The following is a 142,958-nucleotide window of genomic DNA, read 5'->3' as shown; positions in this document are numbered from 1 at the left end:
ATTAAACTTTTATTTAAAACACAATTAGTGTGTGAGTACAGAGCCTTTCATTTGCAACCTTTGCATAGGACACAGACTCTGTCTCTTTCATCTCTTTGTACACCTGAAAATAAAAGGTGTGATAGTAAGGTCTTTCTAGGTTGGTATGCAGTAGAAGATAAACCATACAGGACCTCTGTTGGAACACATGTGCCTTAAAATGAGTTTTGCTTTTAACTGTATTGCACATCTGTGGACCTATCAGGTCTCCTTTGGCCAGGTTTTGAGCATCTGCGCTCTGTCCCCTCAGCTCCACACCCATTATTCTGGTGTAATTTAAGAGTTCACCTGATATTCTCAGGCTCCAAAGCTGGAACAGCATCGCCCCCTAGTGGTCCAGGCTCACCACTGTGCCAGGCTGACCCTTTGCTGGATTACCCAGGCAGGAGGTAACAGCACGCTGAAAGGATTTCTTTAGAATTTTTGGCTGTTAAATGGCTTTTGTAAACCGCACCACCTCACTCCTGCTACCTTTTCAGCCAGTTTTACTCACAGAGAAGGTATATAACTACCTACAATGCTCCAATGTGACTTGTTGGGTTTTTTTAAAGATATATTTATTTTTTATGATATGTATGTGAGTGCTTGCCTGCATGTAAGAGCACTGGGTGCAAACTTGGGGCTTATGGAGGCCAGAAGACAGCACTGAATCCCCTGTAACTAGAGTTACAGATGACTGTAACCATGTGGGGCTAGGAACCCAGCCCAGGTCCTCTGCAAGAGCAGCCAGTGCCCTTAAGAGCTGACCTCCCTCCAGGCCACTACAATGCATTTTGATGACAGATTGCCTCTGGTAAGGGCAGATTTTTTTTTTCATGATTCAGTGAACCAGGAGACAGGGGCTGAAGAGGGAAAGAAAACTCTATCTTTGTTCTCATTTGGGGCTATTGTGCCAAGTTGAAGCAGGCTGGTTTTCATTCATTTTAAAACCAAATAAATAAACCTCTTAATAAATAAATAAATAAATAAATAAACCCCATCATATGTGCACCTCTAATGAATAATTAATTTGGCAGAAAAGAGAAAGGACCAGAAGCATCATAGCCAGACAGTAGGTAGGTAGAGGATGTGGGGAGTTAACCATGCTGGCCAGGTAAAAGTCCAGGCTTTCGCGAGAGCCAAGATAGGTAAACGAAGCCTCCATGGTCAAGTCAGGGCTCTCCCCACTGAGCTCCCATCTGCTTTCCCTGTGTCTATGCAAGCAAGTCATCATAGTCATTGTTTCTGGAGTCCTGAAGTCTCACCAGCAAGTTTACCCTCCCCACAGTAGCTCCCCTGCCTCTGTTAAGAGAAAGTCAGAAGCAGGTAGATCTGGGAGGGTGGTGTGGGCACAGACACAGCCCCAACATCTGAGGGCAGGGCCTGAAGTCTAGACCTATCCTGGCCACAGGCAGGGAGTGAGCCAGGCAAAAGGGAGCTAGGAGCCAGCCTGTTTCCATAGATACCGATTTCACTTGCATTTTATGACAGCTGTGCCAGGCTGCCTGGAGAGGCATTGTTTAGATGCCTGGGGGACTGGCTTGGAAGGAAAATGCAGTAAAAGTGATTTCTTGTAAAGCCTTGTGCTTTCCCTCTCTGTCTCAGGCCCAGAGCACCCTTGATCCCTGTTGGCCCTCTGCCAGGGGGGCATCCCTGATTAGGACCACTGCCTTTAGGTATGTGAGCAGCCAGAGATGTCAACCTCAGACACCATGAGGGTCAGCCAAAATGACCACTTTCAGGACCACTCAACCCTGAGCCCAGTATGAGAGTCTCACTGGGGCTTAGAGTGAAGAATCTCACCCTGGTCTCCTGCGGGGCCTAGAAGAAAACGCTGGAAAACTTCCCCTGTGTCCCAGTCCAAGCCAATGAGTGACTCCTCAGAACCTGCAGTGTCATCTCTCCCTTTTCCACCTCATCTCTCACATCTCACCTGCCCAGAAGGCCCATCTCTCTGCTTGCCACTCAGCCGCCCACCTTGTACATCATCAGGTTCTCTCCTTTGCTAGGGCTTCATAAAATAGGTTGAGCAAGATGCATCTCCTGTGATCAGCAACCTCATACACTAATGGGAGACACAGGCACAATGTACTATTGAGAACAAGAGAACTGTGGGGTCAAAGGAGACTTTCTGGAGAAGCTAATGTTTAAATGAGGCCTCAAGAGATGAGTCAGAATTCAATGTAAAGGAATTGCATAGGCAGAGGCTTGGGGGCAAGAAGGAGGGTAATGGGAATGCGGGCCCAGCAGGGTCATAGATGCTGAGAGTTGAGTACAAAGACATCAGTGGCAAGGGATGGGAAGAAGTAACAGACGAGCCCCCCCTCCCCAGTGCACCATGCTACAGACCCAAGCCACCGCCGCCTCCTCCTCTCCCTCCTTCTCTTCCTCCTCCTCTTCTTCTTCTTCCTCCTCATTTTCCTCCTTCTTTTCCTCTTCCTTCTTCCTCTCCCTCTTCTTCTTCCTCTTCCTCATCCTCCTGCACATCCTGGTACCTCCAAGCAGGTTCACAAGTGACTTATTGATAGTAAGCTACAGATAGGTTTAATTACAGGAAGGGCATGGCCAGGTTTGTGTTTCAAAGAGACTGTTTTGATTTCCAGAGCCAACTTCCACTCATTCCCCAGCACAATCTACTTAGTCTGAGACAAGTTCTGGTTCTGGCCACAGTAAAGTTTACATCAAAAAGGAAAAACTCTACAGGAAGTATCAGAGCATTTTTCTGGCATGTAAAGAGACCCTGAGTTGATCCCCAACACCATAACCCCACCACCACCACCAAAAAAAAGTAGGAAAAAGGTAAGTTCTTTGGAACATCTACAGCAACTGTTAAACTTACTTCATCCAGAAACCTGACTTCAGAGCCGCTTATCCTCTGGCTATGTTGATGGTGCCATCTAGTGGTAGAACTGTAGCTCAACCTCAAGCTTGCTTCTGAAGAATTATCTAAAAGCTTGTATTATTATCTTATTAAATCCCCCCCCCAACAACTCAGTGATGGAATGTGTCACTATTGTTTCCATATTAAAGGGTAGAGTCCCAAGGAATAGCAACTCTACTTGGAGTCATCTGGGGCTTAGGGACTTCAGATGGTGACTCCCATTTGATTGTTGTTATTCCCTCTTCAAAGGGGAGAAAACTGAAGCCCATCACAATTGGCAGACTAACTAAATTGCACTGTAGGCAATGAAGTTTTCCTGCCTCCATTTCCATGGTTCCCCCCCCCCAGCCCCAGAAAAATGTTGTCACATTCAAAATGTTTATTTGAGTCAAAATAAAATGGCAAAAGAAAGAGACTCTTTCTTTCCTTTTTAATTCAAGGCAACTGTCCCAGACTGCAGTTGTTTTGTCATGAATGTCAGCCAAGGTGCAGCTGTAGGCCAGACTTGAGTATAACAAGAGCAACGAGAATATGCAAGGTGTGGGGATCCGGAGCCTGACTCCAATCAGAGATTTAGACGGCTTTTGTTTCTATAGACTGTGTAGCTGCTTTTTGCATAACAAAATGTTTCCTAGGATCAGAGGGGGATGTTGGGATAAAAGTCACAAATTTTGTGACCACAGTGGTCACATCTGTGGCAGGATCATATGCTCTGTGTTTATCATATTAGGTCCTGTTGCTGTTTTAGAGAATTGCCATAAATTTCATAGCTCAAAACACTGGCTATTGTTACCTCACAATTGTTCAGGTTATGAGTCCGAAGTAAAACTCTGAGATAACAAAGCACTCAGCCTTTGCTCTTGTCTGGAGGCTGCAGAGTAGCCTCTGGGAGCTGCTCACATCCTCTGATTTTAGCCTACCTTCAAAGGCACCAATGACCACTCAGCGTGCTTTCCTTTGTATTCTCCTGATTCTCTCACCCTCTTTTTGTCTCCCCTTTTCCATCTAAGGATCCCTGAAATTATGCCAGGCTCATGTGTCCTCTAAGAATAATAGCCTGAGACTCAGGAGATGGCCCATTGGGTAAAGTGCCTGCCCCAGCGTACCCAAGTTCAGATCCCCCAATACCCAAATGCAACTTGTGATAGTACATGCCTGTAACCCTGAAGATTGCAGGCCAGCCCGTCCAACCAGCTGGTGACCACCAAGTTCAGTGAGATTGTCTCAAAAGGTGAAAGGTGAAGGGCAATAATAGAATGTATCTACTGTTGACTTCTAACTTCCATGTGCATGCCTACCTGTATGCACATATGTATATATACAGAGTCACATGTATACATACACTACAGAGACAGAGAGGGGGGAGGGGAGAAGGAAGAGAAGGAGGAAGAGGAAAAGGAGAAGGAAGAGAAGAAAAGCGGAGGAAGAAGAGGAAGGGGAAGAAGGAGGAAGAGGAGGATAATCAAGGCTGAGCTAGGGCAATAGCTTAATCAATAAAGTGCTTGCTTTGCACGCGTAAGAACCTAGTTTGAAGTTTGATCCCCCAAGCATGTGGTGGTGTGCAAACCCCAGCACTAGGAAGACAAAGACAGAACCCTAAGACTTGTTGACCTGTCTTAATCAGAAATCCCCAAGCCAAGTGATTGACAGTGGCTCAATACAGAAACACCCATGGTTGGCCTCTAACATCTTCATGAATGTGCACACCTGTACCCTTTGTGCTCATGCAGAAGTCCATGCATGTACACACACATAAATGCACAACAGAATACTATCCTCATACCAAAGTCAGCTGGTTAGCAGAATATGTATCAGCGTACTCCCTCACAGGTTCCGGGAGCCAGAGAGTGGACATCATCACTGGGATTCACTTTTCTGCCATCCATGTACACTGAGACATAGGAGACGGAGTACATAGAAAGAGAGTCAACTCAAGTCACATATGGCAGTGGATGTCTATAAACCCAGTGTTTGGGAGGTGGAGACAAGTGGAGGGGAGACGTGAGTTCATCCTCAACCACATAGTAAATTTAAAACCAATTACATGAAACTCAGAAAAGGGGTGTAGAGGGAGTAAGCTAAATGTGATGGCTTATGCCTTTAATTCCAGCACTGGAGAGGTGGAGGCAGTTGGATTTCTGTGAGGCCAGCCTAGCCTACATAGGCAGTTTCAGGCCAGTCAGGGATACACAGAGGCCTTGTCTAAAAAGATGGTCGGTCAGCCTGGATGCTGAGATGAGCAGTCGGAAGCACGCTGTTGCTCCCAGGTGAGAAATCACAGGCCCAGAAGCCATCTTAGAGATACCAAGACAAGCAATCTCAAAATGAGAAGCGGGGGGGGGGGGGGGGGGGAATCTTCTCTCTGTGTGTCTCTTTCTGTGTGTCTCTGCATCTGTATGTGTGTCTCTCTGTCTCTGTCTTTCTGTCTCTGTCTCTCTATGTGTGTGCCTCTGTGTGTGTCTCTCTGTCTCTGTTGCTCTCTCTGTCTCTCTCTATCTCTCCCTTTCTCTGTCTCTGTCTCTGTCTCTGCCTCTCTCTGCCTCTCTCTCTCTCTCTCTCTCTCTCTCTCTCTCTCTCTCTCTCTCTCAGAAACAAATATAACTCAAACTTCTAGTCATAAAGAGACAAGCCAAAGCACCTATTGCAAGCATCAGCCACAGGACCCCCAAGTTCAATGTTCCGATTAGCAAGTGGGAAGGAGCCAGTGCACAGGGTGGTGATGATGCAATCTGCTGCCAAGTGAGCTGAGAAGATGAAAAAGATAGAATGTAAGCAGAGAGGGACTTGGAGGGGCTCTAAAGCATTCAGGTTTTTAAGATCCAGGCTAAGATGTTGAAAAAGAAGCTTTCCTGACAAACCTCCTAACTCGGCTTCCTGAATTTTAATGACATTCGGGGGCCTTTCTATGCCAGGCACAAAGTCAAGAAACCATAAATTTTTAAAAGATGGATTTGATTTGGTAAAAATATAGATTCTCTGCACAGCAAAATATACTAAAAGCAAAGTTACAAGATGACTGATCAGTTGGAAGTTTTACAACACGGGCAAAGAGGAAAAGGAGTCACAGCCTATAAAAAGAGCATATAAATCAACAAGGAAAAAACAAACACCCAACACACACACACACACCACACACACACAAAAGTGGTGAGCAGACGATTCCAAACACCCGAGACACACTAGGATGTGGTGAGCAGACAATTCCAAGGAAAGAGATCCAAACAACGAACATGCCAGAAGTAACTTTACTTCTCAAATAACCAGGAAAATGCAACTCAGCAGTTCCTTCCTGCCCATCTATCAGAACGCTGAGATACGATGGGTGGCAGTTGGAACTTCAGTGACGGGCTGTCCTGAAAGCGTCCATGCCGTCTGGGAGTCTGTCTGAAGAGCAGTTGTTGTACTATGCAAATTTTCAATTCTATCTCTTCTGAAAAGTTAATTCTGCCCCAAGAAGTTTCCCTCCATTTGCTCAAAACAGATTCACACACACACCCCCAAAAGCGTTATTATTTCAAAAGTTTGTATCATAAAAGAAAATATGGGTGTGCAAAGTCAAATAGCCTGTAGCACTTAGAAAAATGTTCATAGTGATGTTGGTTTTTCAGAACGAGGAGGAAGAAGAAGAGGAAGAAGGAGAGAAGGGGAAGGAGAAGAAGGAGGAGAGGAAGAAAGGGAAGAGGAGGAGAAAGGAATCCAATCCTAAAAGGCCTTCAGAACAGGCTGAATTCATTTCTAAGACAGGCCTTACTCTGGAATATTATTTTGGGCATTAGCCAAATGAGGTTGATTTATATGCGCTGCAAAGATCAACAGGATGTAAGGGGAAGTGGCAAGTGATACTATTATGGGAAACACGCTGGTCTCATTTGTATTTACATGCACAGCACAGAAAGTGGACCGGGTACACACAGACCGCCTTGGGCAGTCACAGTCGTGGTAGCTTTAAATGACAAGTCCCTCGCTGTTGAACGATTTCACCTGTGTTGGATTTTTCTCCTGTGTATAATATTTGTACCTTATGCTTGTCTACTTGAAAATAAGGATGTACAAAGTGAAATAGCCTCAAGTATTTAGAAAATGTCCACGGTAATGCTGGTTTTCCAGAACAACAACAACAGAATTACAGCTCTTCAAATGTTAACTGACAATCACAGAGACTGAAGAACCCAGACAGCAGGAAAGGTCAGAGCCAAATCCTGTAATTAAAGGAGACAATATGAGCAGCCCAGAGCAAACACGGGCTTTGGAATCAAGCAGCTCTGAGATAGCCCTTGTCCTGCCCTTTGTTCCCGTGTCTGGGTCTTAGACCTTTCTGGGTCTCAATAAAGTGGAGAGAGAAGTGTATACCCTTTGGTCTTGATGTGTGCACATCATGTTCCCACTCCTCTCTGAGTAAGGGGTAAGTGTACATGGACAATCCGTGGTAAATTTACGGTGCACTAATGCAACTATCTGGGAAACTGCAGAGAAATCTTTTCTCTGCAGAGAAAGGACTTTTCCCCATTTGGAAGGGAAAGGAAAGAAAAAAGGAAAAACCTAATATATATATATATATATATATATATATATATATATATATATATATATATATATATATATATATATATATAGAGAGAGAGAGAGAGAGAGAGAGAGAGAGAGAACCCTCTGGGCCTTATCTTGGCAATAAAGTGTCTAGAAATGCAGCAGACATGGAGAGGGCTGGATAAAACACAGATCAGACTCTGAGTCCTGGATGAACCCGGACGTGGGCTACAATCAGCAGAGGACCCAGCATTTATATGCTTTAGAGTCTAGGGAAGGGCTTGTCCTGACCATGAATGTTTCCATCCTGGATTTCTAATTCCCTGGGGCTAAGGTTTATCTTGGGGGATTATTTCAAGTTACACTGCAAGTGTAGTATAGCGGCCATACATTAAAACCCACTGACCAGAGCATCATAGGACTACTGCCTCTTTCTTTACCCTCTGAGAACCTGACTCTATACCTGCCCCCATGCCAGGCACCAAGAACTCTGAGACAGGCTCTGCCCTGCAGGTAACCAGAGGTCAGTTTCTGTAATCTGAGCCAACTCTGCCCAAGGCGATAACTGAGAGAGCCCAAGACTTTGAGTCTGGGATAAAGCTGTGAGCCAGACGCAGCTTTGGCCTAGGTCCCGCCTGTGTTACATGCTCAGCACAAGGACAGGAAGTCTGTCAGAAGGGGCTTCTGCCTAAGCAGATTGGGAAAGATAACTTTGTTAACAGAAGGCTGGGCCGAGGGGCCGTGCTCTATAGAATTGGCATGGTCCACTCTCATGCATGAACTGCTCCATTCAATAGAGGGCCCCGCCTTGCCCTGACAACTGTCTGCGCTGAAAATCCTCTCTAGAGTGAAAGTGCCCCCTACTCCCCCTGTATCCCTCAGGGCACACGAGCCCTTGAACTTCAGCCAACTGGTCTGATAACGAAGAATCTGACTTACGGCCAAATAATCCAGGGAGAAAGGACACAGAGGGCAAAGCTTGCACCCTGCCCCTCTCCAGGCAACAGAACCTGGAAACACCAAACATTGATTCCCACGCCGGTGAAGCAAAGAACCTGTGCTCTCCCTCCAAAGGTACCCTAACCATCCTGACCTTCTTCCTAACAACGGCAATGGTAGCAGTTACCATTTCTCAAGTGATGTTTGGACCACACTGGGCTCAGTTTTACATATAGTTTTATTTCATCACTGCAACTGTGGGGCCAACCCTGTTCCCTTCAAGTTAAGAAGAGAAAGTCTCCTCTTCAAGGTCAGGCGGTTGGCTGGTACTGAGCTGAGACCACTCACTCCTGATCTTCACATCCACCAGTTTTCTGCAGAATAGCAGGTGGGTCCAGGGTTGAGCACATGGGGTTTCCTGGTTTTGTTGTTGAGCATTGTAATGAAGGTGGACCATGTGACTGACACAGGTTGACTTCAATCTCCTTCACATTGCTATCATTACAATGAAATGTGTCCATGACCACAGAAAACACGAGGAACCGCAGAAGTGGAAGAGAGGCTGCAAGCAAGCACTCTGCTTTTAGGACACCTGCTTCACCCTTAATTTGTGTTTAATTGAGTAAATACAAATAATTGAATCATTATTTCCTAAAAGATACCAAATATCAACTATTTTGCTCTGTTATTTTCACAAGTAAAATTATGGAATAAAATATTCCAGATTTTGGTTATAAACAATGGTGCATGCCTATAATCCCAGCTGCTTGGGTGGCCGAGGCAGGAGAACTGCACATTTGAGGCCAGCCTGGACAATCAAGGTAAACTATGTCTCAAAACAAAACAAGAACAAAAAAATTAACTAAAGCAAAACATAACAACCACAAAGTGACACTGCTCTTGTAGAGGATTCAAAATTCACTCTCAGCTCCCATGCCAGGCAGCTCACAGCAACCTGTAACTCCAGCTCCCGGGGCTCCTGCACCCTCTTCTGGACTCCATGGGCACCTACTCTCACACATAAGCATACCTACACACACACACACACACACACACACACACCATCATCATCATCAAAAATAAAATAAATTGTAAATCTTTCACTGGGAAAACATGGTCAAAACAGCCACTTTCACAGCTGTGAAATAGTCCCAGACAGTGGAAAGGGTGTGGCTCTCAGACAGCACATGTCTGTGCCCTCCAAGGTGGCCTCCCAATGTCGTTCTTTATGGGGTCACAGTGATACTCCATCTAAGAGCCTCTTGATGAGAGAAATACCACGCCATCACTTACAGAAAGTGCATAACCCTGCATCATGCCTCCACTCAACTGTAACTCCTCCAAGATGCTTGTAACTGTGAGAAATGATACAAAATGAACAAATGATACCCAAGCCCTTTAGAGTCCAAAGCTTTTTTTTTAATTAAATTTGTTTTGAGGCAATTATGCACATGTACACAATACATGCTGACCACTCTCACCTCCCTGTCACCTCCCCCCACACCCTTCCTCCTCACAAATCTCTCCCCCCTGTTCTTGACTATCCCTTTTGTTTTGTGACCTGCTGAGATGAACCAGGGCTGTCCATATTGGCATGGGTTTGGCGCACCTGTTGGAGGCTGGTGTGCTCAGCGGAGCATACACAACAGAGAGGATGGTCTCTCCTCTATCAGAAGCTATCAGTAGCCAGTAGTTCAGGGGTAAGGGGTAGAACTCCATAGCTCCTCCTCCTTCTTTGACTGACAGTAGGGACAGTCTTGTGATGGCTCAGTACAGGCAGCTACAGTTGCTGAGAGTTTAATAATGACAGCAGTTGTATTGAGTCTAAAGAAAGGTGATTTATAGTCCTTTACTGTCTCTTCTGGTTCGTGTACTTCCAGTCTTCTCTTCTTCAATATTCCCTGAGCCTTGGGGTGGTATATTTGTCTTGTTTAGGCTGGGATGACAACTGTTGCTTATTGCCAGCATCTTGGGATGCCATGGGTCTCTACATTCATTAGTGTTGTTTACAGGAAGAGGCTTCTCTAGATCAGCTTTTGTCTATGGGTAGAAGCTTAGCTATTTAGAAGGCAGTTTGCTGCTTTGTCGATTTATGTAAATGTCAGTAATCAGTTCCCCATTGTGGCTGGCAGTCTCCTTAGACCTCAGGTTAGCTGAGCTTAAAGTACCAGGAATGGATTGTTTACCACCACCACCACCACCACAACAACAACACTCCAATAAGAAGGCATTTGGTTATCCCCAGCACAGTGAAGCCACTGATGTACAGGTGAGGGCTGGCCTGTTTATCCAGCAGGTTGAACTTTGTTTCATAGGATTCGGAGCTGGGCAAGATCAACTGTGGTCTTTCTCCTACAGCATCCTGCTTAGCATCCCCGAGTGCTTTGCCACCTGTTCTCTCTCTCTACCTTACAACCAATGGTGTCTTCTGTACTGTAAATATAGGCTCTAGTTCTGATGGGCAGTAGAGAGCAACAGCAAGAGCCTGTGTTATGGGGGGGGGGAGTCTTCTGGGGTCTCCTTGACCCTGGGACATGTGTCTCACATCTGGGGCATGTATCTCATACCTAAGGCATGTATCTCACACCTGGGGAATACATCTCACACCTGGGGCATGTATCTCACACCTGGGGCATGTATCTCATACCTAAGGCATGTATCTCACACCTGGGGAATATATCTCACACCTGGGGCATGTATCTCACACCTGGGGCATGTATCTCACTCCTGGGGCATGTATCTCACACCTGAGGCATGTATCTCACTCCTGGGGCATGTATCTCACACCTGGGGCATGTATCTCACTCCTGGGGCATATATCTCACACCTGGGGCATGTATCTCACACCTGGGGCATGTATCTCACTCCTGGGGCATGTATCTCACACCTGGGGCATGTATCTCACACCTGGGGCATGTATCTCACACCTGGGGCATGTATCTCACTCCTGGGGTATGTATCTCACACCTGGGGCATGTATCTCACTCCTGGGGCATGTATCTCACACCTGGGGCATGTATCTCACTCCTGGGGCATGTATCTCACACCTGGGGCATGTATCTCACACCTGGGGCATGTATCTCATACCTGGGGCTGAGAACTATATTCAGCACTCTACTATTTCTAGGATTAGAGTCATCTGGGAGGCTGTATACTAAAGGTGGTGATCAAACCCCACTGGAGGGTGAAATGTCACCCTTTGAAGGGAACCAATCACTCTCATTCAGTCTGACTTGAAGCACAAGGTCACACACGGGTCACATCTTACTCTCCCTACATCACCAAGAGTCTCCAAAGATGATAGCTTCAGGCCTGAGAAAATACCCCTGCACACCTGTCCTCTGCAAGAAGCTGAAGATTTTCTGTCACAGAGGACCGGTCTGTAGCCGAGAGAACGCTTAGAGCCTGCAGAAGCCCCAGCTAAGCTTTCCCACGTCAGCTTTCCCCCCACCCTCCTCCCCTGGTGCCCAGCACAGCTCTCCCATTCTCTCTCTCCCATTGTTTTCCAAACATCCCTCCCTTCATAAAAGCTGTCTGGCTGGGAGCTTAAAATATTGCTGGACAGTAAAACCTACCCATCAGGACCTATCCAGTCATATCTGCTCAGTCGTGCAGCACAGTAGGGGCGGGGTAGAGAAGTGGGAGGTGGGCTTTTAGGTGGCAAAGGAAAGACACCAAAGTTGACATTTTACTGCTGAACAGCAAGAGAGAAAGACAGCACCAGTTTCTCCGCGGGACACTACTCAGAACGGCAAGTTTTCCTTGGGTGGCCTTAGACTATAACCTTCCGTTCACTTCTTTCTAAGCATGATCGGGGCCATACATAGTTCCTCCACTGGAAACATAGCTTCCTCTGAGACAAAAAAGAAGTTGTCACCAAAGTCTCTAATTGGGCTGAGATGGATGCACTTCAAGAACAACCTGGAAAATCCTCTCCGAGTTTATCTAAGAGTTTGCAGAGGTTTGGAAGGGAGAGAGCTAGGATACGTTGGGTGAGAATAGAGTTGTACAAACTCCAGCTCTTGACTTCCTTGGGTCTTTATGTTTTCAGAAGGAATGACCACACCTCCAGGAATCCAGGGGGATAGAAGTGAGCATCTGAGTTGCCAGGTTTTGGGGGGGTCTTTGTTTTGTTTATTTGTTTTTCCCACTCACAACTCTGAGATGGGAGGGAAGGTCGGAATTGTTGAGTGCCGTGGGTGGAAGGGAAGCCACATGCTCAGGGTTTACAATGTTAGAGCGGTTAAATCATGGAACACAGGAATGATCTGTGCTCTCCCCTGGGGCAGGTTCTGTTGTCTGTTGGCAGAGCTGCTGCCTAGTGGCTCTACGCCCAAGGATGGAGGCACATGTACTCCCCATTACCAGCCAGAGTGGTGGGTGACCCACTGGTGCTCTAGAAACCTGTAAGCATGGGTGTTTACATGGTTCTGAGCCTCTTCAAACCCAGGACAAGGCCCTAGAAATTCCCTTGCAGCTTGGAGTAGGGAAGGCTCATATCTGAGCTGGCCCCACTAGCTGGGACACTTTAGGAGACTCATGTAACCTCTCTGCTTGTCCCTCCCTGGTCATGGTGTAAATAATTCTCCATTCTCTGAGTCTCAAACTGTAGATCTGTCCATTTTAGCTCAAGGCAAACTTTCGTCACATCAGCCTGTGATAGAAATACAGCTGCAACGGTGGGGACAAGGAGGTGGCTTTCTCACTGAGTTAAATGTGCCGTTTCAAGACTTGGCTTTATTCTGAGATCTTGTTCTCTTTAAGTTCTGTGGTCTTAAAGACTCGCCCTGCCCCTTAATCAAGTGAGGGTGAAATCAGACTACAGATTACTTAATGATCTAAAATATGTCTTATTTTTTAAAATAAGGAGTTGGTGGCTGTGTGCTGGTTTTTTGTTTTGTTTTGTTTGTGCTTGTTGTGTTTAGGAAGCTGAACTCTCAATATGAAAGCCACTTGCTCAGCTCAGGGCTTGCCGTGAGGACTGATGGGAGGCACATCAGTGTACATCACTGTTAGGAAAGCTGTGGCCACTTGACTTAAGTTGTTGCTTCAATTATCTCCTCTACCCACAATTCCTGAGTAGGAAGTTTCCAGGAATATATTGAGGTCCTGGGGCTGAGGCTTGACAATAAACATCAGGTTATCTTCCATCTGTCCTAGACTGGCTCACTCCATGTTCACAAGCAAAACGCAGCAGAGAGGACGACAGAAGTGGATGGTGCTTTTGGCTTATCTTTCTATGCTCCAAGTGGCTCCTGTGACTTCCTGGTTATGGCCAGGGCTGGGGATGTAACTCAGCTGTACAACACTTGCCCAGCACCTTTAATCTTTATTAATGAAAGAGGGAAAAGACAACAATTCAAACACATAAAAATTTAAGGAGGAAGGGTGGCGGCTGGAGAGATGGTTCAGTGCTAAGAACACTTGTTGCTCTTCCAGAGGACCTGGCTTTAATCCTCAGCACACACCGGAGCTCACAATCATGTGTAGATTCAGGCCCAGGGGATTGGATGACCTCTTCTGGACTCTGCAGGCTCCAGTGGTGCACAGCCGTACACGCAGACAAAACACCTGTACATAAGTGAATTTTTTTCCTCTTTCAAATAATTTCTTTAAATTTAAAAGGAGAACGGCAGCAAGAGAGGTCAGCAGGTCAGGTAAAGGACCCTGTCACCAAGCCTGTGACCTGAGTGTGATACTAGAGACCCCTGTGGTAGAAGAGAACTCAGCTCTGTCTCCCGCCCCGTACCTCCTCCTATTGTTCTCTTGCTGAGAACTGCTTTTCCTTTCCCAATATCAACTATTCTGAATATATTTTCTCTAACACATGTTCACATAAATTATCAACCTATTGAGATTAATTACCTGGGTAATTATACTATCCAATTTACTGGGTTGTTATATTTATACTATACAGACTTTTTCCCCCATATTGGTGACTGTAAAAAATCAGGGTTCTTGCTAGGCCTGCACATTAAACCCCAAGAGCATTTGTTATATGTAAGCAAGTGCCTGGATATTATAATTTACTTAACAGTGACACTGTTTCCTGACTCACGTGCTTCTCCTTCAAGAGTTTGCTACTGTGACAATCAACCAGGCTTCAATGAATGGCTAAGTATCAAGCAAACCTCACATGGAAAATTTAAATGTGTTTCTCTTTTGTATATTTTCCTGGAATAATTCTTTTAATATCTAGGCATGTTCATTAGTGTTTTATTTTAATAAAACATTTTTCAACTATCTGAAAAAAAAAAAACCTCACTCCCAGAAGTACTCTAACCTTTACACACGCACACACATACACTAAGTAAAGCTAAAACATATTTTAATAACCTAACACTTCCCCCAGCTTCTCTAAATTCTCTCTCCTTGACAGCAGGTGTGGCCTGTTTCACTGCCATGCTAGTGGAGAGATTTTGTCCTAACTTACAGTTGCCTGCAACTTGGCAGAAACATCTTAGTAGACATAAGAAAGAAAATTCAAAGCCCCAAAACAATCCCAGTGTGGGGGATGGGTTACAAAGGATCATCTGCTTTCGATTGTCTTACCTTTTTGGTTTTTTTGTTTGTTTGTTTGTTTTTGTTCCCTCCTGATTTGCATATGCTTGCAAGTTCTCTTTTTTATTCTAAATTTTATAAACTTGATTTTTTTTTATGTGTTCTCACTCTCACTGCTGCTATGCAGGAAGAATCCTGGGGTCCCTGTATTCTGATGATAGCTGTCTTTACTCAGGAGCTGAGAGTTTCAGATCTTAAAACCATTACTCTTGGCCCCATCCCCAGGCATCTCTGGAGGTCCCACACTAGTGTGCTTTGATCTACATTGTGATGGCTCATGGAAGATAAAGCCGAAGTGACCCCCAGCATGTCCTATTCTAAGATAGTCAGGTTAAGTACATGGCAATAATAAGCTATTGCATTAGAATTCACTAAAGCTAGAGTTGAACTGATTGATCAAAAATGGGCCTCCCGGATCTGTCTTGTGTGTGGGACTGATGCTTGGCTTGACCACCCGATTATGATAGTTCCATTTATTTCTGGATGCTGACCAGAAGAAACCCAGAGAAGGGCTCTCCAACATGAGCCATTGCCTTGCTCTAAGGGCAGGCAGGAAGGAGTTCCACAGCTCCAGAGATATCCACCTCGGAGGGACAACTGACCTAAAGTGATGCAGGAGGGTTGTTTTTATCATAGTCCTGAATGAGTGGCCCAGTTTGTGTCCCCCAATCAACTCTGTCCTCTTCTCATCAGCCCCTGCTGTGCTAGAGGCATTGTATAGTATTGCGTTTAATAGTATTTTCCCCTACAGAACAAATTTCTAGCTGTATTTAAACAACCACCTGTAACAAACCCTGCAAGCCCACTCATTCTGTGAAACACTGAGCGTGTCCTAGCGGGCTTCCTGTAACGCAATCCCCCCTAAAGCACTTGCTCTGCTCTTGGGATTTAAAAGGGTGATGATAAAAATATACTGCCCTCAATTTGTAAAGCTATTAAGAGGGGTTTCCAGCTCTCAACCTCAGGAAAAGAACACATAAGTTAGGACTGCAGAAGTCAGAGAAACGTGTAGCCCACATTGTGGGCAGTATTTCTTAAATGGTTTGAGAATCCAACTTTTGGGACGAGGTACGGAACTGTTAGCATTTAGCTGACTGATCTTAGACCATCTGTTTAGCCTCAAAAGCCCCTGCTTTCTCACATGTTGAAAGCAAGCTGGAAACAAACTAACATCTGTGTGTGCAGGAATTGGCTATGCAGTGGTAACTACAACAGGCAGGTCCCTGCCATCAGATAGGTAAGGTCTAACAGGACTAAAATAAATGAAATAATGCGACATCAAAGGGCTGTCCATGATGGGTGTCCGATAAATGCTCGCTCTTTTCCAATTCTTTTCATGTATGTGATCATTTCACAGCCCAAAACAGCCCAAAGTAAGGTGGCCATTTATAATTTCATTCACATAAGAATGTTCCTGGGAGCTGGGTACCCATAGAATATGGGATTGCCTTCAGCATTCTGATTCATGAATCTTCCATCAACGTATGGTCTTGATTTAAAGTCATGTGTTAACGTAGCTTTCTATTTCAAGTCCACAGTGAATCTCAATAAATTCTAGGAATTTTACAGATACTGATTCATGGATTCTTTCAAACAACTTGTGAGGTGAATGAGAACAGATGTCATTAGTAACCCCACTTTATAGATTAGTATTAAACACACTTCAAGATCCCTTTCATCTCTTAGCACTAGCCGGCACAGAGGAGGCACTCAATAGAGGCTGTTGGATATTGTTTGTTCCATCAGTTAGGAAAGGAAGGTCACTCCAAGACTTAGGAAAGAGAGCATCTGGTACTTGCACTGTGGCCAATTAGCTTTTGTTTTCTGCTTCCTAGGCGGTGAGCAATGGGCGACTGGAGTTTCCTGGGAAACATCTTGGAAGAGGTGAATGAGCACTCCACTGTCATCGGCAGGGTTTGGCTCACAGTGCTCTTCATCTTCCGCATCCTCATCCTTGGCACGGCGGCCGAGTTTGTGTGGGGTGATGAGCAATCTGATTTTGTATGCAACACCCAGCAGCCAGGCTGTGAGAATGTTTGCTACGATGAGGCCTTTCCCATCTCGCACATCCGCCTCTGGGTTCTACAGATCATCTTTGTCTCCACTCCATCGCTGATGTATGTGGGGTATGCGGTACATCACGTTCGCATGGAGGAGAAACGAAAGGATCGTGAGGCTGAGGAACTCTGTCAGCAGTCACGCAGCAATGGGGGTGAGAGGGTACCAATCGCCCCAGACCAGGCCAGCATCAGAAAGAGCAGCAGTAGTAGCAAAGGCACCAAGAAGTTCCGTCTGGAGGGCACACTGCTAAGGACCTATGTCTGTCACATCATCTTCAAGACCCTCTTTGAGGTGGGCTTCATCGTGGGCCATTACTTCTTGTATGGTTTCCGCATCCTGCCCCTCTATCGCTGCAGCCGGTGGCCGTGCCCCAATGTGGTGGACTGCTTTGTGTCCCGGCCTACTGAGAAAACCATCTTCATCCTCTTCATGTTGTCGGTCGCATTTGTGTCCCTCTTCCTCAACATCATGGAGATGAGCCACCTGGGTATGAAGAGAATCCGGTCTGCCTTCAAGAGGCCTGTAGAGCAACCACTGGGGGAGATTGCTGAGAAGTCCCTCCACTCCATTGCGGTTTCCTCCATCCAGAAAGCCAAGGGCTACCAGCTCCTAGAAGAAGAGAAGATCGTGTCACACTATTTCCCTTTGACGGAAGTTGGAATGGTGGAAACCAGTCCCCTTTCAGCCAAGTCTTTTAGTCAGTTTGAGGAGAAGATCAGCACAGGACCCCTGGCAGATATGTCACGGGGTTACCAAGAAACCCTGCCTTCTTATGCTCAGGTGGGGGCCCAGGAAGTGGAACGGGAAGAGCAGCCTGTAGAGGAGGCTGCGGAACCAGAAGTGGTTGAGAAGAAGCAAGAAGCAGAGAAGGTGGTCCCAGAAGGGCAGGAGACAGTCGCAGTGCCAGACGCTGAGAAAGTAGACACCCCTGGCGTGGGGAAGGACGATGAGAAAGATGAGCTGCAAGCTGAAAAGGTAACCAAGCAAGGGCTGTCTGCGGAGAAGGCGCCCTCACTCTGTCCCGAGCTGACAACTGATGACAATCGGCCCTTGAGCAGGCTGAGCAAAGCCAGCAGCAGGGCCAGGTCGGATGATCTCACCATATGACATGGTGCAGAAGAAAGATACCCTGCCTCCAGCCAATACAGACCAAGATAAACCCAGCTGGTGCCAATATACTTTGAGTCTTCTGTGTCTCTTGGGTCACCCCCACCCCTGGTTGGATAGATGTTGTTCTAGAACTATGCACGCTGTACAACTAGGGGATTGATTGCCTTTCCCGCCTATATGGGCCGTCAAGGTAAACCTGTTGTCCTAGTGAAGTTCCTAATTCCATGCCTGCCCTGGTCTTCTATGCCAACTGCTATTGGGAAGGGGGGCGGGGACTTGCTTTCTGACGCCATTCTCCATGGAAACCCATCAGGTCAGAATCATGATTACCTCATAACCTTTTACTAGTCTTCTCTCATGCTCACTAACTCAGTGAGATTCTGTACCCCAGCACTTCCCTAGCAGAAGCCACCTATCCTACATGAGATATCCCAAACTCAAAAGCCTACCCAGGCAGGTGATTTAAATAGCAAAAGTTGCCCTGCTTAGAGCAACAATGACAGAGAGACGGGCCATGAAAGCTGGAGCGCAGGGGCAACAGCCGGCTGCTTCCAGGCAGTGGTTTCCTTCACGCCTGGATATCTGGGTTTTGTTTGGTTGGTTTTGTTTCTTTGTTGTTGCTGTTGTTTTATGAAAAACAAGAAATTCAAAATATAATTGGAATTTTAGCAAGTTAATTTTAAATACAATATGTGGACCAAATGCAATGTATCCAAATTTAACCTGCATGGTAGTAAGTTGCAATATCAGTTTACATTAATGAGCCCAGATTTGCTAAGGAATTGGTCTCAGTTTTTTGTTTTTTTTTTAAATATGGTCTTAGCCTATTTTTCTGGTTTCCCAACCACATTTTGCCACTTTGAAATGTTTTAAGTCATCAGTCCAGAGATGCCCAGAGTTCTTGCTGACCATTCTTTTGGGTCACTGTGCCCCCGGGCTTAAAGCAATTGAGCCTTTGTATCAGCAAGAATTCTGCCCAGAGCACGGTGAGAAAGCAAATGAGCTATCAGACCTCTCCCTGTGAAATGAAAAGGCATTAGGCTTTCAAGCCCGATTGCAATTTTCTTCCCTGAAGCAACAAAAATCCTTTTTAAAAATTCTCTTCTTCCAACATCAGTATTCAACCTAAAATCTGCATCTCCTTTCACCAGGGCTGGGAGCTGGACAAGTTCCAAACTGGAAGATGTCTGCCCACAGGCTTGTCCTGAGGGAGGCAGCTCTTAAGCTTTGCTCAGGCAGAGTGAGCACCAAAACTAGCAGCAGAGAGGTGACGGGGAGAAAGTGTCGTACTCTATGACCTACAAACTGGATGCTCAGTCAGTACCCAGTCCAAGCGTTATCCCTAAAAGAAACACAGAGACTAAAGTGGCCTCTTGTAGGCCTCATCCCCTATAACCCTTCTACAAACCCACCTCATTGAGTCCATCATGGAAAAAATATCAAGTATACATATATATTTTACAGGGAACAATTTCACTCAGTCAATTGATTTTCAGAACAGATGATATATAGATAAATAAATGATAGTTGGATAGATAGGTAGGTAGGTAGGTAGGTAGGTAGTAGATAGATAGATGTTAGATAATATGAATAAAATCATGTGATGATGACCTTGATACCTAGCTGTCTAATTTTTTTTTTTATGAAGAAGGCAGAAATGTATGATAATGAGCTTCCTGTCCAGCCCAGGACAGCCATGAATGCAGCCCAACACAAAATCATAAAAGTACAGTCTTAGTTTTGGTTAGTATTGCTATGATGAAATACCATGATCAAAAAGCAAGCTAGGGAGAGAAAGGTTTATTCTGCTTACATTTCCACACTGACATCCATCATTGAAGGAATCCAGGACAGGAACTTAAACAAGGCAGGAACCAGGAGGCAGGAGCTGATGCAGAAGCCACAGAGGGGAACTGCTTACTGGCTCGCTCCTCATGGCTTTGCTCAGCCTGCTTTCTTATAGACCCTAGGACCATCAGCCCGCGGATGGCACCACCTACAATGGGCTGGTTCCTTCCATATCCGTCACTAATTAAGGAAATGCCCTATAGGCCTGCCTGGCTAGATCTTATGAAGGCATTTTCTCAATTGAGGATCTCTCCTCTCAAATGACTGTAGCTTATGTCAAGTTGACATAAAACTCTCCAGCACACTCACTTAAAATATTATAAGATTTTTTTGTAACTTTTTTGTGCTTGAAATGCATGATTCTCTAGTGTGGACTTTCAGAGGATGGGATCGTGGTGTCAAGAGTCTGAACATACCTGAACCCTATGCCTCATGAACCATGTGCAGAGGATGGGGAGGAAGTGGAGAAACTAAGTTAACAGGGCAGAGGCTTGAATGGGAGACCAGGCTACCCAGCAAAACTGCCCTTGAGTGGCCCCACTCCCTGCTAGCGTCACTCAAAGCGGGAACGTTCTTCTCAACCCTCTGGCTACCACTTTCGCTTTAACATATTTGTCCTGGCTCACCCTTCAGACACTATTCTTCCCTATGAAAGTTGGTGTTCTCATTGCCTGGTGTCACATTCTCAGCCAAAACAGTTTCAAAGATAAATTCACTGAAAGGTTTGGTTTATTTTTTATATAATTATGCCTAGGAAATCTATACTTAAAAGAAAAGGACTAACTATATATGTATCTAGAAAACCAAAGTAACAAACTTTCAATGGAGGAACATGTCAGGCAATGGACAGTTGAATAGAAAGAAACACTTACCTGCTCAACACTGGACTTTCTACTTACTACTGGAATCTTACCCCTACCAACACCAGGCAACAGCATCCAGGCACAGATCCTGTCGTGTACCATGAGAACAGTAACCAAATCCCAAGCCCCCAGAGTGTTCTTGACCCCCACAGGCTGCCCTCTCACCTTATAGTTATGCTTCTTGTTTAAAAAGACCCCCCTTTCTCAAGGCCCTGAGTTCAATCCAGGCACCTCTACTAAGACCAAATTTTAAAAAGAAAAACCGAAATCCTGTCTTAAGGTGACAGTGCCAGCGGTATTTGGAACCAGTTGCAGAGCACTGGGGGAGGGCTGCTGGCCTCCTCATCTTGGCTGAATTCCAGAGAGTTATTTCCTTACATGAAGCAGTGTCTAGCTTCCCTGCCCACACCTGCTTGGGCCCCACATAGCCTGCCATTTCCTTTTGCCCTTCCCAACAAGAAGGAGTGTAGGTTGGAAGAAGCAGACACAGGCACCCAAAACAGGGACTTTCTTCCTACTTCTGCCAGTTAGTGTCTATGTTATCATTGCCTCTTCTCCTCTCTACACCTCCATTTCCTGTCTACAAACAAGTTACGGCACCACCTACCTACCTCCAGGGTTACTGTAAGGACGGATGAGTTGGTTACCACACATGAAGCCAATTCCTGAGAGGTTCCTCCGACAGCAGTTAAGACAGGGTAGAGAACAGGTGGGTGGCTGCCATTTTCCTCAGAAAAGACTCAATAAAATCTTGATTCCATATTATGCCCAGGGACAGGTAGGCGGTTACTTAAGTGATTGTTATATGGCAACTCTTCTTCAGCTGCCACACGGTCGAGTCAGGTCCCGTTCAGAGGTACCTGTGTGTCTGTGCCCTCTGCTTGGGGGCAAATAATCATGACCGACCCAGGATTATGATGCTTTGGGTTCCATTAGGTGCAGCTTTACTCCCAGCTCAGTCCTTCATTGGATAAATCCCAAGAGCACATAGTCCTACCAATATAAGATGCCTTGGCTATCAAAAGAACAGAAATGTGGCTCCTCCCAGAAGAAAGGAAGGGGATAATGGCTTGATAGTGGCAGTAACTCCACCATCAGGAGAAGTCTGTACCAGGAAGCCCAGAGTCACTCAAAGTTCAGTCGAGCTTGTCTGGGTGATTCCCTAGCATTTGGAGTTTGTAAAAGGACCTGTCTGGTTTTCATGACTTTAGCCCTTGCTGTTCAGGTGGCGCATCCAACACAGCACCGACCAAATGTTCCTGAAGTACGCCTTAGAGGCTCACAAAACTCACTGACATTTGTAAGGTGTGGCAGCTGCCTCTTTCTAACTCCGGAGATGCCTAATTATTTTTTCTCAGCTCTCTGTGACAGTTTTCTCTAAGTTGATAGGACATTTGAGCCCCTCCTTTACAAGGTCTAATTTGTTGTCTCAAAACCTCACTAATGTGGAAATAAAAAAGAAAGAAAGAAAGCATTGCCCAAACTGTAATGATCATATGTAAAGTCCGTCTTTACACACTGACACTTGTCCCTCCTGAGTGATGCACAGCTTGCTAAACCAAGAGAAGCTGTGGGACCGAGAGTGAAGTGAGGGGATGGTCCTGAAGGCCTAAAAATCGCATTCCACACAAGAACATCTTTAATCACATGAGAATCTGTTGCAAGTGATACTAGGGGGGTCATCTTAGCAGAGCTCATGTACAGAGAAGGAAAGATATGTCTGCCTCTGAGACTGACTTGGGCAGACAGGAACTGCTCAGCTGAAGCCCCAGGGAAGGCCAAGGGCAAGACTAGTGCAGACCACCGCTCTTCAGTTACTGAGGGGGTGAAGGGCACAGGAGGAGTAAGAATGAGCCAGGCACACACAGCAGCTCTAATACTACTCCATCCTCCTCCTGTCTTCTTCTTCTGACTCCAAACTAGCCCTTTATGTATGTCATTCACAATTGCCCAGTCAAAGCTAGTAGAGCCTAGATAAAAAGGGTGGGGAGACAGGTTGGATGGAAAACTCCTCTGAGTATAAATATGTTCTGTAAGATGCATTGTGTGCCTAGAAATTATGACAGAAGAGACAGAGAGGTTCCCCTAACTTGAAATTGTTGTAGTATAACTAAATATGTCTTTGGGGGAAGGTGGGAGATAAAGGAAATGTGATTCTAGATTCAGCAATTAAATAAGAAGACAACTCGGTCCCCACTGCTTTTGATACTGCTGCTCCCAGAGATGGAGAGAAGATGCCATTCAACTCTGGCAGTGGCCACCGGGTGGCAGGGGTGGGGGAGGTGGGACAGACCAGAGTCTCCACTCTTAACTGCCTTCTGGAAGTTTCCAGGGCAGAATACAAATTGTAGAAGAATTCAAAGAATTTGACTGGAGAAAAAAAAAAATAGCTCCTTCACCTTCTCTGTGTGCTCTCTTTGCCATCTGTAAAACATGAGTAAAGGACGAGCTAAGAGATGCATTCAAAGTTAACTTCACTGGCAACACTCACGAGTGACAACACTGGGGTGGTGGGTGACAGTTTTCAATCTGTATTTTCCAGCCCTCCCCACTCATGTCAGAACTAATAACTACGTGTTAGATTGTTAGCAAAAAAATAAAACTAACTTGACTTTTAGTCTTTGTTTTCTCTCTTGACTTATCAATTGAGTAAAAAGACTGCCTCAGTTTCTAATTCTTATTCTTTTGGAGTTGCAGGTCCAGGAAAGGAAGGGAGAGTTGTATGCTAGTAAATGCTTCACAACTCTCTCTGAGATAAAGAAGTACTAAATAGCAGGGTTTTCTTACTTGATTTGTATAAATTCATCCACCATTACCCACTTTGAGCTACCAGTATGATGTCACTGGCAGTTATGAGATGTCCAGTAGCACATTACTATGTTTCCCTACTATACAATGTATATGCAATGTACAGTAGATATGAGTAACCTTGGGGCTATGGCTTGAATGCCCCCAACAGTCTGTGTAATGGGAGGCTTGGTCCACAAGGGAATGGTATTAGCAGCTGGTGGAACCCTTAAGAGGTAGGGACTAGTAGAAGATCCTTAGCTCACTGGTGGCATGAGGTCATTCTCACACAACTCCTTCACTGTTCTAATGTGACCTCCTGATAGTTCTTCCGTGAGAATGGTTATGTAAGGACTGACTGTGGCCCCTCCTAGATTTCTCTATTTTCTGGCTTGTGACATACTGCTCACTGCAACACCTGTTTTTACTGTCTGCCATCCACCACAAATCCCTCACCAGAACTGAGATTACACACACACACACACACACACGTGCTATGCCATCAGACCTCCCCAACAGTGAGCTGAATAGCACTTCTTTTCTTTTCTTTCCATTTATTTATTTCTTTATTCATGCATGCATGCTTTCACTTTATATCCCAATCGCAGCCAACCCCTCTTCCCAGCCCCAACTCACTCAGCCCCTCCCTTTCACTTCTGAAAAGGGGGAGGTCTCCCCCACCCTGGTACCAATCCACCCTGGCACTACAAGTCACTGAAGGACTAGGCACAACCTCTCCCATGGGGGCCAAACGAGGCAGCCCAGTTAGGGGAACAGAATCCACAGGCAGGCAACAGAGTCAGGGCAGCTGTTTGTTGGCCCTCGTGAAGACCCAGCTATAGATCGGTACATATAGCACAACTTTTCTCTCTTCATAGCCTGTTTCCAGTATTTTGTTACAATGATTTTTAAAAACCTGACTCATGTACTAAAAATAAATAGTAAAATAGGAAATGATAAGCTTTGAGTATATGTTATCTTCCGTTCCATTTTTAGGTTTATACAATTTAATTGTTAACAGTAAATGAACTGAAGAACTTACTTACAAAATCCTTAAAAACTCTACAAATGACTTGCTCAACAGATCCAGGATGGTTCTAGGTAAAACAAGGGAGACTATGACTCAGACAGAGCAGACTCTCTCTGAGCAGAGATTTGCTCAGTATGTTCCCTCTCCTACTCTAGCAGACCTTGGGGTGGGGGTGGGGGGACCAAACGGCACACCTGGTTAGCGCATGGAAAGAAGCAAAAGAATAGCATGTATCCCCATGTTTGCCCTTGAGGATTTAAACAAGAGATAAATTGGTTTGTTAAGTATGAAAACAAACTTACACTCAAGTTAAATTAGTCATAAGCTTCTGACTAGGATTTACCATCTCTCCTCTCCTCTCAAAACTCTTTAGGAACTCTTAGTTCCCTGCCATGACTGACAAAGCCCTTTACAGCTTGTGGCTACTCACTTAGAGAATGTCCTTTTTTACCTGCTGACAGCCCCTTCTTCTATAAGAGCTTAATTTATCCACAGAAAACATCCTCCTGCAGTTGGATGTAGACTTGGTGGAGTCTTTTTTTCTCCTTTGTTGTATGTGTATGGGTGTTCTGCCTGTATGTATGTCTGTGTACCATGTCCGAGGAGGGCAGAGGAGATCATCAGATCCCCTGGGATTGAGAGCCTTCATGTGGGTGCTGAGAATCTAACCCAGGTTCTCTAGAAGAGGAACCAGTGCGGTTGAGTGCAGAGCCATCTCTCTTAGATTCTTAGTTGATCTCCTTGGTGGAGATCAGCTTTCGGGATCCACTGGGTCGATTCGAATATCATTCATATGTGGAATAAATAACAGAAACTGAAAATTGTTTGCAATTCATTCATGATGGCACAAGCCCTTGAAATTTTAGACCTCCAGGAAATACCACATTCTTCTTTTATCAGACTGTTTTTTAGCATTCCTTCAATTTGTCAAGCTGTCCCTAAGGTCATTGTCATCATCTTTTCTCCTCTTCCTTCTCCACTTCTTCCTCCTCCTCCTCCTTCTTTCTTCTCCTCCTCCTTCTCCTCATCCTCTGTCTCCATCTCCTCCTCCTCTTCTTCTTCCTCCTCCTCCTTCTCTCTATTTTTTAAAATAACACAGCCCCAGATCACCTACATTGCTTGCCAGAGACAGTCCTACATGGATGCACCACTTTGAAGCCTCATCTCCCACATCTCTCTGCATACATTTGCCTTAGTCTGATAGAACCAACCCTAACCCTAACCCTAACCCTAACCCTAACCCTAACCCTAACCCTAACCCTAAACCTAACCCTAACCCTAAACCTAAACCTAAACCTAACCCTAACCCTAACCCTAACCCTAACCCTAACCCTAAACCTAACCCTAACCCTAACCCTAACCCTAAACCTAACCCTAACCCTAACCCTAACCCTAAACCTAACCCTAAACCTAACCCTAAACCTAACCCTAAACCTAACCCTAACCCTAACCCTAACCCGAACCCGAACCCGAACCCGAACCCGAACCCGAACCCGAAACCAAAACCGAAACCTAGCCCTATATTGTTTCAGATCTGTCTTCTTGTTTATGAAATTGCACAAAATCTAAGATAAAGCTTGTTTGCTACTTCCTTTTCAGACCCCTGATACCCATGAACCCTTCTGGTTTTGTACTTATCAAATTGTTTTATTGGGGCTGGAGAGATGGCTCGGTGGGTAAAGGCACTTGCCATCAAGGCTAAGAACCTGTATTTGATCCCCATGTTGGAGGAACAGGTTGTCTTCTGTTCTCTACAAGTGTGACATGATGTGTGTGCATGTACCTGTACACACACACACACACACACGAGAGAGAGAGAGAGAGAGAGAGAGAGAGAGAGAGAGAGAGAGAGAGAGAGAGAGAGAGAGAATACACCCACACTAAATAAATATATGTCAATTTTTAAAAATACTGGGGCAGACATTTTATCCTGCATATCACTGCATATTCAGTACTTGGATCATAGTTACTTTGATGAATAATTGAATGAATTATGAATACCACACAGGGCAGGAATGAGATAACTGACCAAGCTCTCCACAGCAACAGAGCAGGTTGGCACTAGCTAAGGATATATCTGAGAAAGTGGTTCCCTAAAAGTCCCAGGTTTTCAGGCTTGAAAGCAAGTAGGTTTCCTTTGTCATAAATAAATATAAATTCCTGAGTGTCATCACAGAAACCTTGGTGGCCACATGTTGAAGATGGAAGCCGTCATATTAAAGATTCTGTCACCAAGGTAACTTTGGAAGCCATCTTAGGAAGATATCATCTTTGTACAACTGGAGATAAAAGGGCTCTCCATGTCTACAAGTCTCCTTTTCTGAACTTTGCCTGAGACAAAAACTAAACCTTTCTTGTATAAATTCACTGACATGTCAAGATTTATGTTACAGTAGCTATTGTGATTTGTTTACAGAGACTGATACAGTGAAGTTAAGTATGTCTGTAACAACAATAAAAAGATCCCATAGTATTTGCTTTAGTGACTAGTAAAGTAACAAAAATCAAGGCTATGTAATAGATCCCCAGACAATTTGACACAAATATGCACTAAAAGTATTACTTGTGATGACATATATTAATTATATATTACTGCATAATGATTACTCTAAAATATAGTGGCTTCAAACAAGTCTTGTGGGTCAGGTCTGGAGCAGCCGGGAGATGTCTCAGGAGGTTACAATCCAGTATTGAGGAGATCTGGGGTTCTCAAAGACTTCACTGCTACAGTAGAATCCCCACACACACACACACAACACACACACTCAAGTGGCCACCTGAGAAGTACGTTGTTGCTGAGAAATTGGTTCCCCTCAACTCTGGTCTCTCCGTGATGATACCTGGGTGTCCTACTGACCTGGTGGCTAATTACCCTGGAGCAAGTGGCCCAAAAGATCAAGGAGGGATCTTCAACATCTTTTGTGAGCTAACCTTGGAAGTCATATGCCATCTCCTTGGCCATATTCTATTGGTTATTTCCTTCAGATTGCTCCAAATACCAGGGGGAGAATAAACTAGAAATAACAGGATTAGTTACCAGGAAAGGAGGAAATATCTGCATGACTTCTTTATGATAATATTAAATTTTAAGAACTAATGGGATGTCTCTAGGACACAGAGAATGAAAATAGAACTCAAGAACTCCAAATAGGTAAAAATTTCACTCAAGAGTCAACGCAATTAGAAGGTACTCTCTAGCCAGTGAGATGGCCAGTGGGTAAAGGCATTTGACACTAAGTTTGATAACCTGAGTTCAGACCCCAGACCCACATAGAGGAAGGAGGCAACTGATTCCTACAAGTTGTCCTCTGCCTGCCACAGCACACTATAGTGCTAACACACACATGCACATACAGAACTAATGAACAAATGAATTGAAGGAATAAATATGCAAACAAAAGGCGCTCTCTATTGTACAGAACAATACAATGACTGCAAGGCCGTCTCCAAAGAAAAAACTTTATTTCATTATTTACTCGGGCTAAAAGATAAGGAAATGTGAAAACATTCACAGACGCCATTGATACATTTAAGCATATGGTAAATTAAATGTAATCACTGTAATTATAGCTAAAAGCTACAACTTATATATTAATTCTTTTTTGTTTTGTTTTCCAAGATAGGGTTTCTTTGTGTATCCTGGCTTCCCTGGCCTGCCTCTGCCTCTTGAGTGCTAGGATTACCAGTGTGTCCCACCACTGCCCAGCTTATATACTAATTTTTTTTCTGTTTTGTTTTTTCGAGACAGGGTTTCTCTGTGTAGCCTTGGCTGTCCTGGAACTCACTCTGTAGACCAGGCTGGCCTCAAACTCAGAAATCCACCTGCCTCTGCCTCCCAAGTGCTGGGATTAAAGGCATACTGCCCGTCGTCATCATACTAATTCTTAATACATACTTTTTTGAAGGTTTAAAATCCTCTGTTATATGAACATAAGCTAAGGAACTGTGACTGGAGGGGTTAATGGGAAGGGCAAACATGAGAAAGCAGAAGAACTAGTCATTGATGGTAGAGTGCCCAGTCTATTGTGGGTGTTGCCACATCTGAGTTAGTAGTCTTGAGTTCTATTTACAAAAGAAAAAAAAAACCACAGGCTGAGTAAGCCACACATAAGCCAATAAGCAGCACCCCTCCATTGCCTCTGCATCGGCTCCTGCCTCAAGGTCTCTGCCCTGTTTGAGTTCCTGTCCTGACTTCCTTCAAAGATGAACTACAATGTGAAAATGTAAGCTGAAATAAACATTTTCCTCTCCAACCTGTTTTCAGTCATGGTGTTTCAACACAGCCAATTGTAGTCCTAACTAGGACAGGCTGCTTGGTAAGACAGACTTCAGATCAAAGGAAGAGAGGTCTTTTTTTTATGTGTGGCAACCTGGGGGAGTGTTCTTGTTTATTTATATTGTAATCTGAGCACTCGGATTCTAGATATCAGCATCCCCTGCAACACACACACACACACACACACACACACACACACACACACACACACATTTGTACTCTTCCAAGCCTTGACTGCAGCCTCTTCCATCCAGGATTATTGGCCAAGCTAGAGCCAGCTTCCTGGACAAGGAGACCACAAACTAGTCTTTACAATAAGACTAGCTAGGGTTCCAGTGGGAAAAGAGTAAGTCCCACAGTAGTATGTTAAGCCTTCATAAATTGAGTATCTAACAGAAAGAATTATAATTCACTTTGTATTTGAGCCACAGCCACACACTGTGTTGGGAAGGAGGAAACTACTTTCTAACATAGCCCACCTTCAGACTCCTACGTAATTATTATTTTGAATTTAAATCTGTCTTCATGTAACTTCCAGTCCTTTGGCCTAATATTCCACACCCTAAAGCGCCAAACTATAATGATGGTCTCATTAGAGTCCAATGAACACACACTCTTATAAGCGGTGTGCTTTTGATGTCCTATCAGAAATTTACTTAGCTATGTTTGAGAAGACTCTTAACTTCTTGTCCACCATCCTTTCATTTATAGATGTCACACTGCTTTTTAAACCAAGTAAAATCTGTGACATTTACAACACATTGCTTGACTTTTAAAGCCTAACTCATTAGGTTAACTTATTTTGACTTTTTGCAGTGCTGGGGATGTCACTCAGGGCCTCGTGCAACTCTTAGCCCAGAATTTATAGCTATGATCATTACATTTAATGGCAGTGCTACTTAAAGCAAATGTTACCTTTCCTCACCTCCTTCTGCCTACTAAAAAGAAACACGTTTGCTTTGAGCTTTAAAGTCTGCCCAGCTGCTTCCAGCCCTGCCCACCCTCACCTGCTGTGGAAAAGGGGAATGCAACCGCTGATTGGCTGGCCGGGGCGCATCTTGATGACGTAAGCACGCGCCATCCCAGCGCGGATGGCTGGAGCGAAGGCCGACCAACAACACAGCAAGTGGACAGGTCTTAACAAGCGGCTTCTCTGAGGTGTAGAAAGCTGGGCATGGGCCTCCCGAGGCTTCGCCATGAGCTTCCTGATCGACTCCAGCATCATGATCACCTCCCAGGTGAGCCGCCGCCCGCCCTCGCGGGCTTGGGAGAACCCGGATTTGCTCAGCCTGCTCCCTAGCCCGGGTGGTGAGGGCTGACGTGTGGCCCTGTCACTCACCTAGCGTAAGTCCCCAGACGCTGGGGAGGGCCTGGCTAGCCCCAGCGCTGAGCTGATGCCATGCGGGGGTCGGTTTCCAAAGCGCCCCCAAGGCTTCCGCGGATCACGGAGCCTGGAGAAGCTTGCCTCCCAGCGGGAGGCCCGCCGCAGCATGCCAACTAGAGCTGAGTGCTGGAACCGGTATGGGTTTTGCTGGATCTGGGTGCCGACGTGTTTGCCTCCGCGAGGTCCAAGACTGGGCTTTCCTTTGTGCACTGACACCTCATCCTTCATCCTCTGCTTGCTGTTCAGTCTTTGAGAGTCGTGGTCAGACCCTCTTTTCTTCTCACTTGGCCACCTCCATTCTACAGTTGGCATTAAACAAAACCGAGGGAGTATAAACCACTGGCAAGTCCCGCTAGCTTCGTCTAGAGAGCCTTTTGCTTTTCTTATCATTCGTGTTTCTTCAGGGTTTTCCCCCAACCCCACCCCAAGTGTTTATGATACCGTTGATATCATGTACATATTTATGTGCATAGCGGTGTACTCACTTTCAAATGCAAGCACTCACTAAATAATGGTTGAGTAGGAGCAGCTGCAGAAGCTTCCTCTGATTATTGCTCTCACCCCACATCTTTCCAGTAAAAGATTTTTCTCTACATCGCATCCAAATGGCAAGTGAAAGAAACAGTTCCCTTCAGGGACATAAGTAAGGTACATCCTTGGATTTAGGGTTTGTACTGCTGCATCTAAATTAGCTTTCCCCTGCGGAGCACTGCCCACACCTCTTGAAAACGTCGGTAACAACACTTAAAAATATATGAAACAAGAAAAAGCCAATCCATTTTACCTAACTATTTTTTCTTTTTCAAAGTTAATACCTTTCAAGTACATTCGACTGCTTTTGTTGCCAGCATAGTTTTTAAATGTGTAAATACACAAAACTCTGGACACCTTGCCTTCTGCTTAAAACCTCTCTACACCTCCCTGTTGTCCTTGATAACGACACAGAGTGGCTTTCAGCCTTAGTAACAATTCAAGAAAAATAAATATTTAAGTTTTAAATGTTTTTTTTTTCCACAGAAAAAATATAAATGTCCATTCCTAGCCCCTTTAAGAGTACAAAAATAAGAGTGTAAGTAGAAAGTTGCCATGCACTTTTGCCTTTGAGATTAACATGAACATAATTCAAAAGTTAACCCAAGAATATGGCTTTCTAATCTTTTATGCCTTGAATTTATAACCCTTAACTTTGACAAATATATCCACATGAAATATTAAATTTAAGTGACCGAAGAGCTGAAATCTAAAACCCAAACAATCCTTTGTGTCAAACGTCCCCCATCCATATATGTTTTGTGGCTACTTTATCATCACTGACGTATTAATAAGGTGAAAATGTCACCACAGGGAGGTAACTTGTCACCTATCATTAAACAAAGTGGCCTCTTTCATTCCAGCCACTCTCTTCCTCATGTCTGTTTACTTTCCTTCCCCATGCAATCCAAGATAGTACCTTTCTTACTCTCTCTTGTATTCCCTAACATCTGGCCCAGTTGGTGGCAAAAAAGTCGAGACCTAGTAAGTCTTGGTTTAATAGAAGCAACTCCCTCGGGAAATGTGATTAGCTGGAAAGCAACACATACACCATTATTCCTGTTCTGTATGAACTGAAAGGTTTATTTGGAATGAAATCTGAGGCTTCATATCAAAGCCTCACCTCAGGCCAGTGAGGTGACTAAGCAGATAAAGGCGCTTGCTGCCCAAGCCTGACAACCTGAGTCAGATTCTTGGTGCTCATAATGGAAGGAGAGAACCAACTCCCAAAGGTTGTCCTCTGCCTTTTACTTGCAAGGGGATGTGTGTACACACAAATAGTACATGAAATTAAATTTTATAAAACTTACTACCTCTGACATTTTTGCTCACCATGCCACAGGATAAAGCACAAAGTCCTTACCATGTCTTACCCAGCTGCTTACATTAGCACCCGGACTTTTAGTTCTTTAGCCTTGTGTCTTGCTCACTGTGTCCTCATTTCATTTTTTATACTGTATAGACTGACTAAACTTTTAGTTTCTTAACCTGGCTATGCCATCATGCCTCTAGATTTCCACAGTGGCTTTTTCTGGGATCCTCCGACTCCTACCTTCCCCTCTTCCTCCTGAACAACTGCTGTTCAGCCTTCAGATTTCAGCTTGGATATCCAAATACTTCTTCCAGACCAGGTTAGACCAGTGTTTCTCTTCATGTCACCATAATGCCTTTCACTCCTGTTGCTTATGGGCTGCCATACTGTCTTGTAGTTACTTGTTATCTCTTTCATAGGTTATCCACCCTTTGAGAGCAGTAGTTACCAACCTATCCAGCTCCTGGCACACAGTAATCACTAATAAGTATTGGCTAATGAATGAAGCATGGGTAAATTCCAAGAAAGGTGTCTTTCCCAGTTAATTCTTGATAACTGTTCTGCCAACTATTGTCTTTTTTTTTTAATCTAACCTTCCAACCTTGAAGTCATTCCATAAAAGCAACTGTCACCTACCTGTGTTGAGCATCAGTTCAGCTGTTAAGTCTTATCAGTTCCAGAGTCCACTCATAAGTCCCTGCTGTACACTGAGCCCAAGGTCAAGGGTCTGCTTTGTACAGTTGTAAGCCTATTCATTTTTAAAATAAGCCATGCAGGTTCCAGTCTATTTGAAAAGATTTTGAAGTGGCTTTTTCCCTTTATAGCTTTGCAAGAGTTCATATTTATCCTGGATATAATAAATACTCCAACTTCTTTCTTTTCTTTTCTTTTCTTTTCTTTTTTTTTTTTCTTTTTTTTCTTTTTTTAAGACAGGGTCTCACTATGTTGCCCAAAGCTGACCTCAAACTTCTGGGTTCAGGGGATCTTCCTGCTTTGCTTCCTGGGCAGCCCCACTGCTAGCTTGGATAAACCACACCAACTGCAATTACTTGTTGATGTGCATGGGATTTAAAAGTCCTTTCAGGCTTTGTCTGTGGAGTATGTGAGGACTCATTAAAGCTATATATCTGTCCCTCTGTCCCCATTCCATATCTATATTATCATCCTAACTTTTTATTTCTGGTCTGAGATCCCATCCTTTTTATCTGAATTGGTTGTTTGGTTTGGTTTGGGGGTTTTGGTTTTCATTAAGTTATGCATCTGAGCGTACATACCTCTCCCATTCCTAAGTGCCCAACTTGACACCTTTCCTCATGGCTGCCAGTCAGGAGCACCTGATAACACATTAAAGCTGTCCTCTTCTCTCTCCCAGTCCCTATCTCATCATATAAACACAATTCCCGTTTGTTTCTCTTGCCTAAGGTCCCATTTCTGTTGGATCTTGTCATCCTTGACATCTGCTGATTTTACCTTCTAAAATAGTTCCCTGTAGCCTCCTCTTCTGTACCAGTGTTAACTCAGGGTTTTGTCATCTTCATGCGAGTTCCTCCAAAGACCTCCTATAGCCCCCACAAGCCACCATAGTTGTTATATGAAACGAATCTCACTGTGTCATTTCCGGCCTCATTAACCTTCATTTTTCCAAAATAGTTAACACTCCTTGGGTGGTGTGCTAGGCTCTGGGTAGCTGGTTACTGCTTCTCCTCCCTAGTTATTCTTGTTTTCAAACTCTCCTTAATAAACATTGTCTTCTAGACTGCCCTGCTCTGCAGTTGCCAGTGTATACCAATATCTTATCCATCTGCCTTTGTTCATTTTCTTTGCTGTCTCGAGAGCCCCATTCTCCTGTCCCCACCACCTTTGTCTTTTACTCATCTGACTCTTACTCATTCTTTAAGAGAACACTTTTTGATATTTTAAAGATTAAAAACTTTGGAACCTCTGTAGAAAAATGCATCTTAGATACCCTCTCCAGAAAGCCTAGCAACCCTATAGAAATGGATTTGGTCTCCCTCCGTTGTATGTTTTACAGTATTATTTAGTGTCTTCACCACTGTACTGTAAGCTCTTTGGGGATGATGATTGTCTCACTCATCTTTGGATTTTCTAGTGGCTAACATCACACACGGAAATGCTACAGACATTTTTACAGGGAGTATTTACAAAGAGCAACCAACCAAACATGGTCCTTATCTTGACAGCTTGTATTTCACTAGGCATCCAGAACTCTGTGATCAGTGACTTGAGGAGGGAAAGGCGAATGGGATTATACAAAAAGAATGCCTTATCTTTAGTCAGGGGGCTAGAGAAAGGCTTCCAGAGGGAGCAATGCGCATTAGGACCTGTGGAGCTATTAGAGGAGAGAGCTGGAGAGAAGTTCATGTTAAAGACCACAGACATCTCAGTATGAAAGAGCATGTCTCTGCAGAATCAGAGAAGTTGTGTCTTAAGTAAATGTTTGGTTGGCAGGAAGGGCACAAGTAGTGGGGTAGTTAGTGCAGACCTGTTTCAGTCACTAGGAAGGGCACCAAAGAATTTTATGTATAAAAGTCCCAGAATCCCAGACAATACAAGAAGGATGGGGGGGGGGAGGGAAGGAGAGGGAGAGAAGAGAAAGGAGAGAGAGAGGGTAGGTAGATAATTTTGAAAAAGCCATGTTGTCAGCCGCCATGGGCTTTGTCTCTGAAGCCAGTTTGTGTAGAAGCTGTCAAATGTAATATTCATTAATCTTGTCATTACAGCAAGATGGCAGCCGCTTTCTATAGATTAGGCAGGAAAATGGAGAAGCTGAAAGCTGACTGAAAGAGAGACATGAAATACTAGTGCACCCACCAGGGCCAGGCACCCATCTGTATGGGTGCTGTCTGTATTTTGACCAGGTGTGGTTTTCTGTGATGACCTTCGTCTTTAAAGAGAAGCTTCTTTTATGATGGAGGAGAGCTGCACTGATCTGTAAGTTTAACGATAAGTTGTTAGACCGAAGTTAGGAATTAATTTTATTGATCTAGTAAAGTGGTGGTGGCAGGGTTTCCTCTAAGATCTGTGAGTCACTAGCCCCAGGTGGTTGGCTGGGTTTACCATACCAGGCTGGATTTCCCTCCTCTTGAGGGGGCCTCAAGTCCAATCAGACAGCTGTTGCTTAGCACCAAGTCTAAGTGCTGCTATTGGACTTTAGAGATATCTTTCCAGGTCTTGGTTCATAGGTACCACAGCTGGGTAGGACTGTTGGTTGTTTTTCTCCCTTGGCAGTTTTCATAGTACTTATGGTACTGTAAAAGTTCCCTCAGGGATGACGCTTTCAGATCAGATCCAGCTCAAGTCTTCCAAGTCCTGTGTCCAAAGTACATAGTTCTTCAGTAATATAAATTTACCTCCAACCTCTGAGGGAGGTTACCAAGGGTAACAACAATAGCCTGTATTGTTTTGGGAGTCTTCTGGGCTTTCCTGACCAACAACTCAAAAAGAGGTTTCTCATGCCTGGTGCTAGGTTTTTGTTAAAATGATCTATGGTTCTTGTAGGGAGCATTGTTAGCCCAAGTGACATAACTATGTTTTACATAGATAGATGGATGGATGGATGGGTGCATGGATGGATGCATAGGTGGGTAGATGGATACATTTATATGTGTTGTATGTAATATTAGGTAATATCAGATAGTGTTTCCTTAGGGCTTTGTCAAACATCCTTATCCTGTTTATTTCTCCTCCCTCCGTCTCCTTCTGTGTTGACCTCTTCCCAACTAAAGTCCATTTTTGCCAATTTTCCCCTTCACTTTAAATGTAGAAAAACATGAAGCAATCCGACTAAAATCAGGAGTGAGAACTTCCCATGATCCCACTCTTTTTCAATATAATTCAAGAAGCATTAGCAGGAACAATTCAGCAAGAGAAGAAAATTAAAGGGATACAATTAAGAAAAGAAGAAGTCAAACTTTCTATCTGCAGATGAAATATTATACTTAAGAGATCCCAGAAAGTCTGCCAGAGAACTCTAGAAATGATTAATATTTCAGCAAAGTGGCAGGATATAGAACTAACTTTTGTACAAATCAATAACCTTTCTGTATATGAACAACAGAAACTGAGGAAGAGGTCACAGATACCCTTGTATTGTGAATACAATAGCTTTAAAGAAAATAAGGTGCCCAGGAATAAATGTAACCAAGGAAGTAAAAGACCTCTGACCTCTGCAACAAAAGCTTTAAGTCTCTGAGGAAAGAGATTGAGAAAGACACCCGGAAATGGAAAGGCTCGCAGATTGGTAGAATCAGCAGTGTGAAAATGGCAATTCTGCTGAAAGCTATTGAGAAATTCATGCCATCCAATCAAAAGTCCCCATCTCATTCTTCATAAAAATACTAAAACACTATTTTAAAATTTATTTGGAACCACAAATGACAATAAGCCAGTTTCATTGCATTATGGGAAAATATATGTATTTCCATTTTTTTGTCTGCCTTAAAATTCATTCTATACAATCAATAATTTAAAAATTCTAAGAGCATGTAAGCGTCTTTTTACAATGATAAAAGTGGATCTCATTTTTAATCTCTAAAAATAGCTGTCTAGTTAGCAGACATTTTATCATAAAAGAGTTTCTATAAGGCATTTGTCAAAAGAAGATGTATCTTGACATTTTGTCTTTCTTCTGCCCTAGATACTGTTTTTTGGATTCGGGTGGCTTTTCTTCATGCGCCAGTTGTTTAAGGACTATGAGGTGAGGAGAAACCATTTAGAATGGAACGAGAAAAATGATTCTGGATAAAAAAAAAAACAAAAACAAAAACAAAAAAACAAAGTGTGCCAGTTAAGAGTATGCAATCATGAAACTACACATGGTGTCCAGGCTTCACTAATAGACTGATTTCTCTCTGTTCCTAACTTACTAGCATGGATTTTTGAAATAGGATCTTGCTGTGTAACTCAGGCTGGTCTGGAACTTGCTGTATAGCACAGGCTAACCCCTAAGTCCTCCTGCTACAGCCTCCCAAGTGATGGGGTTACAGGTGCATGCCACCAGGCCATACTGGTTTAGATGATTTAAAAGCAAAAAAAGAAATGACACGGCTAAGAGCACGGAGAGCCATTCTTTACTCATGTTGGGACCATTCACCAATTGCAGGAGGAAGTTTAATTTCCAGTGCTTCAGAAGTTTTGATTTTAAGCTATAGTTGCCAGCGTTCAAGTTTAAGTTAATATCTAAAGCTAGTCTGGTTCTTATTTAAGGTCTTAGATTCAAAAAAGAACCTTATCCTATACTGGACGTTTTATAATACAATTTCACTACTTAGTTACTGGACACTTTGGGGTGTTTCTAAGATGTTGTATATTAAACCTCCCCAGGAGTTTGGGAAGCTGTCTGGAAGAGCCCACAATTGTAGAGACTCTATTCTGCTCAGTCCTGTGAGGCATCTCAGGGAAGTTCCAGAGCTGACGTGAGCTCTGCAGTGCTGAAGAACTCCTTTACCGTTAAGCATGCGTGCAGGTCTGGGTTGTTTTATCATTGACATGGGGAATCTAAGTGCTATGCATGGCCCTGCCATTTCATCCTCTTGTGCTTTAAATTCCCCAACCACAAGAAGATTCTGGAAAGAGGCAGCCATGATTTGAAAGTGCCGCCCACTTCCATCATTTAACCCAAGTTCCTCTTCTGAGACTCAAGAAGTCAACATAGGTTTTCTGACTTGTCAGAAGACTGTCAGTTAAGGATGTCTAGCAAGGACATGACCAGCTTCTGCATGTGGCTTTTAACAGGTGCGTCAGTATGTGGTGCAGGTGATCTTCTCCGTGACCTTTGCATTTTCATGCACCATGTTTGAGCTTATCATCTTTGAAATCTTGGGAGTTCTAAACAGCAGGTAAGTTCAAGTCCTACAGCCTTCCTGGAAGTGTGCTGCTTTTCATTTACAGTAGAGGGGGTCGCTGTAATTATGTTACTTTAAAAAGATATTTTCAGAAACATCCCTCATGGTGAAAAATATCTACTGTGTGGATGTCAGTCAGTCTCAGGAGCTACAGTGATCACAAACAGTATGGGCTCTGACCACATAGTAACAGGTTTGGTGAAGATCATGAGTCTGCAGGGGGAAACTGCCCTGACCATTAGCTCTGCAGAACCCACTGAGCTTGAGGCTGCAGGAGCCTGGGCCCTGAGCTTCACTCCTAGCTTTCTGATTCTCAGACTGTCAGACTGAATTCTAGTCCTGCCTCCAACTTGGCCTACTGCTTGAAAAAAAAAATCAAAATTTCTCAGCTGTTTAAGAACCTTAGAGCCAGGCAGTGGTGGCACACACCTTTAATCCCAGCACTTAGGAGGCAGAAGCAGGCAGATTTCTGAGTTCGAGGCCAACCTGGTCTACAGAGTGAGTTCCAGGACATCCAGGGCTACACAGAGAAACCCCGTCTCGGGGGAAAAAAAAAAAAAAAAAAAAACCCTTAGAGAAGACTGAGTGCCAGTTCCTCTGTTTAACTCCCATGGTTAAGTTTACACATGGCCAAGCCGGTTGAGCTAGGGGTGTTTTTTAAAATATCTTTTTAAAGTAACTCCTGGGCCATGACTCCCTTACATTCAGAGTTGTTTTTTATCAGTCTAGACCTTGTTTGGATGAACTATGGAGAATGGACAAGTATATTTTTTTATGCTACTTGCTAAATCTCACTATCACAACATGGATGTCTTACTAATCTGAATAGAATTTAGCAAACTTTTCTATGAAGGACAAGATAGCAAATATTTTAGGTTTTGTAAGCCATAGGGTGTCTACCATCACACTCAGATCTGCCATTGTAAAGCAGAAGCAGGCACATGTAGTATGTAAACAATGGGCACTGTCCTGTCCCAGTGAAACATCATTTGTAAAAATGGCTGGGTGCAGGGGCCTGGTTTGCTGACCATAGATGTGAGTGGCAGTCGTGGACAGAACACGTGTGCTGCTTGTGGGCGTTGCCTCTGATCGATCCCGGGCAGTCAGTGCTTTGGCGCACTTCTCACATTCCGTAGCTTAGAGCGCAGAAGCGAGTGCTGCTCAAGTCTGTTTCTGCTTTAGGTTCATTTTTCAGACAGGATTTGTTTAGGCTGAACATCCATTTTTTCATGCTTGTCCAGCTGTGGACAGAACTGTGGACCTTGATCATGTGGTCTATCTTGCCTTTACTAGATAGATTCAAAATAGTTTTCAAAAGAGAAACTTGGTTCTGAATATAAGTATTTCTTTGATTTGCCTCTAAGTAAAGTATATGGCATTCTATTCAAATGCAGAGAGAGTATTGTTTGGATTTTTTTTTTCAAGAGAATATCACTTTATCTTCAGCTCAAAAGACCAGCTAAAACATGTAATCAGCTTTTCTTATGTGTGTGTTTTGCCTTGTAAGTGTCCATGTGTATGCCTGGTACCACGTTAGTCAGAAGAGGGCATCAGATCCTGTGGCACTGGAGTCACAGACATTTGTGAGCTGCTGTGTGGGTGCTGGAGACAGAATGGGGTTCTCTGTGAGAGCAATAAGCGCTCATAGCCACTGAGCATCCCTCTAGCCTGTGATTGACCTTTAATTGTCAGTACAAGTAATCCTAGATCAGACCTACTGCCTCCTAGCATGTTCCGGAAGCCAGCTGAAGCTCTGTGCAGTTCCTTTGCCTTCTAGATACTCTAACTGGGTTGATTCAGAGAGCAAAAGCTGCCGAAGCAAACAAACACATCTCTACACACAATGGCTCCCTGGAGGCTCACGGTTACTTACGGGTTCTTTCTTTGTTCACGGTGCCTGCCGTCTATAATGAGAAGCAGTAAGGACAACCCTCTGTAACCCGCACAGGTTTCTTTGGGAAGGATATCATCATTCAGGACATTGTTAAGTGAATCCTATGACTCTTTGGGGAAATTCATTATCTGGGTAATAAATTGGATTATACACTTCAAGTGGATAAATTGTTTCTCCAAAAAGCAAAAGTGCTACATTTTAAAATTTATTTCCTTTTTACTTATTTACTTTTTGATATAGGGTCTCACTATGTAGCCCTGGCTGGCTTGGGACTTTTTATATAGACTAGGCTAAGCTGACCTCAAACTCAGAGAGATCTACCTGCCTCTACCTCCTGGATACTGAAATTAAAGCTATGTGCCCCTTTGCCCTGTATAAAATTTAACAAAAAGAAAATGTATTTTATAAATATTAGTGAAAGTTGTGCATGTCAGATGTTAAGGTCAAACTATTAAAGAATTTCTGAGTCCTTATTGCTCAGAATTACTGTTAACATTTGTTTTCCTTTGATTCTTTTTTATTTTAGTTTTTATTACATTTATTTATTTATTGGGGAAAGGCACATAGAGGGCCCTGCATGAATGGAGGTAAGAGAACAACTTTCAGAAGTCAGCTCTCTCCTTCCATCATGTGGGTTCCAGGAATCAAACTTATGCCATCAGGCTTGACAGCAAGAGACCTTACACTGAACCATCTCACAAGCCCTGTTTTGGTTCAGTTTTGAGATAAGATGTCATGTAGCCCAGGATGGCCACATGCTTGGTATGTGACAAAGACTGTCCTTGTGATCCTCATGACTCTACCTCCCAAGTCCAGAAATATACGTGTGTAGGATTAAGCTTTCTTTTAATTCTGGTGGTGTTGGTATTGTTACATTTAAAGTATGTGTATGCTATTCATATTGCCTGTGAGCATGGCTGAAACATTAACATTCTTTTTTTTTTTTTTTTTTTTTTTTTTTTTTTTTTTTTTTTTATGAAAATCTCAGGTCAAGGTGATTATGTACTATTCAGAAACTCATATACAGTTTGTTTTGCTGCTTTTTTTTTTTTTTTTTTTTTTTTTTGCGAGACAAGGTTTCAATGATGTCACCTAAGCTGGCTTTGAGTTCAAAGTCCTATGTCCTCTCCTTAAATACTAGGATTATAAGCATGAGCCACCATAGGTGCGTGGGTGCTTGCATGCATGCATGTGCATATGTGTTTGTGTGTGCGTGCCCACATGTGTGCATATTATTTTAAGACAGGGTATTTCTTTGTAGCCCTAAAACTCACTATTTAGACCAGGTTGGCCCCAAACTCAGAAGGATTCTCTTGCCTGACTCTGAAGTGCTCAGCTTAAAGGTCCCCAGCTCAGTAACAGCCTGGTTGGCTGATTAGATGGGTCATATTCAGCATAGGCTCCAGGAACAAGAGAGCCTTTGAAATGATTACTAAAAGAATGAGAGTTACTGGCCTTCCCCACAAATGTCTTTGATTAATTGTCTTTGTTCATTTTAGCTCCCGTTACTTTCACTGGAAAATGAACCTGTGTGTGATTCTGCTCATCCTGGTTTTCATGGTGCCCTTCTACATTGGTTATTTTATCGTGAGTAACATCCAACTGTGTGAGTATTGTGCCTTCTTACATCAGCACGCAGAGTGGGATGCATGCTGTGGGAGTGGGTGATAGAGAGCTTCCTTTCTGTGTTTGTATTCTAGTATCTGGGGGCCCCACAGCAACTTAAGCAATCATCAGTGAATTCTGTCTGAAAGAGTAGGTTGTCTCCTGCCAGATTTATTTCTGTTTCTACTACAACATCTCCTTGACTTCGGCCCACACTGTAATTTTAGCAACACTTTTCTAAGGATGGGGAAGGATCTGGGAGGAAAAAGAATATGATCAAAATCTATCATATGAAGTGTTCAAAGAATAAATGAAAACAATATTTTTAAAAACTGAATAAGAGAAGAAATCTTAACTAAAATATGAAATGTTTTATTTACACTTGAAAAGGGTTTTTAATGGTGGTAAGAATGCTTTTGCCAAGAGTTATGTAGTCCTAGCACTCGTGTGTTAATTACACACACTCATGTCTGCAGTAAGCAAACTGTAGTAACTGTCATCCCTAACAGTCCTGTCTTCCCTGTCTCAGTGCACAAACAGCGAGTGCTCTTCTCCTGTCTCCTGTGGCTGACTTTTATGTACTTCTTCTGGAAGCTGGGAGATCCATTCCCCATACTCAGCCCAAAGCACGGTGCGTAGAGCAGAAGTGGGAAAAGGGGTTCTTTAGTTTTCTAATTTCAAAAATCATAGCTTTTTAAACTTTTGATTGTGGGAAATAGAGCAAGTTACTTCTCTCAGAAGTATTTGATTTTGAAACAAAATGGTTCCTTCTTTCTAAGAGTATCAAATGCTAGTTTGGTCCATAAGAATTACAGGGTATATTGAATGCTGGTCAGCTCTGTTACTGTAACAAGAGTTAATAAGTTAAAAGGCAGAAAGATTTATTTTAGCTCCCAGTTTTAGAGGTTTCAATTAGCGGTCAGCTGGCCTGTTGTTTTAGGTCTGTTGGAAGCCAGAGCATTATAGTGAGAGTGGATGACCAAGGAATACAGAAAAGGAAGGAGTGGAACTAGCTGTCACTCTTCTCTTCCAGAGCGTGTCTCCCTGACAGGCCCTATCTTGTTTCTCCCTTGACACTTGTGGGTGGGTGTGCAGATGCCAAGGTACTCATGTGGAGGTCAGAGGGCATCTTTTAAGAGTCAATTCTCTCCCTCTCCCTGTGGATCCCAGGGATCAAGCTCAGGCTGTTAGGCCTAGCAGCAAGTGCTCTTACCCACTGAGCAGAGCCTCTGCCCAGCTGCCCACAATAGCCACTGTTCACGTCACACATAGGCATGTCAGTTGGTAAAACTTAGAAACATCTAAGTCGTAGTTTCAAGAAAATCTGGGAATGAAAGAGCTTTATGCTTCCCAGATCCGGTAGAACAGGAGGACAGCTAAAAAAGATTGGATTGAGCTGAGTGACTCAGCATCTGTTGTCTGCCTCACCTCCCAGCACCCTTCCACATGGTAGCTTGGATTTGGGGAGGAAAATTCTTCCTTCATTTGGGTCAGAGGAAACATGTAGTTTTTAAAAGCACGTAGCTATTCAGTGAGATGACTCAGTGGGCAAAGGCATCTGCTGCCAATCCTGATGACCTGAGTTCCACCTCTGGGATCCACACAGTAGAAGGAGAACACTGACTCCCACATGTTGTCCTCTAAGCACATGTGTGCTGTGATGTGAATGCATGCAAACAAATAAATTAATTAATAAAGTATTGTTTTAATCAGGGTTTCTATTCCTGCAAACATCATGACCAAGAAGCAAGTTGGGGAGGAAAGGGTTTATTCATCTTGCACTTACACATTGCTGTTCATCATCAAAGGAAGTCAGGACTGGAACTCAAGCAGGTCAGGAAGCAGGAGCTGATGCAGAGGCCATGGAGGGATGTTACTTACTGGCTTGCTTCCCCTGGCTTGCTCAGCTTCCTTTCTTATAGAACCCCGAACTACCAGCCCAGGGATAGCACCACCCACAATGAACTGGGCCCTTCCCCCTTGATCACTAGTTGAGGAAATGCCTTGCAGCTGGATCTCATGCAGGTATTTCCTCAAGGAAGGCTCCTTTCTCTGTGATAACTCCAGCTTGTGTCAAGTTGACACATAAAGCCAGCCAGTACAGGTATTAAAAATAATTTTAATGGACACATATGTAGCATAGCTAATTTACTTAAAAGGGAAATAGCAATATCTCTTTCAGCATTTCATATAATAAAGACAAAGATCAGCAGCCTGCCAGTAATTAAAAATAAGCTTGTTGGCTGGTGAGATGGGAATTAAAAGCACTTGTTGCTCTTGTAGAGGACCCAGGTTTGGTTCCCAGCACCCATGTGATGGTTCACAACCATCCGTAACTCCAGTTCCAGAGGATTCAAGCTCTTCTGACCTCTACAGGTACCAGGCACACATGCAGGGGATACATATCACATAAATCAATCTAAAGCAAAGGTTGTAATGGGCTTGTGTAAGACACCAGTTGATATTTTAAGCAATGTTTCTTCTATAGCACAGACAAGCCACTCTGTGTATTGCCTGCTATTAACGTGCGTTGATTTCTTAGGGATCCTGTCCATAGAGCAGCTCATCAGCCGGGTGGGCGTGATTGGGGTGACGCTCATGGCTCTGCTCTCTGGCTTCGGTGCTGTCAACTGCCCGTACACATACATGTCCTACTTCCTCAGGTAACACGCACTTTATCTCCTTTCTTTTTCACTGTTACTAGAATTTGTATGTCTCGAGTCTTTAATATCCGTATTAGATCTAGGACTGCTGTTTATTCTTTCTTCCTCAGTGTCCATGGTGTGTATCTGAAGCCTTTCTAACAAGTCATTTTCTGTTTTTATTTCTTCGGAAACACCATCGCAGCAGTTTCCCGAGTTGATTTTAATTTAGATTCTCCTACCTTAACCTCCTGAACACTGGGATTACTGGCATGTGCTACCAACTCTGGCTCATTTATTTTTTAAGTGGCAAGTTTCATGTCTCTTTGCATACACTCTTTAAATTCGTCTTTCTAGTGGACAACAGTATGAACTTCTCCCAACTGCAGGAAATTGGTTCCACCTTGACATGAAATAGTAGGAGACAGTGCCAATTTAAGCATCTCCTTAAATTTTATGTCTGTGAATGTTTGTATACATATATGTATTTGCATTAGATATATGCCTAATACCCACAGAAACGTCAGATGCTCTAGAACTGGAGTTAGAGACATTTGTGAGCTCCCTGTGGATCCTGGAAAGCCAGGTCCTCTCCGGCAGTGGCCAGTACTCTTAACCCCAAGCCTTCTCTCTAGCCCAGTGGTTCTCCACCTTCCTGAAGCTGAGAACTTTAGTACAGCTCCTCATCTTGTGGTAACCCCAACCATAGAAGTATTTTCAGTGCTACTTCAAAACTGTAACTTTGCTTCTGTTTTGAACTGTAATGTAAACATATTTGGAGATAGACATTTATTTGCCAAAGGGGGTCACAACCCACAGATTGAAAGCTGCTGCTCTAGCCAATAAGCATATATTTTAAATGTGTCTAGATCAAAGCTAAGAAAGACTAAGCACGGTCCCCTCTGCTGTACTAGGACAACAGAAAAAATAGCTGTATGGAGTTTATGTTTCTCCAGATGGCTATCCGATGCCCAAGGGTGGGGCCCCATCACCAATTTCCTGCTCATTGCAGGAACGTGACTGACACGGACATCCTTGCCCTGGAACGGCGACTGCTGCAGACCATGGACATGATCATAAGCAAAAAGAAAAGGTGAGGCTGGCCCTGCGGTCTCTGTAAAGAGCTGGTGGGCTGCTTTCTTCCTTGTGGTAGGGTAGTGTACCATGAAGATTTACTCTCACCTCAGGGGAAGAAAATTCTTAAGTTCTACTCTCTGAATTTCAGCATTTCTCTTTAAATTGTTAGAATAATGTCTGCTATTTGGAGGGTTTATATATATATATATATATATATATATACATTTATTTAATGTCACTGAGGACAAGAATATCCATCCTTTACTTTAAGGCTATTTCAAATTCTTTTTCTCCAACTACCTAAGAATTCTTTAAGTCTTCTAGCCAGTGTCTTTATTTCTGTTCCATTGTTTTTCTCTCTACCCAGATAGACAGGCCAGTGACAGAGCAAAGAGAGGATTCCATCCAAGTCCAGCTTGGTGATCCTGTGACTTTAGTGAGATTGCTCATAGGAGCATGAGTGGCCCGGGCAGTTACATCACTGAAAACCCACGGTGTGAGAGACTCCTCTTGCAGGTTCTAGCACTGGAGCCCCAACTCTGCAGCTTTGAGGCAGCTCTGTACTGAAGAGCATGCATGTAGATGGATGCTCTCCCTCCCTCCTTCCCTCTCTTTCTCTCCTTTCTCCCCCTCCACTCTTCTACTCTCCCTCTTCCTCTCTCTCCCCCCTCTCTCCCTCTCTCCTTCCTCCAACTTCTGTAAACTGTGTATAGGAGGGACATCTTTGAACTTATTTGAATCTTATAACTCCTGAGTTTCATAAAATCTGAGACTCTTCTCCAATGAAATATTTCAGCCTTTAAAAAAAAAAAAAAAGCTACATAAAAGTCATCCAAAAGGTATTTCTAATCCATATTTTCAAAGTGACATTTTTATAGAAATCTGAGTCACAGCCTACAAAGCCATCTGAAATTAAATTATTTGCATTAGAATCTTTTATCTGCACCCTACAATGCATTCTTGAGCGAAGCACTGTGTCTTTGTGCCTTTGTTTCCTTATGTGTAAAAATTTGAATAAGCTAAGTGTGTTGGCACTTGGCTATAAGCTTGTACTTGGGAGGCACGGGCAGGAGGGTCGGGTGGGGTTCAGAGCCTGTCTAGGGTACACAGCACGTATTAGGGACCATGGCTACATGCAGAAGCCTGTCACATGACAAAAAGGAACTGTTAATGCATTGAAACTCATGCAGCCTCTAAGAACAGTGAGTCATACCTAGCAAAGACAAGTACTGACTTTATTAATAATCTGTGATAATCACTTGGTTTCCATAAACTCATTAGTCTTTAACTTTATGAAGCAGTCTCTGCTGGATACCATAGCACATGTTCATGTAGCTCATTGGTCTGCTGTCTTCACTGACGTTATCCACATATGAGTGCTCAGAGTTTTGAGTTGACAAGTAGTTTTGCATCTCATATTCCCTCCTCCAACACACTTCTATAGTTTGCTCCACAGTCAAGTCAAAGCAGCATTAATGGAAGAGACAGACATAGAATAACAATGAAGGCTCCAACTTACTGAGCAATATTTGTCTCTATTTGTACATGTCTGTACTGAAGTATGAAAGGTAGACAAGTGGCTGTACATTTATTTTGATATGTTACTTATATTCTGTACATTTCTATAGAAATATAAGTTTAATATGTATATGAGAATTATACTATTTTTGTCTTGAAGGTTGTTCTCACTTTTGTGATAGTTCTTCTATTAATGAAAAGACACAGCTGACATTTCAGGTAGACTCAGACCTGAGGCTGTTGAAGATGGAACCTCTTGCCCATCTTATACTAGCTGACTGGTCAGGATCTAGGGTGGTTTGTGTCCTCTAAGAGTCCCTTGACTAGCTAGGCTCTCAGAGAAATTGGTCTGACAGCTGGACTTGATTAGCACAGCCTCTTCTAGTAGAACTAATGGGACACACAAACAGCTAACAACACTGGGCCCTCCACACAGTATAGAATAACCTTTTGGCAAATGCCCATTTTAGATTTCAGCACAGTGGCTTACAAGAACAGCATCTGTGCAGACAGAATGGGGAGGAGTAGAGTATACACAGGACCCTCGAGTCAGGTGCTGCTGGGCTGTCCTTTAAACTGATCCAGAGCGGGACAAAATGCATTCTGAGTGAAATTTAAGAACCAGACCTCGAGTTCTCATGAAGCCATAGAGGAGACTTGGGGTCTGTCAGTGAGAGTCAAGCAGTTGCTTCTGCAGAGGGTCTTAAAGATGAGCATTGGACTCACTGGGAAATGAACAGAAGCAGGGAAAAAGAAAAAAGGGGAAGTAACTGCTAGAAGTTTCTGGATTGTCTAAGTTGTTCCGTGGCGTTCAGACTAGCAGAATGCCTGGGAATCAAAAGTGAGGTGTTGAAGTCCCAGGATGCTAGAGGGGCAAGATCCATCATTTAAATGTCAGTTCTGAGCAGATCTCACCTCGCCACACAACATGTGCACACAGGAATTTCCAAAAATGCTTATTATGACTGATGAGCATGTGCTTCTTAGATTTGCAGGTTTTCTCTGCCTTTGAGTGGCTACCCTAGGTTTGTGTATGCTGAGCACACACTCATGACAGAAAGGGAGAGCCTTCTGGAGGGAGGTGTCAGAAGGTAGAACTCAGGAGTGGTGTAGGGATCAGAAGTTTAGGAGAGAATAAGAGAGAAACTCCATAAGGAGAGAAACCCCAGTGAGTGAGTCCTAAAGTGTGGCTACAGAATCAGGTGATGTCCTTGGTTAAGCACTGATTTCATGGAGGCTCTGGGAGGCCATAGAGCACAGCTCAGAGGTGGACCTGTGCAGAAACATTAGCTGCTACAGGTGCCATGGACTTTCAGCCAGAATCTAGGTGAGCTAGGTATCATGCAGGTACACTGTACAGTTCCCTGAGGAAGAAGAGTCCACAGGTCCATGTATCTACCCATCCAAAACTCTAACTTGGCTGTGAAGAAATGAAACTGAGCACTCCATCATACAAATCAGGCAATAGAGACTAACTCCAACCACCAGATGGTGGTGATGCACACCTTTAATTCCAGCACTTAGGGGGCAGGGCCAGGTATCTGATCTCTGAGTTCAAGATCAGCCTGTTCTACAAAGTGAGTGTCCAGGACAGTCAAGGCTACATAGAGAAGCCTTGTCTCAGAAAACCAAGAAAGAAAGAGGGGGGGGGGGGAGAGAGAGAGAGAGAGAGAGAGAGAGAGAGAGAGAGAGAAAGAAACTAACTAACTAACTCCAAATGGGTCCAGATGATAAAACTTTAGCCAGTGCAACAATGGGGAAAGTGGGCCCTGCACCTCACCTGGGCAGCATAGTAGAGCTGACACTGGTAATGGTGGGAGCAGGGGAGGAGGGTTGTGAGCTGGTCCCAAGGGCGTGAGAGTAGCAGAGCTGGCCCTGCCCCTTGCCGGCTGTGGCATTGGGTGAGCTAGCCAGAACAGTACTGGAAATCATGCCCTGGTGGTCTGGAGGCAGGAAAGCTGACAGGCTGACCAGCTCAGCTACCACCCAGGCCCAGATCCAGGGCTCTAAGTTGGCCCACTCCAACATCTACCCCATCTATGAACTGCTAGAGCACATGAAGGGGCCAGTCCTGCAGATCCAAAGTTGCAGTTTCTGCACGACACAAGGCAACAATAGGACATCTGAGAGGAGTCTCGGTGAGGATCAGGATTGATGGTGTAGCAGAAGCCAGAAGCCTCAGATCAGACCAATGACTCACACAGTGAACATTTGTAAGTAAAGAAGTGTGGACAAAAGGGTGCACTGTGAGACACACTGTGACACACTACTGCTTCCACAACAAGATTTTATTTTCCTTTTGGGAAGGAGGTAGCAAGGGCAGATGTCAGGTATGGAGGGATGGGGAGATGAGTAGGATTGGGGTACATGATATGAAATTCACAAAGAATAAAAAGTTAAATTAAAAAAGAAAGAGTAAAAGGAAAAAATAAACCTCGGTCAGATTAGGTTCCTCCTGAGACAATGCTGGGAAACTCCAGGGCCAGACTATAGTTGTTTCCTCTTCCTCGATGATGCTGATGTGGATAGATCCATGGCATAGTCTTCAAAGACACTTCTATCCAGGTCTGTCGCTCTCAGTGCTGTGAATCCCTGGGTAGTTTTCATCCAGGTTTCCGGCTCCTCAGCTGATGTCCCAGGCAATAGAAAGGATTCGCATGCAACTAGCTCAGAGAAACCTTGTCCAGACCAGCCCTGTCCTGAGAACATTCAAATCTCAGATGGTTCCATCTTGGCCTTAAGGAGGACTGCAAAAAATAGCATCTCTAACTGGAACCCATTCAGAACTGCTTAGTCTTCCCCCACCCCAAGAACTTTTGTACAGTGTTTTGCCATCTATTGTATCCTGAAATGTTTGTAAAGTACCTGCCAGATACCTGTTCCATACTAGGTACTAGTTCTTTGTTCTATAAAACTGGCCTTCTACTAGACCAGACAGTAAAAGAGATAAGAAAAAAAAAATGTAACCAGACTAGAACACAGCTAACATAGATACATTCAAAGGAATGAAAGAAAGCATGATGTTAATTAGTGAAAGAAATGAGTTACAACAAAATGCAAACTCAAGAAAGTCCAGCAGAAATGGGTATTTTACTAAATGATCCTGAAACAGTAAGTCCATAGACCTTTCCCTCCTCAAAAAAAAAAAAAAAAAAAAAAAAAAAAAAAAAAGCCAAATCTAAGTGTCCCAATATGTAGAAAGATGAATTCAAAACAGACCTTGAACTTAGATATAAAGGGTAAAACTACAGAACTTTTAGGAAAAGAATCTTTGAGATATAGAGCTAGGCAAAAAATAGAATCCCCAAAATACAGTTCAAACAACAAAGTATGGATACAGTGGACTTCACCAAAATTAAAACTTGCTTTGCAGAGGAGTATGTAAAGAATGAGGAAAGACAAGCTGTGGATAGTGAGGAAATGTTTGAGAAGAGACTGCTAACTAGACTTTTAAAAAAGAAAAACTTCTAAAACTCACATGAAAACAATAGTACAATCAGAATGTGGGGGGAACATTTGGAAGGCAATGGGCTCATGGAAATGCACGGGCTCACACAGATGGAAACTGTGTCAGCAGCACCGACATTAGGTCAAACCCACTGTAAAGTTCCCATACAGTGAGGATGCCTCAAAACCCGTGACAGGCAGTGTGGAGATGCTGACGTTCTGTGTTCTGTGTTTGCATAGGCCCATGCTCACTTCCCATCACTCATGTCAGACAGCATGCAACCCCTGTACTCCAGGGAATCTGACACCCTCTTCACACACACACACGCACATACACGTGCACATAGCCTTTTAATAATGATGACATAAAGTGTTCATCGGTAAGATGCAGATGTAGGATGATAGAGTAACAGAATACAGTCTAGCTCTCCTTAAAAACTAACTATGCCAGTATCCAACTCCAGAAATTATACTGCTGTTTATGCAGACAAATGAAATTTTTACACTCACAGGAGAATGGTTACAGAAATCTTTTTATCAGCTTTATTCATAGAAGCCCCACACTAAAGATAGCTTTTCGTGAGTGAATGGTTAAAACACTGGTACAGGGCTGGGGAGATGGCTCAGCAGTTAAGATCTCTGACTACTCTTCCAGAGGTCCTGAGTTCAATTCACAACAACCACATGGTGGCTCATAACCATCTGTAATGAGATCTGACACCCTCTTCTGGTGTGTCTGAAGACAGCTACAGTGTACTCATATACATAAAATAAATAAATAAATCTTTAAAGAAAAAAAACCCACTGGTATAGCCATACTGTGGACTACTATTTAAAAGTTAAAACAAACCAACTACTAATTCACACAACAACCTGAAGAAACTTTTGCTTTGTGGATTAGAAAACCATTCACCAAAAGGATAAGCAGTGTTAAATTCAAATCATACACATATCTGGAGATGACAACCGAACACATGGAGGACAGGTTAGCGGTTACTAGCGGTGGGGGAATTGTTGGCAGGCAAGTTGTGGGCAAAATGAAAGTCCTCTTAGTGATGGAGATGTTGTATTCTTAAGTGTTTGAATGTCGCTATCCTGTTTCAGGAGAGTGGAAATGTGGTGAAGAGTACATGGACTCTATACTTAAACCATATGCGAGTGAGTGCACATCAGCTCTAAGCGTCAGAGGCCCTGTGTGCTGGAGTGTACAATGAATTACAACAGTCTAGCTAGCCCATAGCAAAGACACAGTGCAGGTCATTTGTTTACCAGCTATGAGCCTAGCCTGGGCAGGTTCTGAGCTACTCTAACTTATATCCCAGCCATGTGTCACTTACTTGTTTCTCCTGGCCATGTGCTCATGGTCCATCTCTTCTCTTTGTCTCCCTTCTCCCCCTCCTCCTCTTCCTTTTGCCCTTCTTTCTCCTCCCCCTCTTCCTTCTCCTCTTTCTCTTTCTCCTTTTCCTCTTCCTCCTCTTCTTCCTCTTTTTTCTTCTCTTCCTCCTCCTCCTATCTCTCCTCAGACCCCTCACTCAATCCTCAAGTCCTGCCTTCATCTCCCTACTGCCCAATCACAGGTTCTAGCCTTTTATTAACCAATTAATAGGAAATTGGGGAGCAGGATTTACATAGCATCACTTGTATTTGTGAGGATCTGCTTGTGCAGGAGAGGGGCAACCAGATCTTGGGGCCAGTATTTAACATTTAAATACATAGCAGCACCAAACCAACCCCCAATACTGGTGAGATGGTTGAGCAGGTAAAGGTGCTTGCCTGGTGATATCAATTCCATTCCCAACCCCACATGCTTGAAGGATACACACACATGCACACACACACACATACACACACACATACACACATGCACACATGCACACATGCAAATAATTTTTAAATGGCTGAGCTAGAAATAAGAACCATAAAACAATAGGTGACATATCTAACAAAGGGTAGAGTGCTTGCATCAACAACGCATGTGCTAAACTTGGGGTGGTACAGGATTAGTGTGAGCCCTGCACAAGGATAACATGAAACCTCATGAAGTGTTTCATAGTCCTTTAAGAGCAGACATTTTCAGCCTCTTCCCATTCCTGCTTCTGCCAGACCTGAGCCACCTGCTTGTGGTTTTCCTATTAGGAATTTTTTAGGGTGGGGAGGATTTTTCGGGGGTGGTTGGTTTTGTTTTGTTGCTTTGGGTTTGGTTTGGTTTTGGTTTTTCAAGACAAGGTTCCTCTGTGTAACAACAGCACTGACTGTCCTATAACTTGTTCTGTAGACTAGGCTGGCCTCGAACTCACAGAGCTCTACCTGCCTCTACCTGCCAAGTGCTGGAATTAAAGGCATGTGCCACCATCACCCAACTGTTATTAGGAATTTTTAAATGACATCCAGCCCATAGCAAATAGCTTTTTTCTTGTTGCAAGATGCTCTTAGGAAGAAGGAGCAGTGGGAAAAGTGAAGGTGAAAATGTCTCCTGCGCTTGTGTGTATGTTTGAATGGGTTGTAAAAGCAAGTCTCAGAAAGCTAGCTGCCGCTCATCCTTTCTACATAAGCACGTCTGCTTTTGTCTGCAGCTTATCTGCCAAGAGTAAAACTGGCTTAAAATTAGGTTATTAAGATCAAAAGTGAAAGTAAATTGTCTAAAACCAGGGTAATTTGTCTGTGTCCAGCCAACTTTCACTTCTGCTTATTCCGTTTGCTGTCTGCTGAGAGACAGCATAGGCAGTTAGTGCCACACCACAGCTTTTAGATATTGACTAGGACAATAGAAATGGCTTCTGTGCTCCCCCTTTGAGCTGCCTTGCTGGTAATCCCAGCTGTTGAGCCAAAGTAAACTGTAAACTAACTGCATAGCCCAGAACTTCCTCACATGCTTGTCCCACATTCCCATTAGAAACTGATGGAGTCGTGGGTCTAAGCCTTTCCTTGGTTCTTCTTTACATCTTCCCAAAATGCCAAGTTACGGGGAGTGTGTCAGGAAGGGCAGCTCAAGCTTGGGGCTGTTTGATTTGTACCTTATCCAGGCAGAGCTCACTGAGGAGGAAACTATTTCAGCACCAAAATGAACATACCTAACACTCTTTGTTATGAATGACCTTTTAACTGATGCTTTAAAAATTTAGCCCACAGAAGTGCCATCTGGCCCTTCGTCACCTGGTACCATTTGTCTCAGACATGATACCAATGCTGCTGCTTCCTTATCCACGTTTTTATCTCTTGTCGCCCAAAAACTCCCACCATGAATTTCTCTGTAGCTTACTCTCCTATCTGTACTAGATTCGCCCTGGTTGATTTTAGGCCCATTGTGCTCTTCACATAATCATATGTGTTTGCTAAGCTCACAAGGACCTCACTCTTAGTAGCTCTAGGTAGACTGGAACTTGCAGCAGCTGTCACTATGCCACTGAGGGCCCCACAGATAGGAGGGGAGGAAGGAACAGTGCCATCTTGTCCAGCAGTGGCTCAGTGACAGTCATGGCAAAAGATGGACTGCAGTGAGTTAAGGCCCCCATCTGTGTGAACTTCCTGTTTCCTTTCTGTGGTCTGCTTTTCCTTGTGTTCCTTCTCTGCACCTGGTTCTTTATCTAGAATTGTTAGCTACCTCGTTTGTTCCTTAAATGATATTAGCATATGGCAAGAACGGGTGACAGTGTTATTTCATAAATCTTTACAACCACCCAGAGTAAGAAAGTAAACTGGGTCTCTCAGCTTCCAGGTGGCAGAGCCAGATGTCAGATGTATTGCCTACTCCATATTCTGCGCTCCTGGACCAGGCCACGTCGCCTCTGGAAATGTTGTCTTCTGTGTAACTCCTAAACCAGTGAGACACAGCTGTGACACAGGACGGTGTTGAGATGAGGCTACAAGTCACACTCCTTTGCTCAGGCTTCTGTGCTCTTTATTGCAGAATGGCCATGGCACGGAGAACAATGTTCCAGAGGGGGGATGTGCAGAACAAGCCATCGGGACTCTGGGGCATGCTGAAGAGCGTTACTGCCTCAGCCCCAGGAAGTGAAAGTATCCTTTATCTTCTTGACTCTTCTTCTCCACTCTCCCCCAGGGACAGAATAAAATGTAACGCTGAGTTAGTCTCCTCTAGGGTGCCTGACTACATCGGGGTCGGCCAACACTGGGCATAGGAGGTCCAGTGGGCTCGTCATCTTTCCAACACTTGTACCTAACCATGGAAGCATTGTCTCTGAGCTGGAGTACACCTATCAAGTCATTTTTTCCATTTCACAGATGAGAAAATAGACCCAGAGAGGTGAAGTCACATGGTGGTTTGTGGTAAATGTAGGAGCAGAACTATGGCCTCAGCTTCATAACTTGTTCCACTGTGCTGTTCTGCCACCCACAGATGCAAGACCACAGAGGACAGTGGCTCCCTACAACAATGGTTGGTTCATGTGTGTGGTGGCAAGGTTCCATTCCTAACCCAGTTAGTGCCACACAGATTTCAAATAGCCCCACATCCCCTTTTTTTAAAAAACAAAAAACAAAAACAAAAACAGGGCAGCCTAGTTAATGGATTGTTCCTGGCCCTGCTGGTTTGGAGGCTAACTAGTTCTCATATGGAAAAAACCAAGCCTGTGTGTTTCACCCTTTCCTCCTCTTCCCTCCCCACAGGCTATTAGGTCAAACTGAGGGCTGAGATGAGATGACATGTTCTTCTGTCTCTATCACCCAGTTAAGTCAGTTGGAGAAGGATGCAGACTATTGTGATGGATCATGACACCATTCTGATGTGGCTGCAGATAAGAATCAGACAGAGAAAGCCAAGTGACTGTAGCAGAGAAAGAAAAATGAGTCATAGAGGCTAGAGAGATGGCTCAGTGGCTAGGACGGGGGACTGCTCTTGCAGAGGACTTGAACTCAGTTCCCAGCGCTTGTAACAGGTGACCCATAGCCACTCTAGTTCCAGGGAGAGCCAAAACCTCTGCCTTCTGAGGGCATCTGCAGTCATCTGCACAAGCCCCCACACACTTATATACAAACAAGTAAAAGTAAAATCAACCTTTTCTTTAAAGAAAACCAAATAACCCTGCAGCACTTGTTCTGTCTCCTGTTTCCAGGCAGTGTCTAAGTGACAGGAGAGCCCCTCACTCCTTCGCAGGGAGACAGACCCGTAATGATGCTAAGTGCCTTAGACCTTGCTGATAGCCACTGTTGAGAGGAGGAACTGAAGGGCACTTGTTGATTTCACAAAGGGAGGAAAATTTGAATTACTGGAACTAGCTATCTTACTATCTTTATTACTTTAAAACTCATAAGTGTAGGTTGGCATCAACAAGGTATCAGGGGCTTTTAGCTCCCTGAGCTCCTGCTTCTTTAATAGGGGAATAGTGACACTTCTCACTAGGGTATGGAAGCTAGCTAGCATCTGGCAGTGAAAACACGGGGCCTTATGTAGCAGACAGCACTATGCTCCCGCTCCTATTAGATGTATGATAACTTGGAGCAAGTTGTTTAACACTCCCAGCCTCTATCCTTGGCTGAGAAATGGGTCGTAGCTGTCCCATGGGATTGTGGCGGGGTAAAAGAAGATAGCATCTGGAAGAACTAAAGAAGGTAGTGCCCAAAGCCCAGCCTAGTGAGACTGACCACGCACATGCACACGCGCACACGGTGTTATGTGCGCTGTTTCCTGGACCAGCATCACTCGGGTAGCATGAAACTGATGAATTGTGGGTCATGGTGTATACGCCATTTGAGGACTCAAACAGAATTTGATATAGAAAAGTAAAGCAAAACACTAGCCGTGAGAGCATCTCTCTGAGACAGAAGCTGGCAGATGCATGTGGGGTACTTCTTCAGCCTGCATCAGCCTGGCAACACTGCCCTGAAGCAGTGCTGCTGGCTGCTGTGGAAATAAAAGATACGGGCAATTCTCAGCTTCTTCCCTATAAAACAACTAGAGAAGATCCAACCTTTCTTTCCGCTGTTTCCTGAAATTTCTCTGTGATTTAAACCTTGATGCCTACTTTTTGCCAGATCTGACTCTTATCCAACAGGAAGTAGATGCTTTGGAAGAACTGAGCAGGCAGCTTTTTCTGGAAACAGCTGATCTGTATGCTACAAAGGTACAGAGTGAGGCGACAGCTGTGGTTTACCAACACGGTTGAAGAGAGAATGAGACCTCATGGGCTGGCAGACCTCTGCAAGCAGGCAGTGCTTCTGTGTAAGCCGAGTGGCTTAGGAAAGAGGCTTGCTGTTTATGAAATCACTCCTGGATGTCAGTGTAAATCACACGGAAAATGCAGCATGATTTAAATACAGACTACCCTAACCGTTTCCAAGGGTAGCTTCCGAGTGGCTCTAAAAAGTACAAGGTAGCCAGCATATGCTTAGAGACAGGCCTGAGCCCACTTGACACCTTAACCTGAGAGAGAGAGAGAGAGAGAGAGAGAGAGAGAGAGAGAGAGAGAGAGAGAGAGAGAGAGAGAGAGAGATACAGAGAGAGAGATACAGAGAGAGAGATACAGAGAGAGAGATACAGATACAGATTATGAAGCTCATGGAAGAAGGCTGTCGTGTCTCTGGCTGACAGTCAGGGCTCCGCGCAGGTTGCCCCAGTAGCCTCTCTTAATGTTATTTTCATGCGTGTTGTATTGACTCAGCCATAGGCATGTGAATGCTTTTATTGAAAATGTCTACCTTTACTAAAAACCATGTTTTGTGTTTGGTTTTCCTTAGGAAAGAATTGAATACTCCAAAACATTCAAGGGAAAGTATTTTAATTTCCTGGGTTATTTTTTCTCTATTTACTGTGTCTGGAAAATTTTTATGGTATGTATATTATAGAATTTTTGTTGTTATTATTTTATTGGCCTTATTGGCATTACTACATATTTCTATTATTGTTGTTTGTTAGTGTCTACTAGTAATAATAAAGTTCTGTGTGGGTGCAGGTTCACATGAGGCCAGAGGACAACTCTGGGGAGTCAGTTCTCTCCTTCCACTGTTTTGGGGCAAGGTATCTCCCTACAAGCTCAGTATTCCAGGCTGGCCAGCCCACAAGCTTCAGGCAGTTCTCTGGACCCACCAGAGTCAGGCTATTGAATCCAGCTTGGGGTGGGGTCAGATTCTGGGAATGAGACTTGGGTCCTCGGGCTTGCAAGTGTCTACTACTTTCCCCGACTAAACTGTCTTCCCAGCAACCATGTTTTTAATGGCCAGAGTGGGGTGAGTTTCTGGGAGTAGCAGCCATTTCGAGGGCTTGACTGATGCATTGAGCTCAGCTCCGCACTGGGTTGAGTCAGCAGAGAACACAAGCTGTCACACAACCAAGCGGCTTCTCTTTCCCCTATGCTTTGGAGGACTTAGGAAGGGGTATGCATAGGTTTCTTATTGGACACTGTTTCCATAGTCGGTGTGAGCACCTGAATATTTCACTTCAACTCCAACTTGCAACTCAGAATAGAAGCATGCATGAATGTGTGTCTGTGTGTGTGTGTGTGTATAGTATAGTATATATTTTTTTTGGGGGGGGGGGTGTTGGTTTTTCGAGACAGGGTTTCTCTGTGTAGCTCTGGCTGTCCTGGAACTCACTCTGTAGACCAGGCTAGCCTCGAACTCAGAAATCTGCCTGCCTCTGCCTCCCAAGTGCTGGGATTAAAGGCGTGCGCCACCACCACCTGGCTAGAAGCATATTTTTGATGACGTGCGCCCTTAAACCCAAAATAAAATTTAAAATGTTCTTGTGTACATGGTATTTGTTTTCTGCTCTAGCCTCTCTGGTTCTCCCTCAGTGATTTATTCCTCATGTATTTTAAGTGTATTTATTCTCTACTTCTGACTCAACTCTGGGTGTCTGTGAGTAGTGGCCCTGTGGTTGTGGGGAAAGGCCAATTTGATGTTCTAGTTGCATGAGTTTCCTGCTGGGGCTGTTTGCACAAAGGTGTTCTTTGCTGTAACTCTCTTAGGTGCCATTTTAACAATATTTCACTCTGATGTGTATGTCAGTCCCAAATGGTTTATGATTTTTCTCTTGATTTGTTCTGTCTCAGTGTACCTAGAAGTGTGTAATGTAATATCTAGGGGTTAGAAATGTAGCACATTTGGTAGAGTGTTTGCCTAGAGTACATGAAGCCCAGGGTTTGATTCCCAGCATTGTATAGTCTGTGTGTGGTGGCACATGCCTGTGATCGTAGTGATTGAAAGGTAGAGGCAACAGGTTCATGGTCAGCCTCAGCTACACACTAAGCTCTGGACCAGCCTGAGCTACTTAGACCTGTCTCCAAAACAAGATCTGGAGAGCTCCCAAAAACCGTTGTCTGTTTGATTTCATGAACTTAGAACATATGTTTTATAATTTGAATAGACACAGTCAACTAAACTGGCATGATGAATATTAAATGTATCCTTGAGTAGAAGGTGTATTGTACTCTTATTGCCTAGAATGTTCTATAGATGTTCACCTACAACATTATTTTTTATAGTCCTTGTTTTTCTAATTTTATTTCTGTATGTGGATGAGTATTTGACTTCCATGTATGTCTGTGTACCACGTGCATACCTGGTGTTCATGGAGGCCAGAAGGGGGTGGATCCTCTGGAATAGAGTTGTGAACTGCCTGATGTGAGTACTGGGAACAGAACTTAGGTCTTACAAGATAGTAAGTGTTCTAAACTGCTGAGCCGTCTCTCCAGCCCCTCGAATCTTATTTTATCAGATATTAAGGGAACAAATTCAAGTCCTTTGAATTAAGGTGTTTTTCTTTTTTTTCTATCAGTATTTGCTTTTTGTGGTCTTAAGGTCCATTTTTATTACTTTTAGGGGATATGCAGGTGCCTGTGGAGCCAAGGGACATCAGATTCCTGTGGCGCTGGAGTGACAGGTGTCTGTGAGGTGATGACACAGGTGCTGGGGACCAACTTAGGTTCTCCACAAGAGCAGCACCTCTGAGCTGTCTCTCCAGCCTCCTGCTCCATCCACTTTGAAGCTTTGGGGTTTTTTTTGTTGTTGTTGTTGGTTTGGTTTTGGTTTTTTTTTGTTATTGTTGTTTATCTTTTGACCCACACTTTTTGGGTTTTGTTTGTTTTGAGATAGGATTTCATTGTGTAGGCTTGGCTAAGCTGGACCACACTGTGTAGACCAGGCTGGCCTTGAACTCATAGAGACTCACCTGTCTCTGGCTTCCATGTGCTGGGATTGCAGGCGTGTGCCACCATGCTCAGCTCTCGTGCTTTCTTATTTCTGATTGACACACACTGGCAGACTGAAGGCAGTGTGATGCTCTGACTGTGCGCTGAGCTGATTGACACACACTAGCAGACTGAAGGCAGTGTGATGTTCTGACTGCTCTGAGCAAGGATCAGTTCCAGGCGAGGCGCTGTCCCCTCTGCAGCAGCTCTTCCATCTCAAGTCCTCTCTTTGAGACACTCTGAGATATATAATGCATTACTTTTTAATGTTCTTATTTTTTATTTAATGTGTGAAATAATGGATTTCACTGTAACAGTCTGAAGCTTTTTATGAGCTATAGAACATTTAGAATCATTATACATCCTTTGTGTTTTATAAAATTCTACCAGCACACTGGCAGTGTTTCTGCTGTGACTGCTTATTTGATATTCACAGAGACGCTTCCCTCTCGTGGATTGATGCTGGTGTAATCGATCGTATTCCATCCTTTTACTTTAACCCATTTGTATCTTCATAGTTAAAGGGAGTTTCTGGTAGACAACATACACAGTGGTCAAGTTTTGATTTTTTTTTTTTTTATTTCAGTTGGACAGTCTGCCATTTCACAGAGCCAAGCCCGTCCCTTTATTGCCCACAGCTGCTGTCACACTATAGATGCTGAGTTTGCTGACCTGTGATTTAGACTCTACAGTTAGTGTTGTTGGTGGCCAGATTTAAAGTTCCCACGTGGCTGTTGGCTTGGCATTTGTCAAACCTCTTCTTGCCCTCCTATTTTTTAAGCTGCCTCCACTGGGAAGAATGGGGTGTCGTTCATTCCAGGTGATCTCATTTGTTAGCTCGACAGCCATAGTCCTCTGACTTTGCTTAATTAGCAAAGAATTAGCACCCTGGCATTTGTTGGTTCTTACTCTAACTTCATTTAGCAGAATGTAAGCTTTCTGACCTCTGAATCACAGAGTGCACATGCTTTATTGCCCTTGACTCTTTATAGAAAATAAATATGAGAGACTCATTTGCCTTTGTGAGTAAACAAAATAGATTTTCTAGTCATGGTTTAGATTGGAAGGAAATTAAATTGTATTTTGGGAAACATCAACCTGTAAGATATGTTCATTAATTCATGTAGAATCATTTGGTTTTTTAATTAAAATTTTTAATTATTTGTTTATTTCGTGTGTGTGTGTGTGTGTGTGTGTGTGTGTGTGTGTGTGTGTGCGTGCATGCACAGGCACATGTAACACAGGGCATGTGTGGCAGTCAGAAGACAGCTTACAGGGGCCATTTCTTTCCTTTTATCTTGTGGGTCACAGGGATGGGTTCAGGTTGCCAGGCTTGATGGGTGGCAAGTGCCTTTGCTCCCTGAGACATCAGGGCAAGTGTCATTCTTAGAAATGTTGATGAGAGGTATTATAATGTAAGTTCTGTCTTGCAGGCGACCATCAATATTGTTCTTGATCGAGTTGGGAAAACTGACCCTGTCACCAGAGGCATCGAGATCACTGTGAATTACCTGGGAATCCAGTTTGACGTAAGAGCCATGCTAGATCCTAGTTTAAGTTTCTTTCTGCTCCATCCAGCCATAGCCTGACACTCTGGCTTTAACTCCTGAACTTCGGGCCCATTTGTCCTCTGCATGTGTTGACAGCTCACACAGCACATTTGTAAACAACCAGGTTTAGCTTTCTTATTATAAAACTGTAAGCAGGGTAGGGGGTTGAGGCTTTAGCTCAGTGGTAGAGTGCTTACCTAGTAAGCGCAAGGCCCTGGTTCAGTCCTCAGCTCTAAAAAAAAAAAGAAAGAAAAGAAAAGAAAAGAAAGAAAAAGACAAAATAAAAAGCTTTTGCCTGGCAGTGGTGGCGCACGCCTTTAATCCCAGCACTTGGGAGGCAGAGGCAGGCAGATTTCTGAGTTGGAGGCCAACCTGGTCTTCAGAGTGCGTTCCAGGACAGCCAGGGCTACACAGAGAAACCCTGCCTCAGGAAAAAAAACAAAAAAACAAAAAAACAAAAACAAAAACAAAAAAACCTGTAAGCGGAGATTGGTGCTGACCTTCATGGGTGCTTCCTGCTGCTACAGGCCCCCCTTTGCCTGCCCACAGCCAGCTACCACTTGGCCAGTTTTTCCCTGCCAAGTATCCAGACCTTTCTCTGTAATATTCAACGAACTCTTCAAACTTACAGCTCACCTTTGATCTCCTGGTAGAAAATTAACAACTAATTAGTGTTCTGAAGTAGGACAGAGATGATAAATGATCTTTATCAGTCAAGTAAGGTGGACCTTGGACCATAATTGATTTGTTACCTATGTACAAAATAGCGTTTTTTTAAAGATCACTTCTTCCTATTTCATAAAACCAGCATAAACACAGCTTATCTTGAGGTCAGCGTCTGTATTCAGAGTATGATGTATTTCCAGATGGCATCATTCAGGCTGATGAACTGTTAACATTAAGACTAGTGCCATGTTTCTTTGTCCTGATGTGGACTGTTTAGCTTGCTCTGAGCTGAGCTGGGGGGTATGTACTGCCCTTGGTCCCCGATCTCAGCATAGCAAGTCCCTGATCTCAAGAGGCAGAGGCAGGTAATCTCAAATAATTTACCTCAGATAAGTCTCAGGTACAATTCAAGGCCAGCCTGGTCTACATAGCAAGTTCCAGACTAGGCAGGGCTACACAGTGAAATCCAACAAATGGTTTTTTTGTTTGTTTGTTTTTTGTTTAATTGGGCTATGCTTTTAGAAGTGAGAGCTCTGAGGCTGCTCACATGTATCTGGTCCACCCATGATGCATCTACTTCTCCCGTGGTCATGCTCTGAATAACAAGCCTTTTAGATGTTAACACAGCCCTGGCCTTACGTACCTGAGAACAGTAGGGCACAGGTTCCCAAAACTGCTTCTCCCTGTCAAGCAGAGCAGGAGAAGAGAGCTCCACTGTGTGGCTCAGGTGAGATCCCTGAGAGTTCCCGTGCAGTCTCCCTGTGATGGCCTTGGTCTTTACTTCCGGAAGTGCTGTGTGGTCAGCAATCCTTTCTCCATAGCATTGAAGGCAGTCAAGTGCTGCTGTGTCCTCCTCGCCCGTTCCTCTTGCTTCTCCAGGAGAATCATGTCACCTCCTATGGGCTTTCTGCTGATGAGTGTTTTCCTCCTACCTCTCTCTACTGGCTTTCTTTGCCCCTTAAGACTTGAGTCTGCTGATTAGGGGACCCAATGCAGTCTTCCCATGGGTATTAACCACAATGTCATAAGTCATCACAGTTCATGTCAGCTCCCAGCTCTGCCCACAAATATAATAGCCTCTTCTTCCTGTTCTGACGGCAGGTGAAGTTCTGGTCTCAACACATTTCCTTCATTCTGGTTGGAATAATCATTGTCACATCCATCAGAGGACTGCTGATCACGCTTACCAAGGTATGTTGTGTTTAAACGGCCTCATTACATGACTTCTGAGTTAGATTCTCAGCAGCAGTCTGAACAGCTCTGCAGGTTGTGGGTAAAGCATGGCACTATCTAGCAGCCACAGATGCATTCCAAAGGGAATAAAGGATCCCTTCTGTTCATTGATCTGCCCTATTATCTGTAACCAAGCTTGGCACAGGATATTCAGCAGATACACAGAAAAAAATGACTGGGATGGACATTCAAGGTTCCAATGATTGTAAACCACAGAGAGGAAGACAGCGGAAGTGGAGGACAGAGCACACAGCTCCTACTTTGCAACATAAAGCAGGCCATGTGGGGGTGAAAAGTGGGTCCTCCTAGTGATGCTGACACTGAAAGGAAAGCAATAGGGAGGGAAGAACTCGGGCCCTTGACAGCTGCAGGCCTGGAGTGGTCCCAGATTGCTGTTCAGTGTTGTGCTGATGCTGGGGCATTACAGGTTCTAAGACTTAACAGCCAGGGTTCCCTGTTGAGTCACCTAAGACCACCAACTATCTCAGGGAAACTGGTTTGTATTGTATTTTAAGGCCCTCTCTGTAGCCTTAACTTCTAAACCTGCTGTACTTTCTTGCCATGAAAGAGGGTAGCTGCAGCATGTTGTCATGACAGCAGCTTGCCGCACCGCCTATGTTCATCTCTCTCCCTTCCTTAACAGTTCTTTTATGCCATCTCCAGCAGTAAGTCCTCCAATGTCATTGTCCTGCTGTTAGCACAGATAATGGTAAGTTTATTGACTGGCCTTTATGTCTACTGTAATAAAATGCCAAAAATGTGATTTTTATAGGGGAAGGTTTTTGTTAAAACAAAGTCTATGTAGGCCATACTGGCCTCAAATACTCTTATGTAGTGAAGGGTAGCCTTGAACTCTTGATCTTTCTCTTTCTCAAGTGCTGGGACTTCAAGCATACATGCACCACCACACCCAGCTTAGAAATGTTTGGGGTTTAGTGTTTTGTTTTCTTTGGAGGGAGAGGGGTTATGTGTTTGTGTGTATACATGTGAATCCAGTTGCCCATTGACTCCCAAAGAGGGTATCTGTTCCCTTGGAGTTTAGTAGGCAGTTGTAAGCCACCCAATGTATGTTCTGGGAACCAAACTTGGGTTATCTGCAAAAATAGTACATGCACATGTGACCACTGAGCCATTTCTACAGCCCAGATTTTTTTTTTTTTAAAGGTCTAAGTTAGGCCAGTACAGTGGCTTGTTCAGTGGCTGCTAATGGTGGTGGCCTCCAGGCCTGATGACCTGAATTCAGTGCCCAGACCCCCATGGTCAAAGTAGTAAACCAATCCTGACAAGTTGACCTCTGACTGCATGCACACTGAAGAAGATGCACACCAATACACCTCTGTGTATAAATTAAGAAATTGTATGTATATGGGTGTTTTGCCCACTTGTATATATGTATATAAACGGTGTGTGCCTGATGCCCATAGAAACTGGAAGAGGGCTTTAGACTCCTGAGACTACAGTTACAGGGGGTGCGAGCCACCATGGGGTGCTAGGAATCAAGCCCAGGATGAAATAGTAGTCAGTCTTAACTACTGTGCTCCTTCTAGCCCCAATAAATAACTTAAAATTAAAGTTTGCACTGCCCTGCCCCTCAAAACAGTAACTTGTGAACTAATGGACTCAACTTTGCAGGGTATGTACTTCGTGTCCTCTGTGCTGCTGATCCGAATGAGCATGCCCCCAGAGTACCGCACCATAATCACAGAAGTCCTGGGAGAGCTTCAGTTCAACTTCTATCACCGTTGGTTTGATGTCATCTTCCTTGTCAGCGCCCTCTCCAGCATACTGTTCCTCTATCTGGCTCACAAACAGGCACCAGAGAAGCATATGGCCCCCTAAACTCAGACCCCTGCCGACTTCAGGAAAGGAGGAGACAGTGGGAATACCAGAGCCTACAGCACTGATGTGAGGTCTGTTCTGCCTCCAGCACGGGCCTACTTCTTCCCGAGATGCTGGAGTCATAAGCAGCTTCTACTAAGGCCCAAGAAGAAGACCTGCAGCACCCAGCAGAGAGCACGTATGGATCTGAGGCTGTGCAAAGGGAGGAAGAGAGGGCCGGAGCATGAGGATCTCCCGGACCTCCAGAGTAGATGGCTTCCCTCAAAAATACTAGTAAAATCGGAGTTTGTAACACCTTGGCCTTGGGGTCACTTGTCCAGCACAGCTTAGTGTCATGCTGTTGTAGTCTAATATGAAATGCATCTCTCCTCGTCACCCAGCTTTACCTTAAGAGGTTTAACCAAAGGTTGTCTGTTCATTTCTGGGAAAGGGATGATAGGCAACAGATAGATTTTACTAAAAGAGAGTTTAGGTATACCAATTTTTATTTCCTTTTAAATTACAGAAGAGTGAATGTCCCATGCTATTCCAGCAGTGGCCTCACTCAGTTGGCTTTCCCTCTGCCTCAGTGCTGTGGATAGATGTTAACTGGTCCAAAATATAAGCTCTCCACCAATAAAAGGAAGGTGTTGAGGTTTTTTTAATACTCAAATGCAACATAAGGAAATGCCGCTGTCTATTGCCTGGAAGCTGCCTTTTATTACTAAGTCCATAGTGTGTATTTTGCCATGTTTTGGGTTTCTGGAAGCAAATGAGAAAGCAGGAAATGTTTTTATTGAGCAAAGACACTGTTCAGATTCTATTAGCCAACAGGGAAGTTGCGAGCAACTCAAAAGCGCCTAACAATGCTGTTTAGCCACAGCATTGCCACTGAAGAGCACACTTCTGTAACAGATGTCTGCTCGATTCTTTAATTAGCAGCGCTCACACAGACACAAGTGAATCATTCCTGGTGCTCAAGCCTACAGAAGTAAGAGGTTTCATTAACAGAAGTGGAAAGTTGCACTTTGGAAGATAGCACATAGAAAGAACATGAACCTGGTCCCTCCCTCCAGCTAAGCTGAACTTAAATAAGCAACCTGCAATAGCAGCCCTATGACGGCAGACAGTCGGGGACAGGTGGTTCCCAGGCCTGACAACCTGCAGTAGCAGCCCTATGACGGCAGACAGTCGGGGACAGGTGGTTCCGAGGAGGCCTGACAGGGTCAGCAGGGCTCCTTCCTCGGAGAGGCAGGTCCTGGGCCCTCAAGAGGAAGCATTGTTTGTTCTCTTCACATCTCGGTGTCTTCAGAGTTGGAAGAAGAGTGCGAGGCTGTGCTGAGAGTCTGTGTAAAAGAAAAAGGCAAACTGTACGACAGCAGGAGAGCACGAGGCTGATCTAAAGCTGGCGTGCCTTAAGTCAGGGAGAATGTGTGCCTCTAGAAGACGTGACTGGAATCTTCACTTGGCTTGTTTCCAGGTTACTATTTAACACAGACAAGTGTCTCGTGGTCTGTGCACATGTACAAGCATACACAGACAATCAGCAGAGTTAATACAATGGAGACTCTAGTGAGACTTGTTCTCATCAGATGCCTGACTGCTGTAAATCTCCTTCTGTGAACTTGGATATCAGTTCACTTTTGAAACTCAAGTGAGAAAATTGACCAAAAAAAAAAAGACTTCTGACAAAATAATTGTAATTCCTGCCACTACTTAACATGGAGCCTTAACCTTCTCTCTGTTTCTATTCACTGTGAGCCAGGCACAGTTCAAATACATCTGTTTGGAGAACAACTGAGCACATCCATGTTTTATAAGTCAGCTGAATCACAGAGCCAGGAACTGGTCCTACATAATCGAGTCAGGTTCTTTGGTGGTCTCCATGATTTTGATAAACTGATTTCTCTTACTGACTTCCAACTACATGTTTAAAAAATGACATGGGGGCTGGAGAGATGGCTCAGTGGTTAAGAGCACTACTCTACCAGACTGCTCTACCAGAGGTCTTGAGTTCAATTCCCAGCAACCACATGGTAGCTTACAACCATCTGTAATGGGATCTGATGCCCTCTTCTGGTATGTTTGATGACAGCTACAGTGTACTCATATAAATAAACAAACCTTAAGAAAATCAAACATAAAAATAAATAACGACACACGCCGTGGCGCTCAGGAGGCTGAGACAAGAGGATTGCAAGTTCTAGACCAGCCTAGGCTCCACAATGAGGCCACGTTTCTAAGAAGACAGTAAATTGGTCCTCGTACTACCTCCTCAGAACCCTGGCAGGTTGGCCACCCTGTGTTACTGTGGGAAGCACAAGCATGAGGCACTGGCTGGGGACTACCCCAGGGAAGCGAAGTCGCCAAGCACTCACTCGTTCTTTTGTTGGGTGGGAGCCAGGCTCAGACTCTGCTGACATCTCTCCTTTTTCATCAGGCCCAGACACCAGGGGGTCGGCCATGGAAGAAACAATGGGAATTTTCTTAGCTTGGAAGTAGTTGTAGGCCATCTTTCCACAGACCAACAGAGTCACATGCTCCCTGCTGCCCTTGATTCTCTCCACCACTCTGTCGTAGGGTTCATCTTGTACATTCTCCCCATTCACTTCAATGATAATGTCCTCATTCTCCAGCCCGGCCTTGTCAGCGGGGCCACCCTGCTGAACCTGTGAACAGAAGTTCTGAGTGTCAGTTCCAAACATGGAGGAGGCTGTGCTGGGCAGCTCCCCTCCTGAAGAGCCTCAACACTTCTTAACCACATCTCTTCTCCTTGATGGGCTGCACCTCCTGAACTCCACTGAGCTAAGCTACACTGGCCCAGCACCACACTGAGCCTCTGCTGGGCTGAAGGCATGAGGCCCCTATCTTAGGATCCCAACTTGGAGGCTGCGGGGTGGTCTCACTGTCCTTCCCTACAGGATACAGGCACCATGTAACAACCGCAGCAGAGGACAAGGAGCACTCTCGGAGGTGAGAAGTGTGACCACTGTTCGTGTCATGGCAACTTGTGCCTTGCACTGAACATCCCATCCTGACTGGCTGTGTTTGCTGGGCTGCTGGAACTAGTTCCCATACCTCTTTGACAAAGGAGCCTGGCTGACCCCTAATGGCATTCAGGTGAAAGCCGTAGCTGTCCTCCTCTTTAATCAGCCTGCAGAGCTTGGGTTTGTGATCCCCCGCATCCACATCTGCATCCGCATCCACTGTGGTATCTGAGCCTGTGGCCTCCAGAGGAGCAGGGATGGGAGCTGGGGCTTCCTTGACAGAACCATTAGGCAGTTCTTGACTTTGGCAGTAAAGAAGTGGAGAAAAACGAGCCTTTTGAAAATAAAGGGGGAAAAGACGCATGTGAGCAATCACACTTTATTCAGTGTCGTGGCTTAATACACAGGGTGTCATACATGTGTGTTCCTCCTCAATTGTAGAGTCTAAAGTTTCTTCACTACTGCCAGAGAAGGTAGAAACGTACACAGACACATACATGTGCATAACATAGAAACAGTGTACAGTTCTGCACCAGACCCCAAAGCTATCTAACAACATTACAGGCTTATCTCCACAAAAGCAGGCAAATCACTGAACTCTGTCTACACTCCCCTGTAGGGAGACATCTTTGAGGGGCTAGCCCAAGGCCCTGTTCTCCCTGCTCTTCAGTAAGCTGGTCTTCAAGCATGTTATAGAAACTAAAGGGCAAAACATTTTTGTGACGACCAACTCCACACACCAACAATGGCAGAGGTGCCCACAGCAGCAAAAGCGAAGCAGTGATGGCCGTGAGCAGAGACAGAACAGGAAGTGTAACTGGTTTGTTTGTTTTTTATTCGTGTGCTTGTACATGCACACCTCTGCTGTCTGTCTATCTGTCTGTCCTGGTAGTTATCCCCAGCAAACCTTGTTACTCTTGAGACAGGTCTCCTTGGCCTGAAGCCTGCTCCTGCAGTAGTGCAACCCGCCTGCCCAGCATGCCCCCAGCACTACCAGTCTGTGGCGCTGCGCTCAGCATTTCAGCACACATCCTGGGGGCAGACTCAGAGGAGAGAGGACTTACCAGTTAGGATAAATCCCCATTCCTAATTTTTTTTTTTTAATTTTAATAGAGTTACTGGTTGAGGATTTCGCTTGAGTTAGGGGCTAGATTTGGATACAGGTATTCAGGATATTTGTTAGAAAACAAGACATCCAGCAGCGAGGGAGAAACATGGTCCACCTTCCACCTGCCTGCCTGCCTTCCTTCTCAACAGCTCAACCACCCCACAGCCAGGCTCCCACACAGCCCTCAGTGATGTCTTTGCAAACGCTGCACCCGAGGGGCTCAACCGTGGAACCATCCAATGAGTCATTGCTCACCACAGTCCCCCTGACTCCCAGCAGGCTTAGCAGCTGCGTCTGCCTGAGATGAACTGCTGGTGTCAAAGCACACAAGCATGAAAGAACCACCAGAGCGACTTTTATCCATCCTTTTGAGTACTCACTCTAGCCTGTCAGGAACTGCAGAGGTGTTTGCCTTATTAGCTGCTGTATCTCAGAGATCCATCCCACCCCCATGCCAGCCTTGGAGAGTGGGGCAGACTCCCCTCCCACATTAACCAAAACAGGGAAAATACACTTACATCATTCTAGGACTGTTCTATCATAGATTTTATTTTCAGGAATTGCAACAAAACCCTCAATGCCAGCATCTGCTTACAACATCAAAATTGGCTTTCAAAAGTCAACTGCCCCATTTCTAACAGCTACAGTTGTTCTTAAGCCAAAATTAGCCCTCTGTAGCTTAAGCCATGGGAACAACTTTTCCAATTATTTTCTTTATTTTAAAAACAAACAGGTACATTCAGGCTACACAGTAATGAGTCCTCGTTGCCTGCCAGGCTTTCCCAGTCTCAAGGCTGGCCCACTCCTCTAAAGCCTTTCTTGCTTTAGAGGATCTTTCTTTCAGGATAACACCTGGTTGTCTTCCCAGCCCTTCTGACATCACCTCTTTGGTTGCTGGACTAGTCACCGCAGGTTCTCAGGACTGGACAATATGAGTTCGGTGAGCATATGTGGGACACATGCTGTAAATAGTTCATTTAGTCCGCCCACTACCCTTCATGCTACCTCACAGCTGAGGGAGTGGGGGCTCGGGACAGCTTTCCAGCATTTCATTACAGCTCTTCCCTGGCTGCTCTGACCGACTCAGTGCAGTGAGCCAGTTAAATAGAACTTTAATTTTTTTCCCCTTGGGAGAGGGAGGACAACTTTTGGATTATCAAATATGCTCCCAGCATTTCCTATCCCAACAACTTATTTTCAAGTTAGAATGGTATTTTAAAAGTATCCATGTTTTATTTTGGTTTTAGTCTTCCTAATCTGATTAGGAGGGTATGTGTTCATGGGTATGCAGGTACACGCATGTATGCAGAAGACAGCCATGGGTGTCATTCCTTAAGTGTCCTTCCACCTTTGCCTTTTCTATCACAGGGCCCCTCATCAGCCTGGTACTCGCTAGTTAGGCTAGACTGGCCAGCCACTGGGACCCAAGAACCCTCCTGTCCCCATCTCCTCAGCACTAGGATGACAAGCACACACCACCACACCTGGCTTTGTTACAAAGGTGTTGGGGATCAAACTCAAATCCTCGTCCAAGGCAAGCACTTCACCAACTAAGCTATTGCTCCAGGCCCTGGCAAGATATTTTGAATATTTACTACATTATCCTGTTAGTTATTCATCATTCCTTTAAATCCTCTGAAAATACATTAGATGTGTATACCATTTCTCCTTCCCAGGGTAATAAACTAGGATAGGAACCAGTTGTGTGTATCTGTGTGTCCATATGTATGATTAGAGACTTCTGTTCAGGTTGACATCCCAATACCAAAGATTCTCTAGATATGGTTGTTCAACTAGCTAACAGATACATTTTTTCTTTCCAATTCTTTAATCTAGTTTACAAAACCATCTTGAAATCAAGATTTTTGAAAAAGTGTATGGTCAGATGAATCGAGTCTGAGAACTTTAGTTCACATTACTGATTGAGTATCTGCTAAGCTGGGTGCCTCCATAAGTCATCTGGTATCTAAGCATGGCCTAGGAACTATAAAAAGAGACTGGTGTCACTGCCTGTCCTCTGGCTCCCTCCGCCATGCCCCCAGGTGCCTCTGTCACTGTGTAGTACATAGAAGACAATCATCTGTCCATCCCTGTAGCCAACATCTTGCAAGGCAGATGGCACTTTGGTACCCCGACATCTGTTAAACTGAACTGAACCCCAGTTCTCGTGATAAGATATAAAACCTTAATGTTGGGACTGGAGATACTCACTGGCTAATCTTGCGAAAGACCCAAGTTCGGTTTCCTGCACCCACATCAGTTCACAGATGCCTGTTACTCTAGCTCCAAGGGAACCAACACCCTCTTCTGGACTCTGGGTATCTGCTCTCATGAACATTTACCCACATGCAACCACACATATACACATAATTTTAAAATAATCAAACTAAATCTTTTAAAGCCTTAACACACAGATGGCTGCCATAATAAGAATTAAGAGGGAATACGGTTCTTCATCAGCTTGTCCTTTGTGAACCTGTTTCTACTGTATTTACCGAGGACAATGTGACTGGGAATTTCCAGCCTACAGCAGGGTCTCCACTGATTAAAGCTTCCATGATGTGGAGTGGTTAGAACTACAGGTCCAGAGCCCAATGACAGTTTCTCTGGGTGACCTTAAGCCTAAAGAGTAATTCCTTCCTCACCTCTAACATCCTGATAAACAAGTTGGAATGTATTCACTTAACGAAATATTCTCCACCAACCAAAGGGCTTAATGTTGTCACATAGCACCTGAGGCCTCTCTGCCTGACTAACCTGCCTCTCTGATGTTTCCATAAATGTGTTTTTTAAGCCTTGATTTATACTGTTCTTTGTTCCGTAACTATAAAAAAAGTTCATTAGACTGCTTCCATGTTGGGGTGTGGGCTTAGGGGAACCTGAGTCTGTTCTCAAATGATGGTCACTTAAATTCAACTCCAAAATAACTTATTCCTTCTGAGGTAAGAGCTGTGGTTTTCTGTCAACAACAGCAAACTAATAAACCTTTCCAGATCTTTACATAAGATTGATGAAGTTTTCTGACCGACAATATCACATTTATCAGGGCTGAAGACGTGGCAGAGTTAAGAACACTGAGCTCTTGCAGAGGACCTGAGTTCAGTTCCCGGTACTCACACCAGGTGGCTCACAGTCTCCTGTAACTCCCGGAGAACTAACGCCTTCTCCTGACCTCAGCACCTGCACGCACATGCGCAAACACACATGCCGACTCACTCATAAAAATTATTTACATCTGTGCCAGCTTAGAGAAGTCTGGGCCACCTCTGTCCAGTTTCAGATTCTTCATAGCTTATCCCAGGATCAGCAAAGGTTATTCTTCCACTAATTTACAGTCTTTAGTTCAGGGATTCATAACCCACTTAACACACTCCTGTCACTGCCAACTTGAGCCACAGTTTGACCTTAATGATTATTATGCCCCTTCCTTATTGAAGAACAAAGTAACTCAGCCCAAAGCTGGCGGGCCTGAGTGAAGAGACCCAGCCTTGATGCATGAATATGTACTTACCAGGCTATAGATGCTGCTTGCCTCTTTGTCCAGCACCAGCAGAGTAGTCTGGTCTCCTCCTTTTCTAATCATCTCCACCACACCATCATGATCAAGAGCTTCCACAGACTCGCCATTGACAGCAACTACCAAGTCATTGTTCTTCAAGCCAGCCGCCTCTGCTGGGCTTCCAGGTTCTACGTCCTTGATGATTTGACCTACCATCCCACAAAGCAAAGTTACCAGAATAAAGGCATCCTGAAGCCAACTCCTCCCCCAGGAGCTACAGACATACCCGTAGCCTGCTCCTGGAGCATATCCAAGTATCTAACAGTGAAAGGATCTTAAAAGATTGAGAACCTGGTATTTACTAAAAGTGTCTGAAGTTTATTTTTGACAAAGTGACAGCTGAGCAAGTTCCAAGGCAGCCAGTGGGCATCCTCACAGCCACAGATCTACCCAGCAGGTAAGCCACAGAGGGACAAGGGACGGCCAGTACTAGGGAAGTGGAAGCAGGGCTCTCAAGTTCAAGGTCAGTCTGTATGCAGGGAGACCCTGAGGCAAAAGGCAGGGAAGGAGGTAAAGAACACAGGCTTCCAGCCTTCCAAGCAGTGCTGGCATGTAGTAACACTGCCCAGATTTGGGGATAATGGACTGGGCCCCAGCAAGCAAGGCTCAGCTACTAGTCCTCCATAAACTAATCAAAACAGCCAGATTGATAGTGAGAAGTAGAAAAAGAAGACATTCAATATGACACTTGGTAAGAACAAAGGTATCTAGTGACCCCTTCAAGTCTATCTTTGGGGCCCTGAAGTGCAGCTAAGGTCCCACCCCACACTGACCCATTCTGTCTTCCCCTGCAAGGTGGTCTGATAAGCTGTGAGCCCCTTCTGGGTGCCCGACACTCCCAGATTTAGGCTTTCTCTTTTCCCGGCAGGAGATTCCTGGGGGAATTCCATTGGGCCAACTCTGTACAAGCTGCTCGACCTTGCATTTAAGGCCATTATATAAATGACGTGAAGTCAGACATGGTGGGGGGGTTCACACCACAGACGTCAGCAAATGCTCCAAGTTTGTATTTCTTTCAGGTGAGAGCCAACTTAGTCTCGCCTCTCTGTCCAGATCCTAAAGTCTGCCTGACTACTACTCTGCAATGGCAATGGGGACTCCAGCATCAGGTCACCCGGGGAAACCTGAGCAGCTCTCCCTCCTGCTGCTACAGTTCCCTGGTGGAGCTGGGGTAGAGCTGGCGCTCGGTGAACCAGAGACTAGAAGGAGGGACTCACCTGCACTAGTGCCTCACCTTTCCGTTCAGAGCCCGCCCTCAGATAGAAGCCGTAGCCATTGCTGCCCTTCTTGATCACCACCTCCCGGGGCTGGTGGGGCAGCAGTTTCAAACTGGCTGTCTCCCTCTTGAATTGTGTCTTCTGTTCACTATGGCGCCTGGCAGTTTCTTTGTCCACAAGGAGGAACATGATACGACTTCCTGACTTTGTCACCTACAGCAAGACACACAGATGAGGGGCAGGGCATCCACAGAGAACACTGGAAGGAAGGTGGCCAGGCAGAGCAGAAAGCTCCAGGTATGTGAGCATAAGCGTTGGTGCTGCTTGCTCCAACCTGGCTGGTAATGGGGGAAGACATCCAACCACACAAATGGTAACTGAACTCGAGTCCTCAGAGCCCAGAAAGATGTGCAGGTGAGGAGGACAGAATGGGATCTAGAAAAGGAAGTAAGGGTTCCACTTTGGAACATAATCCTACTAAGAGGCTGGTCAGTTTCCAGGGTTCCATGTGACCTCAACAAGAGAGTCCTGGCTCATGCAGGGCCTTCTAGCGCCTGGTAGGTATAGTCTGTTACCCACGGTCATTCAGTATGGAAGCAGTAAGTGGAGACTTTAGAAATTACTCAAGCTTTAGGCTGTATACTTGTTTTGAGTAGTGATGGAATCCATCCCTTGCCACCACCCCCACCATCCTTGTCTAGCACACCCAACCTCCGGCACTACACCTGTCTGTCACTGAATGGAGCAGCCATCTACAGATGGCAAATGACACTGAGCCTTATCTGTACTGTTCTTTCTTCTGCAAGAAAAGGGATATGGGGGTGAGAAAAGCGCCATTCGGGGTGCTACCTTTTCTACCACTTCCTCATGGCTGGCGTTCTCGACATTCTCTCCATTCACTTCAATCAAGTGATCATCAGCCAGGACACCAGCTTTCATGGCCACACCCTGAGGTGTTATATCAGTCAGGTACACGCCCTTTTTACCTGGAAGAAGAGTTGAAGAATCTACTGCCAGGAAATGGCAGGAAAGAGTTCCAGTGACAGGCTGGTGAGACGGTCATCAAGTCTGATGTTCAACTCAGGTCCACATGATAGAACAGAACTTACTCCTGAAAGTTGTCCCCGGGACCCCATACATTCAGAATGGCATGCATGTACACACACACACACACACACACACACACACACCACAACATGCATGTGGAGGTCAGTGTTGGTTCTTTCCTTCTAACAAGTAGGGCTTTGGAATCATCAGGGTTGGCAGCTGGCACCTTTGTCCACTGAGCCAGCTCAACAGCCCTCTGCTTTGTTTAACACTATTCTACTATTAAAAGATTTCTGAGAAATACCAAGGCTCTTTGGCCCTCAGCAGCCACCACTGTGGTTTAAATATTAGAGACATAAGGACCATCTCTCATAGTTAATGGCTATCGCTTGCTAGAGGTCATTTATCCTCTTGAAAGAATTTTCAAGCCGGGTGGTGGTGGCGCACGCTTTTAATCCCAGCACTTGGGAGGCAGAGGCAGGTGGATTTCTGAGTTCGAGGCTAGCCTGGTCTACAGAGTGAGTATCAGGACAGCCAGGGCTACACAGAGAAACCCTGTCTCGAAAAACAAAAAACAAAACAAAACAAAACAAAAAAAAGAATTCTCAATTGGCAAATAGCCTTCTCCTTTATCTCTCATCAAACCATGAGCCACCAGCAGCAGAGAGAATGTGGGCAGGGCAACATCACTAGTGTCAGGTGATGGGTTAATACCTCATGGCCCATTTGTTGTAATAAAGCTAATTTCTGAAAGGCAATTATCTTCGTGTCAGTATCTTTTCTGAACCTACCAACCTCTGTATAACAATTAAAGACAGAGCCAGCCAACCAGCATGGCTCCCAATTCCAGCCAGGTTCTCGGGGAAATACCAAGAACTCTGGTCAACAGTGTGGCATGGTGTGTTCCTCTGAGACCACAGAAACAGGACCTCTAGGATTCCCTGAGGGCCAGGAATTCTCAAGTATGTCCCTCAAAGCATAGGTCAGTGACATCTTAGGACAGCTGAGACTAGACCTCAGCTGAGGGTACGACAATGTCTCGGGAGGCCAGGGTTTAGACACCAGCTTCAGCAACTCTATGGGGTTGTAACATAATGACAGATGCTCAAAAATTTTGCTGAATAAGTAAATAAACACATGGCTTCTCTGAGCCACAAAAAGAGATTATGAGTCTTACTCAAGGGTAACTATTACAAAAACCCTCCTCCTTGCTTCCCCTCCCAGGGCTACACAGAGAAACCCTGTCTTGAAAAAACACACAAACAAACAATGAAGAGGCATCAGCCCTTGAACTCAAAGGACTAACTAGCCTGACAAACACTAGGGAAGAATACCCCGCTCCCCACTCAGCCCTGGCTGCTGTCCAACACATCCAAAGTCCTGATCTCTCTTCTCACAACTGCAGAGAAAGGGTTCCTACTGGAGAATAGTGAAGAGAGAGTGACACTGCCTTGCGCATGCGTAATAACTGCAGAGAAGCTGTTGTTAGTGGGCATTTGTTTTTCCAGGAAGGCTATTGTTTGGTCCCCACCCCAAGCTTACCTTGGATAGTTTTCAGAGAGAAGCCAAAGCTGTTGCCTTCCTTCACCAGGTAGCAGAGCCTTGGCTGGGCACACATCCCCACTGCTCCATTCATCCCAGGGCCTAGTTTTTTATCATTCAGAGATGGCTCCCTCTGGCTTTGATCCAGTTCTTTCAAGTCCACCTGATTTTTCACAGCCTTCTCATAGGAGTCTCCATCCAGAACCAGCAGAGTCACTGAATTCCCACTCTTTCTGACCAGTTCCACCACCTAGGAAGAAAGGGGGAGTGGTAAAGGGTACCCTTCCCACATCAACTGCAGGAGGAAGATGCTTACCATGTGTCCCTAAGAATTTCAAGGCTGACCTGATACCCATACCCTAAGCAGGGGTACAGACACCTTCACCACAACACCAATATCTAAGGGATGATTAGACTGGGTCCCTAGCACCGTGGGAAGCCAGGAAACCCTTACAAGGACTGGTCTTTCTCAGAGATGAGTCCTCTAGAGCAGCTGTTCTCAGCCTGTGGGTCACAACCCCTTTTGTCACATATCAGATATCTGGCATAACAGATATTTACATTATGGTTCATAACAGTAGCCAAATTACAGTTATGAAGTAGTGACAAAAATAATTTTATGGTTGAGGGTCACCACAGCATGAGTAAATGGTCTCAGTATCAGGAAGGTTGAGAACCACTGAACTAGAGAGCATAGTGGGGCTTCTCAGGTCTAGCGAGGGGCAGCATGGTGCATGTGGCAAGGCCAGCCTCTCACGTGTGTTCACCACATGAATGTTAACAAGCTAAGTCACCTACATATGGCTGCTTCGTCTGTGCAATCACAAGCTTGTGCTGAGGGACTAATAGGTTATTCAGATAAAATTGTCTAACTCACAATTTCTAGCTCACAGCAAATGGGTAATGTATGCTCAACCCGACACTATTAAAGTATACATTTTAACGTATTGATTGATTGGTTTTATAAAAGGGCACATGCCATGGCACACGAATGTGGAAATCAGAGGACACTTGTGGAAGTCAATTCTCTTCTTCCACCAAGTAGAGGGATTGAACTCAGATCATCAGGCTTGGCAACAATCACCTTTACCTACTGAGCCACACTGAGAGCCCTAAAGTATAATAATTCTTACAGTTCTCAGTTAATTATAAGCAACTAGACTGTCTGACATAAAATATAATGATAAATTCTTGCTAGTGGCAGGCAGCAGAGAAGCAAGCTCCACGGATCCCCAACATCATAATGTGCAGAGCTGTGGAGGCTGGAGAGACACTAGAACCACCTCAGCTGTCCACTCACCTGTGCATGCTCTTCCTTGTCAACAAAGACACCATTGATCCTGAGCACTCTGTCGCCGTCCAGGAGCCCTGCCTTCTCTGCGGGGCTCCCCTCCTCAATCACACGGACCAGGTGACCATCAGTGTCCTTCTCAATGCGGAGGAAGAACCCATAGTTCTGCCCCTCTTGTTTGGACAATTTACACTCTCGGGGGTTGAAGGTGGAGGCCATTTCTGTGAGAAAAAAAAAAACAAACAAACAGATAAATCCATTGGCAATCCAAGGAAATCTAGTCAGAGCATGAAACCCTGAGGCATCCAGACACAGCATGTAGGCACCTCTGCTTGTCCGGATCCATTCTTCTGCATGCAGCGCAGCAATGCTGGTGTCCCAGGAAGCCTTTGTGTGGACCATGCTCACAATTTCCAAATCTATTCCCCAAGAATGGCTTTTTCACCTAGTGTCAGACTCATGCATCCAACTGCGTACTTAACACAGAGGCTCTACCTCTAATACCAACCAAACTCAACTTTGTCCCTACCCTAAAGAAGGTAAGGCTAAAAACAATGACCCAGAAAGCTTAAGGAGCCAAGTCTACCTTCTTTCAATTACCATACTAAATAATAGGATTCATCGTGCCTGTGTATGTGTGTGTGTGTGTGCACCTGTATGTATGTGTGTGTATGTGCCTGTGTGTGCATGTGCCTGTGTGTGTATGTGTGTATGTGTGTATGTGTGTGTGTGCCTATGTATATGTGTACCCATGCATGTACCCAAGTGTGTGTGCATATGTCCGAGTGTGTGCATGTGCCTGTGTGTATGTGTGCATGTGCCTATGTGTGTATGTATGCATGTGCCTGTGTGTGTATGTGTGTGTGCATGTGCCTGTGTGTGTATGTGTGTGTGCATGTGCCTGTGTGTGCATGTGCCTGTGTGTGCATGTGCCTGTGTGTGTATGTGTATGCACATGTGTGTGCATGTGTGTATGTATGTATGTATGTGTATAGGTATGTGTGCCTACGTGTATATGTACCCATGCATGTTCCCAAGTGTGTGTGCATATGTCCGAGTGTGTGCATGTGCCTCTGTGTGTATGTGTGTGTGTCTAGAAATCGGAGATGACATCAGGTGTCTTTCTCAATCCCTCTCCACCTTAGTTATTGAGACAGGTTCTCTCAATGGACCAGGGGTCACTGATCTGACCATAGTAGCTGGCCAGCAGACCCACAGTCCTTCATCTCCACCCCTTCAGTGAGGACAGCAAACACACACCACCATGCCCAGCTTTTTACAGGCTTTATGGGGCTCCAAACTCTCATCCCCAAGCTTGCACGGGAAGCACTGTAACACTCATTCAGCTTCCCAGCTCTCGGAAGTCTCATTAGGATGTTCTCACACAAGTGCTCTGCCCACATCCACCTCCCAGAAGCGCACCAGCACTCAGAGCCGATGAGCCACTCAGATTCTAGATGGTAAGAAGAAACCTGCGAATAAGAGGAGCCACGTGCCGCCTTTCAAACTTGGCAGAATATTTGTTTCATAATTGTATTTTTAAAAGAAAATGTGATGTGTGCCGTGCCGTGGAAGAACAAGAGAGTATGGGCTGACACAACCAAAGGTCTTTGGAAAGAAGGGGTGGGCTGGAGAGAAATAAGACAGGCTCCCTGGAGAAACGACTTTCCAAGACATATGGGGCTAGTGGGAGGCAGGTGAGGCAGGACAGGGCAAGGCAGGCTTCAAACCGGGAGGGGAGGGGAGGGGAGGGGAGGGGAGGGGAAGAAGGGAGGGGAGGGGAGGAGAGGGGAAACGAAAGAGAAGGGGAGGGGAGAGGAGGGAAAAGGAAGAGGAGGGGAGGGGAGAGGAGAGAAAAAAGAAACAAAGCCAGGTGTCAGGGCTGGCTGAAAAGCTGGTAATGTAATAGGAAAGATGGGTGGCCCCAGCTCGTGCAAGCAGCCCTAAACAAATGCAGCGGAGGACACAACAGTGTGTGAACGTGGGTGTGGTCTAGGGAAGACAGGTTTCAGCAATGGAGGATAGGAGGGTAACCGGGAGGTATGATCAAATCCATGACACATGCATACAAAACTGAAATAATAAATGAGGTGGGAAGGGAGGAAAATGGCCGTAGGTGACCCAGGAGTTTCTAGTCAGAGCAAAGTAAGGATGCCCAAGAAATGACCCCAAGGGCAGGTAAGGGCTTCCGGCGCAAGGCCACTTCTGTCTCCACCTCTCCTGCCCCTCCTGTTCCCCCACTACAGGAAGGGAAATGGGGGGACAGGAACACGCGAGCAACAGTTGGATCCTCACTGCTCAGGAAAATGGGGGGACCACCAGGGACTCCAAGGCCTCCCCGTTCAGCACTGTCCTTTCTCAGGACAGTGGGAGTGGGGTCCAGGCCAGCAAGAGGCTGACATAGAAAGCAAAGGACCAAGATGGCCGCAGCCCACTCCTTCAGTCATTCTCAGGGCAAGCTGTGTGTGTTTCCCTCATCACGGCTCCTACTTGGAGGACAGGAAGAGGAGACTATATAAAGCACGGAGGGGGCAGGATGGAGAACAGGCAAGACTATGCTGCAGGCTCCCTGGATGCTTGCTGTGCCGACTCAGGATGCCATTTGGCCTTGGTGCCCGCAGAGGCAGGCAGCACAAGCAGGCAGGAAGGCCTCACACCTGTGGCTCAGCCACCTTAAATGCTCTCTGCAGAGCTTGGTGTGAAGCTTCATGTGGTCAAAAAAGCAACAAACAGACCCCACTGGGCTCGAGGAGGAGAGAAGAGCAAAGCCACATACCCCAGTGGCCATCACCTACACCTTGGGAGAGCACAGCAGCGATCCCACATCAAAAGGCACAGCCCGGAAAGGGCCCCCTGGGGAGGAAGGGGCTGAGTGCATCTCCAGCCAGGGCTCCTCACTTGCAGGCACCCGCCTCTGACTTTAACTGCTCTTTCTGCCCATCCTGCAAGTGTCACCTCTGTTTCTTACTAAGTGCAAGCTCTTCTCTACACACCTGTCAGTTCTCAACTCCAGGGGGCTGAGAAGCCTTGAAGGGATCAGTCAGACTCCTAATTTCCTTCTGGTAAACACGGGGCAACCTCATGCAAATGCTTCCAATTCAAATGTGCCTTTATAACCAGAACAAATGCTGGCTGCTGCGTCCTGGGTGCTCATCAAGAAAGGAAGCTGGTTTGGGTGAACAGGCGAATGTTCACCTTCAAGGCACCCACCTTAAAACTCAGCTGTCTCTGCCTCAGGTCACCTTTGTGGCAACTACCACAGGATCCCTCTTCTCTTCCTCTGCAGGCCAAAGATGAAAGTGCAATCTCTTCCCTAAAGACTATACTGGGAAATGTTCTCTCATCTCACTGGACATCCAAAAGCCTGACATGCCAAGACGACATGAGTTCACTCTTTCTTGGCACACTTTCAGGCAGTGTCTTGATTGGGTGGCTCGGTTCAAAGTTTCTAAACAGCCAGACTGAGAACAGTGAGACCCATACCTGAGGCTTTGAAGAGACTCAGGGACACGAGGTCACCGTTTTCTTCCCACGGCGATAGTTGAAGTCAGAGTTAGAGCCTGATCACGGCAACAGCAAAGCTGAAATGTCATTGTGCCCCAACTCCGACTATCTCCTGCCTCGTCTGACATTCAGTCTAATACTCATCCATGCATCATGTCCAACATATACATTAGATGGTAAATACTCTAGCCCCAAACCAAGCCACTCAAAACTTCAGATGCCTGTTCTTACATGGGCCCCTGCTGCAGGATTATAGAAAGCCAATTCACTTTGGCATCTAAGGGGCCCTGTTCCAGGCCACCTCCATTCCTGACTCTGTCTATGCCACATCCTGGTATTATGTGGAATCTATATCAGACATGGTCTGTCAGGTCAACATGTCTGTGTCACATGCATGAGCAGATGTCTGGAGCTTTGGCCTAACTAGCAGACGTTGTACTTAAAGATCTGTTTCCTCTTTCTTCAGCCCCCTGCCCATGTACTTCTTAAGGAGGAAATCTGAGGACCAGCCCTTGATGGTGGGTATGCAGGTCATCAAAGAAACTTGGAGACTTCTAGAACATCCCAAAGTGGCTCTATTCCCAATTATCAAAATACTGGAGATGAGAAGAAACTCATGGCCCCTATCTGAGCAGATATGGCAAAGTCAATTCTTGGCAACAAACTTACTTGTCTGTGGGGAAAAGAACCATGGCCCTGGTGGGGCAGACAGGGGAGGCTCGGAGGCACTGGCCAAGCACACAGGGAGGCTCCCAGAAGTCTGATCATCACTCTTCTTGGTAACATCATTCTCACCTTTAGACTCCATTTTCTTCCAAAACAATTGGATTCTTGCTACTGAGAAAGAATGATATACCTAGGCCCAAAAGAAATGCTTAGTGCATTTTGCTAGTTTGGAAGGCAAGGTAAGGAACACAGAAGCATTGGGAGGCTCTTCTGCCAGGGGTCAGAGTAGAAAAGATTCAAACTACTAGGCTTTTCCCACAGAAAAGAAATAGCAGATGGGGCCAGAGATGGCTAAGCCCAAGGCAGGCCAGGGCTTCTCCACTCACTGTCCACATAGTGACCACAGATCCTTAGGTAAAACACTCCTCTTCACTAGCTCCTTTACAAGGAAGCCAGAGCTGGAAGCCATGCCTCCAGAGGTCAAGGCCACTGAGGCCCAAACAGCCAGCAGGTCCAGCTCGGCTGGCAAAGGCTAAAAGAAAGCCTTTTGGCCTCAGTTTGTGTGTCTAGGGCTAGAAGCTGCAAGGCTTTCCTCACGCAGCCAACTGGAGGAACTTGCATTGTTCCCCGGGGCTTGTGGAAAGGCAGGCCTGTCCTGTCAGGGTGCAAACCTCTATCCCAAGCCTCTGTTTCAAGAGGAATGGCTACCAGGGCACAGAATGGGAAAGTCCTTTCTGCATGCTTAAGGCAGAGATAAAAATCAAATCAAAGGAAGACTGTAGGTGGCAGACATGAAAGAATTTCATGTCCAGACCAAAGTATCTGGCTGTGGTTGGACAGGTCTCATTGGTGTGTTCAAACAGAGGAACAGTAAGTTCAGAGTTGGGCTCAGGAATGAAGGGTGTGCTGGGCTAGAACAGACAGGCTGGAGGCAGGCCAGGGGAGAGGCAATTTCAGTGATCTGACAGGTGATGAGGGCCCGCTTAGCCTGTGACACTGTGACCAGGATTGGGGGCGGGCAGAGGAGCTACACAGAGTGCTAAGCAATCAATTGCATCCATCCAACCCTTTCCCTTCAGAGTTCTCCGTACAGAGAGAGCAAGTGCAACATCTCAAGTGTCATGATGGACCAGCCATCATGGGGAGCTGCAGGAATGGGGCACGTGGTATCAAGGTATCAGGGGCGCACACTTCTTCCTTCCCTAGTGCTCTCCGGTCATCTGCTTAGCCTGTCTGCTTTGCCACAAAGTCTGGTTTTTACAGGTCTCCAGTGTGACCACATTCAGAGATAGGAACTTAAAAGTGGCAACTAAAATTAAGTCGTGAGGGTGAGACCAAGTCCAGTAGGGCTGACGTCCATTTTTTAAAGAAGGTGAGATGCCACGAATGCCCCCACACAGAAAACACCATAGGAGGACACAGTGAGAAGGGAGCCATCATGAAAGCCAAGGACAGAGGCCTGAGAGGGCCCAATCTTAATGACTTCTCTATCTTGTACTTCTGGCCTCTAGACCTACAAGAAATGACACTGGGATTCTACCACTGGGATTCTATTACAGCAGCCTTATCACCTTCTGCCTGAGGTAGGACTCAAAGGACACCAGTATGGCCTCGCTTCCAATAGGCATGGTGACAGACACTGGTAATCCCCACATTTGGGAGGCTTATCAGGAGGTGCGTGAGTTTGAGGCCAGCCTGAGCTACATAGCGAGACCTTGTTTCAAAGAAATGCAATGGTACAACTGAGGAAAGGGGTGGCAAAGTCAGTTTAAGACCAGCTTAATCTAGAGGACACAGCAGAAGTTTTCCTGTAGCTTGATGGAAGGCAGTCTCTTCCCAGGGCAGTCGGTGTGGATGTGCCAAGTGATAGGAAGGGAGATAAGGATGCAGCCTTGGGGAATTCCTAGAAAAAAAAAATCATCAGCAGAAAGCCCAAGTTTACAATGCCATCCAGAGAGGAATCCCAAGATAAGCCACTGTAACGATGCCAAATGATCCCAAGAGAGAAACAAAACCAGGAAAGGCCACCAAGCTGAAAGAACAGAAGTCTGGAATACTGAACTAAGGAGGCAAAAGAAGACACAGCTGGGAGTGGCTGGGACAGAAGGGTTGTTTTTTTTGTTTGTTTGTTGTTCGTTTTTTCAGAGACGTCTCATGTACCCTTGGCTAGTAGCCTAAAACTCACCATATAGACCATTAAAAGATAGACCATTCAAAGATCTGCCTGCCCCTACCTCCCTAGCCCCCAGATTAAAGGTGTGCAACAGCACGCTTGGCCAGACGCTCCCATGTTTAACCTTACGAAAACCATCAGCATGTGGAGTGAGATGGAGAACACAGGAAGTGAGTTAGCATTGATGAGACAGACTCCTCCACCAGAGGAGCAGGAAGAAATGGGAAAGTGGGGACAGAGGAAAACGAGGCCATTTCAGTTCTTCCTGAAAAGCAGCTGGAGGTGTAGAAAATAGGAACTTTGGCAATGTGGACACAAAGTGTCACACCAAAATATACAGTGGTGTCAAACAGATAAGTCAGTGATGGTGTCTGGGAGAAGACAATCGATAGGCCAGGGGTCCTCCATCCATTCACTCCTGATGTCTAAGTAAAGCTAATCTTAGCCACTGGGAAGAATGAATGCCTTTGTTGCCAGTGAATTGCTCAGATTACCTCGTCCTGACCCAGGAGTATCCTGTCAGCCTGAAAGCTAAGAGAGCCACACTGTGGATCAAGGGGCTCTAACAGAGCCTCAAAGTTGAGCAGAAGTTCTCGGCATAGCTCAGCCCATGGTACATGAGTTCCAGGTGGAAGCCAGCAATGAGGGACCGAGGGACTAGGAGAACACATGGGCATAGAGAAGCTGGAGTGAGCAGAGCACTGCTGTATAGGCTTGCAGCTCACCTATGTGGGGCCTCGGTCACCAGGGAATACTTAGCTCCAGTCAACGAGAAAGCATCATCAAATTTCCCAAGGATTTGATGAAGTAGGAGAAACAAGGACTCTACCTATAGTGGAAAATGTTATCTATGGTCAGCAATGGCCTCCAGAATGACAGCCCAAGTACTGCCACCTTTCCTGTGTGATGATCTGGATGTAGTAAGACTTTTACATAAGTATGATAATCTACTGCCGTTAGTCATAAGTACATAGACCCATCATCATCTTATCTAATTGTAGTTAGAAATTGTGTGATCAGAATGACAGGGAGAGCAGAGCCTCTCCCCACGGGCACCTATATAAACAACTGCTCCGGGAAACAGTTTTCCTGAAAGGTAAAGGCTCACGAACCAGCTAATGAATGATGTTTAACCTCGTTACTGAGCCCGTGGAAGGTCCTCAATTATATAACACAGGACGAAACCATGAAGTAAACAAACTGTCTCATTAAGGCAGAAGTGGGTGGGGGAGCAGAAACTATCCGGCTGCCTTCAGTCTGGACCTGGTTCGCCTTCACTGACCTCCATGCTTGTTACAAAACCCAAGCACTTCAACAAGAAGAGAGCAACACTCCCAGGAAGTTTAACCAGGTGTATCTGCCCACATGTGACTGAGAAGGTCACTCCTCTTGCATCTGCGCCCACCTATGTGACCTGAAAGAGCAGAAGTTGGCAGACTTCTGTTAGGAAAAAAAAATAGTTGATGGAAAATGTGGGAGTTAAGTCCCAAATCGTAGACAGACTATGAATTCCCTATTCAGTCAACCCTGGTAAAATGACTTCCCACCTAGACAGGCACATCCATCTCTCTCAGAACCTGGCACAGGCTGTTTCTGCTGAGGGCATTAAAGAAATCATGTTGTATGACTGGAGAGATGGCTCAGCAGTTAAGAGCACTTGCTGCTCTTGCAGAGGACCAGAGTTCAGTGTCACCACCCACATCACATGATGGCTCACAACCACTTGTAATTGAACTAACTAATAATGTCTTCTGAACCCTGTGGGCACCGGGCACATATGCATGTACATATATGCCAGCACAACACTCATGCACAACACAAACAAACTTTAAAAGAAGGGAGGCAAGGAAGGAAGGAAGGAAGGAGGGAGGGAGGGAGGGAGGGAGGGAAGGAAGGAAGGAAGAAAAGAAGGGAGGGAGGGAGGGAGGGAGGGAGGGAGGGAGGGAAGGAGGGAAGGAAAAAAAGAAGGGAGGGAGGGAGGGAGGGAGAAAGCCTTCTGTGTCTCCACTGATACTGACAATAGAATCTCTGGCAAGCAAGACACAAACACACTTTGACTTCATGCTTCAAAATAATTTACCTAGAGCGCATCTTACAGTTTTGGTACAGGTGTCAGATCTCAGGCCACTTTGAAAAGTAACATCTGTGGAAATTTAACCAGTCAAGTATATTTAAGTGGCTAATACCTGAGCAGAAGGAAAAACAGGGCCCTAAAATATAGATTTGCTAACCATGTGTCCCTATTGTGACAGTTGCTTTTTGCTCTTAGCCAAGGATAGACTTAAAATGCAGGGAATTCATGGACACGGTCCACTGAGAATTATCTAGAGGGCAGTGATGACAAGGCCCAATGAGTAATTTTTATTTCTCTTTTATGATAAAGAATAGAGTTTCTTATATCAAAGGTCATTTGATTCGCTGGTACCTAGTGTCCGACATCTTATACTATATGGCAGGACTCTGCTCTGGGAGGTCGGTGCCCTCACACGTTGCTTACCTAAGAGTTTCAGGAGCTGTGAGAGAGATGGAGTCAAAAACTGTGTGAAAACAGGCGCTCATTGAGAGAGGACTTCTTCCTGCCGTTGATGGAACTGGTACCCAAAACATCTAATCCCCATGAAGGTCAGCTGTAATAAGGGTTTCCCCAAAGTCAGCACCTTGTTTTATATTGCTGTCCTTTTTTTTTTTTTTTTTTTTTATGCAGGATTTATGTAGCCTGGGCTTGGGGCAGCAGCTAAGCACACTGGCTGCTCTTCCAGAGGATCTGAGTTCAATTCCCAGCACCCACATGGGCTCACAACCATCTGTAATAGGATCGGATGCCTCTCCTGGCATGCAGGCATATTTACAGATATATATTTATATACAGATAGAGGACCCATATGCATTAAAAAAAAAAAAACAATAAAATCATGTAGGCCAGGCTTAAAGCTTACCTTTGACTTGAGATTCTCTTGCTTCTACCTCCTGAGTAGAGCTCACTTGATGTACCACCTGGTTTATGTGGAGCCCAGGGGATCAGGCCCAGGGGCTTGTGAACACTGGCTCTGCACTCTACCCAGTCCCTGGACTTGCATTTCTAGCCACTTCCATTTTTCATGTGCTTGATCTGTTAGCAGCGTCCTCCTGCCTCTAGATAAACTCTCCAACCTGCTTTCTCACTGGTCAGCCTCTAAAACACCCATCAGAAAACAAAAGCGTGGGTTCCTGCTCAGACATTGAGCACTTACTGCTCCAGCAGAAGTTCTGTTTACCTCAGTAACCTCTGCTGCTCTCAGGAGATACAAAGCTGTGCTCTGCATGACCACCCACAGGCAGCCTGCCCTTTGCAACATGCCACAGGCTCTGCCTGGGTTACCTTCCCAGATGCTGACTGTGTATTCATAGTAGGTGCTAAGTAAACAATTTTTCCATATGAATGAATTCAAATCCTCCCTAGGACTCAGCCAACATTCAAATCCTTGCTTGACTCTGTAGGGATCCTATAACTGCATCTTTAAGCACCCTTTATCAAGGTATATTTAATGCCTACAATGAGACAGGTGTCAGGCTCAACCCAGATTAGGCAGAACCCTGCCTTGCCTTCAGAGAGCCCAGCATCCAGTGGCGAGAGTTCCAAAACACAGTACTAGTACTGATAATCACTGCTAGGATAGTCTAAATGGGCTATGTTAAATTAAACATTTATTTATTGAGTCCTTTCTAGGCTACATACTATTTATGAATACTGAAGTAAAACTAATGAGGCATTTCACGTGGGAGGAGAAGACTCTTGAAGGCTAAATTGGTTTCACCTGACCAGATATGCAGAGCCTAGATTCCAGTGTGAGGGCTGGGTTCCTTCTACTCCCCAGCCTCAAGGGGATCATGTAGGTAGCATGGGAAGAGGAAGACAACTCCAGGCAGAAGAGCACACATATCTTCATGTGACAGAATCACCTCAATGCATATATAGGATGAAAGAAAGGAAACAGGTCAGGTTAGACAACAAAGCACCTTGGACTCAGGCCTGAAGATTACAGACGACATTTGTTGTGTGTCAGTGTCCCCATCAAGATAAGCTGCCTGCCGAGGAGGCACTAAAGTTCCTTGTGGTATTTTCATGCTATGTACATAGTCTGTACGACTGACGGGAATCCCATGAGCTATTCCTGGTTTGGTTTTTTGGGGTCTTTTGTTTGTTTTGGGTTTTGTTTTCTTGTTTTACTTTTGTGTTCCTATGGTTCCACTCAGCTTCATAAATATAGTATCTGTTGCTAGCCAGGCTCAGGCAGCAGATGTCTCAAGCCTAGAGCAAATCTTCAGCAGCTGTCAGGTAGGCAAGGTGTCATCGTTTCTATTGCAAAACTCTGACCTCTGCCAGGCGTCCCCGAATTCCGGATCCTCCAGAACCCCATTCATCACAAAGGGAACTAAAGACCATTGTGACATAGCATGGAGGACATGTGAGCATTTAACTTTCCCAACAGCAAGAACTAGGTCCCACCATAGTCAGGTGAAGAAAAACCAGGGACTCAGAGAGTAGCTCATTGCACCTGAAGCGCAGTCTCCCAGTACTCTTAACCGCTCATCCAGGGTGCCTACCAGGCAAAGAGATTAAATGTTGAGCTGGGTGGTCTTTCCTGGAGAATCAAGGAAAGGAGCTGCTGAGACTTGAGGGGAAGCTGTCTGTCTCCATCTTACTATCCTCAGCCATCTTCTATGCAAAAATATGAGTATTTAACCGAGATGTGAGCAGAGAGATCCATTTCCACATTCAGACAACCTGCCAGAGATTCTGAGTTCTTCAGCCTCCTCTTCCAAGGAGCTCCAGCTCCTTTCCCTCCACACCAGCTTCCATCCACCTGAACATCTAGGCATCTATTCTGAGCCAGGATCTGTCCTAAAAACCTGGAAACACAGCAAGTAACAGAGGCAAGGACCCTACCCTCTTGAAACAACACCTGGCAAAGTAGGCAAAGATTTCTGATGACAGATGCTATGGAGTGCTATGACATCATGACAGGATGGAGGGAGGCTCCATCTAGGAAGTCCTCCTCAGATGGAAACATTCAAATTCATCCTCAAATCGCAGGGGGCACACCTTCAAAGCACAGACCCACCTTATACATGGAAGGCCCTTAGTGAACATCAAGTCTCAACTCCTTTTAGTTGTTGAGAAAATAAAGGTTTGGTGACACCGGAAGACTAGTACAGGGTCTCCTGCTAACTGTGTGGGTTCCGCTTCCTGCTACCCCAGAGCACATTTGAGTTATTCATTTGAAGAGTGAGCAGCTTAGATTTGTACTTTCGGTCCCCGCAAACACATTCACATTTATAATTTTATTTCCAGAACAACCTTTGGGAAACGGCGTCTGGCTTTCCTTCAACAGATAACAAAACTGAGGTGAGGAATAGATCTAATGACATGCCGTTAAGTGAACCAAGACCTTAGGCGTTGCTCTCCCAGCCCTGTGCTCGCTCCCTTGGGTAAACAGCAGCTGCCTCGGAACAATCTGATGCTCAACAAGTTCCTATGGCAGAGACCTCACCAGAGTCAAAGATGAGAACAATTTGCTCAGCCATAACCCACAAATGCAATGCCCCCGAGTTGTTTGTACATGAAAGAACAGGTCACTCTATGTGACTAGACAATGGTGACCCAAGGCGGCGAGTAGGTGGCGAGGGCCCAGTGACTTAAGGATACAGGATGGTGTTGTCTATACCAAAGCCACCTGAGAGTCTTCATACCCAGCCCAGGAGTCTCCAGAACCGATGGACCCTTAGGTAAAGGCTCCAGTGCCGGGGAATGAGCACGTCCCAAAGCTTGCCTACAGAAGCATCTGGGAGAACTTCACAGTAACAAGACATTTCAGGGTCACACAAGAGAGAGATCGATAGTCTCCCAGAGGGAGACTGGAGAACCTGAATTTCCACTCAGCCAACCCAGAAATCCATGGCTTTCCTCATGGCTAAGCACTGTCTTGGGAGATAGAGGCACTGGTGGAAGACAGATTAGGCCATATGTTTTAAGGGCTGGCTGCCTTTGGAAGAATCTTCCCTTACACCCTAAATGCTTGGATAGTAAAGTCTCAAAAGAAGCTTTCCCGTGGCCTGTGACATCTGTGGTCTCTGTATTTCAGCTGTGCATCAAGTCTCCATACAGCACCCCCCACCTCTACCACCCTACCTCATGACCCTTCCCCTCACCCCACCCCCAAAGCAAGCAGCCCTCCAATGCCTTCATGAAGTAGAGCGTGCACATCTCCAGTAAAAAGAATGGTGGCACCCCTGGAAGACAGTCCTAGGCCCCCGACTTAACCTGTGCTCCTGGCACCCCAGAGGCCCCAACCTCTCCCCACAGCCACTTGCCAGAAAAAAGAAAAGGGACAAGTGGCTCCAGCCCAGGCAGCAGGTCACAGAAGCCACTTCTTACCTATAGAGAAGGATCCACTCTGTCACTAGAAATTCTCCCTGCTGTGAACACTACTAGTCTTGGAACTCACTGGACTTTGGACAAAGATTGATTTAAAAGCTGATGTATTTAACAGGGCCGTGTGGTCTGAGTTCAAGTGACCTCTGTCCTGCTCCCTGCCAGCTGGCAGGGTCCTAAGTTAGAAATGCTTAAGAGTCCTCAGCAAAATCAAGCCCTGCCCCCACCCCAGCCTAACAATGGGGAGGGGTAGGGAAAGGGGGGGGGAGGTGCCTTGGCCTTTCCAGTTCTATCCAATAAACAGAAGACGGGGTCACACCCAACCAATCCCTAATTCCAGTAAAAACCTCAATGTCCCTGGCCCAGGGTCAGGGTAGGGGCTAGTCACCAGCTATCTTCCATACTCAGGCTGTCATGAGAGCAAGACACTGCAACTCCTACCCAGAAAGTCACCAACAGGCCAAAGCCCCTGTTTATGGGTCCTACCTCCACTGTCCTGGGAGCTCTCCCTCGCCAGCTCACGCAGAGGCATCCTCACTTCTTTCGTTCCCGATGGCTGCTTCTGTTCTCTAACTACTGATACCTGTCTTCCTCTTCACACACTCTGTCTCTCAAGAAGGCAGCTGGGCAGTAGATGTTCCCCTGTGGCCTGGCGTTGCTGAACAGGCCACCAGCCTTAGCCTCCGAAGCAGCTGATCTTTATCAACCACACCCACACAAAACATCCTCCCCTGGATTCTCAGCCCACATTCCTAATTTAGAGCAGGAGACACCTCACTGCAGTGAGACCAGGCAAGCCCCAGGCTGTGGGCTGGGTGGTGGCCTCCTCTTTTCCTCCACTGATGAAGAGCTGGCCATTTGTCTTCCCTGGATCTTGGCTTTGCCCTCAGCCCAGGTGTGACCTAAGCCAGTGGGTAAGAAGTTTAAACTGACATCAGAGCCACTCCGTCATCCCCACCTGCCTTCCGTCTTTAGGCTATATTCTTTGGACCTCTAATATAACTTTCAAAGCAATTAGGGTAGACTGGGGCGCTCTAGGTTTAGGATCAGAACGCCTGAGTTGAAATTCTCTTCCAGTTTCCAGATGTTTGATCTGGGCTGGTTATCTTTCTTACAGCATTGTGGCTGGGACACAGGGTGTCTCCCACATACAATATAACATTGTGTGTAATAACAATATAACAATTTAATATCATGCCTATAATTAAGTCTGATCTGATTAACGTGGAGCAGGGTAGGCTCCACTGATTCTGTAGGGCCAATGGGAGCACGACTCCCTTTAGCCCTTTTCATGTGACATGATATTTCTCTTCCAAATAAAAAAACTTAGATCATCTGCTTAAAAATCCTCCCCAGTCCCAGCACTTGGGAGGCAGAGGCAAGCGGATTTCTGAGTTCAAGGCCAGCCTGGTCTACAGAGTGAGTTCCAGGACAGCCAGGGCTACACAGAGAAACCCTGTCTCGAAAAATCAAATAATAATAATAATAATAATAATAATAATAATAATAATAATAATAATCCTCCCCAGGGTCACTTGACCAGGAGGAGAGGAGAGCCAGCCTCCAACTCCACCCTGTCTTCGATCAGTCATTTACAGCTGTGATAAGGCCTCCCACGGTCAGGAATAGCTTACTGTGTTCGTGTTCTCCTTTGCCAGGAGTTATGAACAGGGACGGATGATGAACTGTTCTCCATTGTTAGGGAGACAGAGTTGAGATTTTTCTAAGTCACTTCCAACTCCAAGATGCGCTGATCCTAAATTTGCTGGGTTTTAGGGTGAGCACGCACGCCCCGAAGCCTGCCTTTGAGGGTGAGCAGTGTGAGCTCAGGTTTGCCTATAGAATCCTGCAGATGATGAAGGGTAAGCACAGGGTGTAGCATAGAGTATTGCGTGGCTTTGTTTCTAAAAGTGCTGGCCATGAAACTGAAGGGCTTACAGTGTTAGGCTAATGCTCTCATGCCTGCCACAGCCCAGCCCTGGTTTTGGCATCAAAAAGATTTGACACTGAATCCTAAATATGTCTTTAATGGTTTCTTTTCATTGGTTAGTTGGTTTGTTCAAATTGGGGCCTTTATTTAGTCAGGCAGTGCCTGTCTACACCCCGGAAAGGTAAAGAAATGCTTAACAACAATCAGTCTGTGTTAATTACCTGACTTGGTGTTCCCATTAAGGAGAGAATCCATGGCAGCTATGCCCCAGTCTTAGCACCTCCACTCCCCACCCATCATCCAAGGCCAGTCTGTGACTAGGAATTTGCCAGAGAAATCTATTTTTTATTTCCCAGAATCCAGGCTAAGGTGGCCATTTTCTTATTGCCTTCTCCATCCCTCTATCCTTGCTCCGTTTTGTCCAGGAACTCGCCGTGTTCTAACACATTCACGTGTTATCTGATTCCTTTGTCTCCCCTGCCAGAATATTAAGTCCTCAAGGACAGAGGTTTGTATTTTCTTTTAGACTCTTTTTTTATGTGCATAGGTGTTTTACCTGTGTGTGTCTGTGCACCACATGCATGCCCAGGAAGTCATGAAGAGAGCACCAGATCCCCAGGAACTGGAGTTACAGACAGTTGTGAGCTGTCATGTCAGTGCTGGGAATCGAACTTGGGTCCTCTGGAAGAGCAGCCAATGCTCTTAACTGCTCAGTCATCTCTCCAGCTCCTAAGATTTATATTTTTGTCACCTTGTCTCAAATGCCTAAAATATAAAACTGCCACGTACTAATGTTTCAAGGATCTGTGAATGAAACACTAAATTAATCCTGCCAGTAAAGCTGGTCTATCCCCCTCACACTGACTCTGTGACCTTGGGGTCTCAGTTCTCAAGTTTTAGATCTCATCTCCCTGGCATCATCTCAGCTGCTCTTAACTTCTAAGGACACACTGTACCAACATTTATGAAAATAAATTGCAAGGTGGTGACTCGGGACTTTGGGGTGTTTGGGGCACTCAGTGGCACTCTGCCTGCTGGTTAACACGGCATCCTATGCAACTGGTCAGAAACAGAAAGCTAAATCCCACCTTTTCCTAGTACTTTCCTCACTGTGTCCCACACAGAGGTTGGTAGTAGTTTAGTTGTGCAGGTCACTATGGCGGGCAAGTGAAGCCACTGAGCCACCCTACCACCCCAGGCTGTGTTCCATAATGACCACGCTGGTTTGCTTTTCACCAGCAGCCCACAGGATTCCAGTTTCTCCACATCCTCATAAACACTTCACTCGGTTTGTTGTTTGTTTGTTTATCATTTTAACAGCCACCATCCTACTGAGTGTAACACCTCGTTTACATTTCCCTAATGATGGAGGTGGAGGAGCAGTATTTTTGTATCTGCTTTCTAGCCATTTACCTTCTATACAGAAGCATCTACTGTGGTCCCTCCCCTGTTTTTAAAAAGCCCTTCCTTCTACTCATGTTGTGATGCCTCGGTTTTGGGATTTTTTTCCTGGCTATGAAACAAAGACCCAGAGAGATAAAGTGACTTATCCAAGGACATCTCAAGTTCATGGCAGAGATGCGGTGTCTGACGGCTGGTGCTTCTGTTTCTGCAGTCAATGCTCTGTCCATGACCCAAGTCGTGGCCATGGAGGACCTGAGAGCCCCCAATTTTTATTTCAACTTCAACATTTGACTGTCCCACATGACTTTGGGTCTTTAGTAGCTCATTAACTTACTCCAACCCTGACATTTCAACCCCTGCTGTCCTCTGTCCCTGTCCTGACTCAACTTTTATGACTGCTTCCCTTTGCCTCTTTGTGTAACTGGCCCCCACCAACATCTAGAGAAGCCGCCCATGTGGGCTGCACACCTTTGGAGGAATTTATTAGGCCAGGGTCCAGATGCAGGACTGAGATAAATGTTTTACAGCTGTGCAAGCAGATGGGTGGCTCGTGGGACAATGCTCGTGGGACAATGCCACCCCTCTTTGCAGTAGCATTCACTGAGGCCCCATGTGGCAGATGATCAGAATTTTCTAGTTTTTATAGCAAATGGCTTTCAGGCCAATGGAGGACTGAGGACCCCCAGAGAGCTGTGAGTTGGTACAATTTGTAAGTTGGCTAATGAAAAGTTTTTTTCTTTATTTTTATTTTATACAGTGGGTGTTTTACCAGCACATATGTCTGTGCACATGTGTGCAGTGCTCCCAGAAGTGAGAAGATGGTGTTGGATCCCTCGGGACTGGAATATAGACAGTTGTTAGCCACCATGTGGGTGCTCAAAGTCAAACACTGATCTTCTAGAGGAGCACCCAGTGCTCTTAGTTGCTGAGTCATCTCCTCTCCAGTTCCACGAAGAATATTTGTATAGTCATTCCCTGTGGTGGTTTAAATTGGCCTCCATAGACTCATGTGTGTGAATGCTTGGCCCATGGGGAGTGGCATTATTAGGAAGTGTGTCCTTGTTGAAGGAAGAATGTTACTATGGGGACGGGCTTTGAGGTCTTATAAGCTCAAGTCTGGCCAATGTGACAGTCTCTTTCTGCTGCCAGTGGATCAAGGTGTAGAACTCTCAGCTCCTTCTCCAGCACCGTATCTGCCTGCATGCTGCCAAGTTTGCCCATCCTGACAATAATGGACTAAACCTCTGAAATTGTAAGTCACTCCAATTAAATATTTTCTTCTATAAGAGTTCTGTGTGGTCTTGGTGTCTCTTCAAAGTAATAAAACCCCAACATAAAAATGGAGAGGGATCTCCATTTTCCAAATGAAAGGTCAGAATACACAATCTGCTTCCACCACAGTTAAATTATGGTACAGAGCAAGAGTATAGCCATGTTCTAGGCTCCTGAATGTAGCAATGTCACACTTTGGGAGTGCAGGTTTTCTGTGGGATGCAGAGTGGCCTGGGATATGATTGTCCTGGATTCCATCTTAAAGAGCCAGCTTCCCAAGAGCCCATAAAGCTTCTCAACTATCCTAATGCTGCAGCGACCTTTTAATAGTTTCTCATGTTCTGGTGACCGGCAACCATAAAAGTATTCTCATTGCTACTTCATAGCTGTAATTTTGCTACTGTTGTGAATTGTAAATATCTGTGTTTTCTGATGCTCTTAGGTGACCCCTGTGAAAGGGTCACATGATACTCAAAGGGGTCAAGACCCACAGGTTGAGAACAACCGCCCTAAAGGGATAGTCTAGAGATCAAGAGGACAACAAGGAAAATGCACAGAGACTGGGAGCACCTCACCCAGAGGCAAAGGGTCTTTGAGAAAGAACAGGAACAAGTGGCCCACCTGTGCCATGACTTCAAAGATGACTTCCCTCAAAGTATGGCCTCCAGGAATGACCCCAGACCCCTGGTATTACAGAGAACTAACAATCTGCTCTCATTTTGTGCTTAGAATCCTAACATACCAGAGAAGAAGGTGATGGATGACCCACCCTGTAACCTCTGCTACTCAGGAACTGGAGGATTTCCAGATCAGGGGTAGCCTGTTTAAGGCAAACCTGGTCAACCTAGGGAAACCTTGTTTCTAATCAGTCAATCAAAGTACTGGGAGTATAGCTCAGCAGTACAGCGAATGCTTGCATAGCATGCATGAGGCTCTACTTTGAATCTCTGACATCACAAAATAAAGTATAGTAGATAAAAAATAATTTTAATATGCTAGGAAAAAAGAATTATCTCTTACTTTCATTAGTCTCTGAGAGGAGGCACTTCATCCTGAGCCTGTCAGTTGAGAGGAGGATGTTCCTGGTGAGGAGGGTGGCACGCAGCCTCTGCACCAGCTGCAGGGGGTTCTGCCTCACCCTCACAGTGCACCCTTGTGAAGAGGAAACCTAAGAGTTCTCTGGAGAGTCAGTTGCGTTGGATGGTGTTTTGTTGGGACAAACATATGAAGGAGTGTTTTCTTAACACAAACACAGGTGAAAGACTAAGGCAGACTCATGAGGGAACGTTTGGCTGAAGCAGACACGTGTGAAAGGATGCTCTGCTAAAGCAAGCACATGAAAGGACACGAGATGAAGGATTCTTCACTAACAGCACTTGCGTACTGGTCCACCTTACATCGCGTAGTTGAGCTGCATTTGTCAGGACTCCATAGAGAGAAACAAGCCAAAAAACTTCTGGTGGTGTGATGCAGTTTCTTGTTGCTTCTTTGGACTCCAGCTGATTGGCAGAGTGGTGTCAGCTGAGACAGATGCATGTGCTGAGACAAGACCTGTGGAGGACACATGATGTTGGAAGGGAGTTTAAAAAGGACTTGACAGTGATGGAGGCTGAGCTTGGCTTGCGTGTAGAGCTAGCTGTATGCTTGTTGGTCTCAAGTCTTTATTGATCTTCACTTCGATGAGAGAGGCACAGTAGAGAACTTCTGGTGTTCCTGTTGACCCTGGTCCCTCCTACTGACTTATGCCAAGTTCGAGGCCTAGATGTCTCTACTGGGTAGTGTCGCCACTGCTGAGTTGTGTTTGCTATCCTACTGTACCGAACTGGACTGCTGATCTATCCATGAAGTGTTTTCGAGTGGATCCAGCTGCCGCTGCTGACTCCTGTGAATTCAACTGCCGACAACACAGATAAGATTTGCTCCAAAGAACCTTTTTAAACAGGCCCACTTTCCCTGTATCCTTTCTTTCCCACTACCTCTTGTATATGGTGGGCTACAGGGGAGGTTCAAGTGTTTAAGAACCATCATTAAAAATAAGGTTTGAAAAAAATTGAAATTACACCCTTGCTTGAACACTAACTTTCACATGATCACCCTGGAAACGTCCTAAAGGGCAAAATAATAAATCCTGAATTCAGGCACTGTGCATCGAGAAGGCTTGGGACTCTGGGTTTGTGAGAAGGTGGGGACAAGTGGACCCACAAAGTACAGTGGGCAGTTTACTGTTGGGAGCAGACTTTAGTAGAAAGCGGCTAGATCAACTTTGCAGCCATCTGGAACCATATACCCTGATGAAAGACTTGGTTGTCAAAAGCCTATAACAGCTGAAGCACACTCTGATAAATATATTGTTTATCCCACATAGCTTGTTTTGCTGTTTAGTGACCTCAGCTGTATGGTGCACGTGGTAAAATGTTTTCACCTGTGTTCTCCTGCTTGTGTATATAAATACCTCAGCATTCCCTTCAATAGAAGAGAGACTCAATAAAAGAGAGACTCAATAAAAGAGAGACTCAATGAGGGAGACATGAGAAAATAGAAGAGAGACTGAATCACACCCTGTCTTGTCTCCATTCTTCGCGTCTCTTGCCCCAAGAGCCACACTCTCTCTTGACCAGAGCACTTAGCCCCAAAAGTGTTGAGGCAAAGTGTTGAGGCAGAATGTGGGCCTCAACAGTTTACCCCAACTTCCTCAACGACAGAGTTTGGAAGAAGCCTGAGAGAGGACATACAGGATTCACAAGGTAGGCTGGACAAGGCTCAGGAGGCGGCAAGCAGCCGTGGGTGGATGACCGTACATGCTCTTACCTTGGTGTGAGGAAACAGTGTGGCCCTGCAACGAAGAAAGGTGCATCTCTAGCCTCGTTGCAGAATCTGCCTTTGTAAGAGTCAGGGCTGCAGGGTCCACTGATGAGGCACACCTGTGGCTGTGGTCATTTTTGCCACCAGGCTGAGTGAAGAAACTCAAGTGACCTTGAGTGTGTGGAGCAGGGGGTAGTGGCTGGGCTGCTGAGCCAGCAGCCTCCTCGTGCCTGGTCTCTCTTCAGTGGGAGGCCTAACTGGGACAGGACCTGATGCCCTCTATGGTCCAGGAGGAAAGCACAAACTATTCAGGTCACCACAGTACTGGGCAGATGCTCTGCCTTTTAGCTTAAAAGGACAGAACTAGAAGTCAAAATTCTTGATGAACTATTTAGTACAGACTGGAAATCAGAACTGAGGCTGAGACACTCTTCTTAGGACCTGCTCTGTCAGCCTGCTACCCACACCCCTGTGGGTACTGTCCTCCACAATTAACGCAGTCCTGGCTCCCTCCTTGTCTTATATTACCAAGGACTCTGGGTTAAAGGCCAACAGAGACAGGGGGTTGGGAGAGGATAAAACACCCACACTGCTTTGATGCAAGTGCCCTCTGGCCCCAGGACTGGGTTCCTTCCAGAAAGCTGTTGGCTGTGCCGGAATAGCAAGTCACCCTTCTCTGGGGAAAAAGCCAGTCTCCTAACAGTCCCCTGGAGCCACCTATGTCCACTCTGGACATAGCTTCTTCCTCATTTACCAGGACTGCTCAGCAGAAATCAGTGGGATCCCTGATCAGGCTAACTCCTCAGAAATACACACCGCGTGTCTCATGGGGTCAGGCAAGGGAGCTACAAGGGCAAACAAGGCAATAGCAACATTTACTCTGGACATGCGGGCTGGGTAGGCTCTAGCACCTTCACTGTCTGCAAGTCCGCTGTGGCCCAATGAAGTGCAGAGATTAACTCTGGGATCCTTGGGAGCAGTGACCAAATAAGACAGGAGGTAGACTGGGCTCCTACAATCAGTAAGGGAGCATGGTAGGCTGGGCTCCATCCATGGGGGACAGGAGACACTGACATGCCATTGGATAATCAATAAGGGAGCATGGTAGGCTGGACTCTGTCCATGGGGGACAGGAGACACTGACATGCCATTGGATAATCAATAAGGGAGCATGGTAGGCTGGGCTCCGTCCATGGGGGACAGGAGACACTGACATGCCATTGGATAATCAATAAGGGAGCATGGTAGGCTGGGCTCCATCCATGGGGGACAGGAGACACTGACATGCCATTGGATAATCAATAAGGGAGCATGGTAGGCTGGGCTCCGTCCATGGGGGACAGGAGACACTGACATGCCATTGGATGTGTATGTGGCTCAAAGGTAAAATACTTTTCTAGCATCTGTGAAGCCAGAGGTTCAGTCCCCAGCACTGAGAAAGAAAGAGAGAGAGAGAGAGAGAGAGAGAGAGAGAGAGAGAGAGAAGAAGAAGAAGAAGAAGAAGAAGAAGAAGAAGAAGAAGAAGAGGAGGAAAGGAGAATCTAAAGAACTAGAGATATTTAACCTCCAAAGGAAAAACACATTAGGGAGAATAAAACATTCTTACTTTGTTTTTTCTGGTTTTGTTTTACTTTATGGCCCATGCTGGCCTCCAACTCAAGATCCTCCTGAATCCACCTTAGCACCCTGGTGCCAGGATAACATGCATGTGCTATAATGTCTAGGCTGAGGTGAATTAACTTTCTTCAGAGATTTGAGAGATTCCAAAATAAACAATGAAATGAAGTAATCGTGATAACCAGTGCTCACTGAGGACTCACTCTGTGGAGGCCCAGGCTCACTGTTTCATACGCTTTGCCCTGGTTGCCTAAATATCAATGACTATCCCGATTTTAAAGGTGAAGAAAATTCAGAAACCCGGATGAACTGCCCCAAATCATACAGTAAAGTGGTAGAGGCAGGACATAAACTCAGACAGTCTGACCCTTAAGCTTGGGGTCATCAAGCACAGACATGACCCATGACTCATGACCCTTAACCCTTGACCCCTGAGGTGAATTTAGACTGGTGTTCAGAAATCCAAGGAAGATCTGAAGGCAACTCAAGGAAGGGTTTTTCAATAATGATGTCAGGCCAACACAGAGACACTTGCCCATCCCAGTTACTGCTTCTCAGAGTTCCCAAATATGGCAAACAGCCTAATACCCAAACCTAAAACAGCTGATGAATACACACTGAAAATGTAGTGCGTTCACACCATGGAATATTATTCAGCTGTTAGAAAAAAAATGGAATTTGAAGATAGCTAGAGCTGGAAAATTTATCCTGATTGAGGTAACCCAGACCCTAAAGGACAAATATTATAAGTTTTCTCTTATGTGTAGATGTTAGCTTTCAAGTCTTCAGCCATCTTCAAGGCTGGCTGCATGCCCAGGAGAAGTCAGTCAACGCAAATCAAAGTCAGTGGTATTTTGGTTGATTTCTTTGCTTGGTTCTGTTTTGCTTTATTTATGTCTTATTGGACTTTTGCTTGTTTAATTTTCATTTTGTGGGGGTTTTTGTTTCTCATTTACTTCGTTTTCTCATTCTTGTTTTGACTGTTTTTTTTTTTGAGAAAGAACAAAAAAATGGTAGGTAGCAAGGTGGGGAGAATCTGGGAGTGAGGGGGAAACATCATGATCAAAATATATTGTATGAAGAAAATATTTAATTAAAAAATGGATAACACATGAGTAGTTTTGAGAGTAGTGAACAAAGCACCACTAGAGCGACTGAAGCAAGGATACAAGATGAGGGGCCACAGTGGCGGTGCATGCCTTTAATCCAGGCACTCAAGAGGGTGAGGCCACACAGTGAGATCCTGTTTTTAAAAAAGAGAGAGAGAGAGAGAGAGAGAGAGAGAGAGAGAGAGAGAGAGAGAGAAAAGAAGAAGAAGGAGGAGCAGGAAGAGAAGGAGGAAGATGAGGAAGAAGAGGAGGAGGAGGAAGAAGAAAAAAAGAGGAGGAGGAGGAAGAGGAAGAAGAGGAAGAGGAGGAGGAAAGGGGAGGGAGGGAGGGAAGAAAAAAGGAGGAGGAAGAGGAGGAGGAGGAAGGAAGGAAACTGTTTGCAAGTATCATAACAATAGTGTTACCAAACTTAGGGTCATAGCTGCACCCTCAAGAAGCCAGTTAAAACAGCCAAATTAATAGTAAAATTCAGAAAATGAAGTTTTATTCAATGTGGCCACATTGGGAAGAGGGACAAAGAGATCCAGTAACCCCTTCAAGTCCATCTTTGGGGTCCTGAAATAAGAGTTAAGTTTAAATAGAGGGCTCAGAGACTGGTACTTCATGGTTAAAAGGCACTTGCTTTCTTATAGAATACCCATGTTTGGTTTCCAGTATGCCCCTGACATCTTACACCTGACTATAACTCCAGTTCCAGTGAATCTTAGGCTTTCTTCTGGCCAGCAGTGGGCACCAGGCACACACGTGGTCCACAGACAGACAAACACACACACACATACACACACACGCAACCAACAACAACAAAAACCACTCACATACACAAAAATAAGTAAATCTTTAAACATAATATAGAGAGACAAAGACGTGAACAGCTGAGCAGTCCTCATCAGGATGTGGTTCTGTCATTGACACATCTTTGTCTGGGCTTTGGTCTCATCTCATCAAGTGGCCTCACAGGTTTTTAGGGAATCATTTTGGGGGGCAAATCCCCACCTCAGGCTAGGGCCTTTTCCTTCTCCCAGTAGAAGATTCTTGGGGAAATTTCTACTTCTTTTGACTCACTCCATTCTTTCAATGGTCTGGTAGTCAACTGAAAAGACAGTGTCTTATTTCTATCAGGCCCATTACAGTAGCAGCTGCTGGAAACAGAAGAAACAATTGCTTTGTCCATCCAAAGGTGTGAAGCTGCACTGGCGGTGGAAAGGGCTTCAGTGTGTTCCAAGGGGTACAATGAGGCAGATTGTCCTTTTGGTTAAGAAGTTTATTCAAGCTGACACTGGTGGCACACGCCTTTAATCCCAGCACTTGGGAGGCAGAGGTAGGCGGATTTCTGAGTTCGAGGCCAGCCTGGTCTACAGAGTGAGTTCCAGGACAGCCAGGGCTACACAGAGAAACCCTGTCTCGAAAAACAAAGAAGTTTATTCGATGAGTTTTTAGTGCCTTAGACATATAAACAAGCAGAGACTAGCATAGTCTGGGTTGTGAGGAAAGTCCAGTCCTTAGCATCACTGATAGATGGCAGGCCTCTAGTAGAAGCTCAGGCCTGTAAGGCAGAGTGAGTATCTTTCTCTATGGGTCTCAGAGGAGGAAGATTCCATAGCATGAGCCTGTGGTCAGGCTACAGGAGAAGGAAATTCCAGAGAAGAAATGTGTAACTCCCAGGATGTGGAAGAAATGTGGGGGAGGGGTACTCTAGTTGAAGTGTACCCATTATACAGGTGGGTGGGTGTGTCACCATGATGTCAGGGAGAGTGTTTGCTGACTCACAAATAAGGTCTTCTGTAGGGTAACTGTCTCTGCCTGTAGCACCAGGGAGCCCAGAATCCACAGAAGAACAGAAGGCTGCAGATGGGCTGGACTCTGAGCACCACATCCTCTGGGCAAGATCACAGCCAGCTCTCAGCGACATGCTCCTTGGTGGCTGTGAGACTTGAGGTGAGTGTGGACTGATTGGCCATAGGTATAAATCTAACACCTGGCCAACTCTGACGTCCTGTTGTCGTCGTCGTTGTTGTTGTTTTGAGGCAGGGTCTCTTAGCCTAGACTGGCCTTGAACTTCTGATCTTCCTCCAATCCTAGGGCTACTGGTCTAGTCTATCTTTAGTGCCCTAAATAGCCATTCTTTGCCCACCATAGTGTCAGACTGACATCTTGAGACTAAACGGTAAAAGCCTTTTGGCATGAATTAACTTAATAAAATCCTACTTCAAATCAAAAGGTATTCACAGGAAAAGATGCAGCACCTTGATCCCCGAGAGCATGTCTTCTGGTCATTCTGTTACCAATGCTTCCTTCTCACACCTTCAGTAAAGACATCTATTTTAAGGAGTTGTTTTTCTCAGCCTTCTCTGAACCTTACTGCAGAGAGAGAGAGAATGAGAGAGAGAGAGAGAGAGAGAGAGAGAGAGAGAGAGAGAGAGAGAGAGAGAAAAGAGTCAGGGGTGGGAGGGAGCGACGGGAGAGAGTAATAACTACAGAGGTGGGGAAAAGAAAGACAGGAAGACCCCCTCGCTGCTAAAACCCATTCTGTGGTTTTTCAGAGATGAACCATGAAAGATCGAGCTATGACGGAAGTGGGGAGATGAAGGTTCTTTAACAAGAGCAAGAGACACAGTGTGGGAACCAGGAACACAGTCATCGTGAGCCCCAGCTTGAGAGCAAGGAAGAACTTCTGTCCCGAGGTAAAGAGGCCTGCTGGGAACCTGGGCTCTGGGAGGAGAGGTGGAACACTTGGCAGAACTGCTCACACGGGGGCAAGCTTTCAGTTGGGCCAGTGAGAAGCTTGCTTCTCAAAGGCAAAAATAACTGCTCTCTGTCCCCTCCCCAGAAGCTGGTGGCATACACCTTTAATCCCAGCACTCAGAAGACAGAGGCAGATAGATCTTGAGTTTGAGGCCAGCCTGGTCTAGAGAGTGAGTTCCAGGACAGCCAGGACTACACAGAGAAAGCCTGTCTCAACAAAAACAAAGACAGACAGACAGACAGACAGACAGACAGACAAGAGATAGAGTGAGAGAGATAGATAGATACAGACAGAGAGAGACTGCTTATGCCAGATGGTTGGTATGCTCATCCTTCTCATGGGCTTCAAGTCCTTGAGTCCTTGGCTGGTTCAGACACGCCTAAAATGGGAAAGAGCCACACGGCATTCAAAAGAGGGAAGTCTTAACGTTTCAGTGAGCACTTTAGCGTTAAGCCTGGCCAGCTTGGCTCACACGTGCTGTGCTGAATCCCACGGGCTGCTCTCTTTGGTTCTATGTTCATGAAAAGACAATAGACGAAAGACACGCCTTTTTATAAATACAAAGGAGATAAAGATCACTGCAAGAAAGCTGCCAAAGGTGGCCAAGCCTGTGCTAAAGCCCCCTGGCCTGGCCTGGATCGTGAGCTGCCTCTGAGGCTTCTCTGAGAGATGTTCATGCCCCAGGTGTCATGCACTGGAGAAGACACAAGCAATGGCAGCCTCTAGCCATGGCGTGATTTAGGCAGAGAAAGCCTGTAAATTTATAAGAAATGGACCCTTTTCCCTAAGTTCAGTTCCAGCTACTTTTTTCAGTGGGAAGAACCTTCTGCCTGTGAATTAGAGGTGGTTGTTAACCAAGGGGGTGTGTTGTGAATCTGGGGATAAAATGCATCTTCACCAGTCAGTCTCTGCTAGGGAATTACCATTTGCTTCCACAGTAGAATCTGCCACTGGTAGAAAGCATGGGTCTCTTCAAATCTGCTGGCAGCTGTTACAGCTGTCTCCACTTCATTAAACTAGTCCCAGGCTGGAGTGACAGCTCAGGGGCTGTCCCTGTAGAGGACCTGGTTCACCTATGTGGAAGCTCAAAACCTCTATAACTCCAGTTCCAGGGGATCTGATGCCCTTTTCTGGCCTCCACAGGCACCAGGCACACAAGTGATCACAGACATGCATGCAGGCAAAACAGTTCTACCCATAAAATAAAATATTTGAAATCTAAAAAGCAGAATTACGATAGTTATCAGATAGACACTAGATCTGAAGGACATATATTCTTCTGTTATCTACTCTATAACTCTAACAACTGTCTATAGAATTTGTTTCCTTGCTTATCCTATACATTTTGTTTTAGTAATTTTAGGCTCATTTTTTATTTTATGTTATGAATGTTTTGATTATTCACATGCACCACATGTGAGCCTGGTGCTCACACTGCCCAAAGGACAGAGGTGGGTGTCCTCAAACTGGGGTCACAGACCCTGGTAAGAAGCCATAAGCAGTGGTGCTCAACATTATCTTCTGAAGAGACAGCGCCCCCTAGTGGGTAGAACTCCGGACAGCTGTGCCCATCTGCTACAAACCAGGTGCTCCTGGCATCAAGGTGATTTCTGCCAAGATAGTTCTTACCCCAGTAGTCCCCACCTTCCCCCAGCCCAGCTGAGGAGCCCAAACAGACGTATACATCCTAATCCAGCTAGTCCCTGTCACCACAAAGCCACTCATGCAGAGTGACTGACCCTCCCGCAGCAGGCCAGACTGCCTGATCCGTTCTGGAGTTGGAAGTGGTCCCTACTCCCCTCCTCCCATCCCACTGCACCAGTCCCTGAGGACACAGTCCTGGAGAAGAGGACCTTCTAACTTCTCAGAGCCAGTGAGTGCACAGCAGGGTTGGTAGCCAAATCCCCTACCTTCTCTGCCTTCCTTCTTCCACCGCATCCTTTAAGTACCAGTACTTAAAGCCAGCGAAACTGCCAAGGCCTACCTCCACTGCCATCTTGCAAACTTCCCAGAGCCCCAGGCCAGGATTTCTCCCTTTCTAACCCTTGTAAACTTCATCCTCAACTCTGTTCTTGTCAAAGCCCTTCATGCTTCGCTGTTTGAGAGTAGAGAGGTAGCTCTGAGAGGAGAACCAAAGGGTTCCTCCAAAGGGCTAGTGTCTTCTATTCCTGGGTTTCTATCCTGGCACAAACATGACCAAGAAGCAAGTTGGGGAGGAAAGGGTTTATTCAGCTTACATTTCCATCTTGCTGTTCATCACCAAAGGAAGTCAGGACAGAACTCAAGCAGGTCAGGAAGCAGGAGCTGATGCAGAGGCCATGGAGGGATGCTACTTACTGGCTTGCTTCCCCTGGCTTGCTCAGCTTGTTTTCTTATAGAACCCAAGACTACCAGCCCAGGGATGGCACCACCCACAATGGACTGGGCCCTTCCCCCTTGATTGAGAAAATGCCTTGCAGGTGGATCTCATGGAGACATTTCCTCAACTGAAGCTCCTTTCTTTGTGATAACTCCAGTTTGAGTCAAGTTGACACACAAAGTACAGTGAGGATCCCAGCTTCCCTACCCAGTCTCTGCAACTTTAAGCGAGTCACACTGCTTCTCCGAGAGGTCTGCACGGAACACGTGATTAATGATGCTCAGAGTTTTGTAAGAACTAAATACAAGCGTGGCTGTGGCTATGAACTGCAGCCAGTTGTGCAGCCATAATGATGACGACTAGCATTTATCAAGCAGTTGTGCCACACTGTCTAAGCTGCCAAATTAACCCCCTTGTGAAGATAACACTATTATCATCATTTTATCCATCAATAAACTCATTTTTGGAAAGATTAAGAAACATTTCCAACATTGGACAACTAGTGACTGTCAAGGCAGGTTTCAAGTCCAACCTGACTCTAGAGCGGTGGCTCTCAACCTTCCTGATGCCGTGACCCTTTAATACAGCTCCTCATGTTACTGTGAGCCCCAACCATAAAAGTATTTCATTGCTACTTCATAACTAATTTTGCTATGGATGTGAATCATAATGTAAATATCTGATATGCAGGATATCTGATATGCTATGCGACACCTTGGGTCTTGGCCCTCATGTTGAGAACTGCTGCTCAAAGAGGCATTCAGCCACACAGACTCTTGTTTTAATGACCTGCCTGTCCCCTTGTACCTGGCGTGTGCTAGACCATAAGTGCTAGCCAGCTGTTTTCACTCTTCAAGGGCTTAACCTAGGATCAACCACAGAAATCTAAGAAATGTGATGATGCCCCAGAACCTAGTTTTAAGATGTACCTTGGTTGTTTTTGACAGCTGATTGTATGGAAACAGAATTTGGTCTTCTGATACCAAGTGTCTGATAGTTGCCCTGTTGGCTAATACACTATCAAGTTTTACATTTTTGAGTTTGCTTCGAATACATGTGCGGCAATGATTTGACTTCTGCAGAGCCATCAGGTTGGTCATTCTTCAAATCTTCTACTCTTTCTTATCGCTTAACAGTCGAGACAGCCATGTTAAAATATAGGTATCACTGTAATTCCCATTTTTTTGAGCAGTTTCTCCAAATTTTACTTTGTATAGTTAGAGGTTATTACATAGTTTCAGATTGTCTTTTTTTCAATTAATTTATTTTTAGGTATTCCGGTGTTTTCCCTGCATGTGTGTCTGTGCGCCCCATGCCCGCAGTGCCTGCAGAGGCCAGCAAAGAGTGTCAGGGACTTGTGTATTTCTTTACAAAACTATATCTTTTGGGGCTAGAGAGATGGCTCAGAGGTTAAGAGCACTGGCTGTTCTTCCAGAAGTCCTGGATTCAATTCCTAGCACCCCCATGGTGGCACACAGCAATCTATAACTGTAATACTATGAGATCTAATGCCCACTTCTGGTGTGCATACTTAAATGCAAACACCCATATTTATAATAAATTAATTTTTTTAAAACTATACCTTTTGCCTTATATTAATCCTGGAACTCACTCTGTAGACCAGGCTGGCCTCAGACTCATAGAGATCTGGCTATCTCAGCCACTTAAGTGTTGGGATTAAAGGTATCCCTCTGGATTGTAAACAAACAAATTCTTTAAGTTGATTTTGGTACTGATATTTTATCAGAGCAACAGAAAAGTATCTGATACACAACATGGAGATATATTCTTGGGTCTGAAGAATCAATGCCACAAAAATTTCAATTGTCCCTAAGTTAAAATATAAATTGAACATAATCTAATTTTAAAAATAGCAATAGGGGGATGTCCTCTTACAGCTTCTATGGGTACCACATGAGTATACATGAGGCAAAACACCCAAACACACAAAATCAAAATGAAAAAAGAGTAATCCAACTTTCTTGGGTTGAAGAGGCAGAGAAGGAAAGGGAAGAGCTGTGTATGATCAAAATACTATATTTATGTATGGAAATACAATGAGAGCCATTTCTTTACATGTGGCAAAAGAGAGAGAGAGAGAGAGAGAGAGAGAGAGAGAGAGAGAGAGAGAGAGAGAAGCTATGTTTAAGGGCGGAGAGATGGTTCAGTGACTAAGAACACTGTTCTAGCAGAGGATCAACGTTCAGCTTGAAGGACCTACATGGCAGCTCACAACCACCTGCCACTCAAGTTCCAGGGATCAGACACCCTCTTCTGGACTCCTTAGGCAGCTAAACACACAAAATGCCCAAAGCACACACACACACACACACACACACACACACACACACACACACACATACCTACACATAAAACTATTAAAAATAAATCTTAAAATACATAATTTGTAAACATCAGAAACATGATTTATAATAATTTCTGGCTTTCTCCTTCCCATGTTGAAGCTTAGGTCTGTAATGCACACCAACAGCATCTATTAAATACTTATTCCCCAGTTTGTGTGATTCTACAGGAGGTTTCAAAACCTTGAGATATGGAGGAGACTGGGCTCACTAGGGGTGAGCCTACCAGACTCTTCTGGCATAGTTCTGTGTCACACTTGCTGTCATGTGAATAAACCTCAGCCACAAGGTCCCTCTACCACAGAGACACCCTCCCAAGCCTTCCCTGCTAGAATAGGCTGAATCCCTCTGAAGCCATAAGCAGAGACGACCTTTCCTCCCTGAAGTTGCTCCAGTAAGCTACTGTGTCACACCAATGAAAAAGTGACCACAAAGCTTGTGAGTTCACCTATTCCAAGAAGTTATGGACTAGAAGTACTTAAATATACATTTATATATATATATAAATTTAAATATATGTAAGTCATATATAAACATACAGAAGATTCTTAAAATCATAGAGTGTATGTGTACAAACTCAGATGGCATAGATAGGCTCTGCATACCTTCCATATGGTACAACCTTTTGCTCTTGGGCTACACAGTTGCACAGCATACTACACTAAATACTATAGGCAACTGTAACACAGTACGTATCTATGTATCTAGACATAATGTACAGTAAAAAGGTGTGGTTTTATATGTATAACTGTGCCCTTTTTGACATGTTAACATATGATAGACACAATGTACGCCCTTATTTATAAAACTAACACAGTTCAGTTTTTAAATAAATAACAGAGGTTGGTTTGGCTCATGATTCTTGAGATGAAAAACATCCAAGCGTATGTCATTAGCATTTGCTACGGATCCTCTTGCTACATCATAGCACAGTGGAAAGTCTCCATTTTCATAATCATTTATACTGTGTATCACTTATGGTGATGGTACCTTGAGAGATACATCACTAGATGATTTCATGGCTGCACAATCATAGAGTATATGCATAGAAATCAAGATGGTATAGCCTTTGCTTACCTTGGCCACATGGTACAACCTTTTGCTCTGAGGCACAGCATGTTACTATGCAGAATACTGTCGGCAACAGTAACATAACGGCAAGCAGTTATGAATGTAGACACAGACAGTGTACAGTGAAACTACAGTCCAACAGTGTGAAACGGAACACCTGGATAAAGCACTTCCCGGTGACTGGAGCCTGCAGGACTGGGAATCTCTTTGGATGACTGGGTGAGTGGGGATTGGGGAGAGGCTGGGGGATGGCTGAGCTCTGCTGAACCCCGCACAGCAGTACACTGTGCCCCAAATCCTGGCTGGATCCTCAGCACCTCAAAAAAAACCTTACTTCAATCTTAAAGTAATCTTCACTCACTATAACATTTTTACTTTACAGCCTTCTTAATTTTAAAATTTAGCCTAAAACATAAACATGCCAGTCTGGAGGACCCATGACTGGAATCACAGCTGAGGCAGCTGAGGCAAAAGGCAAAAAGGGTTTCTGAGTCAGAGTTTTTCTGTGTGGCCTTGGGTGTCTCAGAACTTACTCTGTAGACCAGGCTAGCCTCTACCTCCCGAGTGCTGGGATTAAGTATGTGCTACCACTGACGATCTACACATTCTTATTCTATAAGCTTGTCCTCTTTTTCAAAGCTTGCTAGGGTCTGCAAAGCCTTTGGACCCCTTCCTTGTGGGTTTTCTTGGAGTTCTGTTCTTTTCTTCTCCTCTGCCCTATTTTTCTCTCTCCTTCCCCCCCCCCCATTCTCCTTTTCTCTGTTCTTTTTCCTCTTGTCCCTCCAGTCACTCATTTCTGTCCCCATTTCATTAAAATCTCTTGGTACCATTGATGTACAGGCAGCCTCTCATTGGCCAAAATGTTGGCACAAGGCACATGACTGAATAACATTCTCTTGTATGAATGAATCAGATTTATCAAATCAGTTTCTTGTTGTTTTTTTCATTTGAGTGCTTTTTAAAATGTAGACATAATTTTGCTTAACCAAGATTAGAATATAAAAATATAAATAATAATAGTAATAAAAACATTAGGAGAAGATAAGCTCAACCTGAGGGAAACCTTATGAAAACGATATTGGAAACCAAACAACTTTTTTTAATTAAAACTTTATTGTAAAGAAATTACAAATAAGAAAAAAAAAACCACACACACACACTAAAATTAGCCCAACCCAAAGTCTTTGCATCTTAGTAAACTTCTATACAGCCAGGACAGCTATTCTGAAGCTGGGGACTTCATGTCGGGTTTTACACTTTCACTATCCAGTATGGTTTTTAGTTCTTAGCAATCACCGAAATATCTATGATAGAATTGAAACTACAACAAAATTAGCTTCATATCTTCTTTCATAATACAAGTGCCCTTTACCTGAATTCAGTCCTTCCCCACCCCCTAATATTTACCCTCTCTTGTTCTCCTTTCTATATATTATACTTTACCACATGTATTTACATATGTGTATTCATATGTATATATGTATATACACATATGCAATACACACATATGTATGTCAGGAGCTATTTGCCACATGAGCCCAGGGGAAAAAAATAGGCAAAGTCTCTCAGCCCAAACCCCTGATTCTTCTCTCTACTTCTTCTTTGCTTGATCTTTTTTCTATCACTCCCAAACCAGCTATACCCTTAAGTTCTCTTCATCTCCATTGCACTTTGAGCAACCCTGACAAGTACCTAAGATAGAGAGCTGGTCTTAGAGGCCTTGAAGTCTTCATCTACTGAGTCTCTCCCCATGCTTTTCAGGAGTGCCCAGCCAAAGACCATCAAAGTCAACATTTACGTGAAATTCCTGGGGCTGACGACAAGTGAATCCTGATGGCCCCTGGCCAAAGTTGCTGTGCCCTGGCTATCCTGCTGGCAATTGTGAACTTCCAACATGGTGGTGAGAATAGGTCCCAGGGGAGAGGCAGCCACTGAGAGACCCTGGGCTCAGGAGAAGGATGTTCTCCATGCATGATTCCATTTATCTGTGAAGATGCCTGATTCTTCCAGACATGTGAAGGAACCCCTAAGCTCTCTAAATTATAGTGACTGGATAATTTGATACTAATTTTTTTAATTTTGTGGTTATAGATATAGATTTGTAAGTGTTACAGTTCTAAGGGGGAAGCTACCCTGGCAGTCAGAAGCCAAGGAATACCACAAAGTCATAGCACACAACACGCCTTACACAAGAGCCTCACTGGAGAGACACAAGAGAGCAACTACCTCTGCTGGAGAGAGAAGCAGCAAAGATCTAAGCAAGAGACAGGCTTTATGAAGGGTTTCTTGGGAGAGGGGGAGCTTTCCAGGGTGCCCTGAGATTGGTGGGATTCTGTGGCCTGATCTTGGGGCAAACTCAGAGATTGGTGGTATTTTGTAGCTTGATTTTTGGACTTTTTTTTTTCTGTAGGGCAGGGCCTGGTCAGTCACCTGTCTTGAAGGGCTGGATATGGCAATTGCAGCCAGTAGAGAAGTCTGGGGGGCAGGACCTAGCTGCTGGAGCCTTGAGGGTCTTACAGCTCTAGATTTAAATAAGTTCAGTGTATCAGGGAAGCCCCACTTCCCTGCCTACCTTACCCTGATACTCTACAGTGCCAGGGAAGCTACAGCCTGTGAGAGAAGAGAGTTATACCCACCTGTGCCTTCAGGTCATGGGGCCTATAAACTTTATAAGAGAGGGGAGAAAGAGAGAGAGAGAGAGAGGGAGGGAGGGAAGGAGGGAGAGAGAGAGAGAGAGAGAGAGAGAGAGAGAGAGAGAGAGAGAGAGAGGAAGAAAGACCAGCTTCCTGAGAAACCTTTAAGAATATGTAGTCATAAGCTTTGATGTGTATCTGTCATGGTGTAAGGAGGATGAGAGCTTGGAGTCATCCCACTGTGCTCATCCCACTGTGCTCATCCCACTGTGGTCATGCATCCCACTGTGCTCATCCCACTGTGGTCAACCCACTGTGGTCATGCATCCCAATGTGCTCATCCCACTGTGGTCAACCCACTGTGGTCATGCATCCCACTGTGCTCATCCCACTGTGGTCATGCATCCCACTGTGGTCAACCCACTGTGGTCATGCATCCCACTGTGCTCATCCCACTGTGGTCATGCATCCCACTGTGGTCAACCCACTGTGGTCATGCATCCCACTGTGCTCATCCCACTGTGCTCATCCCACTGTGCTCATCCCACTGTGCTCATCCCACTGTGCTCATATAGGCAGTGCCTCTCACAAATCAACCTGTTTTTGAACTTGGTGTAGGAGTATTCAAGCTTTCACAGACAGAGACTGGGGCAACCCCATATCTGACTCCTTCTGATACAACCTGTGACAACTCTGACCACATGAACAGGGAATAAAAACATCTGACTCCTGGACATAATAATCAGAATATAAAATTCCTGATAATGTAAGAGCATCTTTTCAAATCTACCTTTGGAAACCTATTGTCTCAGTTATGGTTTTACTGCTGTGAACAGACACCATGACCAAGGCAACTCTTATAAAAAACAACATTTTGTTGGGGATGGCTTATAGATTAAGAGGTTCAGTCCATTATCATAAGAAGCAGACAGCATCCAGGCAGGCATGGTGCAGGCAGAGCTGAGAGTTCTACATCTTCATCTAAAGGCTGCTAGTGGAAGACTGACTTCTAGGCAGCTAGGATGAGGGTCTTAAAGCCCACACCCACAGTGACACGCCCACTTCAACAAGGCCACACTGTAGGACCCTTGTTCTGGAGGGTGTCCCACGAAGATCTCCCGGCTGGGGACAGGGTTCGAGCAGGGAGGGGAGATTGCCTGTCCCTGCCGCTGCCTCTGGCGCCCTGTCGCTGACCGGTCTTTCCCAGGTGTTGCCCCTGTCTCTCCGCACTGAACTGGTCCAGGCTCGGGCTAGGCCAATAAGGAGCCGACTAGCTGACAAGGAGGCAGCCTGGCATCCCAGGCAGGTTCCGGTTGAGCCGGCAGATTCTGAAGTGTTACAGCTCTTTGCTAGGCCAGGAAGTGCCAGCTAGGTATCGGAAAGAGGAGCGCTCCGAAGGGGAACCGGTGGGTTCTGAAGTGTTACAGCTCTTTGGTAAGCCGGGAAGTGCCGGCCAGGTAGCAGGGAAAGGTGGTAGATCTCTTGCCCAGTGTTAACAGTTCTGGAGCCGGCTAGCTGGTGAAGAGGGGAGGGTCCACGACAGAAGCTCTCAGACAACAGGATGGTTCTTGTGTGCGCTTTACTTCTCAATTAAGCTCAATATATACAGTTTGGGGTGGGTGAAGGTTTTAGCAGCAGGTAACCTCATTGGCTTAGTCTGAGGTTTTTGGGGATGCCTCATATGCATGTGAGGAGAGCCTGGGGCACCATTCCTAGAGCCAGGGAGCCAGGAACAGAGCTGAACATCCTACCGTCCCTAAAGGGTTCTTCAGGGTTCAGAAGCTTGTTCAACCAGACACCTGGTTGTCTCTCAGCTCAGTGCCCCACACCACACCTCCTAATAGTGCCATTCGCTGGGCCTAGTGTATACAAACCATCACACCTATTCAACACTTACAAATACTGGAGCACAAAGGCATACAGATATACATTTTTAAAGCAGCTGAGGGGCTAAAGCAATGGCTCAGCAGGTAAGAGTGCTTGCTGCTTTCACAGAAGACCTAGTTCAATTCCCAGCACCCACATGGTAGTTCACAACCATCTATAACTCCAGTTCCAGGGGACCCATTATCCTCTTCTAACCTCCTTAGACACCAGGCATGCACATGCATGCAGGCAAGACACCCAAACACATAAAATGAATAAATGTTTTAAAAGTTTAACACAGCTTAAATAATTTGCTTAGATTGTGTTTAAACAAAAGCAAACCAAAATATGTGCTGGGGAGACAGCTCAGTTGGTAAAGCGCTTGCCAAACATACACAAAAATGCCAGGGATGGTGCCATGTACTGGGGAGGGGGAGCCAGGAGGAGCCTTTGGGCTTGCTGGCCAGCCAATCTATCCAGAGACCCTGCCTCAAAGAAAGTAAAGTGTTCTTGAAGATGCTACTGAGGCTGTCCTCTGACCTACACACACACACACACACACACACACACACACACACACACACACCACTTACACTCATGAATAAAAACAATCATTTCCCTTTGAGGTCTTTGCCCTTTGAAGAGGGGAGACAGCTGGAAGAACAAAGCAATAGTTCATGCTCCATCCATGGCTGGGCTTCTACAGCAGGCAGACAGCAGCTACCATCACTGCACTGTGACAGGAGGCAGCAGGCACAGGGCACGTCAACTCCATTTGGCAGTTCCCACACTGGCCACGATTAATCAGTCTGCCCAGGTGATTCATCTTCTGGTAGCATCCATGTACTAGTTTTTGCTCCGATGCTGAAAACACTACAGTAACATGTAGCAACCATGGAGGGATCTTCTGCATACACAACCCCTGGACTCACGGTATCAGTGAACACCTGGTCCCTTGGTATTCCACCACCACGAAGGTGCACTGAGAGAACCGCTTGGTGGCCGCCATGCGCCTGTTTTCCACTGATGAGAAAGTCTTCCTTTCCCACTCTCAAGCAGCTCATCCAATCTTTTCCTTTTTTTTCAGTTTGCCACTCAACTTTGTTCCCCAGGGGGCTCCCTTGGACTAGATAGAAACCCCTGTTTGCTTCTGTTCCCACCCCAACCTTTATTTTCAGGGACCTGTTTGCCCTTGAGGGATTTCTTCAGGGCTTGCCTGGCCACAGCTACTTTGGTGGAATCATACCATGAGAGTAGAGTTTTTGAGGCTTTATTGCTTCTGATCTTTGGCTTGAAAAGGTGCCCAAGAACCTCTCCTGGCATCTCTGATCCCGTTCCACCTTCATGGAGCTTCAGTTCATGCTCATGCCATTTCTTTTCTCTCCTTACTTCCTGTAGATTCCAAGTAAGGCCTTTCTGTAGTGAGAATTTTGGTTTCTTTGAAATATTATGAGAATATGCTTTCATTTTAATCCCAGGTGTGGAACATGGGTCTGCTTCAGGTTATCCACAGCAGCTGACTATGATTTGCCTCGTGCTCTAGCAAGGGTGTGATTTTTCCATCTGCAGATAGTTTCTGTGACTGTGTGACTTTTGGAATTCTGGGACTTTACAGAGGGTACATAAATGCTAGAGCCCCAAGAGATGGAGTGGGTTGTTGATTGGTTGCTGTTGACTGAAGTTTGTTAAGTAGTATTCATGTGCAAAGAAGAAATAAGAATAAATTAGATATCCTACCCGGGAAGGTCAAACTTGCCCCAAGGATCTCAACACCCCTAATCAGCAGGAAGTAGTCTAATGATAATGTTATGCCTTTCCCTCTATCCTTCTTATCTCCCATCTAGTGTTGGGGGGTGCAAAGGGGTGGAAGAAAGAAGAACCCACAGAGTAGCCAAAGACAGGCTACAGCTTCACAGAAATCTGACTTCATGATGTACAACCAGTTTCTCTCCCTGAAGTAGGAAGACATTCCAGAGCACCTGTTTGCATCCATTCACACAGGAACAAACCTTTGTCTGGCAAACACATTCTCCCCACTGGTAGGGCTTCCCCTTACCCATCTGCCTTACCACCTCCAGGCCCAGGAACATCATGGCTACTGCCTTCACCTCTCTCGAGGGACCATGGCTGAGATCTCAATGAACAAAGTGCAGTTGTTTTTTTTTTTTGTTTTTGTTTTTTTTTTTTTTTTTGCCAGTTTCACTTTGGTTGTACACTGAGAGCAGAGCCGTGATGATTTGACTGAAATGTCCTAGTAAGTCTTGGTTGGGCATTTGAATACTTGCTCCCCAGTAGTGGCTGCTTGGGAAGTACTAAGCCATATGACTCTGTTGGAGATGTGTCACTGGGCAAAGGCTTGAGGTATCAAAATCTTCTCTCCATTCTCACTGTCCTCTGTCTCCTGCTTACAGTTTGAGATGTGAGCTCTCAGCTGTCCCTGCCACCATGCTTCTGCTCTGACATTATGGACTCTAACCCTCCCAGAAAAATTAAACACTTTATTTGTCATGGGCCCCAGCAGCATGGTGTAGAAGCTTTACCTGTATATATCTGGTCCCTTAGCTCTCACTTCCCAGGAGAATTAGAAGCAGGCAGTGTGCTTACTGTCACAGAAGCAATTAGAAGTTGTGTTTCCCATCTGCCAGTGTCATACAGTACTCCAGTGACAAGGACCAGTCAGGTGGGACTTGAGGAACCCTGGCTTCCCACAGGTAACTTCTGCATTCCATTCTAGGATGCATTCATGTCACCAGCTCAGCATCCCTGAAAGGAGGGCAACTGGACTTCACCTGTACTTTGTGGCACAAGAAAGACGAAGCTGAGGGGCTAATACTCTTCTGGTGCAAAGACAGACCTCATAATTGTTCCCCTGAGACCAGCTTACAACAGCTAAGGGTTAAAAGGGATCCTGGGACAGATGGCATCACTGAAAAGTCATCTCAGTTGGTGTTTACCATAGAACAAGCTACACCATCAGACAGTGGGACCTACCAGTGCTGTGTCAGAAGCCAGAAGCCAGAATTCTATATTCATGACCATTTTCTCTCTGTTCTAGTCACAGGTGAGTCCCTAATATCCCTAATGCCATCAGAGGAGCAGTGAACAGGGCAGGCAGTGGGAGTTTCAAGTAGCTATTTGAGGTCCTAGATAGAAGTTCTCTTGAGAATCCTTCCTATTATCTGGTCCTCTGCTGACACCTCAATTAGCAGATACACCTTATCTTACACCTTTCTCTAAAGTATATATACAAAAGAAATTATATCTTTACTACTCCAAATCTTTACAAACTGCCTTTCATTCTCATTGGAAGACTGAGTCATTAGGAGGTGGAGAAATTTATTTAATGATATTCATTGACTGAGCTAATAAAAATACAGGTCTACAACCTAGGCCTTTTGATACTTACTCTGGAGTTCTCCCAGAGATGAAGCTATATTTCTTCAAATAGACAGAGATAGGTTTGAAATAAAATGGGTGATTGCCCAAAAAAGCATTCAGCTCTAAGAAACAGGAATCTACTCAAACTGCTACATTAAAAAAACAAAAATAAAGCAAAAGTGTGAATTGCCTCCATGAATTCAGTTTTCTAGAATCAGAAGTCAGAAAGTTGATAGGACCCTGAACTGTCACTCTGGGCCTTGAGCTCACCAAGATAACAAGGCTTCTGATCACTGACTGTGTCCTTCATAATGGGCATACCTCCCCTGCTCCATTACCACCTCAGAACAGTATCATGTGCTTCATTACCAAACAATACAATGCGTGACAATACAATAAATGTGACAACCCTAGTCAAGCTTTATAAAGGGCCCATCTTAGAGAAAATCTTCAAAAATTCTGTGGGGGAAAAAGTATCTTCTACCTAGAATTCTATACCCAGCCAAACTATCAACCAATATGTGAGAAGAGAGACACTGTCAGATATACAGTGGCTTTAAAAAAAGCATGTCATCTGTATGAGCTCTTCTCAGTGCCACAGATTGAACCCAGGATCTAGAGTGTGCTAAGCCAGTACTTGACCACTAAATCATATGCCAGCCTCATATGAAATTTTTAAAGAAGATATTTCCAAATATGTTCTCCAAGTCTCTTGAATCACAACTGAAGTGTTTCTCTAGACTTTAACAAGTAAGATCCTTGAGATTACCAATCATTTCTCTTTCAACTTTCTACAGGACTTATTGTTCAATAAATGGGCTACCAACTCTAAGTACTGTCCCAATCCATTCTAGATTGCCAGCAGACATATCTAGAAGGTCAGCTTGTGTACGCTGTGCTGGCACTCAAAGAATTAATGGCTTCTCAGTGTCTAAAATGCCTAATCAAGTTAGCCTAGTACAACACTCTAGGCCAGTAGTTCTCAATCTGTGAACTGCATATCAGATATTTACATTATGAATCATAACAGTAGCAAAATTAGTTATAAGTAGGAACAAAATAACTTTATGGTTTGGGTCACCACAGCATGAGAGACTGTATTACAGGGTCATAGCATCAGGAAGAGGAAGGCTGAAAGCCACTGCTCTAGGCAATTCTATTGTATTTATGCAGCTTCTCTGCTCTAGTTAAACTGGAAGAGTAGCTATTTCTCTGCCCCCTCTTCCTTCATTGAATAAACACTTACTGTGCATCCTGAGACAGTGCCAAGTACTACACACCAGAATGAGGTGAACAGTCCTTGCTCCTTAAAACCTAGTGTTCATAAGCACCTCATATGCCCCAAGTGTTTCTACTTGAGCTGACTTTTCCTTAACAAAGAATGTCTATATCCTCTCAAGCTACTTAAGTATTCAGCATGTATGACCATCAACTGTGGAAATAAGGTTCCTTCTGGAAAGTAGCAGAGAGACAACAGGTGGCATTAAAAAACAATGCCCACCATGTACTGGGTGCTCAGTGTGTGCCAGGGATTGTACTTGTATTAATCCCTACAGACTTTCAGGAGGTATTATTGTTGTCCTGGGACAACTCATACACAACGCTCACACAGAGAGGCAACAACAGAAGCCCCAGCTCTACACCAGCACCTGAGATTTTAACTTATGCTAAATGACTTGATCCATTCCAGAAAACTGTTTATAATGAATGAAATCTAGCAAAACCCCAAAGTACCCAAAATGCAGGGTAATCTGTTTTACCTTTCTGTCAAAACTCTAGAGCTCCTGGAGGCCCACTTGCATTTGTCTCTGGTGAATGCTAGATTCTGTGTTAATTTACTACATTTAAAAATAAATATCATAGCTCACAGGTATAAAAAATATTTGTTCAGGAAGTGAAGTAAGCTGCCAGGCCTTCTTGGAGATTACACGGGAAATGCTACAAAAAGAAGATCTGCCTTCTGGAGCCCTCTTTTGATCCATGATTCTGTTTTTAACCTGGAACAGGGAACCACACAGAGATAAGACAGAGACAAAGGTCACACCCTGACTTCAACCATATCAACGGCACTCTCAGTTCAGGCTTCCTGCAAGTAAAGGCTTGGGGGATACTGGTCACCAGCCTGGTGACCCTTCAAGGTATGTCCAGAAGAGATTTCAGCTCTCCAAGCTGAGTCCCTATCTTTATCAGCTTAATTATTTCCTAGGAGGAAAAGTACAGAAAGGAAGCTCTTAGGGAGGAAAAAGTCTTCCCCAAGCATGCAAACCAGTATGTGGGTGACACTGGTTTAAGGAATTAACATCCTCATAATTCTATATCTACAGTGAAAACAGATGGATCGAACTTTCCACTGGGTGAGAGGTCAGACCTTTTAGGAGAGGCCTCTGGAAGACAATAAACACAGCTACCTCCACTCACCCACTAAACAAATTATTCACTAGTATGAATGATACCATAACGTAAGCTCTATAAATGCAAAGATCTTTCTTGTAAACTGTATGATAGATTGGTGAATCTAACCTCAGGCAACAGGACCAGAGACGTTATAAGCAAGTGCATCTCTCTCAGATAGAGAGAGCCTGAACCTGCCACCCACAGCAAGGACATGCTAAAACTGGGCCAGCTTTCACACAGGGGCTCTGGGGATCAAGTGGTCTGGCCCTTTATTCACAGTTCACTAAATACAAGTTTCCCTAGCAGGATAAGTTATATTCTTGTTAATGTTATTTCTTTAGGCACAGTATAAACTCAAAGGGGAAACTAAGTCCAGCCTTGCATCATCACCACTGCCTCTGACTCCAAAGCCATCCTAGAACAACGGAGTCTTTGCTTATGGTTCCGTTTGCTAGTCAAGAACAAAACTTTAAATTTGATTATTTGTTTTCTCCTATACTCAAGAAGCTTTAAACGTACAAAAACAAACAAACAAACAAAACCCAAAGCTGACTCATGCTATTTAAGTTATGAAGCTGTGTGAGAGAAGCCGAGACGTGGTCCCCCCATGCAGCCTAGACTGGCCTCCAAGCACTGGGATTGCAGATGTCAACAGCCATGTCTAGTTTTTCCTTTTCTTCATCTCTCTGAAACTCAGGGTTGGTAGAATTACGGAAGAGGCAGTGTTCAGCAGAAAAAGACACACACATTTTCTTGGACCTTAGCAATATCATGGAGACCAAGTTATAATGCTTCCTTTCATGTGAGGAAAAGGAGAATTTCCTGGATCCCTGTGCCTCCCTCTCCACCTCCCACATAACACATATATTATGTTCATATATTTTCCCCATTCACTTTCCAGTCATGAAATCCTAGCAAACACACATCTCAGGTGGTGTGTGACAGGTGAGACTTCTCACACCAAGTGTTCTATTTCACAGCTAGCCTAAGTTGTGAGGTAATAATACAACTTTTTATTTTTTTCTACAGCTCTACAAACCTTGCAACAATGAGAAAACAAAAACATCAGAGGAAGGTACAGCAAGGTAATCTGACAATGTGCACAGAGACTGGTCCATAGAACGGATGCCAGGTACTCCAAGCACCTGGAGGACCAGGGAGATGGTCAAGCAAGTAAAGGTGCTTGCCTGCACACTTCAGGTCAAACCCGTGTACCCACATGGTGGAGGGACAGAACTGACTTCCACAACCTGTCCTCTGATCTCCACTGGAGTGCCATGCCTCCATCCCAGTCAACAAAAACACCCCAAGAATCTGGTAGAGCAGTTCGTATACTTCTGGATTTCCTCCATTACTGTCAGAGCAAGGTTGACTTCTCCCACCTTAGTGCCAATAAAGAAAATGTTTTGCAAATGTCTCTGATGTATAGTCCTTGAAAACCAGGTATGTTTTATACCCCAGAATAATGTTTCCTCTCCACACAATAAAATAAGCAGTTTTAATTTTATGTGTGTGTATGAGGCATTTGTGAGGGCACTGCACAGATGTGGAAGCCAGAGGAAACTCTTGGGAGTCAGTTCTCTCCTCTACCATGGGGTCTGGAGATCAAACTTAGGCGGCCAGGCTTGTGTGCATTCTTTCCAATGCTGAGCTATCTCACCAGCCCCAGAATAGCAAGTTTTTAAAAGATAAGAACATAGGGGCTGAAGAGATACTCAGAGGAAGTTTGCAATTGTAACACTGGAGTTTGGATCTCAGCACCCATGGAACAAGCCAAGAGTTCCCATAAGCCTCAGCTTCAAGGGGCCAGAGACAGGACTGCTGGGGCTCACTAGCATCCAGTATAGTGGAGAAAAATGTGAGACCATACCTCAGAGGAGTAGGTAGAGGACAATGGAGGACCCCCAATGCCCTCTTCAGGTCTCCACACACATGCGTGTGGGGACACGTGTGTGTGCGCGCACACACACACACACACACACACACACACACACACTAAATAAATCTTTAAAAATGAAAACACCATTCTTTAAAAGAAGTTTATTTAACACTGTAAAGAAAAAATATAAAACAAGCAAATACAGGTAAGAGAGGGGGAAACAGGAGCGGTGATTGGCTTGCAAGGAAAACAAAAATGAAGGCATATTTGGTGTTCAATGCCTTCCTTCTCACCCCCCACCCCCACCCCCACTGCTAGAAGAGGAGGGAAACTGAGTCAGGCCAGAAACATCACAGATGGCAAGTGTCTAGCATCAACACAGGACCTATAGATTCTTTGGTTACTAATTTTGTTTTTGTTTTGTTTCTTTTTTGAAACAGGTTTTCTCTGTAGCCCTGGCTGCTCTGGAACTCGCTCTGTAAACCAGGCTGGCCTCAAACTCACAGTGATCAACCTGCCTCTGTCTCATGAGTGCGAGGACTGAAGGTGTGAGCTACCACTGCCTGGCTGGTCACTGGTTCTAAAAAGATGCTCAAAGCCTTTGTTTGCACACATTTCATGTTCCTAAACTCACACACCTTTTTTGACTTTGGACAGATAACCTCTTGTCCTTCTGAAGACCATCCTATTAAGGATTATAGAAGAAGGAACAGACTATTTCCAACAGCAGGGACTACTCAAATAAAGACAGGAACAGAAAATTTAGTGAACCTAAGTGGCAAGTCATCAAAATAGATACCTCACCTTCATCTCTTTGGCACAGACCTACCATAGGTGGGAACTAAGATTTATGGAGACCAAGACCAAGGATGACATGTTGCAGTAATATCCTTAATAGGATGGTCTTGAACCTCAAACTGAAGACTTTTGATTTTGTGTTCTACAAAAATAAAAAGAATAGGCTTGAAGTATAAAACCTGGATCCAAATTCTGGCACTGTAATGTAATAGCTGCATGTCTTTAGGCAACTGAAACTTACTTTTATTTTATGTGTTGAGCATTTTGCCTGCACATGTGTGCATCACATGAATGCCTGGTACCCACAGAAAACAGCATCAGATCCCCTGGAACTGTAGTTACAGGTGTGTAAAGGAGAAATCACCCACCAGTGTTTTTCTAAGAATCAAACAAGACCCTATATTTGGAACCCAGAGACATCTGAATTTTGACTACAAAGTCTCCAAAACTTTCTCCACTATATTACATTCTCCATAATCTTTTCTAATTATGGTTTTAACTAAATGTTAAGCTAACATGAACAGAGATGTCATTTGCATTTTACTCTTCAGAGAACTTTTTGGAACTACTCAGACCACAGTCACCTCAGCACCACATCCAAATACAGGGCAGGTTCCATATAGCATATTGCATTAACTGAAGTGCACACACAAATCTACACACAAGACGTGATCTCTGCTAGTTTATCAAGACAGTCACAAGCACTGAACTAAGAATAAATAAGTAACCATAAAGCAAAGGTCTAAAACAATCTGTTTCTTCTGCTTACTTCAAGATTCAGTTAAGCAGAAATGGGAAATACTGTCTTGGGTTTAAAATGTGTTGACATAATCAATTTCAATTTTAAATAAGCTCATGAACTTCCATATATGAAGCCCAAAATCTGTACGAATAATTCACAACTTGTGAAGCCACTGAGCTTTTACTAAGAACCTACAAACTCATTTCCTTCTGTTCAAATAAATATCTTACATATATGTTATATGCATGTATGTATTACACATATATAGTCATATCCCATTATATACACATATGTGTATATATTTATATACATATATATGTTATGTGCAGTTATATATATGTGTGTGTGTATGTGTGTGTAACTGGATATAACGGATAAAGACAAATTGATTTAAATACATATAGAAATCAAAGCAGCTTTTGTAGTGGCATATTTTCCCCACAAACTGGGAGGAGGTAAGGTGGGAGAAATAAGGAGAGGAAGAGGAGAAGGAAAAGGAGGAGCTAGGAGAGAGCAGACCAGAAAGAGGGGAACATAGCAGTGGACGTGCACGTGTCTCTAGCAGTCAAAGGTAGTTGATATATCTAGGTTGGATATTGAAGTTATACCTCCAATTGTGTGGGCATCTTGATATTTGAGCATTACCAAATATATAAAGCTATTAGATAATCTTTAACCATTAGAGTCTTATTTCTACCAGGTACCTCGTGGATGGTGGGATGGTCTGGGCTCAGCCCAGCCTTATGGAGACAGCGTGGAAGATTGGCAGAGCCATTTCCCACGCTGGTGTCTTGTGGGTGGCAGGGCAGTTGTCTCTGGCCGTCTGAGCTGGTGGCCTGAGCCAGTGGCAGCCAGAGCAAAGGGGAGGTGAAAATACACTGCAGCTGCTCATGGCAACAGGCCTAGCCTCGTGGGGAACATGGCGGCTCCTTAACAGAAGACAGAATGGGTGTCTCTGATTTAAAATATTACTGCAACAAGCTTTTTGCTATTCATTCGTCAAAAGTTGCTAGAAACATTTCTCTTCTTACTGGGAGGATCTCTAATGCATTTGAGGTTTTAAGAACTGTGCTTCTGATTAGGGAAAGCGTCACAAGCCCACAGCCATGACTTATAGACCTGGGGCTCTTAGTGAAAAAAAAAAAAAGCTACAACAAAGACTTTATTTCTGTGGGCCATCTAATTTGTCAGCAAAAAAAAAAAATAAAAAAAAAAAAATAAATAAAAATAAATTTTATATGTTAAAAAAAAAACCCAAAAACAAAAATCTCAAATTTTAATGTCTATGTTCCTTTTGTCTTGGACAGGTAAGAAAGAGCAAAGTCCCCCAACATTTTCTAGCTCAGGTGAAAGCTACACATGCCCCTAGTCATGCACACTGTTCTGATTTCCATTACAAACCTATGGGGCAACCCTGAGGTGCCCAGTCTGTGTGCCCAGACAGGGACATTAGTACTAGCCAGAATTTCCTCCCACAGGAATGCAGGAATGACACCATTCCATCTTTCCCCAACTCCCTACACAAGGAGGACATTCAAATGCAATGTCATTTGAATTTCAAATCTCCATTAATCTCAAAAACTGCATTGTATTAGTCAGGATTTTCTAGAGGAACAGAACTAATCCTCTATACAGGTTTATAGGCTATGGTCCAGCTAATCCAATAATGGTTACCAACAGAAAGTCCAAGAATCCAGTAGTTGTTCAGTCCATGAGGCTGGGTGTCTCAGCTGGTCTTCAGTATAAGCTAGAATCCTGAAGAAGTGGGCTCCAATGCCAGCGAAGTGAGGGACTTTCCATCAAGAGCAAGGGCAAGCAGACAAAGAGCCAGTTTTCTTCTTCCATGTTCTTATACAGGCTGCCACTAGAAGGTGGAGCTCAGGTTAACCCCAAAGGTGTTGCACCAGTTGTACCAGCTGGGGTTTTAGTTAATTCTAGCTGTAGTCAAGTTAGCAACCAAGAACAGCCATCACAAGCACTTTTACCTTCCCATTTCTCTACCACAGAGGGAAAAACCCTTAACGTTCAAGTATCTATTGAATACAAACCCTGCTTCTTCTAAAACCTGTTTTCCTGCACTGATGTCAGTGGGCCTGTCCATCAGCTTTAGCCACCAATCCCTAAGCACCCCTCACTTTTAAGTGAACTCAGAGATCCACCTGCTTCTGCTTCCCAAGTGCTGGGATTAAAGGTGTGTGCCTCCATGCTGGGTTTCTCTTCGACTTTTATCATGAAGGGGTTTTGGACTGATATTTTGTCAAAGGCATTTTCTGCATTTAATGAGATGATCATATGAGGGGTTTTTTCTTTTCGTTTGTTTATATGGTGGATTACATTTACTGACTTACAGATGTTAAATCATCCCTGCATCTCTGGACTGAAGCCTACTGGATCATTGTGGGTGATCATTTTTATGTATTCTTAGATTCCGTTTGCCCCAAGTATTTTACTGAGTTTGTTTTTTTTTTTAATCTATGTTCATAAGAGAATTGGTCTGAAATTCTCTTTCTTTGTTGAGTCTGTGGTTTGGGTATCAGGCTAACTGTAGCCTCATAAAATGAACTGGGCAATGTTCCTTCTGTTTCTACTTGATAGGGGAACTTGAGTATTGGCATTAACTCTTCTTTGGCAGCTTGGTAGAATTCTGCACTAAAACCATCTGGCCCTGGGCTTTTTTTAGTTGGGAAACTTTTAATGACTGCTTCCATTTCCTTAGGAGTTTAAATTGTTTATCTGATCTTGATTTAACTTTGGTAAGTGGTATCTACTGAGAAAATTATCCTTTTTAGATTTTCCAATTCGATGGAGTACAGGTTTTTAAAGTATCTCTTTATGATTTTCTGGCTCTCCTCTGTGTCTGTTGTTATAGCCCCTTTTCATCTCTGATTTTATCAATTTGGATATTCTTTTAATTTGAATGAGGGTTTTGTCTATCTCATTGATTTTCTCAAAGAACCAACTTTTTGATTCACTGATTCTTTGATTTGTTCTTTTATTGACTCCAGCCCTCAGTTTGTGCTCACTTTTTTTTTTTTTGTTATTGTTTTTCTTAGAGCTTTCAGATGTGCTGCAAAGTTGCTAGTATGAGATTGCTTCAATTTTTTATGTATGCATTTAGTGGTATTGAACTTTCCTCTTACCACCACTTTCATTGTGGCCCTTAAGTTTGGGTATGTTTGTGTATTCATTTTCAGTGATTCTAGAAAGTATTTTCTCTATTTCTGTTTTGACCCATTTTTCATCCAGTAGAGTTGTTCAGTTTCCATAAGTTTGTAAGCTTTGTTTTTTCTGTTGTTGATATCTAGCTTTTATCTATGGTAGTCTGATAAGATGCAGGGAGTTGTTTAAATGTTCTTTTATCTGTGTAGACTTTTACTTTGTGTCTGAGTATGTGGTCAATTTTGGAGAAAGTTCCATGAGATACAGAGAAGAAGGTATATTATGTCTTTGGGTGAAATGTTCTGTAGATATCTGTTAGATCTGTTTGGTTTATAGTATGTTATCTCTATTATTTTTCTGTTTTCATCTGGATGACCTCTCTTAGTTATGGTTTCATTGCTCTGAAGGGACAGCATGATCAATGTAACTCTTATAAACATTTAAGTGGCGCTGGCTTACAGTTTGAGAGATTCAGTCCATTATCATGGTGGGAAGCATGGCAGCATCCAATCAGACATGGAACTGGAGAAGGAGCTGAGAGTTCTGTATCTTTTTTTTGTTTTGTTTTTTGAGACAGGGTTTCCTCTGTATAGCCTTGGCTGTCCTGGAACTAACTCTGTAGACCAGGCTGGCCTCGAACTCAAAAATCTGCCTGCCTCTGCCTCCCAAGTGCTGGGATTAAAGGCGTGCGCCACCATTGCCCAGCCGAGAGTTCTTTATCTTGATATAAAGGAATCCAGAAGAAGACTATCTTCTGCAGACAGCCAGGAGTAGGGTCTCTATTCCACACTGGGCAGAGCTTGAGCCCTGGAGCACTCCAAAGCCTACCTACACAATGTCACACTCCCTCCAACAAGGCCACACCTCCTAATAGTGCTACTTCTCATGGGCCAAGCACATTCAAACCACCAGACTATCCATTGTTGAGTGTCAGATATTGAAGTCTCCCACAATCAAGTGTGAGGGTAAGTGATTTAAGCATTTCTTTTACAAACTTTGGGTTCCCTTGTGTTTGGAGCATAGATGTTAAGAATTGAAATGCCATCTTAGTGGATTTTTCCATTGATGAGTATGTAGGACCCTTCTCTCTTTTGAACTCTATTTTGTTAAGATATTAAATTGGCTATACCAGCTTACCTCTTATTCTTAGTCTATTTGCTTGGAATATTTTTTTCAACCTTTTACTCTGAGGTAATGCTTATCTTTGATGTTGAGGTATGTTTCTTGGATGCAGCAGAAGGATGGAATTTTCAGAATTCATTCTGTTAGTCTGTGTCTTTTTATTGGGGAATTGAGATAATTGATATTGAGAAATATCAAAAACTAGTGATTGTTGCTTCCTGCTTTTTGTTGTTGTTGGTCTGTGTGTGTGTGTGTGTGTGTGTGTGTGTGTGTGTGTGTGTGTGTGTGCAGGCGCATGTGCACATGCACATGTGTTTTTCCTTAAAAACATAGAATGCTTCTCAAATTTGCGTGTCATGCTTACATAGGTGCCAGACCATATGAGGTCTTAATCCCTAAGTCATCTCTCTAGCCCAGGAATTACTTTTTCTGATAAATTAAACTGTATGGTAAGGAAAGGGTTGTTGTTGGAATTTCCAACCCTAATAAGTCCGTATAAAAAACACACAATCCAGATATTTTAATTATAAGCTTTAAGCCTAGATTGGGCAGATCTAACACTACACTAACTTATTCCCCAGCTATGAGACCCCCTGCTACTTGCGGTTTCTCCGGTCGGCCATGCAGTTTTGGTCTATCTCAGCTTCTCTTCCTCTTCCAGCTCTACATGCCTTCCCCTCTAGAGCCTCCAGTCCCACCTTTCCCTCCACTGCCCAATCACAGGCTCTAGCCTTTTATTGACAGTTAAGATGGAGAGAAGGCTCACATAGCATCACCTGGGTATGTGAAGGAGGCAACCCTTTTTGAGGAGACAGTATTAACATAAGAATACAAACAGCATCAGGTCAACCCACTACAGAGGGTCAAAGAGTTACACATAGCATCAGAGGAACATCATCCTGGAGTCTTCAGGTTTCTCAACATTTCAAAAAATTGGAAACAGGAACCCTGGGAAAACTTAACTGTAAACAGCATATCACTCCTTTTCCTTCCTTGCATCAACTCAGCCCTTATAAAAATGTGGAAGATAAGGCCATGTATCCATTTCTCCCCAGTTCCATCTGCCAAAAGTTTTTTTGAATGAGTGTTTTGAATGAGAACACCCCCATTCCCCCCATAGGATCATAAGTTTGAATGCTTGGTCCTTAGTTGGTGGAACTTTCAGGAAGGATTAGGAAGTATGGCCTTGTTGAAGGAGTGTCACTAACGATGTGCTTTCAAGTTTCTGAAGGGCAGCCATTCCCAGCTAGCCCTCTCTGCCTCCTAGTTGTGAATAAGAATATAGGCTCTCAGCTGCTGCTCCAGTGCTCTATCTGCTCCTTGCTGCCATGACCCCCACCATGATGGACTCTAACTCTCTGGAACCATGAGCTCCAAATTAAATGCTTTCTTTTATATGTTGCCTTGGCCGTGGTATTTTATCAAGGTAATGAAAAGGAACTAAAACACTAATCAATATGAAAATGGATTTGACTATGCTGTCTGAAAAATATGAAGGGCAATTAGTCCCTGGGAAGGCAGCAAGGCTCTAGCCTAGGTTCCCTGCTCTCAAATCTACTGTGCTCTGAATGTACAAATAACTGTTTCAGAGTAGCAGATAAGAATAGCTATATCTATACAAATACAGAAGCATTTATTTCTATCCATATACAGCAAGCAAAATTGGAGTAAGAAAATCTCCTTAGCTCTGCCCTCATAGGGTAGGGCATTAATATTAATATAAAGGTCTCGTGATGCTTCATTCTGAGCTGTCAACTTCTCACAGCCAAGAATCATCTGAGAAGAGAATCTCAATGAGGTATTGCCTAGATTAAGTTGGCCTGCGGACATTCCTGTAAGGAATGTTCTTTTAATTGGTTAACTGAGGTGGGAAGAGCCATCCTGAGCAAGAATGGCACATTTCATGGACTGGGCACTGAACTGTAAGAACGAAGTGTGGTGAAGTGAACTGGGCAGGCAGGCATTCTTATTACATCCTCACTCTGCTCAACTAAGCATGTGACTAACTGCTTCAAGGTCCTGCCCTGACTTCCTCACAACCATGACTGCAACCTGAAATTTACAAGGCAAATAAACCTTTCCTCTGCTAAGTTGTTTTTTTACCATCACAGCAACAGACATGAAACTATGACACTACTAGCCTTCTGACCCAGGCGCCGTATCTAAACTGTTTCAAATTTAAGGGTAAAGTACTATGAAAATAAGCTCACTTCTGGTGTTAGGCCAAAGAATATCAAAATGTTTCTTCCATTCTCTCCCACAATGGGCATCATCTCTTACGTCCAAGTTAAACTGTGCCAAGAGAAATTAAATTAAGCACATACCATATGCCATCTCACTGTAGTCTCTAAGCCAACCTAGACACTTATTTACCAGAAATTAAGTTTTGCTCACGTGGCATGAAAATCACGTCATGATCATTATGTTCCCTCCTTGTGATGACCAAGTTTATGTAGCAATTTGAGTAGCTTGCAGGAGGCTCAGATACTCAAACATTATTCATAGAGTTTATGTGAAGGTGTTTTTAAATGAAATTAACATTTTCAAGTGGCTGAAAAGCAGCATTATTACTCTGGAGCCCAAACAAATGAGGGCATGAACTGAACAAAAAGGCTGTTCTCTCTCAAGTCAGGGGATGCTTTAACTCCTTCTACCCAAATGTCTAAGGTGGGACACCTGTCTCTCCTGCCTGTTGGGTTGAAACTAAACCATCAGCTCCCCTTAGGACTAGAATTATACTCAGTGCGTTCCTGGATTTCACACTGGCTCACTAAAGAGCCTGGGACTGCTTAGCTATCACCACTGCACAGGCCAATGTCTCATGACAGGTCTCTTTCTATATGATCCGATTGGTTCTGTCTGTCTGAAGTATGCCAGTTCCTTAGCATAAACTAACCTGGAAGGCTGAGGTGCCTATTACAGAACACTAAAATTTGAGTAGGTCAAGTCTGGGAGACAGCAAAACAGCCTTATGTCCTCTTACAGACTGTAAAAAGTTAAAGTAATGTGGTCTATATGTTACACTGTGCATCAGAGAGGGAGATCCCTGACTATTACTTTGTTTCCATATTGTGTAAAATTAAGTTCTAGTTCTAGTTCTTCAACTATAACTGAAAACACAACTGTCTGTCTTGACATCTCTGGACACAGTGAGTAGATGGACTTTTCTGAGCTAACTGATATTTTACTCAAAAACTACAACTTCAGTACACCTTAATCCAGGTGAGTGATCAAATAATCGTAACAGAATTCTCATTAACCCACATTCTCCTCCAGACTCAAAGCCATTGTGTACTTTCAGATTATATTTTATAGTCTAACCACAATAAACAGGTCACACCCTCTGAATAAACACCCCCTATGAAGGCATAACATGAGAGGATATAAGAAAACATTTTTCATTTTCTTTAAACTATTTAAATTGCGTGCATACATGTGCGCGTGTGCACACATACACATGAGCACACATTTAGGGAGTATTGAGGACTGAACTTAGGTCCTTATACATACAAAGCAAGTCCTTATATATACAAGGACAGCAATATCCCTGTCCTCTTTTTATTTTTTTATTTTAAAATGGAGTCTCACTAAGTGGTCTAGGCTGGCCTTGAACCCACTATGAAGCCCAGGTAAACCTTTAAATTGGGATCATCCTGCATCAGCCTCCCCAAACAGCTGGGACTACAGGAGCCATGCCACAGGATTGAACCATACCTCTGACCACAACCTTTAGGGGCAGGCTGTTAGTTCAGCAGGCCACTCCCCCATCACTTTCTTTCTCCTCCCCAACGTCTTCATCCTCTAACAAAGTACGAAAGCATCTTTAACCCCACACACTTACCCCCAAATCAGACTGTGAAAGTCATCAAAAACTGGGGAAGGACTCCTCACCAAATTATAGTGATCTTATTCTGATTATTCTGAATTATGAAACACTAATGTCACCCTATAAATGGAGCGACTGCAGACCTCCAGGCCCTTTTTGTTGCACCAGCAGCTGATGGATGGCCCACAGTGTCCTCTGGAGCTGCTGAAGCTCAGTGGCATGCTCCAGTCTCCGTTACTCCATTTTAAACACGTACAGAGCAGGTGTATGCACATCGTTAGAATTTAACATGCAGTCAACCTTTCCCAAACTAAGTTGTTTGGGGCATGAATACATTATCAGATTGATTCCAAGTATAGCCAGAACTGAACAGAACAGGAAAAGGCTCAGACATGAAAAATGGGCTTAACAAACTAAAACAAGACAACATATAATTTTAATTCCCAAATAACAATGAATTACCAAAACTGTGAAATGGTATAGAAGCAGTAATAAAATAATCTATTTTTATGAAGGAATTTATTGTATTTTTGAAGAAAATTATTTTATGAAGAAAATTATTGTAAGGTTCCTAGTATGAAAAACAATAAACAGTGAGTTGAGGGTCATTAGAAACATCTCAGTAGTAAAAATCTCCCACATTTGTCTTCCCATCCATATGCTGTTCAATTTAATGTCACAGAGGAACCAAAATCAGATTTCTACCAACCCAAGACTAAGTAAGACGTGCCATGATGGTTTTTAGGGAAACTGTGCTTCCTAAACTAAAATAAGAAAATCAAAGTGTAGAGTAACACACCATTTTTCCTTCCCATTGTAATTTTCTTGATTTGCTCTCTGATGATCAAGACAAAACAGCACTGAGTCTCAGACTCCTGAATTAGTCTTACCTTGCTAATGGGGCCAAGAGTAGGAACCTGTACTCCTGTACAACTAAGAAAAAAAGACTTTATATGACAGGACTTAGGGCTCTGGCCTCTGTGTATCTGCTGTGAAATCCACTAATGGTAGGATGGAGACTGGAGGAGGAGGTAGAGACATCCATTACAAGACAACATGACAGTAGAGCCCTACCTAGACTTTAAGAAATTGATTCTACTCAGGCAGAAGCAAACTGACATAATTAAGTTTCACACTTATAAAACTATCACTCAATTCAGGAACAAGAGGCATTTGGTTTTTGATACAATTCCATCTGTAAGTCCTAACTTTAAATTTAGAGAAGAAATACACTCGTTGCATTAATATTATGGGTTGGGGTTTCTTACATGATTCCTAAATCCATCTACTATTTTCTTTGTTTAGTTTTGATACAATTTACAGCTATGATAGCAGGACTAACACAGGCATCCCTGGTTCAGGTGTGGTCTTTAGTTTCAGAAAGTCCATCGGTCATGTAGCTGGCTGTCATTGCTAAATCTGTTGCTTGCAGAGGCCTCAGAGCTCTGGGTTTGCCGAGTAGAGTCCTCACCATTTAAGCTCTTCCTACATACTGGGCATGTGTCATGCTGAAACAAAATGATATCAATCCATGTAAACAGCATGACCTGAGAAGCTGGAATAGCAGACACTTAAGACACCCCAAAATCAAGCTGGGGGGGGATGGCTCAGTCAGTAAAATGTTTACAAACAATTGCAAAAACCCATGTAAAATGCCAGTGACAGATGTTTGTAATCCTGTTGATAAGAAGGCAAACACACAGATCCCTGGGGTTTGTGGACACCCAGGGTAGTCTGATCTGTTTAGTTCAAGGTCAACCAACCAGAGACAAAGTCTCAAGAATCAAAGTGATTTATGTTCTTTTGTTTTGTTTTGTTTTGTTTTTTGTTTTTCTAGACAGGGTTTCTCTGTGTAGTCCTGGCTGTCCTGGAACTCACTCTGTAGACCAGGCTGGCCTCGAACTAAGAAATCCACCTGCCTCTGCCTCCCAAGTGCTGGGATTAAAGGCGTGCGCCACCACCGCCCAGCAGCAGTTACTTTTGTTTGCTGTTAATGTGTTAGCTTTTATTAACTTCTCTGCTTAGAATTCTATCCATTCTGCTTAGAAACTCTATCCTTGAAATATCATGGTATGGTACCTTCCTAGTTGTCAGCTCATAGCAGGTTCCTTAAATCATAATTGGGGATGAGGTGGCATGTGGGTACACAGGCATGTGTGTGTGTGTGTATGGGGAGGCAGAGGTCAACCTTATATGTTCTTCCTTAAGAACATAAATCACGTGGGCAATGGTGGCGCACGCCTTTAATCCCAGCACTTGGGAGGCAGAGGCAGGCGGATTTCTGAGTTCGAGGCCAGCCTGGTCTACAAAGTGAGTTCCAGGACAGCCAGGGCTACACAGAGAAACCCTGTCTCGAAAAAAACAAAAAACAAAAAACAAAACAAAACAAAAAAAGTAACTGCTAACAGTGACCTCAACAATGACATAAAGGTAACTATCAACCATTTCTTCATGTAGTCTTGGTGAGACTAAGCAAACTCTTTAAAGGCACAAAGAGGGGGCTGGAGAGATGCTCTGCAGTTACAAGCATGCACCACTCTTACAGAAGAATGAGTTCCATTCCCAGCACCCATGCATTACAACGGCCTGTAACCACAGTTCCAAAAAATCCATTGCCCTCTGCTAGCCTCCAGAGCACCTGTACACATGTGTGCATCCATTCCAACCACACACAGATACATGATTAGAGAGTAAAAATTAAACCTTTAAAGGACAGACAATAAGTGTTCTAGGCTCTCTAGGCTAGTCTATACCAATTCTGTGACAACTTCCCAAATGCCCAGTCAGCACAGGAATATAGACACAATTTGCTAACTGTGCTTCAGAGTCATTTTATTTACAAAAGCTGCTGGAGTGTCATGGTGTCCTGTGTGCACAGCTCACTGTCCTGTGGAGTGTCATGGTGTCCTGTGTGCACAGCTCACTGTCCTGTGATTAGAAGCACTACAACAGGACGATAATTAAACACAACAATGTTGGTAGTACTAGGGCTGGCTGGGAGGCTAAAATCTCATCTACTTGCTCTCTGAACTGCAACTACATCTTTCCTCTGAAGCAGCCTCACCCAGCCGAAGCTAGCCTGGCAGCTGCACTGTCCTGGGTCAGGCCGACTGTACTCACCAGTTCTAGCCACGGCACGATGCAGCTGCTGTGAAAGAAGTGGTTGCATGGTAACTGCCGGACTTTCTCCTCAACTGTGTAATCCTCCTTGCATACTGGACATTCTAAACCGGTATCTGTGGGAGGAAGATGTCCGATTTTAAAGTAACAAGCAAAAGGAAGAAAGGAAAACAACCAAGAGCCGGGCACGTGGTGCAGGCCTACAATCCCAGCATGAGGGTGGCAGAAGCACAATGATCAAGGCTAATCTAGGCTACAAAGTCTACCTCATAAATAAACAATAAAGAACAAGACCAAACAAACCAGATGTCTCTAACAACCCAAGAAATGCAGGTGTCCCCCCCACCATACACACCAAGGCGATCAGGGAGAAAAGTTATTACCTAAGTGGTTGGCAGATGAGAAGTATGAATTCTACTCACAATAGAGACGGAAATGGTAATAATAGACATGGGAACAAATGGGGCCAACTCCAATAGACCTAGTAGGAACTATATAATAGGCCCAATCTTTAATGTAACAAGTTAGAAGGATTAGCAGAGCTGGCTCAGTGAGGTACCAAGCCTGATGACCTAAGTTTACTCCCTGGGTCCCACATGATGGAAGAAGAAAATCAACTCTCACAGTTATCTGACCTCCACACATGCACTGTGGTACATATGCTCATATACATAAAATAAATGGATTTTTTAAAATTAATAAATAGGTAAGCAGGGCTGGAGAGATGGCTCAGTGGTTAAGAGCACTGATTAGTCTTCCAGAGGTCCCGAGTTCAATTCTCAGCAACCATATAGTGACTCACAACCATCTGTGATGGGTTCTGATGCCCTCTTCTGACATGCAGGCTCACGTGCAAAAAAAGTACTCAAATACATAAAATAAATAAACAAACAAATAAATAAACCTAAAAAAGTGCCTAACCAAACAAAACAAACCACAAAAACAAACAAACAAACAAACAAACAAAAAACAGGTAAGCAGAAACTTATTTGTCTATTAAATAAAACAAGGAAAGCATCTTCTCAAATGTGTGACAGCCTCTGTCATCCAGGTCCTGCCTAGAAAACAGAGGCAATCTGTCCACTATTTGAGGGCCTGAGCACCCTTAGTAGTGTCTACTCAGTGCAGTGACTACCTGTCTCCTGTTCTTTTCCTTACTATGCTCTCTTTAGTGTAGCTGTCCCAAGGTCCTCTGAAGTTGTTAAAGGCTATACCAGGAGGTGGTACAGAGAACAAGTGCACTCAGGACTCCAGATCAATCAACAGAAGCCTTTCTCCTCAAAGAAAATGGCTTCTGTAGTGAGAGCTCTAAGTGGCAAATTCTGAATTATAGAAATTTGGCTAATAGTATAATGGCTGAGCTATGTATGCTCCAAGCCCTGATGATGACCACCAGAGGAGGAGAAATGCCCCTTTAAGATTCTTCCTCCCTTTCCATCCCACCTCTCATCCTAGTTCCAGCTCTTCCTCTCCATGTCACCCTTCCAGGCAGCATCCCACCTCTAACTCTTTAGTAATCCAAATACATACAAAACTTCACAACCAGCTGATTCCCCCTAATACCAACTTCAAGACAATCCCAGTCATTTCTACTTGGACTCTCAGCTAGCACCTGAGAATCAGTAAATCCAGAATTAAAATTGTCACAGCATCTCCTCATCAGGCCCAGGTCCAGCTCATGATTTGCCATCACCTGATGGTGGCAGTGCTGCCTTTATAAAGCTCTGGAACCTTACAATCATCTTTAATAATCCTTTGCCTCCTTTGTCCATGTAATCAATAATAAAACCAACTCTTTTCAAAAAGTCGAGCCTCTCTCTCTCTCTCTCTCTCTCTCTCTCTCTCTCTCTCTCTCTCTCTTTTCTTTTAGCATCTCACAATGTAGCCCTGGCTAATCTAGAACTCACTATGTAGACCAGGCTGGCCTTGAACTGAGAGATCTTCCTGTCTCTATCTTGATAGTGACAGCTGGAATTAAGCTGTGTGCCTCCATGACAATCCAAAATCCACCCCTCTAAATCTATCTTTTCCTGTCTATCAGCATTGCAACCATCACTAGCACCCCATCTGGACTCCAGCAAGTCTCCCCAACTCTTGCTTCTGCTCTCTCTCCTTTTCATTGCATCTAACATGTTATTTCCAGGAGAACCTTCCTAAAGATCCTCCATCTGAGGGACCCTTTTCAGAAGGGTGAGGTCGCTGAAGAACGCCAGAGGGGCTGTGCTATTTGAGTCAGATATAAACTGCTCTTTTATTAGATCTGGAATGAACTCTAACTTGAGGAGTAAAGAGAGAGTCTGACCAGATAGGGAAGGGAAGGGCTTGTTTAGAAAACCTTCAAACTGCAAGACAAGTTTCAAGTTTAGGTGGTAAAAAAAAGTTTTCAAACCATGTGTCTATTTACCTGACTAGACCTTACATGTGAACCGAATCCCTGGCCTCCTATCTGTCCTCTTCTCCTCCCTGTGGGATCATGGACCCAATACTATTTTCAACAGCTTTTTTAATCACTTAGTGAGTTTTCCAACAGTAAGTTCTTGCACTAATTATAATCAAGTTTTATACAAACAACTATCTATTTCTTGTGGGAGCTAGAAAGCAGGCATGCTAACTAGGCCCTTCATAGCTGGTAGCCAGACAGAAATATTAGGGAACCATACCTTTAGAAGAGAAATGCATTGAATGTTCATTCAATCAGATGTCATAGGAAGACAGAACAAATATGAAAGTAAACTTACTGACTTGTTCCTGAGTTACTGTCACTGTTGGGAGAGATGTGATCTTCTCCTTGTCAGCTGGAGGGGGACCTGTGTTTTCCAGCTGTCCTAGAAGCTACAAAAAGAAGAGAGAGCAATACTCATTATCTCGGTAACTGGGGAGAGCCTTTCCAGCTGAGAACAGACAGCACAGGCATTAAGAATATTTGCTGCTCTTAACTTCTGCAGGACTCCTTCCAGGTGCTGGAACACTCACAGCTGCTTTACAATGTCAGAGTGACACCAGTGTACACCATGATTGTAAGAAAGACTTGGAACTAAAAAGCCCACCCTTGAGCATAAGGCACTTAAATGTAAGCTACCAAAAGAGTTGTGATGTCCTGGATAAAATTACAACTTAATAAAAACCAAGAGTAAACTCGTTCAAAATTTTATTCAGTCAGAAGGAAGGCATGGAAGTATGCAAAGCAGCAAAAAGCCAAGAGATGGACATATTACTGTCTATGAAAAGACTTAGAAATAAACAACATGCTTTCTATTCTCAGCAGTCTGCAGGAAAATGAAAACTAGTCAAGTTAAAACAAGTGGAAGCAATCATACAGCATGGGGAGCTCTGGTCTCTGCTTCCTTCCTCTACTTTGCTTGGTCTGGCAGAAACCCCTGCTTCAATACGGGAGACCCTATTCTTCCATGAAGCAGCTGTTCCTCACAGGACTGAACAAGAGGACAAATTACAATGAACTGCTTGTTACAGGATAAGTATTTACTTCTTTCAGAGGTAAAGTCATTCTCTAGAAGTCCCAGGATGTCTAGTAGGAACATGGAAACTAGGCTATGCCCATAGCCCATCCATCCACTTAGTAAAAACAGAAACCCAAAAGCTCACACTGTTGTTGAGAGCAGAGTGATTGACATTTCAGAAAGTAGCAGAAGGAATGCAGGAGTCTGTGGAACCATGAGACACATCAAACAGACACCCTCTCAAAAGGCAGCTCCTCACCTGGGTTACAATGGCATCAAGCCCTGTTTGACCCCAGGCATAGTCCCCAGGGTTGGAGTGCAGCATCCCGCTCCTATACGTGAGATGAGACAGACAGGGTTAGGTGGGGTGATCAGGCTCTGCCGTATATACCACAGTGGGAGTCTAGCAGTGGGCACTGCAGCCTCAGAGCTGTAAGTCACTAGTCCTCTACAATCCAGAGGCAAACAAAGTCTCTATATTTGAAAAGTCAAGCAGATTATCTAGAGATATGCTTTTACTCTCAACACTTTACCTAACTGGGACAAAATGTGATGCCCTCTAACTGCTACAAGACACCCTGTGGGTTAAAAAAAAAAAAAAAAAAAAAAAAGTTTGTGTTTTGGCTGTCCCAAACTTACAGCAGACTTCCCTTGTTCAAAGAGGCTGCATGTGCCCTGCACAGTAAGGACTTTTGGTAAAAAAATAAAAAAAAAAAAGCAGCCACAGCAGTTCCTGTGGATTGTAGCTCAGAGAGCATTTACAAAGGGACTTAGCCGGCCTTCTTTCTTGGGGCTCTTGGTGCAGTACCTTGGGTGACAGGCACAGGTTCTAGCTAGACCACACCTAAAGTAACCAGAGGCTGTATAAAGTGGGGCAAATGCGGTGAAGAACTGGACAGGGAGCCCTTCTGCAGCAGCAATGTTAGAGGTCACAAATGACTGCAGGCACGGCGGCTCCAGGAAGACGCTGTCTGCAAGCGCTGCCACGCCTAAGCGGCACTGATACTCAACTACGTATGTCTTTTTTAAAAAACCTTCTTACTCTGAGAAAAAAAAAAGGTAAAATAATATGTTCTCAATTTCAGGAAATCTTCCTGTGTGGTCCATAAGAAAAATTTGCAAAACAGATCCAAAGCCTGGCAGGGACCATCATTCCCCACTCAATGTAACTCAGACCAAGACAGAAAACAACCAGGCATGTCGAACATTATCTTAGGAGACCAGGCCAGCTGTCCTGAACATCAACAAGGAAAAGTGAGTTCTGATTGAGTTTGGGTTTGGTTAAAAAAAAAAAAAAAAAAAAAGTAATTCAACATCCCAGGCATAGCCGCCGCATACTCACCTCTGCAGGCTCTCCTTTCTCTATGTATGGAAATGATAGCACCTAAAATGGTACTACTCAAGCAATGCGATGTAGATAAAGAATGGTCACTTACCAAGAAAAGGGGTGTGGGTATCCAGGCATGGCAGAATTTGCAAAAAATCCTGCAAAGATCTGTTGTATGATTCTGTTAAAAGACAGGAAAAGTGAGATAAAACAGCACACAAAGGTATTCTACAGACAATCATGGCTGACTAGTCAACAATCAACACTCTAAACCACAGTAGTTTCCACTGCTTGCTATATAAAAGACACCAACATAAATCAGTCCACTCCCTGTGGTACATGTGTTCATCATTGCTCTTTGTGAGATCTGCCATTTTTAGACTAACACAATTTTTTAAAATTAGATTAGAAAATGACCTGATGTTATGATGTGGTTTTTAAAATACTTCCTTGGATCTTTGACACCAGGGTGAGAAAGAATCCAAAGGATGCTGCCCCAGTGGAATTCTGGACCCATTTCCTTTTTTTAAAGGGCATTAAGCTAATCAACAGAACTTTGATTATGTTGATTATCAGCCAATATCAGACTATAGGGCAAATACATCTACAAATTATCCAGTACTTCTCTCCCTTCAAACTTGGTTGGACTTAGTGATTCACTTCTACATTGTCTCTCCTTCTACCTCTATCCATATTGGATCATCTACTCTAAAAGAGCTGCCAAGTCATGGGGACAGGGAAAAGCTCTATGAAGAGACCCATATATGGTGAGCATACTAAGGCCTCCTGCTACATCGAAAGTGAAAGAGCCATCTTGGAAGCAGATCTTCCATGTCCAGTTCAAGTATTCAAATGACTACCCCCACAGTAGGTATGCTAACTATCACCTAACTGGAACCCTTTGCCAGAACCACCTAGCTAAGCTGTTCCTCAATGCCAGAGCTGCAGAAAAAAATGAGACAGTAAATGTCAGCTGGGGTCACTCACAAAAGCTCCTCCTGCTTACCGGGAGCATGAAGAGTCAATTACCACACTGGTGAACTGATAAGCAGGTAGACAGTGAGAAAGCAGCCTCGTCCCCTGAAGTTCTGCAGCCAGCCTGTTAAAAATTCAGAGTCTGCCAGAGTCACCTCCTTAACAGAGGCTCATTCTTCATTCTATGTTCCTTACCCTCTGGAAGTTAGAAGTTGGCTCAGTTTTATCAGAAGTACCAAAGAGAGACTGCTCAGAGTGGTCTCAGTAAGTTTTGTTCGGAAATTACTCTCAGCTAATATTCACATCATTTATACTGACTTCTGTTATAGTTCTTGTGATTACATAATTTCCTATTAAAGGTAAATGTTAAAAGTGTATGAGGGGAGGTAGATGTATTTACACTTTCAATGAGTCTACAGAAGAGCAGAATGAACCCACAAATGTAGAGGGGAGTCCCACGCTGAGCCCACGGGAAACTCCACACAGCTCCATGTTGTATCCCGACTCATTCTCCCAGGGCTGTTCTCTGAGTTCTGTTTTCCCTTTTTCTTCTCTTTCTGTTATGTTTTGTTTATCCTTGAGGCAAGATTTCATTGTGTAGCACCAGCTGGACTGATACTTGCTATGGAATACAAGGGGCTTCAAACTCATAGCAATTCCCCTGCCTTAGCTTCTTAAGTGCTGGAAACACAGGTATAGGGAGCCATGCCAAGAAATTCTATTTTTTATCTTGACTTCTTCTTACATCCAACTTTCTTTATTTTTTTTTTTCCCCCGAGACACGGTTTCTCTGTGTAGCCCTGGCTGTCCTGGAACTCACTCTGTAGACCAGGCTGGCCTCGAACTCAGAAATCCGCCTGTCTCTGCCTCCCGAGTGCTGGGATTAAAGGCGTACGCCACCACTGGCTGGCCCAACTTTCTAAATTAAAATACCACAAACAAGCAATAACGTCCATATTTTGTTTCCAGCCAATGTGCTGTCTGCTCACTACCTGCACCTGACACCTCCATTGGAATGTGTAACAAACACTTCATACTCACTATGTCCCAAATTAAATAATCTCTTTTTTTCTTTCAAACTGTTCTTCCTAGTGCTTTCCATGTCACGGTGTCCCCACTTTTCTAGTTGCTCAGGCCAGCAACCTTGATGTCCTCCTCTCTTTCCCTGTTACATGCTATAGCCCATACTCAATGTTAGACTCAAGCAAGTCTTTATTATTCTCATCTATGTCACTGGCATTTCTAGCTTAGGTTAAGGCAGTGGCTTCTTAAATGGCTCTCCAATTCCCCCCCCCCGCCCCCCCTCCCCCCGCCTCCCGACCTCAGTCCTCTGCTCTGCTCCCCACATAGCGGATACACATAAGTTAAACCTAAGGAATTACTCCACTGGAGTAAAAGCCCGATTCTCTGCATGTTTGAATACCTACCTTCCCAGGCATACTCCAGAAACTTCCCTGAGATTCTCTCTCCTAATATTCACCTCACTTGATTCTGTTCCACATTGGTGTGCCTTGGAGGCACGCTCTAGCTCCATCCTTCATTTCCTTTGTCTAGTCACATACTTATTTAATCTTTTCACTGAGGCCTTTGCTGAGTCCTTCTGGAACCTTTATGTTTCCCACATCCCTTCTCTCAACTCCTTGGGCACTACCTCTCACTCAGTACTGCTCAACACTTGACATTTTGTTTACTTTTCCTCATTAGTACTTAAAATCCACAAAAAGACACTTTTCACTACTACACTCATTATTGTGTACACATCTAAAAGAGCCATTGGTACAGAGGAAAAGCAATGTTTGTTGGATTAATTAAGAGAACCCCTAGATGGGGCCAAACTGGATGTATATTAAGAGATATGTTCATATAAAATAGTAATAATAAAACATGCCGGGAGGCGGTGCAGCACTTTGGAGGCAGAGGCAGGCGGATTTCTAAGTTCGAGGCCAGCCTGGGCTACAGAGTGAGTTCCAGGACAGCCAGGGCTACACAGAGAAACCTTGTCTCGAAAAACCTAAATAAATAAATAAATAAATAAACAAACAAACAAACAAACATGTATATGATTGAGCCAATTTCAACTACATACATTGTATATGTATATTTAATAGTTTGTAAGATTATATATCAAAGTGTAACTGGGGCTGCTTCTATGTAATGAACTCAGAGATCTCCTTGCCTTAGTCTCCTGGGATTCATAGGCACTATGCCTCAAGATCTCCAAGCCAAGATCCAGGTCAGAAACTTATAACTCCCAGCCTCAAGATCAGGATGATCACAGGAGAGCCTTTCAATTCTGGATTGTAGTTCATTCCAGATATGGTCAAGTTGACAACCAGGAATAGCCACTACACTGTCTTTTAATCCATTTAAAAAGAAAACACTAACATTTTTAAAATAAGGGGGGAAGTTAACAACCAATGTCAATTCTCAAAACTTAAGTTGTGATTGGTATCAGGAAACTGATGCTAAAATTTAGGGATGACTTCTTAAAAACAGACTGTGTAGATAGAAAACCTTCTTAGATGCAGGCTAACAATCAAAGGCCTTTCTGGGCACAGATGTACCTTAGTTAATGGAGTGCTTGCCTTGCTTGCACAAAGCCCTGGGCTGGCTCAATCCCCAACAGTTCACAAACTGGGCATGGTGGTGCAAGCCTGTAATCCTCGTAACCAGGAAGTGGATGCAGGAGGTCAAAAATTCAAAGCCAGGCTGTTCTATATGTATATAGCAAGTTCCACACTAGTTTAGACTATGAGATTTGTCTTTTAAAAGGGGGCTGGAGAGGGAACTAAAATAAAAGATAGGTTTTAATGTGCTATGTGCAAACCATGTACCTCTATTACTTGTCAAAAGTTAATTAAACAGAACTAGCAGATACAAATATTTTACCATTCTAAAAACTTTAAGGTGAAACAGTAATAATCTGAATGAAATTCCTTCTAAAGACCATTTGGTTTCCATCAACTCTACACAAACCAACCAATCCTCTGATCGTTTTTATTTCTTGGTGTCTACGAAATCCAAAGATGATGCCAGGTAGCTATTAGGACACAATACCTCAAGATATCAATCGACAAGTGGCTCTTCTGGCACAAGTCAGCTTCATTTGAAGGTGAAGTGAGTTAGTATGTTCTGGCTCTGATTACTCACAAATGAGGTATAATTAAAACACCTACCATTACAGGACAAAGTATACACTTTGAACATTCAATAAATAATTGTAGAATAAATGAATAATGTGAGTTTACTTTTATGTTAGCAAAAATGTTCTATGGACAGCCACAGGAAATGCATATTTCAGAGGAACTTCTGGTTAGAACACACTGATGATCTCACAAAGGCTCATCTTCAATAGCTACTTTCTGAAGTGAAAGGACTGTCTACTGAAACAGACGAGCAGGATCGGAAGACGTAGGCCATCCATGGGTGCGCAGCTGGGAGCCTGACCAGCAGATTTTTAAAAGTTACACTGCTACTCAAATGAACAGAAGTTGTTACGGGAAGAAGCCACGGTAAAAAT

At 44.4% G+C, this 142,958-nt stretch overlaps 5 protein-coding genes across 18 annotated transcripts in view; 3 read left to right on the top strand and 2 right to left on the bottom strand.

The window, feature by feature from the left end:
• The first annotated feature begins 8,479 nt into the window (after positions 1 to 8,479).
• On the top strand, positions 8,480 to 23,425 carry Gja8 (gap junction protein alpha 8). The gene is made up of 2 exons (XM_076932980.1): positions 8,480 to 8,753; positions 16,762 to 23,425. Exon 2 carries the CDS (start codon positions 16,772 to 16,774, stop codon positions 18,092 to 18,094), a length of 1,323 nt encoding a protein of 440 aa, XP_076789095.1. The 5' UTR covers positions 8,480 to 8,753; positions 16,762 to 16,771; the 3' UTR covers positions 18,095 to 23,425.
• A 6,536-nt stretch (positions 23,426 to 29,961) lies between these two features.
• Gpr89a (G protein-coupled receptor 89A) lies at positions 29,962 to 67,954 on the top strand. Of its 3 annotated transcripts, XM_076932979.1 has the most exons (15): positions 29,979 to 30,139; positions 32,329 to 32,447; positions 36,786 to 36,845; positions 37,883 to 37,986; positions 41,386 to 41,492; positions 42,021 to 42,122; positions 44,034 to 44,154; positions 45,146 to 45,226; positions 54,083 to 54,192; positions 56,167 to 56,255; positions 56,869 to 56,961; positions 60,752 to 60,847; positions 62,636 to 62,725; positions 63,411 to 63,476; positions 64,400 to 67,954. In XM_076932979.1, the coding sequence occupies exons 3-15, from the start codon at positions 36,819 to 36,821 to the stop codon at positions 64,604 to 64,606; spliced, it is 1,293 nt and encodes a 430-aa protein (XP_076789094.1). In that variant the 5' UTR covers positions 29,979 to 30,139; positions 32,329 to 32,447; positions 36,786 to 36,818; the 3' UTR covers positions 64,607 to 67,954. The 3 variants fall into 3 exon arrangements, with proteins under 3 accessions (XP_034355661.1, XP_076789094.1, XP_034355662.1); XM_034499770.2 differs by lacking the exon at positions 32,329 to 32,447 and having other exon boundaries at positions 29,962 to 30,139; XM_034499771.2 differs by lacking the exons at positions 29,979 to 30,139; positions 32,329 to 32,447; positions 36,786 to 36,845; positions 37,883 to 37,986 and having other exon boundaries at positions 41,386 to 41,473.
• Pdzk1 (PDZ domain containing 1) lies at positions 65,338 to 90,713 on the bottom strand. Of its 2 annotated transcripts, none has more exons than XM_076932978.1 (9): positions 90,578 to 90,713; positions 77,346 to 77,557; positions 76,046 to 76,295; positions 74,306 to 74,442; positions 73,474 to 73,669; positions 72,192 to 72,388; positions 67,664 to 67,906; positions 66,964 to 67,254; positions 65,338 to 65,931 (listed from the first exon to the last, which is right to left on the bottom strand). In XM_076932978.1, exons 1-9 carry the CDS (start codon positions 90,621 to 90,623, stop codon positions 65,878 to 65,880), a joined length of 1,626 nt encoding a protein of 541 aa, XP_076789093.1. In that variant the 5' UTR covers positions 90,624 to 90,713; the 3' UTR covers positions 65,338 to 65,877. The 2 variants fall into 2 exon arrangements, with proteins under 2 accessions (XP_076789093.1, XP_034355657.2); XM_034499766.2 differs by lacking the exon at positions 90,578 to 90,713 and adding an exon at positions 90,095 to 90,249.
• Positions 90,714 to 102,778: 12,065 nt separating this feature from the next.
• Cd160 (CD160 molecule) lies at positions 102,779 to 120,493 on the top strand. Of its 4 annotated transcripts, none has more exons than XM_076932976.1 (7): positions 102,780 to 102,906; positions 106,275 to 106,418; positions 108,806 to 108,980; positions 110,523 to 110,661; positions 115,995 to 116,321; positions 118,645 to 118,776; positions 120,062 to 120,493. In XM_076932976.1, exons 4-7 carry the CDS (start codon positions 110,595 to 110,597, stop codon positions 120,082 to 120,084), a joined length of 549 nt encoding a protein of 182 aa, XP_076789091.1. In that variant the 5' UTR covers positions 102,780 to 102,906; positions 106,275 to 106,418; positions 108,806 to 108,980; positions 110,523 to 110,594; the 3' UTR covers positions 120,085 to 120,493. The 4 variants fall into 4 exon arrangements, with proteins under 4 accessions (XP_076789092.1, XP_076789091.1, XP_076789090.1 ...); XM_076932975.1 differs by having other exon boundaries at positions 108,800 to 108,980; XM_076932977.1 differs by lacking the exons at positions 106,275 to 106,418; positions 108,806 to 108,980 and having other exon boundaries at positions 102,779 to 102,906.
• Positions 120,494 to 130,975: 10,482 nt separating this feature from the next.
• Positions 130,976 to 142,958, bottom strand: part of Rnf115 (ring finger protein 115) — a 66,588-nt gene continuing 54,605 nt past the window's right edge. For 6 of the 8 annotated variants that reach the window (XM_076932972.1, XM_034501393.2, XM_076932971.1 and 3 more), the window contains 6 exons: positions 139,470 to 139,562; positions 138,573 to 138,644; positions 137,396 to 137,468; positions 136,417 to 136,510; positions 133,679 to 133,794; positions 130,976 to 132,066 (listed from right to left, as the gene is read on the bottom strand). In XM_076932972.1, coding sequence (XP_076789087.1) covers positions 131,935 to 132,066; positions 133,679 to 133,794; positions 136,417 to 136,510; positions 137,396 to 137,468; positions 138,573 to 138,644; positions 139,470 to 139,562 — 580 coding nt within the window. In that variant the 3' untranslated portion in view covers positions 130,976 to 131,934. The remainder of the gene's footprint in view (positions 132,067 to 133,678; positions 133,795 to 136,416; positions 136,511 to 137,395; positions 137,469 to 138,572; positions 138,645 to 139,469; positions 139,563 to 142,958) is intronic. The other 2 variants (XM_034501394.2, XM_034501397.2) reach the window with 1 other exon arrangement.

The sequence above is a fragment of the Arvicanthis niloticus genome, chromosome 4 (genome assembly GCF_011762505.2).
Source record: "Arvicanthis niloticus isolate mArvNil1 chromosome 4, mArvNil1.pat.X, whole genome shotgun sequence".
Classification (NCBI taxonomy): Eukaryota; Metazoa; Chordata; class Mammalia; order Rodentia; family Muridae; genus Arvicanthis; species Arvicanthis niloticus.
Note: the sequence above shows the minus strand (reverse complement) of the source record. Positions and strands in the feature narration are given on the sequence as shown.

Bases quoted from the DNA above. Each gene is read 5' to 3' on its own strand.
- Pdzk1 (XM_076932978.1), bottom strand. From the start codon at position 90,623: ATGCCTCTGCGTGAGCTGGCGAGGGAGAGCTCCCAGGACAGTGGAG. The intron at 76,296-77,345 runs GTGAGTGGACAG...CTTTCTTCCTAG, and splicing joins ACAAGGAAGAGCATGCACAG to GTGGTGGAACTGGTCAGAAA. The intron at 67,907-72,191 runs GTAAGTACATAT...TATTTTCAAAAG, and splicing joins CAAGCAGCATCTATAGCCTG to GCTCGTTTTTCTCCACTTCT.
- Gpr89a (XM_034499770.2), top strand. From the start codon at position 30,098: ATGAGCTTCCTGATCGACTCCAGCATCATGATCACCTCCCAG. The intron at 30,140-36,785 runs GTGAGCCGCCGC...CTTCTGCCCTAG, and splicing joins GCATCATGATCACCTCCCAG to ATACTGTTTTTTGGATTCGG. The intron at 56,256-56,868 runs GTACAGAGTGAG...GGTTTTCCTTAG, and splicing joins CTGATCTGTATGCTACAAAG to GAAAGAATTGAATACTCCAA.
- Cd160 (XM_076932977.1), top strand. From the start codon at position 110,595: ATGGCCCCTGGCCAAAGTTGCTGTGCCCTGGCTATCCTGCTGGCAATT. The intron at 110,662-115,994 runs GTGAGAATAGGT...ATTCCATTCTAG, and splicing joins TGTGAACTTCCAACATGGTG to GATGCATTCATGTCACCAGC. The intron at 118,777-120,061 runs GTATGTCCAGAA...TTTTTTCTACAG, and splicing joins CAGCCTGGTGACCCTTCAAG to CTCTACAAACCTTGCAACAA.
- Gja8 (XM_076932980.1), top strand. From the start codon at position 16,772: ATGGGCGACTGGAGTTTCCTGGGAAACATCTTGGAAGAGGTGAATGAG.